Consider the following 132,190-nt stretch of genomic DNA (forward strand, 5'->3'; position numbering starts at 1 on the left):
ACACCAGCTGCCAGCACAGAGCCCTACCTAAAGGCAGAGCTGGGCTTGGACTCTGATCCCCTGTGACATATTTTCTGTTTAGTGCTGGAAATCGCTGCTTTAAACTGCAACTTGAGCCCTGTCTGGGGACACACTCTCTGAGTCACCTCTACCAGCAGATGATTTACAGGCAGCCCTTGAAAGCTGTCCCAGCTCACTGTTATTATCTCAATCTCACTGGTACCTTACTCAATATAAAAGCACAGGTTATCCTCTTGCTTGTTTGCAATGCCTAATTAGGCCCGAGCTGTAAAAAGCCAGACTGACCTTTAACAGCTCTTTGTACTGAGGAGAAAGAGCTGCATTTGCAGTTTAAGGCTGCTTGTTGATAATGCTGGTTTCACTCTCCTGTGATAAAGTACAACTTGAAAAAAAGAAAAAACAGAGAATGCTGCTGTGTTCTGCTCTGGAGAGCATCTTTGGGGGACACATCTTTGGGGGACACATCTTTGGGGGACACACCTGCCACATGTGTTTCCTGAGGCTACTGGAGTACCCACACATGGAATAAACACTGAGATGGAAGGAGTTTATTGCTCTAACTTCCTCCCACAGCTCACAGCTCCAGCAGGCAGTGCAGCTGGATCACACAGGAAACTGCTGGATCACAAAGGAAGATGCTGGATCACACAGGAAGCTGCTCCAGAACCAGGCTTTTATAGCACAAAATTTTGAAAAAAAACCCAACCTGGAACTGGTTGGAGTAGCTTGACAATGCTGAGATGTACAAGGACATGACTGCATACTATATATAGTGTGTATATATATATATACATACACCCCTGGGAAAGGCATGGGGCAGGAACAGCTTCCTCTCTCACATTTTAATCTGGTGTCTCACCTTTTCCCGGACACTCTTGGAGCAGAGATCCCAGCACTGAGCAGTCAGCAACAGCTGGGTGCTCCCACAGCCTGCTCTGGTTTTGCTTTGGGCAATAACCATCTGGGCACTGGGTTACTCAGGGAAAGGTAAACCAAAGGTTTTGGACTCTGAGAAACACAGTTCACACCTGGGCAGAAATATGGCAAGCAGTCAAAAAGATGAGTTATGGTGGAAAATAAACTGTGCTGCACAAACAGAGAATGAATAGATTGAATCCAGCCCAGGTGGAAGGGAAGAAGCTGTGTGGGAAAAGGAGCTGCACGTTACAAAGCAGTGCAATGCCACTTGCACAAACCCCTGAAACTGCAAGAAATTAATTTGTTTACCCAATGGCTCTTGACATCACAAGACATGATCATGTTTACATCACTTATTTTCAAAACTTAAGGGTTTTCCACACAACAGAGGACAAAACACTGGTTTCTTGTTACATGGTGGTGTAAATACTGCACAGTGCCAAGAAACACAGCTTGTCCTGCTGGAAAAATCTTCCCTCACAAATCTAACACGTTTCAAGGGGTTTTCTCCCCCTGTTTGGAGAAAGAGTCTGCATTCATTAAAGAGGTGAACAAGGGTGAAAATGAGTTCAGGAATGTTACCAGAACTTTCCCATCTCATACTCAAACATGTTTTTGTTTGCCAGATGCAGTGCTCTAAAACTGTTTGATGTTTTTCCCTGTGTTTCCACCTCATTGTTTCTGACGGCGGTAGCACTTCCAGGGTTTGGGGTGGGCAGACCAAACAGTCTGACCCCAAGGACACAATGGTGATAACACCCTGTGAGGTGACCAGGCTCACAAACAGAACAAAAAGTCTGGGCCACCAGACTCTGCCCACACTATAATTGAAATAGATGGGATTAAGCTGTGCTCTGAGGAAATGAGACCTTCTGTTTCCATCTGCAGCAAAAGGATCCTCTGCTTTCTGTCCTGCAGTACTATATATGGAAACAGCTAAAGTTATGTATTTTCTATGGAAGACTTCCTCATTGGGAAAAATACCCTCAACAAATTCTAAAATTCCTTTGTAGAAAGCAGCCTGTAAATGAAAAACAAAAAAAACAAAAAAAAAACCCAAAAAAAAAAACCAAATTTTTTTTCACTAAACCAACCAAACAAAAAAGCAAACCCAAGGCCTGTTGATACTCAGTGAGAGACAGAATTCTACCATTTGACTCCTTCACTCAGTTATAGGTTTGCTGTACTCCTCCACAGTTTTCACTAAACACAGATAATGAACCTTTGCAAACAAAACAAAAGAGTTGGGTAATGCTGTAAATAATCTGGAATTTAATTCAAACTAGGCCTGGGCTAAGCAGAAAATAAACAAAAGAGGCTGTGTAGGGTTTCTCAGCATCAGAGGTTGCATATTTGGTGGGAAAGGTTCTCTTGTTAAGGATTGTTTGCCTTGTTAAATTGCCTGTGGTTCACATGAATATTATCCCACCTGTAAGTACATATTCTAAAATACTTCATGCTTTAATCTCTACCCATAATCACAAAATCAGAGAATGGTTTAGAGGTGACCTTAAACATCATCTAGCTCCAACCCCAATAATCAGATTTATCTCTTCACTGCACCCTTTCTCCTTTTATAGAAGAGTCGGTTACCAGCAGGCAGAGGGGTTTGCAGAGGGAAGTACAAAGACTTGCAAAACTCAGATCTTCCTCTGTGGCCACCTAAGGACTCAGTTCGGGTGAGAATCAGACTTTCTTTTACCCTTATATGGCAATCCCACAAAAACCCGGAGGCAAATCAGGTGAGAAGATGTGAAGGTGCAGCTCCTCCAGCAGCCAGTCACAGGCAGAGCTGAACAACACGGATATAAAAGGGCATCAGGGGTAGGTTTGGACCATACCTTTTAAAGTCAAAGGAATTTTGTGCTGAGGTCACCCTACAGATGATCAGTGGGCTGGGCCTACAAGGAGTTTCATCAAGTAACGTTATTGCAGGATTGCACTGTGACTGCAGATGGCTTGTGAAACTTCATGTCCCCATCAAAACAGGAAACACGGAGCCCAATGGCATTAAAAGAGTTGAAATTTTGTGTTCACTAGACCCTAAAACACAGTTATGGGTCTTTGATAATTTAACTCTTTTAACTTAAATGAGACCTCTTTTGCAAAGGCCAGAGTTCTGCAGTATAATGTAACTGAAATGCTGAGTAATAACTGGGGAGTGAAAAGCATCAGAAGAGTTTCCTCCACGTGACTTACAGCAGTGCTTATCTACACTCCAGGCTGCAGGAGGCTTGAATTTTAATGGTTTATTTTGACCTAGAGTCCCAATCTCCCTTTCCCAGAAGGTGAAATACCCCCAAAATACCCTGCTGAATGGTGTGATATCACCATTTTTGGAGTTTTCAGATGCCTGTGGCTGAGAGGGCTGGAGTTGTGCTCATTGCATGTGTGAATGCAGCTAATTATAAGCTCTTTGGAACAGAACTCCTGTGTGTCTGCACAGTCTTTGGCACAGCAGGGTCCCTTTCTCAGCTGGCCTTCAGTGAGAGCTCAGTTCGAGGTATGAATCATATCAAAGGTGAATCAGAAGGGTTCTGAATCACTGACACCAGAGGGTAACAACTTTAACATATGTATACAAGACTAATGAGATGCAAAATTTCTCTGTTCCAACTCAAGAGAGGAGAAAATAAAAAAAATTAAAGAAACTAAAAGATAATTGAGGTAAAACAGATGTGCTTGATATAAACGCAGAAGTGCTTAGCTCATCATTTACATTCTGTTTTGTTATCTTGAAATAATTTATTTTATCTGAAGGAGATTTACCTGAGACTTGAACTGAAATGAGGATTACCTGGAACTAAGATCATCTAAATTTTCTGTGGCCTGGGCAAACTAATAAAACCAAACCTACTCCATTTTATTAAGGTCAAAATATACAGTCTTTAAAATAAACTAGTTTGGGGTTTAGTGGTTTTGTTTTTTTCACTCTGCAATCAAACACGCGTCTAACACCAGTTCACAAAATCAGCCACAATTGTTCACAGAAGCTTCTTGTGGTTTTTTTCCCCCCCTCTTTTTTATACACCAGTATATTCCTGAATGTCCTTAAAAGGAATCTTAGCCTATTCTCTCTTTCTTACTGGCAGAAACAAACATTTAACCAGCTCTGCTGAGTAGCTGAAAATACACACGAGGAAGTGACGACTCATTTAAAGAAAGCTGCGAACTGCCGTCCTTATGCACCAGGTTTCCAGCTTGACTTTTTACATTCTCGGTGCAAAAAAAAAAAAAAAAAAAAAAAAAAAAGCATTTGAAAGGGTGTTTGACCTCTGACCTGGAAATTCTCCCCCAGCAGGAGCATAATCTGTGCGATTTAGTGTATCTTGTGGATTTAAGAGCTGGTTACCCTGCAGTTTACAGCCGAATGTCACAGGCAAGTGACAAAAAGCCATCCAGGAGCAGCAGGAAGCTCGGGTTAGATTGACGGGGAGGGCAAACAAACCCACGAGTTCACAGTTAAAAGAGGATAAATTTGAGCTAAGCCAGGCCAGGTACCTTTCAGTAGCTTTTGACTGATTTCTCCAATAGTTGGAGAAAAAGGGTCATGAAATCATCATTTATTTGTGAAGATGATACTGGTCAATCAGAATGAGCTGGCTGCTTGTCAGTTGTCAGTTTTGTTTGCAGAAAAGGCCTTTTTATAATTTTCAAAGAGCAATTACTAAACTTCAGCCAATGGAGTACCAGCAGCAAGCAAGGTCAGTGAGACATGGATCTCTAGTCTTGTATTTCCAGACCGAAAAGAGGTCCTAGAGATAAATATGAAACACAACCCATAAAACAAACGAATGTAAAAATCCAACTCCATATGAAGCAATACATCCACAGAAACACTAACCTTTAAAAATAAATTTGAGAAGAAAAAGTTAACTTGAATGAAAAAAGTTTGTTTTTCTCATTCTGCACGTTTCACTTTTCTCCTTGGACATTAACTAGAAGTTCATTAACACTGATGGAAACCAAACACACAGTGGACTTTTTCCAGAACCTGCTGTCGTAGCCCAGGAAAGGATTTCCACCAAGAACCGACTTTTGTCCTTATGGTCATTACACAGAATTAATAGGAAAGGGATGAAATAATTTATCACACATGTTTTAACACACGGTGTGTAAACAGGGGAATCCAAACCCAAGCCCGCAGTGTGGGCTCTACAGAGAGCTTCCTAAACGTGCGATGCCATCGTGTGGGCAAAGACATCTCCAGCAGTTTCCAGAGGAACGTCATTGAATCCTGGAATGTTTTGAGCTGTTTTGAGTTTAAATGGTCATCTCGAGCCTCCTACGGGCGGAGACACCTTCTACTAACAGAGGCTGAGTTCACATCATATGAACATGCCATTAATTCTTTAATTTTTTACTTGCTATGTCCTGACCCTGCTGGGTAACTCCTGTGCCTCTAGTGGTGATCAGAGAGAATCTGAAACAGCATCCACCCTGGAATTCTGGTCAACCTGTTTCTAAGAGAACTATTCTACAGTTTTTTAAATGAAATTTTGCATCCATTAAGGTTAAAAAAAAACCACCCCACAATTAAAAAGTGTGGCTTAACTTTATCAAGATTTTTGCTCATTCTTGCAAAAGAGCAAAACAGTAGGAGTTCTGCTATGCTTAGTACAGACAATCACAGATTAGTTTGGGTTGGAAAAGACCTTAAAGTTCTTATCATCTTATCACTTTCCACTATCCCAGGGTGCTCCAAGCTCTGTCCAACCTGATCTTGAAAACTTCCAGGGATGAGACATTAATAATTTCTCAGGGCAACTATTTTTTTTTTTTCCCCCCTAAATTCTCTTCGTTTGTACATTTCTGCTGAGAACACACTGATCAGACTATAATTAAAAGTTAAATGCCAAAGCTGTTCCATGGCACCTCATTGCAGGAACACTCACAACACCAGATTTGTGGGAATTTGCCCATCTCCTCCCACCTGAAAGGAGAAGGAGGCTCCACACTGAGCTCAGGTTGCAGGAAAAAATCAACCAGAGTCAGACAAACCATGGACAAAAATGGTGTCACTGTAAATGACTTGGTGTGTCACTGTAAATGACTTGAATGTAAAGACTTTGGTGTGCTGCAGGAACCAAACCCGGTGGCTGGAAGAACAAGGCGAATAAAGCAAATGGGATGAAATTTTGCCAACCTGAAAAAAAAAAAAAAAAAAAAAAAAAAAAAAAAAAAAAAAGAGTTCTGGGACAAGGGTTTTGCAACCACTAAGGTTATAATTTTTCTCCCAAATATTCCCATGTCTGACTGAAGGCACAGCCAGCCCCTGTGACCTTGCATTTGTCCCTTAGCCCATGTACAGCCTTTTTACCTCCCAGACCAGCCCGATTTTGCCAGTCAACAGACAGAAACCAAACCTAATAATTGAGAATTTGTAGTGCTTTCCCTCCACTCCCCACAACCATTGAAATTCACCAGAGCCCGAGTGTTTACCCTGAAAGTGACCTCTGTGTGTGTATTTATTACACATTTATTACACACAGGCACACCCAGCTTTTCCCTTCCCAAAGGCCAAGAGTTGTTTCCAGCACAGATCAGGGCCAGAACACCTTCCACAGACCTTCCCAGGATACTTTTTGGTATGTTTTTAACAATGCTTCAGCACAGGACACCTGGCACCTCAGCCCTGACAGGAGCTGTGGGGGGTGGTCGCTGTGTCCCAGCTATAGATATGAATTTTTAGTCCTTTTGAAACACGTTTTAGGGCCAGGGAGGATGAGGGAAAAGAGGTGCCTCAAGGAAAAGGGTCTCCTCAGAGAGGAGGTTTTCCTGGAAAAGCAGGGTCTCCTCAAGGAAAAGGGCTCTGGAAAAGCAGAGTGTCCTCAAGGAAAAGGGTTTCTGGAAAACCAGGGTCTCCTCAGGGAAAAGGGTTCCTGGAAAAGCAGGGTCTCCTCAAGGAAAAGGGCTCTGGAAAAGCAGGGTCCCCTCAGGGTGGGCGGTCCCCTCAAAACGGAGACTCTCCTCAGGGCGGAGGGTTCCCTCAAAAAGAAAGAATGTCCGTTCAAAAAGGAGTGTTTCCTCAGGGAGAAATGTTCCCTCAGGGTAGTGAATTCCCTCAAAAATGGGGGTTTCTTGAGAGGAAAGTGTTCCTTTAGAGAGAAGGCCGAGGAGCCCCTCACAGAGGCGGGCGGGCCGCGCTCTCGCTGCTCTCCGGCCGCCTCCCCACCGCCTTCCACCGCGGGCTGCGGATCGCGGGGACAGCACCACTGCTCCTCGCCTTCCCGGCTTCCCTCCACCCCTTCCCTGCCTTCCTCCGCTTCCTCCATCCCTTCCCTTCCTGTCTCGCTCCGCCCGTCCCTCCCCGTGGCCGAGGGCCGGCCCCGCGCTCCACCCCGGCCGGGCGGGCGGAGGTGGCGGATGGCGCCGGCCGGGCCCGGGCCGGTGTCACAGTGCGGGGCCATCGGGGCTGGGACCGGGCCGGTGTCACAGCACGGGGACCATCGGGGCCGGTGTCACAGCACGGGGACCATCGGGGCCGGGCCCGGGCCGGTGACACAGCGGTGACACTGCGGTCACCCCCCGGTAAGCGAGGGGCGGGCAGGGGGCTCGGCCCAGCTCTGCCTCCGCCTCGTCACCAGGATGGGGCGGGAGCTGCTGCGGAGGGATGGGCAGGGCTGAGCTGGGCTGAGCACACCGGCAATAAAACCTTTCAAAGACCCCCTTTTTCCAGCTTTTCGCTGCTTAAATTAATAGTATCTCCACGGTCTGTCTTCTAGGTTACAGTGGTTTCCATTCAGCCCTCGGTGTTTGCCCCACGAGCGGCCTCTTCCTCAGGCAGACAAGGCTTTAGGCCTGAAGGTGAGGCAGCCACAGCCCGGCCTCTTGTCTACGGTAAACAAAGTTAACGACAGGAATTCTGCATTGGGCTCAGCAGTGTGTCCTTCGGAGGCGGCTGGAGGACTCTGTGTTGGGCTTGTCTGCAAAAGAGAGCTGTCAGAAAGGACATGGAATTTGTGGGGAAAAAAAATCCCTACAAAATGATCTCTTTATTCCATATATGATCTTTTTAATGTTGTCACAACCAGACTGGTGGGAAGTCTGGTGGCTGTCACTGTGGTCCTGGTGAAATTTGGGGATTCAGGCACTGTGAGGTGTGTGCTGTGCTGCTCCAGGGAGAAAGGCACAGCACATGGCCCAGACAACATTAAAAATCAAGTTTCTATATTGCAGGTGACTCCTGGGACATGGAGAGAAATATTTGTACCACTAAAAGTGTAAAACAAACAAATCAACCCCCCATCACCAACTTTAATTCTGTGGGTACCAACTCCCAGTGATTGATTTATGAGTTTTTGTGTTTTTAATGGGTCTTGAGTTGTGTTCCTAAATGATTTTCTTCCTTTGTTTCAAATTGTTTTTATATGTGTCCATAAAAATACCCCACTCTCATGTGATTTTCAGAGACTTTGCAGTGATGGTGTTTTAGTGCCACATCCTATTGGCAAACTTAGGTTGAGTCCATTAATGCACCAGAAAGATGTAGCATAATCTGTCATAACTAATCCATTATCAGGCTTTTCCCTTTGTGTTAGGGATGTATTCCAGCTGTCAAACTCACGGTGACTTTGTCTAAACTAATTTAACCATTAGATCATATTGGTTTTTCCATTTGATAGAGACTTGATTGAGGTTTGCATTGGTGGCCGGGGTGGTTTTAAGCCAAGAGCTGTCAGACTGTCAGCTTTTAAAGCACAGTTCCTGTTCAGGGATGTTCTCCAGGTTCACTGAGCCTTGGTGAATACAGAGACTGAACAGGAGTTTTCATAATTTCCTGTGAGGCTGCTGATTTGCTCTTCTTGTAAAGCTTGCAGAGGTATGTTAGTCTGATTGATGTGTCTTTCATGGCCCTTGTGATACCTTGATGTGTTTAATGTTTCTTTTGATATATTTTTTTCTTTGATTCAGGTTGAAAAGATGGGGAACGCTGAAAGCAATGCCTACCAGAATCACCTTTCCAGATTTCTTCCTGAGGAGCAGTCTGACATTGACGGACTATTTGATACCTTATCAGGCTCGAGTGGCTCAGCTGGAGCAAAAAATGCCAAAGCTGCAAAGAAAACTGTGACCCTGGCAGCACTACAGGTAAGACAACCTGTTATTCATGACATAGCTGGGGTGCAGTGCATTGAACAGAATTCCAGAAGTAAATTTTAAAGATGTGGTATTTTTTTAGGGATTGCTCATCTCAATTTAATTTTTTTTTTGTATTTTGGGGCAGGATGGATATTTAATTTATTCCTGCAGTTTAGCCAGAGTAGTGACTTTCAAGTTTGCGTTTATCTCTTAAATTGAACTTTTGGGTCCATTTGCAGCTTTCCTGATGCTCAAGTAAGTTGAGGTGTATGGAAATATTTTCACAGAGACCTGAAAAATGGGAAGAATATTTTTACCCCTGGAGTCTGCAGTGTGGGATCATTTACAGACTGTCTTGAGAAGCTGTCACAAAGTCAGATATTATTTGGTTATGCCTGTCTACCTCAGCATATCACTGTCTCTAATCTCTTCACTTGTACTAAAAGGAGAGAATTCAATTTGACTTGATTAAGCTGTGGCTCCCTGTTTTTGCTGATTAACATGCATTATGCTTCTGATTAACTTTGCATTCATTTTCTAATCAAGAAAAGAGAAAAATGAGTCATTAGGATCCTTAATAACTTCAGCTAGTCAGGAACTAAGTGGCCAAATGAATGTGGTGGTAAAGTGCAGTTTTATATATATTACACAGATAATGGAGTCAAATTAAAACTCATTGAAAGCAGCAGGTTATTTTAAGGTGTTCAGCAATGCCTGTGCATACAGAGCAGCTTCAGCCTCCCTGCAGCCTGGCTGTGCATGAGCTGCCACCAATTTTTGGAACACCAAGTTTGGAAATTATGTTCCTGCTGCCTGGTTTTCTGCACTAACTCATCCAACATCCTTGGTACCTGTTAATTGTTTGGGACCTGGCAGAATTTGTGTTTCCAGCTTTGCCCTAGATCAGTGTGATCTTTGATGGGCATCTCCCTTTTCCCTTCCTGCCCTTTTGTTTGGCAGCCTAAAAATTAAAATCTTTTGGAAGACTTCCTGTAGGTGCAGGGAGAATGGCAGTGGCATTTCTGCCTTGTAGGTGACAGTGCTTGTGTCTGGACTGAGATTTGATCCAACAACAATCTGGTATCACTGGTGAGGCCCCAGCTATCACTGTTCTCTGCTCAGAGTGCACATCTGGGCCAGGACAGGCTGCACTGCATAGTTTGGGAAGCAGGTGGAGCAGGAACCTCTTGGTAATTTCCTCAATTTTCCTCTTGGTAATTTTCCTTTTTAAAATCAAGGCTTCTGAGCTGTCAGAGGTGTGAGTTAGATGGTTATTAAGGATTCCTTTTTTACACATCTCTTTTTTTCACACCCCAGGCCCACTCTCTGAAACAGCCAGAAGCAAAATGAAGCAGCACAGTGAAGTGGTGGGATTAGGTAGGGAGTAGGTAGGTAATTCAGCAGCGTGAAGTAAAAAACCCTTGAGTGTAATGTTTTAGTTGTGTTCCCTGCTGCCTCTCCCACTTCAGGCTCGTGTAGGATTTTTAGAAAGCCTCTCAAAGACAGCTGTACCCCCTGTGAGCATCCCTCCCTGGCTGTGGAGCACTCTGATGGGAAAGGCTGTTCCTGCTGTTTGTGCTGCTGCTGGGATCAATGGGAGCTGTGGCACTGACGTCAGTGCAGGCAGCACAGAGCTCGGGATATTGGATCTCTCATGCCCAGCAACAGCCATTAACAGCAAATAGGGGCAGCCCAGGTGGCTCCCCAAGAATGGTATCCAGCCAGGAATCAGTAAGAGCAGCTCCCCTGAGTGGGGCTGGGCTTTTAGGCAGCTGGGGCTCCACTGATTTCAGCACAGTCCCCACTGAGCTGCACCCCGTGTGGGGGAGTCAGGGCACATCTCTGTGCACAGTGAGGACACTGGGTAATCACGTCCTCCCGTGTGCATGTTCTTGAGGTGATTTATTTTTAAACTGTAATTACCTTGAGCACTCTGAAAGTTGAATCCACAGTCAGATCTTTCCCACAGAGCTGTGATGGATGGTGATATATGCCAGCTAGATTTCAATTCAAAGGGCCAAGCGTGCCATGCAGATGAATAAGTGCTGATTTTTGACTCTCTTAACACCAGGGATGCTTTTTAATAATCAGGTTATCTGTGCTTCAATTAGTTGCTATGCAGGGGGAAATTTTCCAGGATTGTTTCTACACCTGTATGTGGGATTAAACACTGCTTTGAAGCCAAACCTGAGATACGGAAAACACTCTACTTTGTTTTTAAGTGAGCTGCACTATGGAAAGCAGAATTAAAACACAATTTTGAATATTTAACTCTCAGAGCTGTATAAACCTTTGCACCAGAGTTATCACCTAGAAACTTTTTGCTAATATCGTATTAACACTTTACAGCATTGATTCTTCTGAAGCCCAGAAAAAAAAGTATCAACCTAAATCACTAAAAAAAAAATCTCTATAAAACCAGAGATTTTTAGTTTTTCTCTTGGCAAAGCAGTTTTTTGACAAAAGTTTATTGCTGATACTACAGACTCCAGATTACCTGGAGTACTTCAGTTACTCTTCATTTGTAAAATGTTGCTCTTTGCGGTTTCTCTCACTGCAGGCACACACCCGGGAGCCCCTGCCAGAGCCCATGACTGCTCGGTTGTACAATGGAATGAGGAGCATTGACCTGCCTGGCAAATCATCCGGGCTGAGTGAACAGATTGCTAAGGAGCAGTTTGTGATTTTTATGTCCAACCTCTTAAAAGGGAATGCAGATGAGAAGATTAGCATCATAATGAGAATGATCTCCAAAACAGGAGGGCCTCTGAAAGGCAAACAAATCCAAGAGGTAAAGGAGCAGTTAAATGTCTGTTGGGGGGACAGTAAGAGAGCAGGGCTGTAGTTAAGAGCCAGCAAAGGCTGTGGTGTGGCTGGTGCTTCTGGCAACTGAGTAAAATGCTTTCTAGAGTTTTAGTTGCAGGATCAACTATGTAGCTTTTGAGATATCTCAGAACAGTAATTCACTAGCAGCTTCTACACCGCAAAACTTGACTCTCTCCTCCTTCTTTCAATTCCCTATTTTATGAAGGTGCTTTGTGAAGTAACATATATGAAAAGGATCCTTTTCAAGGCCTATGACACCAAAATAGCATTTCTGTAGTTCCTGCCTTGTCCTGGCAAGAGATGTTTCTGCCTTTGGGGTTACAGCATCACTGCTGCTTGACTTTATCTTCACATGGTCCTTTGAAGCCCTTGGAATTTTCACTTAAGAAATAACAAAACGGTGATATTTTAATCTTTTAAGTTCACAGAGGACCTGATCACATCTGTAGTCCATGTACTGAGCTACAGGAAGGAGCTGAAAGGTTGGAGTTTGGAGAATACGAGGGATTCTTCAAGTGGAGTCAAAGCTTTAGCTTCTGAGCTGCTGTCAGAATTGAAGCTTCCAGGTAAGCAGCCCTGATCCAGCATATCCCAGGGCTTGTGCAGTCACTGATCTCATGAGAATGTCTCTCTTTATGTCACAGCTTTGCATTTAAAGGGTGAGACCAAAATTTCAAACCTAGTGCGTAGAAAATGACATTGGAATTTTATTTATTTAACCTTACCATCTTTCTCCCCTAAATTCAGGTGAGATTTGATCTGAAGTCCCAGTTTGTCGTGTCTATTTTACAAATACCTGGCTTGAAAATGATAGGAATAGGCATCTAAATAATACTTATTTAAATAAAATTTATCATGTATTTTTTGACTATATAATTTTGTAAAGTGTAGGTCTGTCTTGCACCATTTTAATAACAGATTTTGGTGTCTTGTAAAGAACATTTCATGAGTTTAAGTTTGGAGTCTGTGTTTCTAGATCATGGCAGCCCAACCAGAGAATGCCAGAGGTAACTGTTTCTCAGTTCTGTGTTGCATTTGTTTAATGTAGTTGACACTTTACTGTTCCCTTTCATATTTTTCTGTCCATCACAATAATGGAATATTACGTTTACACCTAAAAATCCCCTGATTATTTTCCAGATGAAGAGACTTACTCCTGTCTCTGTGTGTCTTATTCTTTAGATGGGACAAAACCTATGGGATCTCAGCTGCTGGAGACAAATTTTGACCAAAGTGTCATTGAGGATTGGGTGTACAGAGTCCCCCAGATCTCAGTTTTCCTCAGCGTTGTCATCAGGCAAGGCCTCCACGTCCTGCACTCCCTGCCAGACCAGACCAACGACATCCTCAACCTGGTCCCTCACTGCAAAGGCATCAAAGGAAGAGGAGTTGTCAGTCTCTTTGACATCCCAGCCGTCATCTACATCAACTCCCACCTGCCTGCAGAGATGCAGCACAAGTGGCAGCTTTTATTTTCCTCCAGGCTCCACGGGGAAAGCTTCTCCCAGCTGTGTGCCCACATAGTGAACAAAGGCCCTTGCCTGGTCATCATAAGGGACTTGGATGGTTTCCTCTTTGGTGGGTTTGCATCTCACTCCTGGGAGGTGAAGCCACAGTTTCAGGGTAAAACTCACTTTTCTTTCTTTAGTATCTCTGGTAAATTCCCTGTTTTTTGTACAGCCACAAGAATCCTGTCCCCTTAATGTCCCTTTTAATGACAAAAAAGTGTTTCTTACGCTTCCAACTGAATTTTGCTGTGGCAAAAATAACACTAATTTTCCAAGAACATAAAACACACACAAAGTTATTCTTAGCATGGCAGTCAGGCATGCTGCTGATTAATATTTATAGTTTGTTATTTGATAAGGCTTTTAAAATTGCAGGACTTATTGACCACAGAACAAGTTTTCAGGGAAATCTATCAAGCCCTGTAGCTGCTTAGGTTGAAAATTAAATACAAGTGAATGAAGTAGAGCACAGATGATGAATTAGTGTCTAAATAATTTGTCCACAGGATGGCAGTCCTCCATCAGGAACATCTGAGCCTCCTTTTACCATTTGTGCACTGTCTTTGTTCCCCTTCTAAAATCCAGCAGCCAGAGGATTCTTTAGACAAGCTAAACTTCTTGTTCCCTTAAAACTTTGGGGAAGAAGAGAAGGTTTTTGAAGAACTCTTTGGAAAGAATGTTTGTGGTGGATTTGTGAAGAAAAAACCCATGGGCTGTGGGTGTTTGGTGTTTCTGGGAATCCTCACTCTGCCTACATTAGAAAGTCAATTAATATCCTAAATGAGTATTGGAAAATTACCACTTCAGGCAGTTAGTATAATATTATTTTACACTGATTACACATCCCTTTTCCTTGTATTATTTTCCTTATAGAAAAGCATACAAAAGACACAGGGCAAGCACACCACAGGTGCCTCTGAATCCTGAACTGAGCATGATGAAAATTGCCCTAAATCATCAACTCTGAACTGATTTATGTATCAATGCAGTCAGAACTAGGGGTGTCTGCATTCACACCAGTTTGTACAGATCTGTCAGCTGGCCAGTTTTAGGTGATATAACACAGTCTGGGGTAGGTGACACAGTGACATAATGTCCTGGTGGTGCCTCTGACTCTGTCCTTGATCACAGCCTGTAATTGCATTGATTTTTGTGACTGCATAGAGTTCACTGAGAATTAAAAATACATCTAAACCTTGATGGGAGATCTACCAGCTTTCTGAGATGGCAGCTGCTGTCTTTGAACTATTTGGCCTAAATAATTTTTTCTCATTTAAATTATTGCTTGACCTCTTGTCTGACCTGAGGTGTTTCTCTGTTTGCAGGTGACAACAGATGCTTTTTGTTTTCTGTTTTCCCCACTCTGGCTGTATACACATACACAGGCTACAATGACCACTACATGTATTTAAACCATGGCCAACAGACTATGCCAAATGGACTTGTAAGTATTCAGAGATGATGATTTGGAAATTGGATTTGTGGCTGGCATTCAGAAGTGTTTTGTGTTTTTTTTTTTATTTCTGAGAGCAGATTTATTTCATTTGTTATTCTCTGAGGGAATTTGCCTGCCTGAAGCAGCACAAAACAGTGATGTGTGTAACTGAGGATTTTCCTGCTGGCTGCTCTCCCTGCCACACCAACTGCTTTTGGAATTATGGAGGAGAAAGCCCAGCAGAATGAGAGTGCAGACATTGCTGCTGCTGTGTGATGACAGTGGCAGGAGCTCCTCCTGCTCCAGTTCACAAATGAGCTCTCCAGATGCAGAGGAGTTTCTGCAGAGCTACAACACACCACCTGTCTTGGAAATGCTTTACAGTTCCGGACCAGTATGTGCCCATAACTTTGGGAATTGCAGCAGACTGGAATTCACTTGCTCTAGAGAAAGTGAACGACATCAAATTACATTATTGGTTTCTGTAGGTACTTTCCTAAATGGAAAGGAGGCAGCAAACCCAAGCACTGCCACTCTGTTTGAAATGGAACTGTTAACAGTCAATAAACAAAAGCCAGGAGCCTAATTTCTGTCACAAGTCACAGATATTTGTACTCTCTGAAGCACAGAGGTAGGGCAGCATCACTCAGGTAAATTTTCAGTTGTATTGAGGAATAATAGATGTGGGTACAGAGGCCCAGCTTCACTCATAATCCCCTTTTTTTCATCTACCCACAGAAGTGTGGCATAAATACTGACCACAGCAGCTTATTCTCAGGTTTCCAACCTCCCCAGTGTGTTTTCCCTGTTCAGGTTGTGTTTAATGTGCTGGTTTTCTCTACAGGGGATGGGTGGACAGCACGGCTACTTTGGACTCTGGATAGACAGTGACTATGGGAAGGGCCACAGCAAAGCCAAACCTCGGTGCACCACCTACAACAGCCCCCAGCTGTCAGCCAAGGAGGATTTTACACTGGATGCCATGGAAGTTTGGGCAGTGGGAGATGCCCCTGAGAGTGCAGGGGTAGGTGAAATGGTGAATTGAACCCGTGAAATTGTGTCCTGGTTGGAACAGGAGATGTGAATGCAAAGCTCACGGTTGCAGTTTTCTGTTTAAACACTTTCTCTTCATTGCAGTGGATAATATTTTCTTTACCTGTGTTGCTGTGTGTTTTGTAGCACCAAAAAGCAAAACTGCAGTGGAATTGTTGAGGGTGTCAACAAGAAAGAATATCAGGAGCCATGAGGTGATAGAGCCAGAATTGCAGTATTTGAATTTCAAAAGGCCTTTTTGGTATTGAGGAATGGTCTCTGGGAGGAATCTCCTTGGAGTGGCTCAATTAAAACCCAGAGTTTCTAAAAGCACTGGAAATTCTCAAGTGAAGTCTAATCTGTAGTTCAGGAAGAGACCCAAAAGCTTTCTTTATCAATAGCTTTAAATTTACTATTGTCTTACCATAAATTTATGTGAATAGGTTTATGCCAGTCTTTCTGCACTTGGTTTATTTTGGTAATGAGTAGGAGCCCTCTCTCCAGCCTCCTCTATCCCTGCAATTTATTTTCCTGTTAAACTGTCTGGTCTGTGCAGTTTGATGGGGTTCTAAAATTAATTTCTTTTTAATTTTTACTTATTTTCATATTGAATTCATGTGCCCTGACTTCACTGGACACACAGCTCTAAGTAGAAGCAAAGCAAACTGTTTACAGAAAATGTTGAATTGTAACTGGATCTCTTCTTTGAAAACCTCACATCAGCACTTCAGACTGAGGTGGGGTTAACCAGGATGTCCTGGATGGCTTGTAACCTGAATAAACTTGAAATAGCTCACTGTCATCTCAGGAGCAGTTTATGGCTATTTTATGTAGCTGCAGCAATAAAAATCATTTGGTGTATTTGTGGATTCTGAATTTGGAAATGTCTCCTCTGTTGTGCCAAGCTTGCAGACCACATCACTTACAGATTTTTGAGTGTCCTTTCCCTGTGGCTTGATCCTGACATTTTAAATTGACTGTATTTTATTTTGTTTTGAAGAAAAAAGGTAAGAAGAGTATCCTGGATGTGGATCCTCAGGCTCAGGCCCTGTTGGAAATGGCTGGAAAAAGCCGCCAGAGCGAAGGTCTGCGGGAGCCCATGGAGGAGGAGGAAGATGATGATGATGAGAGCTAAAGGAGCCACAGTAACACAAAAAACTTTTACTTTTATTTGCTTCAAGTGGTGATGATGTTTCTTGGACAAGATATTTTTTCCTTTTTTTTTTTTTCCTTGAATTTACCTCATTATCTGGGACAAAGCTTAAACCTTGTACTTGTGTAATATTTAGGTTTAAAATATTTAGGTGATACTTAGGCATTATTCTGCCTGAAGGGTTTTGTTTGGGGAGGACAGAAAAATTAACTGGGGACACAATGATTAGGCCTGGCTGAGCTCCAGCTAAATATGAATGTGCTTTCATTCCCCATAGATCATGTCTGCACACTGAATTAAAAGCAGCAGAAGTTATTGACAGTTATGGCTTTCTGTCCTGGAGGATTGATATGTACATAGTTATATATTTATAAAACCTGTTCAAGGCACTGATTAAAGCTCTTATACCTCAACTGCACATATTTATTTGCATGCAATGAAATTAGTCAGCAAAGCATACAAACTGTAATGATGTCTTACACTGGTGAACAGAGAATAGTCCACATGATGCCATATGAAGGGTGCTATTAATTTGCATTATTTCAGTTAAAGCATTAAATTTCAAGCTTTCTAAGTCAGATTTTCAGCAGGTGATTCCATGTGAGCTGTAAGATGTCCAGAATAATTATACAGTAACAAGTTTTATAGTACAACTTTATCCCTAGTGCATCTCACTTAATCTGTTTCTGCAGGAATTTGTCTGTTGCTTTTTAAATTTAGACCAGAATCATTGGAGCCATATTTATCCTAAAGATGGGCCATACCTCCAGCAGAATTCTCTAGAAAAGGTGCATTCTTTATTCTTATGAGACTGGAATAAAAGATCAGGCTGTAAAAAGGGCTGAGTAAGAAGCAGCCACATTTAATTGGGAATAGGATCTGCAGATACTTATGCCAGTAAAAGAAATAAAAAATCAGGGTTATGTCTGTAAAATGTTTAAAGAAGATTGCTGTACACTTTATTTCCACACAAGGAATGATTACTCTGTTATGGAAAAGAATCCCCACAATGTGAAATGCAGTTGTTGGGGTTTGTGCTCTGTTTTGTGACTCTTCACCAGTCAGCACCAGTTTTGTCAAGTCTCTTATACTCAGGACTTTTTCTACTTGAATTAGTTCCCGTCTCTCAGTAAGTATTAGTTTGAACTTGCTAATTCTATATGTAATTAACTTGTCAAAAATAACCCTGATTTCTACCAGGGGCTGTAATTTCTAACTCAGCATCAAGTGTTTGGTTATCAGTGTCTAACTGTCAGTCTTTCTCCTCCTGAGGAAAAGGACTGTGTCCAATCCCCTTTGTCCTGGTGTGAGTTTGTCTTCTTTGCAGCTTAGAGAAAAACAACAGAATTCTGTAATTTCTGCTCATGTGGCCTTCCTTAAAATTCTTTCCCTTGGTTTTTCCTTGTATGAGATTTTTTTTCACCCCACCTGTTCTTTTTCATAGGGAGCCAGATTCGAATATTCTGAACAATGTGCCTTAACGTAGGTCTCATTTTTAAAAATTATATTAAACAACGTGAATTTAGCCTTGAAAGGAGAGCATGAAGAAATCCCTCCAGTCAGGCATCCTAAGACTCAACTGTGTATTTTGTAGAGTACCTGAATTAATGCTTGGGACATTTATATGCTGTTTGTTCCAGTACAGAGAGTGCTGTGAAAGGCTGGGAGAATGTCCTTTTATGCTGTATTTGTTTAGAGAAACTAGATAATCTCCCAAGTTTGTAACACACAGAAAAAAAAAAAAAATCAGAACAATTGCACTGATAATTTTGTATAGTTTTCTTCTCTATATATATTAATAATATTAAATTTTACAGTGTAAGGAGTAGTAAGTACATGATGCTGTCTGTGGGTGTGGTGATAGCAGCTTTTGTTTGAACATTCTCAAACTCCCACCATGAATCTCAGAGGTCTTTTTCACTTAGCAGTGACTAAGCCTATAAAACACTCCCATGTGGATGGCATACAGGATGAGACAGTTGAATTTCTGCACTTAAACATAAGATAAACAGCTAGGCTTTATTTTCCTTCCATTACAAGGCAGAAGGAAACCATCTGCAAGAGTATTAAAAAAAAATAAAATTGTATTGTACAAAGCTACTCTCCACCAAAAATATTTCAGTGGCAAGGTTTTCTTTGATTTTTAATGAGTATCAGTATAGCTGTTTCTTTCTAGACTATGCATCCAAAATGTAATCCTGTTTCAACTTCATCTTGTGACTATCAGCATAGCACTGTGACCTCTGAAATTGTAGTTTTTTTGACAAGTTTGTGTCTGAGACTCTTCCTCTTCACTGTGAAGGTGTTCAGCTGGGGCAAGAAGAAAACTGACACTGGCACTTCAGCAAATGTCTCAGTGAAGCATTATTTACTAGGTTGGATTTACTGATCCAACCAGCAGATGGGATTATTCCAAACTGTTCTTTAAATGTAAAAGATGGGCTTGGGAGAGACTCAGTTTTTCTTTTAACCTGAACCTAATGATTTAGAAATCTGGGCTTCATGCTTATGCACCTAAAAAGCTTTTGTCAGCAGTGGGTTTAGCTGTGATGTGAAAAGCTCAGTCCCTTTTGTGCAGTTTTGACCCAACTGCAAAGCTCAACATCCCTGCTCTGTTCCCGACTCACCTTTACTCTCAGGCTCTTGTGGAAGCGATTCCCTTTCCCATTAAATCCACCCACTGCTGAGCACTGGGTCTGATCAGCCTTCCCTTTTTCTCCTGGCAGTCACACAGGTACAAAAACTGACAGCTGAGGGTTGGCACTTCAGCTCCCTGCTCTGTTTGACACAGTTTCCCTCACAGTTTCCTTGAAAATCTTGCTCTGAGTCAAGCCTGGGTATCTGGGAATCCACAGACACTAAAAATTCAAAGGAAAGAAATGCTTCAAGGCAGGTCTTTTCCACTCTTCTAATTAAAACATTAAAGGACGTGTCTAAGTCACGAGTCTCACTCAGATACTTGTTGGTAGATTTTTTATTTATAAAAATGATTTTGATTTAAATAAATAAAATCTCAGTTTATGCACAATAGATATTTTTCTGTACAGGTGTGTGAAACTTCTTTTGTCTGGGACTAGCACAGCCTTCTGGAATACAGATCAGTGTTGTAAAAATACACCTGCTCTTGGTTCAGGAGCCACTCTGGAGGTTCCTGCAGACAGCTCAGGAGTGAGTACAAGAGTCTTTGGTGTGAGTGCTGTTGGTACAGCTGCACTTGGGTACCTTCAGGAAGAATGTGTGAGTCACAAAGCCCTGGACTGGGATTCTCCAGCAGCACAGCTCTGTTCCAGTAGTGTTTCAGAGCAGTCTCAGTCAGTTGTGCCGTCCCTTTGTGTGCTTTGGGGGGCAGCAGCGCCTCTCACACAGTTTGACGAGCTCGGACACCACGAACACTGAGGAAGCCAGGCCGGTGAGGAACAGCAGGTCTGGGACAGGAGGGAGTGGAGGTGAGCTCAGCCGGGCAGGAATTCCAGCCCAGAGCCTTCCTGCAGCTGGGAATTGTGCTGCTGAGCCCCTGGGGACTGGCCTCGCTGAGAGTTGGGGACACCACTGCACCAAAGGGCCACCCACAGCTGGGACAGTCCCCTTGGAGGGTGGAAACAGGAATCATTTAAGATCCCTGCTAGTGACAACAGCCTAATGTAGATGTAGCACAATGTGGTAGGGTGCAATTTGCTGATTTAAATTAAAATCTATGTTGCATTTCAGCTGGGAAACTGAAGTTTAACCCAGCTCTTTCCAAAGGGAGTGTCTGCATAATGATCTGAGAAATATCATCATAAAGAGCTGGAAAATCTTGGCATGTCTCCATTTACTTGCATTTAGGTGCAGTAAATCAAAATTCAGAATCTAAGCTGGGATAATTTTAAATGCTACTACTATTTGGGTACAGCTCTGTGTAAATACACTGAGATAGGAGCTGTTGGTTGATTTCCCCTACCAGTGATGTGTTGGGAGCTAACGGAACAAACTGGGAACACCATCTGCTTTCTAAAGCCACTTTAAGGGAAAAAAACCCCAAAAACCAAAAAACAAAAACATTATTTATTTTGCAACTTACCTAACACTCCTAAATTCTCTGTCTGGAAGATCCTTTGCAGTGGAGGGATGTAGATAACAGCCAGCTGTCCCAAAAATGACCCAAGCACGGAATACAAGAACATGCGGTTTCGGAAAAAGCCGATTTCAAATATCAACTTTGTCTAGAAAAGGGGAAAAAATAAGGAAAAAGTAACTTTTCCCAATCTCTGTTGGAGCTAAATGTGAAACTGTTTCTTAACATTTCATCTCTGTTACTTTTTAAGTTACATAAACACTAACTCAGAGCTATGTAATTGAAAGTGTAGCACTTGAACTGTGATGGATAATTTTGTCTATATAAAAAAGTTGATAAAAATCATAGTGCTTTAAATAACATTAAGTAAAACCCTTACTGTGTAAAATGCTGGTATTCTAATGTTTACGTTTGTGATTTGAGACATGAAATTACTGCTGACAGAGCCATCTCACCTGAGAGCGACATGTCAGGGCGTTGAAGAGGTCAAAAAACACAAAACAGGTAAAAGTCATCGTTGTGGTTCGAGGAGTTATGCCTCCTTTTGGATTCTGGAAGCACACAAAAATTCAGGGGTTAGTTTAACCTTACAAAAATATGCCAATTCAATAGAAGAATTAAATGTTCCCTGTAATGAGGCCAGTCAAATCCAAGGGTAGTAAAACAAAGGAGTAAATCTAGTTCTGGTTATTATAGGTAGCATTCAGTTCTCTCTGCTAATTTTAAAGTTTATGATCTTATCAACTGTATTTTAAATTCTTAAACCGATGTGGACTTTGAGTGAAGAACATTCTGAATTAAATTACTGAAACTTAAAGTACCAACAGCAATCCATTGTACTTGGCATTTTCTGCTGGGAAAATGGAAAGCTGGAGGTGAAAAGTCCCTTGAATTATTGATTCCACATCAAGTAAAATGTTTCCCATTGTAGATTGGAAGGAAAAATTAGAGGTAGCAGAGTCAGGAGCAGAGCTTTCTCAGCCCTCTGCCCACACTGATCCTTCCCCATGGGATGGATTCCAGAAAATCCTTCTCATGTCCTTCAGAAAGTGCCCTCACCTTGTGCTCCATCTGCCCTGATGGAAACAAGATCCCAGAGCAGATTTCCCTCACCTCCTTCCAGAAGACAAACAGGGTTCCACTGATGATGATGAGTGCTGACATGAAGATTTTCAGGATCAGGGATTTGCTCAGGATGGTGTCTGTGATGCACCGGGGGGGCTGCTTGATGGTGTCCTTGTCAACAGGCTCAACGCCCAAGCTGCCTCCAAGAGAAGCAGAGGGCTGTGTTAATTAATGCAGGGTGTCCCAAAATGGACATCCTGAGAAACCAGGATGGAACTGGAGGATGCAATTCTTTGGAACATGGCATGAATATTCAAGCAAGATGACATAACTCCCAAATTTGTTACTGATCATGACACTGATACCAAAGGTCTTTTCTGCATATTGAGCTGCTAAAATAACATTAGATCATCAGACCAGTGTCCCACCCTGGTGTGAAAGCTAATTGGTTGGAAGCTGTAATTGTATTTAGCTGTAGTTTTAATTAGCAGTTGGATGAGGTTCCTAAGTCTCATGATTTTGGGGCATATCTCCACTACTCCCTGGCCACTCTACCAGCAGGTGATTCTTTCAGGATAAAAAGCTATTCCTAGTCAAAAATTGGAATAGTTAACTGATTCCACCATAAAACAGGAAAATGCAGAAAACCTCAAGTAATTGTGAAATGCTTTCTGAAAGACCAGGAGGGAACAAAAGTGCAGTTTATTGAGCCACTGATGATGATTGATGAGGAATCACAGCAGTTTGTGTTCCTAGGCCAAATTCAGACACATTAAACCCAAGATTATTTTGCCCAGTGGACTCTTCCATACCTCTGTGCTGGCGGCCCATCCATGATGATGTTGATCCATAAGATCTGCATAGCATTGAGTGGGTTTGGTAGGTTGAGCACTGTTGACAGGGTAATGAGGCTCAAAGCTGAAATGCTCCTGCAAAGCACAGAACATTATTCTGCAGGGCCTCACCCCCAAGGTGCTTTCACAGGCGCTGAAGCCAACAGGAACTTACGTGCTCAACTGGAACCGGACGAAATTTTTTATGTTGTAAAATATTCCCTTTCCCTCTTCTATTGCATTCCTGGAATGGAGAGGGGAGTTTATTAAGTCAAGAGCACTCACACAGTTTTACAGTGAGTTTCCCGTGACACTCAAAACACAATTTGTCTTTTGCAGCCCTTATTTCAGTGGAAGTTCAGAGCCCAGCTCAGAAGGAGGTTGTCAGTGCAGCTTCTCACTTACAATTCCTTTATCAACGAGCAGATCTGAAAACCTGGGTCACGTGGCCAGGTTTTGGTTCATAAAGCAGGCCTGGGACCTATTTATAGACTCACTGTACCCTCCCCACTCTCTCTGTTGTCATGAACCAACAGAGCATTGCAAATTACGGTTTTCCTCCGAGCTTCCTGGATAAGGCAGAATCATAAAGGTTGGAAAACACCTCCAGGATCACCAAATCCAAATTTTGTTAAAAAAAATCTCTGATCTACCCAGACTTCTGAGTGCTCTTAGATCCCCAGGTAGAGCTACAGCAATGAAAAAACCAGGGCTTTGAGGTGAAAGTTGGCTTGGTCAGCACCACTTGGAATAAAAGTCATTGCCATTAACGCAACTAAAGACAAGTCAGAGCCACCCTGGGGCTCTCCACTTCCATTCCCAAGCCTCTTCACACTATTGTGAATGAAATTCCCACAGTGGGCAGCCAGAAAGGAGCTGAAGAGTAAGAAAACCTCTAAACCTACATGACTTTGGAGAAGTCATCATCCACCAGGATCATGTTGGCCGCCTCCTTGCTGACGTCCGTCCCCGCCTGTCCCATGGCGATCCCGATGTCCGCGGATTTCAGCGCCACGGCGTCGTTGACTCCGTCCCCTGTCATGGACACCACAGCACCAGCCCTCTGCAGGGCCTGTGGCAGGGGACAGGAAAAGCCAGTTTCAGACTCTGCACTGTTTGCTTTGCTTTTCTTGGATTGAAAGATCAGAAGCTCTCTTGGAGTCTGAGGGTAAAACAGACTCGGCACCGCACAAAACTCAGGACAAAGAATTTAGGAGATAGTTTTTTTCAGGACTGTAGGCAATCTCACAACTCCAGCAGAAGTTAAAAGAGGGGGGGAAAACCCTCAGAAATCCTTCTCCTGATGTTACAGTTGCTAATACCTCACTAGTTTTTTTTGTATGCCCAGGCACAGACTTGCAGGAAAAATCATAAAATCACAGAAGATCCCACAAGGATCATCAAGTCCAATTCCACAGCTAATACCTTCAGAGAAACAGTGCCAAGTGCTTTGACTGGGGTTTTACAGTCCTTTAGTTTGAGCTGATGCTTCTGGGGAAGACCAAATCATCCAGAGAACTGAGGCTCCCTCCCCCTTTTTTTGTGGGATTGTACAATGAATTTCAGAGGCTCTTAGTACCTTTATTATTTTTAGCTTGTGCTTCGGACTTGTCCTGAAGAAAATGGAAACCTGAAAAACAAACAAAAAACACTAAATATAATCTCATATTAGATGGAAGCTGTTGGAAATAGGCTTTTTTTTTTAATACAATCAAAGCCATTACATTTTGGACAGTGGAGGAGAGCTCTGCCTCTGCCAGTTGGTCCAGCTCTTCCCCAGACATGGCTTTCAGCTTCCCATTGCAGAGACCAATATTCTGTCCTGCAACGAAAAGAGGCACTCACACTCTAAATATCATTGGATTCTCTAATCCTAGCAATGCTGTCTGTGTCTTTTAAGAGCCGTACACTGAGATTTTGCCATTCCTGGTGCTGAAACAGTGGAACCAATTTACTGGAATTTGGCCCAGAGTTCACAGCTGCTCTATACTCCACTTAATGTTTGTTTCAGTGGAAAAGCAAAACCTCAGTGACCTTTAAAGCCTCTACTGTACGCACAAAAACGATGATAAAGTTGATTGTTGGGGGATAAAAGACTTGACTGATGTGACAGATGTTAGCACAGAGCCCCAGGAAAGCAGCAAAGGTTGGTACCTATAGCCACGGCCGTTTCCAGGGCATCTCCAGTGACCATCTTCACTGCCACACCAGACTCAAACAGGACCTGAACAGCTTCTCTCACTCCAGCCCTTGGGGGATCAATTATTCCAACCAGACCCAGGAATGTTAGTTTGCCAAGTTCTGGACCTGAAGCCAAAGCAAGTACTGGTAACAAAGGGGAGAAAAAGAGGACAAGAACAAATTGTTAATGATGTATTTCCATGCTTTAAAAGGAATATTTAGAGAAGATATTTCCAGCAGAAAAAGTCATTAAAAGCAGATCTTTAGTCATTACAATCAGATCTCATATAGACACAAAAATTCAGTCCACTAAAGAATAGTTTCTCTGAATGAGAGCATTTCTGCTTGACATGTTTCTCTTAGGATTTCTTTCTTTCTAATTTTGAGCTGTCGACCACGTCTTCCCTAAATGCAGATGGATTAAATCTGGACAGTGTTATCTTAAACCAGACACTATTAAACTACTAAGTTAAACAACAACATTCCTGCAAAAACTTACACTTTAAAAAAAAACTAAAAATGTGAAATGTATATTCAGTCAAACCAGTAAAACTCCCATCATGTAAACACATTTATCTCTGCTCTTGGAGCACACCCGTTATCATTCAACCATCCTTAAATCACTCCAGGATATTTTGCCAGGGGTTCGTGTCAGTGTTGCTTTGATGATGGAATCAAAAGCTGCAGCAGCTGCCGGAGTTAATCACTTCCCTTCAGAGCAGTAATTTGCCATTGCCACGAGGGCAGATGATTTGGATATTGTAAATCAAGCGCTGCACGGGAGTTCCTAACCACAGGACACGGGGTGAGAGAATCTGTACATGAGCTACACCATCCCCCAGATGCAGCTGCCAAGGGTTGTTCTCATCTCCTTACAACCTGGGAATCCTGTCTGTGTTGCTGTGTGGAAGTTTGTGATGTTGCTGAGGGGATGTTTCTGCTGATGAAGGAGGTGACTGACACATGTATAAAACTCCTGTGGGCTGTGCACTGACAGGCAGTTGGGATCAGGAGATGGAGAGATTTGGGCCTAACAAAGGATTGAACTGAGCTTCAAACAAAAATTTCAGTGCCCAAAATGTTTGGAACTCCTTTTAAAGTGACTTTTTGTTGCTGTCTGCTCCAAAAACAAAACCTGGCAGAGAAGCACTTAGATCGAGCCCAGCACAAAGCTCTGCAGTGCAGCGCCCTGAGCGTATCCCAGGCAATCACAGCACTCCATGGAACACAAACATTCACATTTCCAGAGTTTATTTCCTCCTTTCAAACTCACTAATTTAAACCCAGAAAAAAAAAAAAAAAAAAAAAAAAAAAGAAAAAAAAAAAGAAGACCAGCAGACCTAAGACACTCCCTTGGCACTCTGACAAGGGTTGGGAAGAGATCATGAAAGCGATGCTAAGAACGGAGGGCTTTAAACTGAAACAGGGGAGATTTAGATTGGAGATTAGCAATAAATTCTTTCCTGTGAGGGTGGGCAGGCCCTAGCACAGGGTGCCCAGAGAAGCTGTTGCTGCCCATGGATCCCTGGAATGTCCAAGGTCAGGTTGGACAGGGCTTGGAGCACCCTGGGACAGTGGAAGGTGTTCCTGCCATGGCAGGGCTGGGATGAGATGAGTTTAAAGTCCCTTCAACCCAAACTGTGATTCTGTGAGGACTGAGCCTCTGCCCATCCTAACCACAGCAGAGCAGGAAAGTTTTAGGCCAGATAACCTGTCATCTTAAAGGACTGACCTCGAAGTCCTGAGGAGCCCATTCTCTTCTCCTCCTGCTGGTAGAGGGCTTTTTGCTGGGGCGTGAGTGACAGCGAGATGCCACCACTGTTGTACAGAGTGCAGTGCTGGATGACTTCTTCAAATGCTCCTTTCATGAAGTAAATATCTTCCTGATCCTTTAAAGTGAGGAGAGAATACATTTTATCCAAAAAAAAGAGAGCACATTTTAAATTAATAAGTTGTTAATTGTAGGTAGAAAATATCCTGTTTCCCCTTTTACCTGTTTCGAGAGATGCCCAGGATCATTTATTATGGATAGGATGGGATATTTTTGCTCTGGCCATTTTTCATGTCCAGCCCTCACAGACAGTATGGTAATGAAAAGGTTGGTGAATTTTTAAACCACAGCACAATATCAGCCAAAACGAGCTCCTTAACCCAGGAAGGGATAAAGTTTTCGCCCAAACACCAGACCTCTCTCTCCCTGTCAGTTATCTCTGAAAATCTTTTGTTTTCTACTGCATGAGAAATATTCCCTCCTCCCATTCAAACACAGTTTTACCAGCTAAAAATGCACCCAAGCTGGGAATTTTGAGGTTTGCTCCCTTTTCTCCCAACATAGTTAACTCCTGAAAACATTATTTGCTGAAGAGATACCATTTCATGCCCATTGTTGAGGTGCACAATTGGAAACACGAAACCAGCCCCTGCCCCTGTTTGCTTTACCTGATTTTTCAGTGTGCATTTCACAGCCACCCACCTCTGCTCGGGGCTGAATGGAATTTCCTTCTTTCTTACATGAACCTTCTTTATGTCAGCTAATTCCTGATTTACCTGATTTTTCAGTGTGCATTTCACAGCCATCCACTTCTGCTCGGAGCTGAATGGAATTTCCTTCTTTCTTACATAAATGTCCTTTATGTCAGCTAATTCCATCTGAAGCAAGGTAAAACAAAAAGAGCACTGTGAGGCTGGGCATTGCCAAAACCTGGATATATTTTCTGTATCACAAGGATTGACTGTTGACTGTCAGATGCCACACAGCTCAAGAGAAAACTCTCTTTTTGAGAAGAGCAAAACTCATATTTCAGACACATTTTTTTCCCTTTTGGCGTGCCTGATGTGGGATATATTAAACTGGAATTTGAAGCTTGATTCCTGATAAATTCTTTGATTTTTTTTGTGAAGCTTTGGGTCAAAGGAGGATCAAGTCCATTCCCTAAACCTATGGCAAAACAATGGGCTGAGCAGATTTCTGGGTTTCTTTTTTGGGTTATTTCCCAGCAACTCTACTTGAAAGAGAAAAAGGAAATAGCAAATAACAGAATGGTCAATCGTGGATGTGGTTTTGAATTATTTCCTGATGAATTACACTCCAAAAGCAATTAACAACAAAACCTTTCAGCCCAAATCAATACACTCCTGCTCCAGCAGAATGTGTGGGTGTTCCAGGTGAAGTGGGGAGACTGGAAGCTGCTTTAGATCACCTTTGTCCCCAGCTCCCACCACACCAAAACATTAAAAAGAAAAATAGGAAAGACAACCTCCCTCATATTCTGCTCTTGTTTGGCTGCTGAATCCCAGAGCAGGAGGAAGGCTTTAACTCAGCATTTGGGGAAATAAAATGCCATTATTTAAAAAGAAAAAAAAAATCACAATTTCACTGCTAGAGTTAGGAGCTTTAAAATCAGGAGTAAGATCAGATGTTTGCAGGGGCATCATTTCATCAGGGACCTCCTGTGCCTCAGAGCCCACCTGAGGGCTGAGGCCACGGCTGGTGACACTGATGAGGTGACACCTTGAGGCGTTTCACAGCTCTCAATGCAATATTCATAAAAACATCTTGTTTTACATAATCATGACTAGGAAAAGGTAAAAGCCAGCAGATGACCCAAAATGAGGGTGACCCTCTGCCATGCAATGTGGCCTGGACTGTTCTACCCATTTTTAACTCTTGTTTTCCATCCTGGACTCTTCATTGGCACGTGTAGGAAATATAAAAAAGGCTGTCCTGTCTGAGCTCAAAAGAAATGCATTACCCAGCCTAAGTGCAGAATTAACCCAGCCAAACAATGATTGCTGCCAGCACAGGAGCTCAAGGAACGTGTTTGTCCACGAGTAGAGGCTAACTGGGAGAGGGAACATCTGTCACCTTGGGCAGGGGAGACAAGAGAAGGACTAAAACCAGCCTGGGGGATTTAAAGCAGCCTCACTCTGCTACCAGACCTCACAAATCCAGCTTTTCATTTATTTATTTATTTGAATTGCAGGGAAATTTTAAACTTTTAAGACTCTTACCTTCATTGCCAGGGCAATGAGAGCTCCTTCTGTGGGTTGTCCTATCACACTGTTCTTCCTGATCACGGCGTTGTTGACCACACAGCCTGCCTGGGGAGAGGGACAGCTTTACATGGGCTGTTTTTGTCATTACTGAAGTCACAGCTTCACTGAAGTCACAGCTTTTCCATCTCTTTAAATGGAATGATGGAAGACTGGGGAATGAAAGGAGCCACATCCCAAAAGTTTTGGGGAAAGGTTTCCCTGCAGCAGCATCACTCGAGATCAGCCCTTGTGTTTTCTAAAGCCACTCAATCCATGAGATACACCAATATTTTGGTAAAATATTATGCTTTGGATAAATTAGCATCAGGAAAACATGAGATACTTCTAATGAGCTTGATAGATCATGAAAATGAAAGCTCAGTCTCTATTGTTTCTAATGTGCAGTATGAATAAAACAGGATCTAATCTCCATTTGAGGTTCCAGCTCAAATCATTTCCCCTCCCAAACACTCCACTTTAGCCTACAGCTGAATGTTCAAAATTTTATGTAAAGCTGACACGAAACCCAGAGAACATCACAATAAATTTATAAACTGACTGTTGTAGCTGGCTAATGTCTAGAATCTCTGCACATTAAAAACCTGCACAGGGTAAAATGTATTGGTTTCTCCTCTGCCAGAATTGTATTTTTATTCAGAATATCATTGACTCCTGAAGCTGATGGCTCTGGTCTCTCCCTACATCATGATCACTGCCTTTCACTGCTAAGCATCAAGAATTCCATCACACTCAGTCTTTCCATGAGAATGTTTTAGCATTGTAGAATTACAAAAGTGGGTGGTTTTTTCCACACTAATATCCAAATTTATTTGTGCAGCTGAAAATTTAATGTAACTAGTGACAAGCTGGTTCATCATTTATACTTACCTCCACGAGTTTCCCAATGGAGATGTTGGAAAATTCCTTAAGGATCTCCTTGGATGGCAGGAGATAAACATTTCCTTCTCCATTGTAGCCCACACCACTGACCTGAGGGAGGGAGAGAGAGAGAGATGGGAAATTCCCCCTTTGCCAGGCAGGACTGGACTGCAGATGTGTGCAGGGGGCTGCACTCAAGAAAATTCTCATTTTCAAGGAGTGCAGGGGTTCCTCTTTCTCTCCCAAAGCAATGCTTGAAGGAAAGGTTGCAGACAGTGACAATATCACATTAAAATGGCTTTTTAGAGACAAAAGGAATCAGTTTGTCCTATGGGGAACTTGTTTCTGTGATTCCAAAAGTCTCCTGCAGCTCAGGGGAGAGATGATTGCACACCTTTGGCAGCAGTGGCACCACTGGGTTTGTTCAAACCCTGCCCTCCTGATGAAGTGGACAGTAGTGGGAAGGATCTGCAGGAGGATCCCAGGGCATAGAGAGGAAGGAGAAACACAGATTTTAACCCCATGTGTGTCTGCAGAGGGGCTCTGCTCCCCGTGGGATGGGTTACACCATTCCCAGCACGTGCCTGTGCTCCTACCACCAAAATAAGGGAAAAGGGTGACAAACACAGGGTAGAAAATGTATTTAATTCTGAGTGGGTCACTCTGTCCCAGTAAACCTATTCCCTGTCTCCTCTGCCTCACATTTTGCATTTTTCCATCATTTTGCAGAGAGGAAAAGAACCAATCAGAGAATGAAACTGCTCTTATGACAAATATTCCTACAGGAGATGGAGCAGCAAGGGTCAGTGGCAGATTCCAGTATTTACAATAAATGCAGGGAACAGCAGGTTATGCCAGTGAACATCTCTGAACAGGTTTTGTACCCTCAGCCCCAGGGCTGCCAAAATCCCTTTTTTCTATGGAATATACAAGAAGCTGCTTGGCTTGGGGCTGGGCCAGCCTCCCTGGTTGGGGTCTGAGTGAACCAGAGGCCAATCCAGCTCTGCTGGGCTCCAGCAGGGTCAGCTCGTGGTGCCCACCTCTGCCTGGCAGCCGTCCGAGGTCACCAGCCGCGTCACCGTCATCTCGTTGGCCGTCAGGGTGCCCGTCTTGTCTGAGCAGATCACATTGCAGCAACCTGGGACGGGAGGGTTTGGGTCAGAGCTGGTGAAATAACACAGCCCAGGGATTGGGAAGAGGGAGAACAAGTTTTGCTGATGGTTGTGTTTAAACTGTATCAGTGAAAGGAGGAAAGTTGAAGAAATGGATGAGTTTCCTCTTCCTAATGGGGCAGGAAAGGATTTGAGTGCACACTGGGGCATCATTTGGGTGTGAGGTGTGGTAGGGGACACCTGAAGAGGGTCACACTGTCTTCATCAACGTTTCTGAGTTGTAATATCACACAACAGAGCGGCTGTTCTGTTCCAAAAAGACACATTCCAATTCCCACTCTGCCAATTAAGCCTTGCTTGTCTAAATCAGGAATAGCAGCCCTTCCCTGCCTCACCAAGGCACTGTGAGAGCAGATGGGTTACAGACTGTCACAAAAAATACTCAAAGATCAACATCTGAGAGCAGAAACTGCCCCTTCGCTCTGCTTTGTGCCAATCCTGATCCAGTAAAGCACATTTTTCCAGAGCCCATTTACAAAATACCACAAAAGCAGAGCCACCACTTTCCAGATCGTTTCTGCTCCCAAGAAGGGGAGAAAATAATACAAAACATGAACCAGGCTGCAGCTCCCCTCTGAGTGTGGGTGTCTTCCTTGGCTCTGGAGGTGATCACAGTGCTCAGGCACAGATCCCACGAGCACAACGACCTCCAGGTAAAAGCCTGGAGGGAAAATAAAGCAGATCAGGCTGCAATTAAATGAATCACACCTTTGAGGGATTAGCAGAGAGCAAAGCTGTGACCTCCAATGCCTCATTTTGAGTTCCTGATAATTAAAGGATTGTTTTTCTCCTGCTCAGAAGTTCAGCAGACCGTTTTGGCTGTGCCTCCTCTGCACCTGCAGTTCCACCTCTGTGAGTGCAGCTCTACCAGAACAAATTCCCTCAAGAGGGAAAAGCTGTTTCAGATGTCCTGGGTCAGGGCAGGGACAATAAAATCAGGGGTGATAAGATTCCTTAACTGCAGAACAAACAAGGGTAGTTCAAACAATGGCAGTGTTTCCTCAGAGGACAGGTTTTAGCTGCAGATTTTGGGAACTGCACGGACCAGGCTCGGTATTTATCGTGCATTTAATGAGTGGTGCTAAACAGACTCTGTGTCTGCTCCTTCACATCCCTGATACCCTGACCCAGGGCAAAGCCTGCAGTGCAGCCACCTGGGAGAAAGGGACAAATTAAAGATAAGGGCAGCTGGAAGAACAATTCCATCCCGTTTTGTTGTGCCCTGCAGCTGTGAGGATGTGCTGGGTGCCTTCTCAAGGTCCCCCTTGTCCCTCTCCCCGTGACCTTTTGGAGAGCAGGGAGATGGCCACCCAGCCTGCAGAAGGATAAATGACTTAATTCATGCTGCCAAGCATGATTTGAGGGGTTGGGAGGGGTTTTTTTTAGCCAGACACTGAAGAAGTGGATGGGATTGATCTGTAGGAGGATCCCAGATCATGGAAAAGAAGGACAAACACAGATTTTAACCCAATGTGTGTCTGCAGAGAGGCTCTGGGCTGCACCATTCTCAGCACATGCCTGTGCTCATACCACCAAAATATGGGAAAAGGGTGAGAAACACAGGGTAGAAAAGTATTTAATTCTGAGTGGGTCACTCTTTCCCGGTAAGCCTATTCCATATTATTTTTTTCTGGATCAGACCAAGGCTCCCGAGGCCAGCCCGTGGCTGTCCAGCTCAGATTTTAGAGCCTGACCAAGCCCTGTGGCCCCTTTGCAGCCTTACCTAAGGTCTCTACTATGGGCAGCTTCTTCACAATCACCTTTTTCTTGGCCATGCGCAGCACTCCCAGCACCAGGGTGACGGTGACCACGATGGGAAGGCCCTCAGGGATGGCAGCCACGGCCAGGCTGGGGACAGCACAGACACAACAGCCTCAGCACGGGGCCAAAACCACAAGAACTGACCCCAAAAAGGGGCTGAGCATTCCTAAGGGTCTGAAGGGGATAACCACTGGCACACTGTGAATACAAAAGCAGGATATTTATCCAGCTCTTCATCCTTTTCCTGGAGGATTTTGACAAAGCAGTTCTTCTTCTTCTTTACATTGCCAAGGAGCAGTGATTTCTGGCTAAGCAGGGATTTAGAGGCTGGATTTGATTTCATTTGTTGAACTTTCTGGGGATGGGAGATGAATATTCCTTGGCATGAAGACTCACATATCAGCCACGTGCAGCCCCTCACCTCCCCTCTTATCCCACAATGTGGGACACAGAACCAGCTCCCCAAATGTCCCTACCTTCAAAACCTGCACCACCTGATAATGCTGGAAAAATCCAGCCCCAGCTCCAGTATATTCAATATTAGATATTCCTTGGGAAACTCCCAATGCTTCTAGGCATGTGCAAAATGTAATCCAGGAGATTTTACAAACCCATCATCTGCCCTCCAAAACTCAGGATTAACCACTTTTCTTTGCCACCACATCCCCCTGGGAGACAGGAGGGTGGCACTGTGTCAGTTTGGCTCCTCTGTTGTCTCCTCACCTGGGGTTTTATTTTTTTTTAATTCCATAGAACCCTTTTTAAAATCTTTTTTTAAGAATTGATTTTAGAGCCATGACAACACCAAGTTAAGAGGTTTGATGGGCTCTACTGAAAACACTTTTTAAAATTGTGTTTGATTAACAAAGCTGTGCATGCTTTTTTTTGCTGTATGAGATGTGCATTCCTTTCTTTAGATATAAATCCTGTAGGACCAGGAAAGAGTAATATTTGCTGTTGGTACACTCCCACTAAATTCATAGCACAGATAGGAGAGGACATTCACAGCAGGACGAGGCAGAGATGCCAGTGAAGATTTTCAAGATAACAGTTTACAAAATTAAATAAACCCTCAAGCTTGGTTTTGATTTTTCTTCACTCTGTTTAAACTTCACATTAATTTTGCCAATTTTAATTTTAATTTTTTTAAAAAAATATTTATTTTTTTATTTTAAATCTCATATTAATTTTGTTAATTTTGTTAATTTTTAAAATTTTGTTAATTTTAAGTCCATAAGAAATATGCATTTATGAAAGGCTTTTTACTCAAGTTCTCTTATGTGAAATGCCCACAGTTTTGAACAGGGAATTTCAGGGAATTTCATTAGGAATCAAAAAGAAAAGGGCTCTCCAGTCCTCACCTGACTCCAATGGTGAACATGCTGAGGAGATGCTTCCCTTGCAACCAGCCAATGAGCATTATCAAACCTGAATAAAAATAATAATAATAATAATAATAATAATAATAATAATAATAATAATAATCTGATTAAAGAAAGAATTTCCAAAAATCTCCAACCTGTTTTAGCTGATGTAGAACTAAACCTGTTGTAGAACTAAAAACGCAACGAGGCACCCAGATCTCTCCTTCAGCTCAACCAAATCTCTTTTCCTGCCTCTGCTGGAACCCCCAAAGTCCAGCTAACCCAGAACCAGCAGAGCTTTAGGAAGAGCTTTAGGGCACAGAGAAACCCACCAGTGTGAGCTTTGCATCCCACTCACCAATTATCCCAAAGGAGAAGAGGGTGAGCTGCTTGCCCAGCCTGTCCATGCTCTTCTGCAGGGGTGTCTTGGGAGTCTGGAAAAAAATCAGAGATTGTTGTTTTTTCTTTGGTGGTTGTGTGGGATGAGAAGATGATGGTCAGCCCAGAGCAAGTGACACACACAGTCCTGGTTGTCAGTACAAGGTCCCTTGTGCTTGTCCCACCCTCAGCCCTCCAACAGGCAGAGCCTGTCCTGTCCTCCTCTCTCAGCCACTTGTCCATCACTCACACGGGCATTTTGGGGCAGGAGCAGAACTGAACCCAGTGCATTGACTCCTGGGACTGCTCCTGCTCACAGACTTTCATCCAGCACATCCCAAATTTCCCCAGACAGGGACTGTGTTACCTCCTCAGCCTGCATCATCTTGAACACCTCGCCAAACTGGGAATTTTCACCCGTGCCAATAACCACGCCCTGGAAAAAGGGAAAAAGAGAGATGGAGGTGAGAAAACTCAGAGAATCCCAGACTGGTTTGGGTTGGAAAAGACCTTAAACCCATCTTGTTCTACCTCATGCCATGGGCAGGGACACCTTCCACTGTCCCAGGGATTCCAAGGCCAGTGGATTTAATTTCATTTATTGGACTTTCTGGGGATGAGAGATGAATATTCCTTGGACATGAATGGCCTTGGACATTCCAGGGATCCAGGGGCAGCCACAGCTTTTCTGGGCTCCCTGTGCCAAGGGCTCTCCACCCTCCCAGGGAAAGATTCCTTCCTAAAATCCAGCCTATAACCTGCCCTCTGCAATTCACCTGTCCCTTCATGCCCACACCAAAGCAATCTGTAATTAATGCCCAGGAGAAGATCAGTGATGTAATTAATGCCCAGGAGAGGGTCAGTGATGTCAGGACTCACTTTTCCCTTCCCGTACCGCACCAGGGTCCCCATGAACACCACATTGCTCAGCGTGGTGATGTCCCCAGCTTCCAGCAGCACGCTGTCAGTCTTGTTGCAGGGCTCAGCTTCTCCAGTGAAACTGGATTCATCCACCAGCAGATCCGTAACCTGATTAGAAAGATGCATTTCTGGCACTGTTATGATGAGGAATTTCCCGGCCAGGCTTGTTTCCAGCCGTATTTACCTCAATGAGCCTGAGGTCTGCAGGAACCCTGTCACCCACAGACAGGTAGATGATATCTCCAGGCACCAGCTCTCGTGCTAGAAGGTGCTGCAGTTTTCCTTCCCTTAGGCTACACAAGGAAAAATGAAAAAAAAAAAAGAAGAAATGGAACCAGGCTGTGAGGTTTTTATTCCTTCTGCAGGCTGGGGAATATGGCTGGCAAGAAAGCAAAAAGCCTTGCCCCGAAGAGCCTCCAATGTAAATAAGAACAGAAAAATTTTCATACCAATGAGGAGAGGATTATGTTCAGTTTGGGCTTGGTTTTAATTCATAAACAGATGGGCAGGTTATGGATGATTTACATTTCAGAAGTGACTCAAACGTTGTTTATACAGTAGAGGAGCAATAAGAAGTTGGGCTTTCATGCTTTAAATAATGAATTGCAGATTCTTGAACCTAAAAAGAGGCTTTTTAAAGCTAGAATTACCCCTGGCATTCCACTGTTGCATTCAAAGTGGAGCCTTCCAGGCAGTTGGATGCTCCTGGTGTCATATCATAAATAAATAAAGCACCAACAGTGGGGTTTGTAAGCTCCAGGGTGAACTTTGGACCGGAGGAAAACCCCACACCTCTTTGGCAGGGCAAGGCTTCCCTGAGCCTCACAATTTATTTCTGTTGGCTGCGACAAAACTGATTTGCAAAGACGTAAATAAGTAAAAACGTTTCCTGTAATTTCCAGCACTGAAAACAAACATCAAAGCCATGGGGAAAGTGGTTGTGACGTGGCTGTGCCTGTGCCCCACACGTGTGTGCAGCCCCAGGTAAGACAGGAACCCCATCCCACCTGCACCTGCACTCAGGTGCTGCTTTGTGTCCATCTCTTGGGGGGAAAAACTACCCTAAAGCAACAAAATATATACACAGGTGAGGTTTTTCCTGCCTGGGAGACAGTGACATGCAGGATGCTGCAGGGATTGGGGAGCAGGATTTTTTTGGGACACCCCTATCTCTTAACATTTATTCAATTCCACAGGGTGCTTACTCCTTATTTCGATTTTTTTTTCCTAATAATTAAACAAAAATTCTAATAATTTCTGATTGATACTGATTATTTCATCCCCTTTCCCTGTGAACCTGGAGCTGCACCCATTCATGGTGCCATCCCTCCAGGGACCTGATTCTCATTCTATGCATGGCAGGATGGAATAATTTTCTGGGATAATTTCTGGAATAATATTTTCTGGAATAATTTTCTGGAATAATTTTGTTCTCCCGTTGGCCCTGCCCTATCAGCCCCACTCCCTGCTGACCCCCTGCTGCAGCCACCTCTCACCAGTTGCACTCGGGGGGCACCAGCTTGTTGAGCTCTTCCAGAGACTTTTCCGAGCGATATTCCTTTGGAAGGAGAAGGGAGAAGAGAGCCAGGTTACAGCAGAGAGCAAAGTTACAGCAGAGATCTCTTTGTCTCTTTCCTGCTGGCCACAGCCACGGAGCAGAGCTCTGCAGAACCCACCTGGATGAAGGCCACGGTGACCACGATGAGCACGGCCTGGGGACAGAGGGCAGTTACAGCTGTGGGCACTGAGGGACAGGGGTGGGGGCAGGACTGGGACCACCACCACAGGGACAAAGGACTGGTGACAACCTACATGGGGATGGGGGACAGGTGACACCCACCAAAGGGACAAAGGACAGGTGACACTCACCATGGGGATGGGGGGACAGGTGACAACCACTACAGGGGATAAAGGACTGGTGACAACCTACATGGGGATGGGGGACAGGTGACACCCACCATGGGGACAAAGGACAGGTCACTCCCACCATGGGAATGGGGGACAGGGGCCACCCACCATGGGGACAAAGGACAGGTGACACCCACCATGGGGACAAAGGACAAGTGACAACCAACACAGGGGATAAAGGACAGGTGACACCCACCACAGGGATGGGGGACAGGTGACTCTCACAATGAGGACAAAGGACAGGTGACACCCACCATGGGGATGGGGGACAGGGCCTCCCACCATAGGGACAAAGGACAAGTGTCACATATCAGGGTGATGGTGGACAGGGGCCAACCACCACGGGAATGAGGGACAGGGGCCATCACTATGGGGATAAAGGACAGGTGACACCCACCAAGGGGATGGGGGACAGGTGACACCCACCAAGGGACAAAGGACAGATGACACCCACCAAGGGGATGGAGGACAGGGGCCTCCCACCATGGGGATGTAGGACAGGTGACAACCACTGTGGGAATGGGGGACAGGTGACACCATGACACCCACACAGGGATAAAGGACAAGTGACACCCACCATGGGGACAAAGGACAGGTCACAGCCACCATGGGGACAAAGGACAGGTGACACCCACCATGGTGATGCTCGCGGCATCCTCGTACTCCTTGGTGACGACACTCACTAAAGCTGAGGCCAGCAGCAGGAGGATGAGGGGGTTTTTGAACTGAGAAAACAAGAAAAATACGAAAAATGAGAGGTGCTGGAGCTGAGCTGGCTGCAGATGCCATTGGGAAGGGTCCCCTCAGCAAGGGTCCCATCAGGGAGGGTCCCCAGGTGGTTTGGCTACAGGGACCCTCCTTGCATCGTGGTCAGGTTTCTGCAGTTCCTGCCCCACGGGTGATGGGTGGCCTTGGGGACCAGCAGGACAAAGCTCACCCCAAAACACACAAATCCCCCCACTTTTCCCCTTTTTGCACAGGCAGTGCTGCCCTTTGCAGACACACAGCACAGAGCTGATTCCAAAAGCTTCTTGGATGCACAGTGAGGACAAACAAAAACTTTACTGTCTTTTTAGAATCTGAAACCAGAAATCCTCTTTCATCTTCATTTTTTCTTTAATTAATCTGCTCAAATCTTCGCTGGACCGAGGGCTGGGGGAGTCAGGTGCTCACTTGTTTCCCTTTTAAAGAGATTTTTGAGGCCCTTTTTCCTACCTGAGAGAATTACAGCTCTGTTTGACTGATGTGGGAATTGATGGAAGGGAATTAAATAGATGAAGATAAATCTGCCTGCTTTGTGCAACAGCTGTGTGGTGATGCTCAGCAGGAAAGGCAGGGTTTAAATTTATTCCTGCCTGGATCCAAAGGTGAAAGTCTCTCCATTTTTTTTCTCTTTAGAAAAGCGAGGCGAAAGGGGTTGTTTACAAAAATAGCAGCTGGAAAAAGTCACAAAAAGCAAGGGGCTGCTGAGGGCTGTGAATGGTGCAGGAGCAGAGGCACCAAGAGGTTGCAGGAGGATCAGAAATGAACCAAAGAATCCCTTTGGTGTCCCTGTAGGAGAAATTGGTTCTTGAGGCTGAGCAGAAAAAAAACAAACCACCATCTCGATTTTTATCAGGAATTAAAAGAATCCTTGGAGAGGTTCAGTGATGATTATCAAAAGCTTAAAGAATATCAATCATCTCAAAAACAGGGAATAAATCATGAAATAAAAATGAAGTCTTCAAAGCAACTCAAATCCTTGTGATTCAACTAAGCAAGAAGATCAGTCAAACCACTGGCTGGAAATGAAAAATAAAATTAAAAAAAAAAACCAAAAAACAACAACAACAAAAAAATGGCCCTTCTTGTCTGGTTAAAAACTCCCAAAGAGAGGTGAAAGATGTATTAAATACTGATGAGAAACTGTCAATAAAAGCAAAACTCAAGGATAACTCAGCTGGGGACATAAAATATAACAAATACCACTGATAGAGACCCTAAAACCCCCCTGAGCTCCACAGCTGCCCCTTTTCTGGAGGGATGGCCAAAATCATCTTCCAGCTACCTCTGGCTCTCCTCAAACCTTTCGCAGATTCATCACTTGCCTTAAAGGGAATAAATGTGCTCCAGCAATCAGACCCCTGATCTGCAGCGTTTGATTTGTGGGCTGTGTGGAGATAAAAAGGTTCATTTCTGTTTGAAGATGTTATCTGCACCCTGGGCGAGTTGCAAAGGGACCTCACAGTGGTTTTCCCAGGAGAAGGAGCAGTTCCTGTGTCCTGGGCACAGCCTGTTCCAAGGCTCAACCTCTGGGAGGTGAAACCCTGAATATTTCAGAGCAACCCAGCCAGGGTTTTTTTTTTTTTTTTTTTTTTTTTTTTTTTTTTTTTTTTTTTTTTGCCAAGAAAGGAGGTTCTGTGCAGAGAATCCTTACCTGGTCCAGATATTTCTTCCATATTGGCTCCGTGTTCTCCACTGAAAATTCGTTCCAGCCGTGTTTTAAGCGGCGCTGGAGCACGGAAAACTCGGAGAGTCCAGTCTGTAAGTCAACCTAGAGGGGGAAAAACCAGCCCAAACATTTCATATTATAGTTATAGAAAACTTATTATGCCAAAATTATATTAAACCCCTGTCAGCAGACTAGGCAAGATCTTCATGGCTCAGTCCCACATAAAAAAAAATAAATCTGTCTGTTGTTTTTTCTGTTTAAATATGTATTTTTTGTTAAACTGTACAATTTTACCATCAGCCACACAGAAACCCGTAAAGTAAGCACAAGTTAATTTTTTTAAAAAATGTGCATTTCCTAAAGGGAGAAATTGTATCATAGATGACAAATTAGAAATCTAAAACAGTAAAAGGAAGAAGTAATTTCTGGTTGTGCCGTGTATTTAAAGAGAAAATAAAAATAAACACACCCTTACAAAATTCAAAGGGAACAAAATGCGAAGGGATGAAATCTATTCTGCCTGGATTTAAAAAATCCTGAGGTCAGAAATCAAAATATAGCCAAGCACTGAAGCTTTCCCTGATGGTGGGGACCCTCGAGCCCAGCCAAGGAGAGGATCCATCCCACAAAAGGCAGAGGGATTGGGCACTCCAGGAGTTTGCACATCAATTAAAGGCTGGTTTTGCATCCCAGGCCCTTCCCACAGGCAGATCCCACATTCCCAAAGACAAATCCTCACGTTCAGGGCTCTTGCCAAGTCCTCCTTGTGGCATTTACAGGCGTCCTTGGGGGGCAGCACGGCCACCTCCTTCTCCTGCTCGATTATTTTCAGCTCACACTCCTCGCGGGGCTGAGTGAACACAACAAAGCCATGATTAGGTGAGGGCAGTGTTAATTAAAGCTTTCCTTGATTAAAGCACCTCCTTGATTCTTCCTTTAATCCCATTCCCTTCCCTCCCCTGGCCAGCTGGGCACCTTCAGCCATTGCAGCACTTCCCAAATCTCAGGGCTGTAATAGCAGCTCCAATTAATCCTGATCACAGCCTTAAAACCAGGGGCATGTTCTCGAGATGGGAGAGAGGCTGAGATGAGCTGGAGAACCAAAAGGAGAAGTTCATGGTGCTGGTCAGGAAAGGTTTATGCTGTTTGAGGTGTCGGCGTCTCACAGCCCAGAGTGGATGCTCCGAGCAAGGGAAACACCTTTCCCCATGTGTATTAAATAAATGAACTGAACATAACAAGTGAATACATCATGTACATGACAAATAAAATAAAATAAATGAAATAAATTAAATTTAAAAAATGTACAGAATAAATGAAGTGAAAATGTGAGCTAGAGATGTGAGCCCAGAAGGAGAAGCAAAATCTCCCCTCCTGTGTCTAGGGCTGTTCTGCTCCATCACTGACTCTGCAGCTTCCTCCAAGCAGGATAAACTAAACCCTTCCTGCCCCATCCAGGCAGCCCAAACTCTCAGCATCCCAACCTCTCCCTTTCAATTTGCTTTATTTCCTTCTCTACAATGCACTTCCCAGAGCAGCAGCATTCCCAAAATCTCTGCCAGGCCCACTGTGGTCACTCACTGAGGCAGGCTAAGTACAGAGGGAGAAATCTCACCCTTCCCAAGGGACAGGAGGGAGCTCCATTCCCTTTTACCTTCATTCATAAAGCACAGGAGAGTGTGTTCATTAAGAAAGGAACCTCCAGGGAGCATGGCAGGCATTTGGCACTGGCTCCCAGCACCCTGGAATGCTCCCTGTGGGATGCACTCAGGCCTGGCTCATCCTCCTGCAGTGCTTTTTAGGGACTTGACCCTCCCTTGAATATTCAGGAGCTTTCTAGGAACATCCAGGGCTTTGCAGTGTAAAGCCCGAGATAAATGCAGAAAACCACAAATGCAGAAAACAATAAATGCAGAAAATCATAAATGCAGAAAATCATAAATGCAGAAAATTATAAATGCAGAAAACCACAAATGCAGAGAATGCCCTTGGCTGTTCTCTCTGGTTTCAGTCTTGGGGCTTCTGGAGCATCTCTAACCCCTGTTCCTAGAACAGGCTTTAGCCAGATCCATCTGTTGCAGCCCCTTTTAATGGCCATTTCCTGACCCACAGCTCAGCTGCCAGCACGAGGGATGCCAGCAGCCCCCTGCTCCCAGTGGAAAAACATAGGAGTCTGCTGGGACCCCCTTGGTCTGGGCAGGGCTCATTTAGAAACCATTTTGCCCCAAGAACAACCCGCCTTTCCAAACCCCCAGCAATTTCCCCAAGATCTCCATGGATTGTCCTGCTCCCTCAAGCTGGTGACCCCATTTTGCCCAAAGATGCTCCAGTCCTGTTACCCTGTTTGAGGGACCCCAGCACTGGACATCACCCTTATTTCACATCTCCTCAACAGACCTCTGGAGAAGGGACAAAAACACCCTTTCCACTTTAAAACTCATGATTTATATCCCTGTTTGGGTGGCCTGGCTGTACAAACTCCTCAGTTCCCTGTAACTTTGTTGACCTCCAGACACCGAAATCCCAAGAGCCGCTTATGGAGGTGGAAGGGTTTGGTGGGAAGAAGCCACAGGGCTGCCATGGATCGACACATCCCTGAATTCCCTGATGGATGTGGCCTCTGCAGGTGACACACACAGGTATCAAGGTACAGCTCTGCCTTGGAGGAGTTTAAATTTTAATGAAAGCAGCTGGAGGGCAGGAAGATGAGAAGAACATGCCTGCAGTCCCCAAGGGAAGCACGGCCCAGCTCTATCAGCAATATTTACCTTCAGAAAGGTGTGGAGGAAATAAATGACAAAGGCTCTGGATGTGTCTGAGCCCTCTGAGGACTGTCTAGAAATGCTGGCAGCTCTCTGCTCCTGCCAGCCAGGGGCTGCTGTGACAGGAACAGCTTTATTGGGATGAGTTAACTCGCACTGCTGAGCCTGCACCTGTAAGGGATTTTCCCTCATTTTCCCCACCAGAGCAGCCCCTGGAGTGCACAGGTTGGGAATGCAGCAGTGGGGTCCCTCCTCTGCAGAGCCCCAATCCCATCCCACCCCATGGATGTGGGGCACCAGGGATTTCCTGTGCAAATCCCTTCATAAACAAACCTCTCCTCGAGCACTGCTGGCTTTTGTATTTACATTGCAAAGCAGTTGTGGGCTCTCCACGATATCCATTTACATTTATAACCTTTATCCTTTTGGCACAAGAGCACAGGCTCGGTACAACAGGGCAGGAAGAAATAACAAAAGGGGAATTATCAGTTTTATCTCTTGCTTTGCACGATCAGGAGATACTGGAGGCTGTAAAGAGCAGCTGGTGTGGCTGGAAGCCACCTCGGAGGTACCTGAGCATCCCTCATCCTAAAACAATCCATCAATTGTGCCACTGAGGAGCCCATGTGGGGGAAAGAGAGCAATGGGGCTTTCTGCAGAGCACACAGCCCTTTTTGTGTACCCTGGCAAACAGCCCAAAATATCAGTTCTCGGGATTTTCCCCCACCTCTGCCCCTGCTGAGGCTTTGCAGATTCTTTTCCCTGTCTTAGGTTACTTGGGACCAGTTAATGGCCTGCAATGCAGAGTGGGCTGGGTAATTCATCCTCCATGAAGCCTTTCCAAACATTAAACTTTATCCCCGCCAAAAACACAATAAATAAACCAAAGCATTCTCTCCAAAGCCTTTTATATTTCTTTTTTTGGGTGGACATGGCAGGCAAAAAGACCCATGTCCCAGGGGTGCAGGCAGAACCCAGAATCCAGCCTCGAGCAGCCCTCAGCCCTGCAGGTGAGGGGCTTCCCTATCCAAACTCCCAGCCCTTTCCCAGCATCACCATAATTTCTGCACCTCCCACACCATTTCCCACTCCCCTGTTGCACATCTGTCAACAGAAACCCAATATTTTTTACATGAAACAAAGATCTAGTCTCTCTCCTTGCAGATATGAACTTTAAATTAATCCTTTTGATTGTTCCAAAAGCCACAGGTTTTCCAGTAAAGCTGGTTTGAAGCTGCAGCCCTTTGAGAATCCTGCCCTGGGCTGTGGTCAGAGGGAAAGGGAGATGTAAAGAAGCAGTTCCCAGGGATTTCTCCCACTTCCACACACACAGACATGTGTGATTGTGCATGTGCACACACACTGGGATGCTCAGAAAAAAAAATAAATCTTTGACTTTTCTTTGCAGAATTCTTTGCAGATTTCTGCAGGAAACACACAATTCTCAGGAGCTGTAAAAGCAGCCCCACAAAAACTCCCCTGGTTCTGGATGGGGCACTGCAGAAAAGGAGTTAAACTGTGCACAGCAGAGTCTGGACTCAAACTTTGATGTGCCAGGTGGGTGTCCTGCCATCTTCAGGTGACACCATGGCCACAGGTGAACTGGCCATCACCCCCAGGGACAGCACTGGGGCTTTCCTTCACAGCCCACTCTGGGCATTTATCCCATCAGATCACCTGGGATCACACCTTTACAGCCCAGCACATGCTTTGATCAAGATATTTATAAGGTTGAAAGTGCTCTGCAACTATTTTCAAGTAAAGAAGCAAAATGCCATCAAGTAAGGGAAAAATTAGTCATTTACCAGCCTAAATCATTCTCTGAGAATAAGTTCTTGATTTACCAAGTTCTTATTTTCATTTTACACTGCTGTCTACTTCCTACCCCGTGCCAAAGCTTTCCTCACCTCCCTCTCCTGCTCTACACAGACCACTCTCTGCAAGGGCCAGAGCTGAAAGTCAAGAGGGGTTTAGATTTGGAAGTAAATACATGGCACTGTTTATTTTGGCACAGCATAAATGGTGCAGCTTAAGAACAAGGCAGCCTAATTGCCAGTGGCCTCCTGCCTACGTGCAGTCAGAAATCTCAGCTTGCCACCAAGGCAGGTTCCAGGGACTTTCTGTGACCTCATCAAGATCTTCTTTGTCCTGGGATTTGGAGCTCTGGGTGAGCAGTGCAGAGCAGCATCACCTGATGCACTACACGGGGTAAGAGTTCAGGGTCTCATTTTCATCTCCCTGTAACACTGACCCAACCCCACACTGGACAGACAGACAATCAGGAAGGGGATTAGCTGGAATGGTATCTGGGCAATGCCTCAGTCAGGAAAAGCTCATAAATCTCTCCAAGTGTGTGGATGGAGCTCCTTGGGATGGGAGTTAAGGGCTAACCCCACGTGCTGAAGGGATTAGACAAATGGGGTTCACGTGGCAGAGCACCCAAACAGTCTCCTGCAACATGGGGCTTGAGCCACAGGAACATTGTGCCGAGCAAATAATCAGATAATCCCAGATTGTAAGGTTTTGTGGCAAAAAAACCAAGAAGAACAGCCAAAAATACCACCCAAAGCACCACTGGCCACTCCATCTGCACCAAGGATGGGCAGTGAGAGGGCAGGGAAGGGGACACCAGTGCAGCATTTTTCAGGAAAAACGAGAATCATTTTCTCATAATTCCATTTTTTCAAGAAAGCAAAGCAGCATTTCCAAGTGGACTGTGGGGGGGGGGTCTGAGCCAAAACTCTCCTTTGGATGCTGGTTACCAGCCCTGAGTCACAACCAGAGGGTCTTCCCAGCCCAGGGGTCCCAGCCCAGGGGCCACAGCCAGAGGGTCACAGCCTGAGGGTCCCAGTCCAAAGGGTCTCAGCCCCTCTGCCAGTGACCAGCACTGGTGGCAGGGGTGCCCTGGGGACAGGAGAGCCCTGCTCTCCATCTCCCCTGTTGTGCCCACTCTGCTCCAGGGCTGTCCCACACTCTTCCTGAGGAGTTTGGAACCTCCTCAGAGCAGGGATCAGTGCTCCTGGGCAGGATTCGGGCCTCAGCTCTGTGCCTTTGGATTATTGCATAGGAACAAGGCTCCCCATGGCTCCTTGAGCCTGGTGAACAACCCCCAGCTCATCCTGAGCTCCCGGAGCTGCACAGAGCAGCCACAGCCACCTCCAGTTACTGGCAGGACAGAGCAGGCGAAGCACCCGAAACCAACCCCAAATTACACAAACTATCCCAGCAGGTCCAGGCAGGCGATCCTCACCTCCTCTCCCGGCTCGGCGCTTCCCAGGGGCTGATATTTCTGCACAAAACGAAGGAGCCACCTTTTCTGGAAGAGTTTGGCCAAACTCCCTTCTCTCATCTTGGCCAGGAGCAGCAGCAGGGCTGGCTCTGGAGCTCGGCCTTACCTGCAGGGACAGGCACCTGCAGCCGGCCAAGTCACACCTTCCCCCGGCTCCCTGAGCCCCAGGGAGGAGCACTGCTCCCAGCTGCTCCCATAAATCTGGCCGGGAAGGTTTGGCTCTGTGTGTGTTATGTGCCACCGTGCTGGGACAACCGGGCACGCCTCTCTGTGCGTGAGCCGCACCTGAAGAGCAGGTTGAGGTTTTATTTTTTTATTTTTTTTTTTCCTTCTCTCCGCCCTCCCGAGGATTGCTGCAGGATAGGGGAAGGTGTGTTCAGCAGAGGTGTGTGAGTGAGGCAGGGGTAGGACAGGTTATAGGCACGGTCGAGCCTGTTTGTAAACTTCCAGTGCTCCTTAGGGAATGCTCCAGTCAGCACAACGCAGCGGGTTTATGGGTGTTGACATCGGGGATGTGTGATGTGGGGGGTTGTAATGATGGTTTATAAACCCCGCAGCGTTTCGTTTGTGATTTCGTGGTGGAGCCCAACACACAGCTAAGGTTGGGCCTTGGTGTCCGGAGCTGGATTTCAATAATCCCTCTGTGAATTCCATCCAACTTGGGATATTCTCTGGTTCTGTGATTCTAGGATTGATAAAGTTCACTGGTTGCATCATTCCCCAAGGTTTACGGCTGCTTGTCAGGGAGCATCCCACTCTGGTTTGCCCCATAGATCGACATCCTCCCCCAGGCGCCGTCACTGCAGGATCCACTCACCCTAAAACCCTCCCTGAGGTGTAAACTGGGAGATGAAGATCCTCCTTTGACAGTAAAAACTGCATTGAGGGAACAAAATCATTTCCAGCCAGACAAAAAAAATAGATGTGCAGTTTTCTGCAGGAGAAGAGTTTCCTCCAAGGACCCAGAAAAACTGCACTTTTATTTTGCTCTGGACCATGATAAGGCCAAGCCCCACGCCCTCTGTGACAGCCTGTGGCACCCAAAACCTGCCCAGCCCTCACCAAAACTCTGCTTTCCCATGGACCATCCCAGTGTATCCTGTTTGCATCCCAGGAAAAACCCCTGGGACACCCCAGGCAGCTACAGAGAGGGACCCACCCAGATGCTGCGGAGAGAAGGGTTTCTCCCCAGAGCTCAGGGAAAACAGCGATTGGGAAACACCCTGCGAAGAGCCAGGACCTTGGAAAACACAGCTGGGGCTTCCCGGCTCCCTCGGTTGAGCAATGCTTTCGCAAGGATCCGAGCTGGATGCGTCAGGCAGACTAAGGAAGTTCCTGCATGGTGGAAAGAGCGCTCCTTCCCATGGGAAAGGAGCCAGGGGTAGTGCTGTGCTCTGATTTTCGGGAATCTCACAGCCAGGCCCTGCCCAGGGTTTAGGCAAGGTGCTTAGGCAGGGCTTGGGGCAGGCACAGAGGGATGGGGATGTTTGTCGCCCCTGATTTTCTTGCTTTCAAGTGTTGGAACATTTGCAGCACTGTTCTAACGCTGCTTGATGTAAACAATATGTGCTTTTAGAATTTATCTGTATGTTTTGCAGAGTTGTTCTCTGAGAGAGAATTTGACTGATGGTCATAGTGACCAATGTGGAGTCAGGAGGTTGTGACCTCCTTGGGCCAATCCTGGCCCTCTGTAAAAAGTGTATATAAGTTAATTGGAGTCAGATAATAAAGAAGCTTTCCATGTTTGACCCTGCTGCTGCTGCTGTCCTCTGTGAGGGTCCACACCCACAGAGTGTTACCCCTCTAAGTGAAGGGGTAACAGATGTTATCCTGTGGGAATCAGGGGGTGAAACCTCTCTGAGCTCTTGAACTGGTCCTCCCATCCTTGTGCAGCTCTTCCCAGGAGCTGGAGCTCGTCCAGCTGCCTCTGCCAGCTCCTGACCCAGCCTGGCAGGGAATCCCTTCCCCTGCCCAACTGAGCCTGTCTGGAGTCCCAAAATCCCAAGATCACTCCAAATCCTCATGTTTTTGCCAGTAAAATGGTGGAAAACATCTTCTCCCCCAAAGAAAATTTCCCTTTGGTTTTGCTTTTCTCAGCCCAAATCCTTGCCCATCATCCATGGAGCTGCTGCCCATGAGGAGGAGCATCCTGGGGCTGTGCTGGGCACGGTGTGGGCAGCCCCAGCGTGGCCCTCATTAGCCACTCTGGCTAATTGAGCAACAGGCTGATCCTTGCCTGATTTAGCATCATCCCCTTGGCACAAACCTGCTGCTTGTAGAAACACATGGAGCTCCAAGAGCAAAATCCAGGATCCACAGGACGGCCAAGAGGCCACACCCTGAGTTAGGGAGGGGGAACAATGCCCTGAGTGGGACTGACAGAAATTCCAGGACAAACAGGACACAGAGAAGGAGAAAAACGTGCTGATGAGTATAATAATGCACTGTAACAATCAGTGCAGGGTGACCAGCAGCTGGGGAGGAACAGAGTGGTTTGAGCTCAGGACCATGTCCCTCTCTCTCATCTTTATGTTCCCTCAGTTCTGTTATGGGAAATCATATTTGATGAGATGGAATAAATGCAGGAAAATAAAATATTGCTGTTTGCCACTCACTCTGAGTGAAATTGCTGAACAGACTCAGGTTTCATTTTCTTTCTGCTGTTGATTTCTGCATGTTAGGAAATCTAATGAAAAATTAATGTATTTTGCCATCCCATGGCTCAGAAAAGGCTGGGAATAGACTGAATCAGGACTATAATGTTAAGAAAACAACACTATTACAAGTTGTATTTCTTCACACTATCATTTTCACACTCTAAAAACATAACATGCAGCCCAATTATGGTGTCCTTACAATATTTCCTATTTAATTGGCTAATAAAACTCCACTTCTAAGGAGATTATTTGGGGAACCATTTTTAATTTTTTTTTTAATTTGTTGGGGTTTTTGTGGGTTTGGTTTTTTTTTTTTTTTTTTTTTTTTTTTTTTTTTTTTTTTTTTTTTTTTTTATTTGTTTGGTTGTTTTTTTTGGTTGCTGTATTTATTTATTTATCTATTTTTATTTTTATTTTTTAAGTAGAAAATACCTGTTATAAAAGGCACACACAGCAAAGGAACCATTCTCTGAGACCCCCCGAGCTCAAAAATATGATGCTGTGGGTTCAACATGATGTTATAGGACTTGTTGCACTTTTGTTCCTCTTGTGCCACCTTGAGGGATAAAAACTCTTCTGCACGAGTAGAACGGAGTTTGCTGCTACCCCAAACTCCAAACGCTTCACTTCTGGGTTGGGATTTTCTGCTCCTGGTTGTACAAGCAAAGAGCAGAGTTTAGAGCCAAAGTCCTTTTCCATCTTGTCTCATAAAGGTGGAGTAAAATCCTTAGGTCTGTCCCCAGGGGTGTAATGGGGAAGGAAGAGGGAATTTAATTAAAGGTTTTGGTTTATTTTTGGGCAGTTTCTGTCACTTAAATTGGGAGACTCACCTGGTGGGGGGCTCAGGCTGGGTGGAATGAGCCCCACCATTCACATCTCTGTCTGGGAAACTTGAAAGATCTTTTTTTTTGTTTTGCGCAGATTCTCTTTTTGTTCTTGCTGTTTTGTCTCCGTGGATAAGTAACAAGAAGGAGAAAATAATGGGAAGAAACAGGACTTTCCTCTGCAGACTCACCAGAAAAAGATGTGGTTGGTTTTTCTTAAAATAAATTTACCTTTAAAAGATCTTGAATTATGCTGTAAATCCTTTTGCATCAGAGAGACAACTGATGATCATCCAACCCCATCCTCCAGAGGGAAATCCAGCCTGTGCAGCCAGTGTGAGGTGGGAGGAGGAAATAATCCCCTGTATGAGCCAGCCCCTGATGTGCCATGAGCAAAGAGAATCCTCCAGCCTCAAAAACCTCTTTTATGTGTTATCCCAACCTCAGAGGCTTCTTCACTGCCCAGAAAATTATGGAAAACTTCCTGAAGTTGACCAAGACACTCCTACACCACAGATCTCCCCAAAGCTCTGAGCCAGCCATGTCAGAAGCACTGCAATTTTTTATATTATTCTGGTTATTCTGGTAGCAGGTATAGACTTCTTGAAGAGTCATTTTGTTAGTCCTTCTGCTGATCCAGCTGCTGGTTTCTGGGATACACTGGGGTGGTCCAAATGACCCCAAGGATCCCAAGGACCACGAGAGGTCCAAGCAATTCCAAGGATCCCAAGAACCATGAGAAGTCCAAATGATCCCAAAGGACCATGGGAGGTCCAAGTGATCCCAAGCATCAGGAGAGGTCCAAATGACCCCAAAGATCCCAAGCACCACGAGAAGTCCAAGCAATCCCAAGGATCCCAAGCACAATGAGAGGTCCAAGTGACCCCAAGAACCATGAGAGGTCCAAATGATCCCAAGGACCATGAGAGGTCCAAGTGACCCCAAGGATCCCAAGAATCATGAGAGGTCCAAATGATCCCAACCACCATGAGAGGTCCAAGTGATCCCAAGGATCCCAAGCACAATGAGAGGTCCAAATGATCCCAAGGATCATGAGAGGTCCGAGGAATCGCAAGAATCCCAAGCACCACAAGAGGTCCAAATGATCCTAATGATCCCAAGCACCATGAGAGGTCCAGGTGACCCCAAGGACAATTTCACTGACACAGTGACACCCTGACACCTGCTGCTGGCTGGGGTCATCTCAACCCCCCAAACCTTTCCAAAGTGCTGCTGTCCCCCTGTGGGTGAGCTGCAGGCAGCTCCTGTCCCTGCTGTGGTGTCAGGGCAGGAGGGAGGCAGGGCAGGAGGACTCCTGACCACTCCTGACCAGCAGGTAGAGCAGGACTGGGCGGGTGGAGCAGGTGGGATGGTGGAGGCTGGAAATGGCCCAACCCCAACTCTCCTCTGTCCTGCAGTTCAGCCCAGCTCTGGCCTTTGCCTTGCTTGGTTTCTTCACCCTCTGAGCCTCCTGCAAAGCTGCCTGAGCCGCTGCTGGTGCAGCCTGAGCTGGCAGCAGCAGCAATGACCCAGTGCCTGGGCAAACAAAGGGTCACTTCTCCTGGGGCACCACCCCCAGCCTCCCCAGGGCTGCCCACCAGCTCCTCTGTGGGCAGTGCAAACACAAGGGACAAGAACTGAGGGTCTGACCCACAGCAGTGACCCCTCTGAAGGGGACAGGGGTGGTGGATGTGTTTTGGGGTCTGTCACCTCCCTTCCAGTGGACAAAATGACTTTTTCCTCCCTATGCTTGTGTTATTGATGCCTTAAGCTTTATCTTTCATGTATTTCAGATTCTGTGCTGCCCAGGGGTCAGTTCTGAGATCACAGTCAGTGTCACTCAGCTCTGCACAGAGCAGGGACACAAAACAAATCCTTTTCCTGCTGCACACCAAGGACAACTCTCAGCCCCAAAAGCACAAACAAGGGTGGGCTGAAGGGAGGAACAAGAAGGATGGGACCTCACAACCTGAAGCTGGAATTGGACAATTAAACCCAATATGCAAATGGACCAAAACTTGTGAAAATGTGAGATCTTGTGACTGTTTGTCCATTTTGGGTCCATTTTGGGTTCATCTTGGATGTAGCCCTGGTCAGACCCTGTCCTGCCCAAGGCATATCCTAAAGGCCTTTCAATAAATATCTACTTTATTCTCTGGCTCTGTCCAGTCTCTGTTCCAGCTCAGCCTTCCCAAGGCATCACTATGTTCTCCCAACAAGTAAAATCTAGAAGATTTGTTCTTTTTTTTTTCCATAATCCAAATCTGAAAGGACACCAAGAAGACACAACAGAAACTCGGCAGGGTTGAAAAATAGACTTGTCACTTTTTATTGAGCACCAAAGCAGAACCTGGACACGTCTGAGCACCAGGGGCACAAACCAGGGAGGGGCTGCCCAGATCCTGGGGGCTGTGGGAGCATTGCCAGCACTCAGTGACACACAGGGAGGTTTTCATAGCACCAAACATGCTGCAAAATGTTCATGGAAATGTAAAAAATAACCCACACCAGGTGTTTCCTGCTGTGCTGCTGCACCAGGCTGCTGATAAAGCATCTGTCTGTGGAGAGAAGAGCAGCTGAGGACAACTCACCTGCTCTGTGTTTTCATTTCGGTGTCTGAATTTCACATTTCACTGTTGGAAACACAGCACTTGGTCAAGTCCCTTCTGTGGTTTTTGTTTCTGAGTTTGGCAATTAATAACTTGAATTAACTTGGTAAAAAAACCTCAAAAGCCCCTGAGCATTATAGCACCACGAAGAAGGGGGATGGCTTTGATAACACCCAGTAAACAGAAATTCACCATCGGATTATCAATTTGTCAAATTTCCTTTCTTTAAAAAAAAATACTTTTTCAAGCAGAAAATATCTGTCCTGTCCCACCCAGGTGGGTCAGGTACCTGCTTCTGCAGCTACAAAGAAAACAGACACTGAAGTGGATGTGTCCACTCAAATTAAGCATATTTTGGGCTGCTTTGAGAGATCGGGTTGATATTTGAAGTTTTAATCTTTCAGGTTTGTGAATGCTCACCACCAATTTTTCATCTACCACCTCATACAGTTTTAGGATTTTTTTTTAGTTTAAATTAGAACATTTTGGCATTTGCTCTTCAGGGCTTAGCAGTGATCACTGGAGGGCTTTGCTCCTTTAATCAGAATTTGATTTTTTTTTTCTGCAGAATGTAACGCTGCACAAAATCAATCTATTTCACTGAGCAGCGCCGAGGAGAGAGGCTGCAGTGGGATAAGGGGGAGTTTCTGGTCTAAACACAAATTGGAACTATAAAATATGGAACTCTAAAATATGGAACTATAAAATCTGGATTGAAGCCTGGACAACCTGGTCTAGTGGAAGGTGATGAGCTTTAAGCTCCCTTCCAACCCAAACCCCTCCACAATTCCCTGGGTCTGTGGCTCCTGTGTCTGAGCAGGAATTAAGATCTCATTGCAGGAAGCTGTAAAAGATAAAACTCTAGAAAATGGCTCTGTCCAAAGATGGTGCTGCATTTAATATCTTGCACTCTGAAAAAAAAAAAGTGAGTTCAGCAAATGAAGATACTTGGGAAAATGTGGAGCCCTTCAGCTGTTCCTTTGCCCAGTGAAACACCCAGGACTGTGTTTAGAATTGGAAACAGAAGAGCAGTTTGGCACCTCCCATCTCTCCAGTTTTATGGGTGTCCTGGATTGGGCTTAAACCATTGAGTGAGTAGGAAAAAAAAAATTAAAAATCCTGTATTTTATGAGTGGAAGCAGGCAGTCACATTTGTGAATTGGGTATTTATATGCAGTGCTACTGCTGTGCAAATGAAAATGTTAATTTCATACGCGCAGATTGGGGAACGTGGACTAAACCATGGAGCAAATGTGCCTTTTCTGCCAAACAATTCTGGCTGCTTTGCCACAATAAATGCAACTGTCCCTTCAGGATTGCCACGGGGAAGGAAAGCATTAATAGAAAATGTGTTTTTCATTGTGTAATGCTAAACAGCTAAAAGAAGCTGGGAGGCCCAAATACAAATATCCAGATTTTAAGGGTTTATGGGAATCAACACAAAGGTGCAGGACTCCTTTGGAGTGGCCCATCTGCCAGACAATCCTTTTCATCACACAAATTTATCCTGGGTTTTCTTCCTTCCAACACATTTAACAAATTATCCAGACTTCAGGCCTCTTGCTGAGGTTTTGCAGGTACAAACCCACAGATATTTTGTGAGTATTAACAGTGCTGGCTAAAAACAGCACATTACAAAGCTTGGCATGCATTTGTGTGTCTGCCTGGATATTGTAGGAAGGAATCTGTTCCATTATTAACTCTCACCAGACTGAGAGGAGAAAAATAACCTAAAAACATTTATAAAGCTGTTTTTTCTCCTATCTTAAACTACTTCAAATTCTTAAGACTTCAGGTTTAGCCATTTAGAGTGGGTGTCAAGCCTGGGATATAAATAAAAAAATAAGAAACTTGCAGGTATCTTTGAGTTTTAAGCTGATGAAAAGGCTTCTTGGAAGGAGTTATTCAAGACAGGCAGGCACTGGATTTGATCCAGAGAACTTCTTTAGTCTCCCCTATTTTACAGCAACTTAGATATGATATTTAGGTAGAATTCTGACGTCACTGGGTTGTGTTCACAGGCCTGAAATCTGAACTGGGCACACAAGGAGCTCATAAAGGGCAGGCTCTGTGTCAGCAGCCTGACCGTGACACTGTGGCTTGCAGGGATCCCTTGGAGGTGTTTGCATTTCATTTGCAGAAGGGCAGCTGATAAACAGTGTGGTTTCCTTCAGGGGAATCACATTTCTCCCCATCCTGGTGGGATTAAAATCTGGACTCATCCTGTTCCTTGGATAATGGAATTTTTTTTTGTGTCAGTGATGAGCAGGGAGATGCTGGAGATGTGCTTGTGGAGATGTGGGACCAGAAAGCTGCTGGGCAAAGCATTCCTTGACAGAGTGGTCCAGCTGGGTGAAAAAAAAAAACAACAAAAGGGAAAAAAAGACCAACAGTAAGAGGAATTAAAATATTTATCTTTCCTGGGATGTTTGCACAGAACTTGTCCTTAAGTAGCTGAGTAATCTTAACAGCCAGCCTGACGTAGGTACAGGCAGACACTGAACTGCTTTGTTTCCATAATTCCCAGCTAAGCCCAAGTTAATTTTAAAGTGAAGCTGAAAGTGTTGAGAAAACCATCTTGGGACAAAACTTTTGGTATAATGAATATTTTCATTTTTTGCCTAAGGCAAGGCCGATAAAATGGACTGAACTTTTGTTGTTGGCTTGGCTCTGGCCAGATAAATTTGCCTTTGCTCAACCACTGGGTCCCACTGCTCAGCACAAGTGTTCACACACAAAAAATTACCCCACAAAACCCCCCATGTGCTGAAGTATTTGCAGGACTGACCCTTTTTGCAGCCAGTCCAGCATAAACAGCTTTTTAGTTTGTCTGGCAGGACCAGTTACACCTGTGTTGGAAAAAGCCCTTAAACACAAAGTTTAAAGTCTTAAGGAACACCAGTTATTCTTCATCCTAAAAATCACTCCATCCTCTAAATACCCACAAGGCAAAGGTTCTGCAAAGAAATCAGGTGTGTCTGGTGGAATAATGAGAGGGTTTCATGCACCTGTACAGGGTTTTAAGGTGCTGTCCTTACTCCAGCGTTTTGCTCAGAGGAAATAATCACCCTCAAGACAATTTCTCTGAATAATTGCATTCTAAGCACCAGCTATTTCCACCCAGCTTTCCCTTTATTCACAGGGCACTTACCCAGGCACACCTTCAATTAGCCCAAATGCTTCTGCTGGTTTTTCACGTAGCCGACCAAATTGTTGGAATTGCTGCCTGTGAAAACAAATATCAGCCAAGTCAGGTTTGGGCTTAGGCTGTGGTAAATGGTTTCTCCAGGTTCTCTTAGCAGTGCAGCTTTATTGGTCTCATTATTTAGCAGTTCTCTTGGAGAGCTGGGATAGCCCAGACTGGAAGGGAGGAAAGGAAATCCTTTTGTGGTTTTATCAGCCCAAGTGGCCAAATTTGGCTATTTGTAAATCTTGTATCAAAGATGGTGCCTGGTTGTACCTGAATGTCACTTCCAGCTGATCCACATTCAAAAGGGAGAAACCAGGAGTTTTAACACTGTGAGGAAAGATGTGGGAGATGCTCCTGCTTTCTTTGAGCCCCAGATTTGTGAGAGGGACCTGCCACCTCTCAGGGGACACTGAGGGACTGATTCACTGTGCTCCAGCCATCCCTCATCTCTGACCACAGTCCAAAATCCTGATTTTTTACAGAGCTCTCTGTTCAGCTGCAAGGAGTGCTGGGCCAAGAGCAAAGCTCTGAAAATATGCTTAAAAATAATAAAAAAAGATGATTGGACTGGGTGGTTCCCCTGGCAGAAGACTGCACCATTTATTTAACTCGTGCTACCACAGCTGAAAAATCTGCTTCTCAAGAGTCCACAGTCAGGACATTGTAGATCTCAAAATAAGATCTTCTGATAATAAAGAGTTGAGGATAAAGAATCTCTTTTTCCTATGTACAAACCTTCATTTCATAAGGAGCAAATTCATTGTAAGCATTGTGAGAATGATAAAGGTTAATAACAACAACAAACACTTCATGCCAGCAACTTACCAAAATATTCCTTGTAATATTTATGCCTCAGGCTGTGTCCATCTGGAAAAGAAGGTACATGGTGAGAACACGCCCAGCCAGACTTCATTTTTTTTGTGTTAAACTCTGACCTTCTGTGTTCAGTGCAGAGAAATTAGAGATATGGAAATAATAACCTCACAATGAGGAAAACAAAAGTCCTCTGTAGCTGAAGTGATTTGGATTGCTATAAATGTTTTATAAATTGCTGAGATTACTGAGCTCTGTGGACACAACTCACTCGCCAGAAGAGTGGGAATTGCCACTAGTATTTTATAACCTTTTCATTAGCTACAGGTCAAGGAATCAGAGGCCTTCCCAAAGGAAATAAAATTTGGGTAACCTTTCAGACCACCCTTCAGGGAGTTGTAGAAAGTGATAAGGTCACCTTTGAGTCTCCTTTTTTTCCGGCTAAACAACCCCAGCTCCCTCAGTTGTTCCTCACAGGGTTTGTGTTCCCAGCCCCTCACCAGCCTTGGTGTCTCCTCTGGACACAGAGCTGGACACAGCACTCAGTGTCCATCCTAAACTGAAACACCCAGAACTGGACACAGCACTCAAGGTGTGGCCTCACCAGTGCCCAGTACAGGGGAAGAATGAGCTCCCTGCTCCTGCTGGCCACACCATTCCTGATCCAGGCCAGGAGCCATTGGCCCTCTTGGCCACCTGGGCACTCTGCTGGCTCATGTCCAGCTGCTGTCACCAGCACCCCCTGGTCCCTTCCTGCCTGGGCACTGTCCAGCCACACCAACCTCCTGTAACATTGCAGGGGGTTCTTGTGGCCAAAATGCAGGACTTACTAAATTTCACCCTACTGGACTCTGTCCACCCATCCAGCCACTCCAGATCTCTGCAGAGCCCTCCTCCCTTCCCACACACTCTCCCAGCTTAGTGCCATCTGCAAATGAACTGATTTGAAAGAGAAGAGGCAGGGAGGTGCAGCACTGACCTGGGTTTCCCCGGAGCTTGATGCACTGGCCCCTGTTGGGGATGCCCTCGGCCGTGTTGCCCGGGTTGATGATGTGGCACTCGTAGCCCGTGGGGCAGTGCAGGGGCTCATCCCCATCCTCTGTGGTGCTGCAGGCCTCAGCTGCAAGAGAAGGCAGCAGGTCACCCATGGCTGTGACACCCACAGGGACACAAACACAGCCACACAGCCCCACCTCAGGCTCCTGGCCATGGTGGGAGCACAGGGCTGACCACTCCTGACACTGCTCAGCCCCATTCCCACGGGACAGAACTTTTGGTATAATAAATACTCTCATTCTTGCCTAATGCAAGGCTGATAAAAGGGATGGAGGTTTTGCTGTTGGGTTGGTTCTGGCCAGATAAATGTGCCTTTGCTCCCCACAGCCCAATGTGCAGGGTCTGTGCCAGCTGTGGGGTGGATCCCACCCACCACTGATGCCTTAGGACTTCAGCTGTTGTGTTTTCCATCCATTTGTAATCCTGCAGTTCTTTAGTGTATAACTCTAAACTCCATACAGAGTGTTAGCTACTGTTCTTCAGTGTAGAACTCTAAACTCTATAGACAGTGTCAGCCACTCCTTTCCCATTTTGGTCAGACCAAGCAATTCCTCTCCAAGGCTGGGAATCAAGGACCCCTCACTGCCTCAGGCCTAAGAGATGTAAACAAAAGTGAGTTTGGGGGAGCACACTTGGGGTAAATGACTTCATTACCTGAAGCTGTAATTGGAAGATGAACCCCCAATATGCAAATGGACCAAACTTATCAAACTGTGAAAACCTGTGACCTGTGGTCCATTTTTGGGTGTAGCCCCTGGGGGACTTCATCTGCCCTAAATGTACCTGAAGGCCCTTCAATAAATATAACAGCTCTTTATTCCTTTAACTCTGTCCGGCCTCTGTTTTTAGGCAGCCCAAAAAGGCACCACCACTGCCCAGCATGCAGGATGGTCCCTCCATGGGGCTGTGCCCTCCCAGCAGGGATCAGTGTGTCCCAGCCAGGCTCTGGTCTGAGTGACTGCAGGAGTTTCAGGTCTGCCCATTTCTGTTTCCTGGTCAATGCACCATTTCTGTAGTGGTTTGAGTGCCTGCTAGAATTATTGACTCTTTTTCTGCTGTGAGATAGGGTTAGGAGCAAAGCAAAGCAGGCTCAAAGTCGGGAAAGGTGATCAGGAAGCTGCAGTGTGCTGCTCTCTGCTCCACACCCACAAACCTGCTGCAGAATCCACACCTCAGGGGTGACTCACTGCAGGGTCAGGCAGTGCCACCCCCTGTCCCAGACAGAGGTTTCATCACTTTGACCCGGGACAGGCAGCAAGTTCAGCTCAGCACGGGGAGGTGAAGCAGGACTTGGGCAGTGTTTGTGACCATTACATGAACAGACTCTGCAGGGCCACTCCACCCTCTCATTTTTAATTTCAAGAATCTCTGCTGTAATTCTCATGCCATGACTGATGGTTCTCACTTCCCTAATTACTCTCTCAAGCTGAGATGAAGGTGTTCAGATAAGAACAAATAATATAAGCATGACAAGGATGGATGAGGAGGAACCTATTTTATCTTATTTCTCACTGTGCAGCTTCAATGAGCTGGAGGGAGAATTTTCTCTTTGAGAACTTGGAGTTTCCATAATGGATGAGAGTTGAGGCTCAATGAGTCTAAAACCATCTGTGTAAGACCAAAGAGGAGAATTTATTGGCACTATCTGGATCTGACTAGAGCTGATCAAAAGCTGGGTTAACATTTCCATGAAAAACCCAAAAACTTCAGGTGTCCATATATCTGACAGCGCCTCATAGAAGGCACTTCTCTTCCCATCTCCTCACTCTCTCCTCATTTCAATTTCAGGTACTGGAAAAAATTAATTAAAACCACTTTCCCTGTGGAATGAACCTGAGAAGCTCAAGCTCATTATCAGTCTCCAAACTCAGATTCGTGCCTCAGGTTCATGTCAGCTTGACACAGCTCTGCAGCAGTTTGCCAGGGCTCCTGTCCAAAGCTCCTTCAGATCCAAGAGCCACAGCCCCAGCCCAAGGCATCTGGATGATGAGGCCATGCTGGATTAAAGGATCTCCCATTCTGAGTCCACCCACGTTCTATCAGGAAGCTGGCAGGGAATTATGTGTGTGATGACAAAGCCTTTTTCCAAAATAAAGATATACCTCTGATTATTTGAAGAATGGGTACAAGCCCAGTCCCCTGCAGCATTCCTAGTGCTCTGCTGGATAATCCATATCCATAAAAAGTAATTTATTTACTGCACCAGAAAGCAGCCCCCAGCACCACACAGAATTATTCCTATGGAAACTCCAGACAAATACCAGCAGCCCAACATCCCAGGCAAGGTCTGTGCATGAAGGATTTATTCTCCAGGGCCTTTGTGTGGTTATGGATATTGCAGAGAAGACAGAGAAATGTCCTGTACCTTGTAAGACTTCCTCTGGACCATCCAAAAGCCACCCATTGCCTCCCAGCCAGCGGGGTTTGGGCTGAACCAGCCAGTCCAAGACTGCAGGAGACAGAAACAAGAGACCACAGTGTCAGGAGGCAGCAGCCACAGGGCACAGAGTTATGGAAAAGTCATGGATTTCCTCTAAGGGCCTGTGAGGAGGCTGCCTGATGGATTGATCTGATTTTGACTTATATTGGTGCTCTTGTTGTCCCAGTGGAAAGGGAGCCATGGATGTTACAGGGCCACAAGGACCTGGTGTCCCAGAGGCCCAAGCAGCTGCTGCTTCCCATTCTCATTCCCATGGCAGGGAAGGATGGGGTGGCTGCCTCACTTCTGTCAGCACTAATTCAGGCTGGGATTGCCTCTTTTCCTGAATACAGAAACCCAGGAACACAGAATGGTTTGAGCTGGAAAGGACCTTAAACATCATCTCATTCCAATCCCCTGCCATGGGCAGGGACACCTTCCACTATCCCAGGTTGCTCCAAGACTCATCCTTGGACACTTCCAGGGATGGGGCATGGAAAATGCCATCCCAGGAAATGAACTGGCCTTGAGTGACTTCTACAATTCGACCCAGTGGAAATTTTGCAGCACCAGTTTGCCTTGGACACCTTTGCCACTCACCAATCCCCCAGAAACACAAGTGTGGAACTGAACTCCACCCCCAACTCACAGTCCAGCCTCCCACCCCATACCCAACACGTGTGAAGATCACCACCACCCCAATCTCTGCAAGCTCCTCTCTCTCCCAGCCTCCCCAGTGTGGAAACCTTTGAACCCCTCAGGGAAACACCCAAGGCTTTGCCCTGGAAGAATATACCATAGAGTTCCTCCACCCAGGGGTGTAGCAATGCATTTGAATAACTTAGGCTATTCTCTCTATCAGCTAAATTATTTGTAGATAAGAAGACATTTTTAGTCTTGTTTTTCAGAGATTCATCAAGGCTACAGGAACAACAAGTCTAAAAATAATGAACAAGAACTTGGGAAAGTGTCTACAAGAAATGCAAAACTCAGATAGAAGACACACAGCGTGGTGATGGACACTTGACCAATTAGGTGCCCTAAAGGATGTGTGCCTGGGTGATAGACAAATTACTTAGCCAATCAAAAGACTCCTATATGCATGAACAGTAGGGCTAAAAAATTATAACTGCAGCTTTATGTAAACAATAAACTGTTGGTTTGGGGTTTTTTTCAGCCTTCTGATGCTTACATTTTTGTAGTGGAGTTTTTTGCTAGTTTATGCAAATAAAGTGATATTTACATTCCTCTGTGGAGGAGAGACAATTAATGGACTTCTAGTTTGACCAGTGGGGTCGGAGAGGTGGCAACCTCATCCTCCAACCCTTGGTCATTGTCCAGAATCTATATAAATTGAGGTCAAGAAATAAACTTCCCTCTTTTTGCCCTGACAACTGACTGTGTATGTATCCTTCATTCCGTGTCCGTCTAGTGGATTCTGTTGGAATCATATTGATTAATTTATTTCTGCAGCCCATTTTTGTTGGGAAAGATGAGACAGGGAAAGCTTACAGATATGATTGCTTGGCAAGGGATTCTAAAAATATAAAACCTGTGAGTGAAATAGAAATGAAAGCCAACTTTGAGATGTGATCATGGCAGGCAGGAAGACGGTGATTATCTGGAGATGGGTTGAGTGATAACAAACAAAGGGACACCAAGGGACTCAAGGGTGTAGCCCCATCAAGGTATCAGGGAAAAGATAGATAAGAGAGTAGTCTTTAGAGTTTAGAATATAGGATGATATGGCAATATAGCAGTTCTCATAGGCTGCATGCAAAGTTTGTAGGTTTTGTATCTCACGCTGGTTGGTCACGAGACACGGTTTACACATGGTTGTAAATTAGAATATTAAACACAAAAGGAGATATAACACATTGTAACAAGGACATCGCTCTCTTGCTCTTTTCTCTTACCCCCTTTGCCCTTGTGCTCTGTTTCTCCCCCAGTCATTGGGGCATCCCTTTGGCTGGTGGCTGAAGGCCAAACCCTTTTACCCACAACCCTTGCAATAAACCCGCATGTTCTAGAACATCTCAGATCTGCAGAGTTCCCTCTCCCTGCCGCCCACAGACGCTCCTACACATTTTCCCTGTTCAGAGGGGTGGCTGTACCTGGCGGGGGCTGCACAGACTCGAGGCAGGCGTAGATGCAGCCGTTGTAGCAGCAGCGCTTGTGGCGCTGGCACTCGGAGTCGGAGCGGCAGCTGGGCACCTCGCAGGCGCGCTCCGGCAGGCTCTGCGGCGGCGGCGGGCACCGGTCGTTCCTCTGCTGGTGGGAGCTGTGAGAATGAAGAGGGTACTCATAATCCTTTGCAAAGAGAAGAAAAGGAAATCAGGTTGTCTCGGGTTGTAATGCAGGAGGTGTTCTATTCCCGATCTGTTGAAAGTGGTGGTGGAGGTGTTTTTCATTATGTCATAACTCCGGGGAGGAGGGGGTGGATGTAGACTTGATATTTTCTGACCTTGAGAAGAGATAGTTCTTCTCAAGGTCAGAAAATATAGAGCCAACAGATGAGTGTATTTCTGTTAAAACCAGCTGGGGAAGTGTTTTCTTTATCTCTTCCAGGACCCATCCTTCCTCCAGGGGATCTCTGCTGTTAATGGGCCATTAAGGCTCACTGCAGGGCTGATACAATTTCATCATCTCATTGGGAGATGCTTCACCCAGGGGGAGGAGCCAAGAGTTTCTACCTGGATAAAATCTGAGATTCAGAACAGCAGCACAGCCTGTTTGCACTGGATTCCCAGAGGGAGACCAGACCCATCTCAGCACCACTGGACCCTTCTACAGGACCATCTCTGCTCCAACAGAGCATCAAGCCAGGGGCGAGAAGTGAGAGCTGCCATGGCCTCACGAGCAGGTAAAGGGTCATAAATACATAAAAACGTGTATAAATACACACTTGGCCCAATCACTGGTATAAATACACATTTGGCCCAATCACTGGTGAGTTACAAAATCAGTGATGAGAAACTGGGGCTGTTATTCCAAGAATAAACATGGTGCAACAGTCCCCCAGGGGTTTCTAGGGCATTTCACCACCAGACTATGGAGAAATTTGAGGTGACATTTAACATCCCTCTCTACATCCTGCTCCAGTAATACTCAATGGCTCCTTTGGAGCATCTGTGCCTGTGACAACAGTCTGTTCCCACATGGATTCTCCCAAAAACTGGCCAAGAAGAGGCCATTGCACAGAGATGGAGTGTCAGAGAGACGGACAATTCCTGATATTTTCACTAATGACAGTTCTTCTGCCCTTTTCCCAATATCAAGAGACAATTTCTGCTTTTTCCTTTAAAACCCTTCCATGACATTGTTTTCCCATGAACTGCTAGGCTGTTTAAACCACTAAAAAGGTTTGGAAAAACCCAATTTTCATGATGTTTTCCATGCTGAAGGTGCAAACTCTCCTATTAGTCCATTCCTCAAAAGCTGCAAACACTCCAAATTTGAAACATGTTTTAAAATTGAAGATATTGAAAATACACATTTTTTTTGGAGGGAGTGTTGCTGTATTTTGAATAGAGAAAATTTTCAGACCAGGTATAATTTTGGGATAAAAGGGAGTACTGTTCAGTAAATCTGTGCAGTTCCAAACACTGAACAGGTCTCCTTGTTGGAGGGAGTGTTCATCCTGGAAGTTCCCACTTTTCTATTTGAAAGGTCATCTGCAGATGGAAATGTGACGAAAATAATACTGGCAAATAGTGGATACATGAAAAAAACCACCAAACAATTACTGCAGTTACTTCACAGATGATTCAGAAACCAAGAAGCCAAAATTGCAATGAACAGCTGGCTCCATGAATGAAATTTCCGTTGTGGAACAATATAAAAGTTGTAGCCAAATAACTTTGTACCTCATGACCTCCCTGTCCATTTTCTCTGGTCACCTATTGCTCATAACTCATTTCTTTCAAAATAAGAATATTTTGCTTATTTGGTTTAATAAACCCCCTCGTTTATTATGTGTGCATAAAACAGGATTCTCTCATTCACCAAAATAACTTGGGTGAAGACATCTCCAGGTTTGGGTTACAAGGTTTTGTAAAAGCTCTCCCAGCATTCACAGTTTGGCTCTGATTTATTATTTTTGCAGGTTGTGACAACAGTCAAAATTTCTTTAAAAACGTTTTCCAGTGCAAGAGGTAATTTTCTGTTTCCCAGGGAGATTTATTAAATCATTTAATGACAATATCTGCCTTAGAAATAGGCAGCAACAAAGTAAGGAGAAAAGTTCAGAGTTCAGCTGAGGAACCCTGGAAGTCAACAAAGATGAGGAAAAACCTGGATGGAATCACTCAGTCCCAGCCACAATTTCAACAGCAACTGAAGGATGCAGTCTGCCTCCCAAAAATCCCAGATCTGTTCTGTTTTTTGTGTCTGGAACTGGTCCCTGAGCTTGTGTCAAACCACAGCTCTCTGTTAACTCATATTCTGCATGGAGCCCCTGGAGATGACACACGAGGTTTATTTCAGCCTCCCACCACCAGCTCTGGCCCTGGCAGGTATTCCCAAACCTTGGCCATAAAACACCTTTCCTCTGAAAAAAAAAAAAAAAATACGCAGTCAGGGGGAATCCTCCAATATTTCCATTAAATAAAAAATCACCATCACTATCAGTGATGGTCAAAGTGGCCAAGATCAGACTGAAGGCAGCTTAAACAATCTGAAGGACAAGACCAAAGCAATGGGAATAATATTCTCCTGTTATTGGCCCAGGATTTATCATTTTGGTTCTGCTGTTTGCAGTTGGAAGAATGCTGCAGGAACTGGGGTGGGCTCCCGGAAGATGCACAATAATGACTAAAAGGCTGGAAAGAAGGAAATATGAAAAAAAAAATAAGGTTTGTGTGTGTGCAGGTTCCAAAAGGGAGGCTGAGGCTGCTCTGCTCACAGGTTACTCTGAGGATGTGGGGGCCAGAAATCTCCTGGGGCACAAAGAAGGTACCCCAGGGCTGATTTATGACAGCTGCCTGCTGGAGGGTAAATAAATTGTTGGAGGAGCATTACAGCAGCTGTGAGGAATTCTTCATTTCTGGAAAACTTTAACAGAAGGCTGGGATTTTTCTGAAACACTTGCTGTAGTTGACAGTGGAATGAAATCCAGACTGGCCCAGTTTTTCCCAACAGACATGATGGGTGTTTTGTAGTGAACTGAAGCCCACTCCCAGGTAGCTCCCTCCCTTCCTCTTGTCCTTTGGGAATACTCCCTGGAGCGTGGGGGCTGCAGAACACCAGCTGCAAATCACTAAACTTGACAAGTGTCCCTCTGTAAAATATATGGATTTTTTTTTTTTTTTTTTTTTTTTTTTAAAGCTCAGCTCCTGCATCTCACTGTGACTGCCAGGTTTATCTCCTCACTGCAATCCCTCTTTCTCCCTTCTCCATCCCCACTTGCCAACCCATCCCCTTCATCAGGGGGAATAAAAACCCCAAGCCAGCTCCTCATCCTCACACCTGCCTGTCATTTTTCTGAATGCATTCCAGATATTCTGAACTCAGACCACACAAAACTCCCTCCCCCGTGTCCTTTGGGGTCCCACAGGGATGTCTGTGGCCTGTGGCCCTCCCATATGGCTCCAGGTTGCCATGAGCATCTCCATCTGTCATCCTTGTAGCCAAGTGACAAATCAGCTCCTCTGCCTCCAGACTCTGATTTCCCCACTGCAGAGAACACACAGCATTTGGTAGGAGAGAAAACATCCCTCTGAGAAACCAGAGGGGCTGCCAGGACTGACTCCTGGTGCAGGGAGAGGATGGAGAGCAGACGCTTTCCCCCCTGACAAGGCATTGAGGAGGAGAAAGAAAAGCATTTGCTGTTTTCCCTGGATCAATGGTGCTGTCAATATGAGCAGTTCTAGCTGAGCTCGCCAGATCAGTAGCACCTGGATTGAGGGCTGCCAGGAAAAACAGCCCTTTGAAGGAGAGCAGGTTGAAAGGAGAGGATATATCCTCAGGGGAGCCGGCTCTGCCTCGACAGGGCTCCTTATCTGAAGATCAACATGTAAATTCCTGTTCTGCTCCTGTCCTGTCTCTCCGGGTCATTCACCTCACGGTTCCTATTAAATTTGAGCTTCTCACTAAATATGGCAGAAAAACATCCATATAAATGCACTTCCCAGTGAGTGATTTTGCAGGAAATGCAGCTCTTTATATCACCATTTTCCAATTAAAGTGCAAACCAAAGGATACCCTATCCCAAGAGAGGCTATAATGAAGAGATTTCTTACAAAATCCTGAGGTTCTTTTCAAATATCAGCACAATGTTTTCTGAAAAATTCCAAGCAGACAAGACAGAATTTCAGTTCTCTCACTGGGGGCAAGGGACGTGTGTCACAATTTTGAGTCAGCACAAACCAAATGTTGCCATGCACAAACATCACTCTAAAAGTCACGGGCATAAAAACATCCTTTTTGAATGAAAAGCTGCAGAAAACAGATGGAGGAATCTGCCTGTGACACCAAGGTGCTGTTTATACACAAGGTGCAGAGGTTGGGAGATGCAATCAGACCTGAGCATAAGAAAATAAACTCAAGCAACTCAAGTGACAGAAACCTTGGCTCAGGGCTGCTTTCTAAGGAAACTTGAAAAAAAGGATCAAGTAAAAATTTCAAATCTATAACTCTTTTTTTTTCTTTTTTTTTAAACAGCAGGTCCTAAAATTCAAGATCTCATTTTCAAATTTTTTTTAATTTCTATTTCCTCCATGGCCATCTCTAAGTGCTGTATGGATCAGGCACTCAGTAACTTGTTGCTGTCCCAGTCCCAGCCCCAGCACTCCTGCTGGAGTGGCTTTGGGAGGGATTTGGTGGCGGTGCTCAGTGCCCTGTGAAGGCTGCCAGGAGCAGGCAGGGACAGACAGATGGTGGCACTGAGTGTGTGCCAGGGCAGGGACAGCAGCTCTGCCCGCAGGGGATGTGCCAGGGGATGGGTTTTTGGGATCTCCACCCTTTAGGGTGATGGGCACACTGTGCTGTCGTGCTCCAGGGGTTGCCAGAACCCTGGGCAATGCCACCCCAAAGTTACCCCAAAAGGCAGCAGAGGAGCAGGGCAGGGAACCCTCCCTTCTCCAAGCCATAAATCCCATTATTTTCCTCCCACTAAACCTATCCCTGGACCCGCAGGGTTTGCATTTCCCTTTCTCACCGATCACTTTTCCCTGGCTGTCCTGGGGAGTTTTCCAGGGAAAGCGGTGAGGTGCCATCCCAAACCTCCCTCCCTGCTCTCCCCAAGTTTCCCCCTGCAGCAGCTAGGTGGCAAAACTCCCGCACAGCCTGGGAAAAACTTCATAAATAAATCCCTGTACAACACAGAGCCAGCCCGCCGAGCCCAACACTCCCGATCCCCAAACCGAGCAGGGAAAAAAGCGCAGGGAAAACTCCCCATTTTGCCACCAGCATCACCCAAAAACACCCCCAGCCTTACTCACATCGTATTTCTCGGTCATTTTCAGCAGAGCGCGTTTCCAGAGGCTCCTGGCACAGCCCGGCTCCGGCAGCAGCAGAACCAAGACACACAAGGCTGCGGCGATGAGTTTTTTACAGAAAAGCATCTCTGGCAGCAACCTGGAACCCATTTTTTTTTTTTTTTTTTTTTAATTTATTTTTTTTCCCAGGGAGAGATGGAATAAGGAGCCAGTTCAGGGAATCCAGGCGGTTCCGGGGCTTGGAAAGGAGGGAGGAGAGAGAGAGAGAGGGTTGAGCGCTCCCAGAGCTGCTTTTCCTTGCACAGCGTCTGGGAAAAAAAAAAAAAAAAAAAAAAAAAAAAAAAAAAAAGAGGAAAAGAGCTCACAGGCAGGAGCTGTTGAACTTCTCCAAGTCAGATCAGGTTCTCGGCTCACAGGCTCCCAACAAAGCTCACGCTTCTCCCTCCCTGAGTGATGGACGGGAAGATTACTCGGGAAGATTATTTTTAGACCTTTGTTCCCAACATCTGGCATCCTCCGAGAGCCCCATTCAGAGCCGGGCCGTGGGATCAGATGGCAGCTGCCGCAGGGGGAAATGAAGGTCTCCGAGGGGTGGGCTCGGCAGAGTTTTACAAAAAGTTCACCCAAAATTCCCCGGGAGCCAGGGATCCCCCTTTGTGCGCTCCCTGCTGCGGGTTTGCAGCTCGTTTTGACAAAGTGATAACTTCATCTGCAGCCCTTGAATACAGCAACACCCTCTCTCAAAAAAAAAAAAAAAAAAAAAAAAAAAAAAAAAAATATATATATATATATATATATATATATATATATATATATATATATTTTCAATATCTTCAGTTTTAAAACATGTTTCAAATTTGGAGTGTTTGCAGCTTTTTGAGGAATGGATTAATAGGAGAGTTTGCACCTTCAGCGTGAAAAATATAATAAAAATTGGGGTTTTCCAAACTTTTTAAACAGCCTAGCAGTTCATGGGAAAACAATGTCATGGAAAGGTTTTAAAGGAAAAAGCAGAAAATGTTTCTTGATATTGGGAACAGGGCAGGAGAATGTTATTAGTGAAAATATCAAGAATTCTCTGATTTTTGTGCAATGGCCTCTCTTTGGCCAGTTTTTGAGAGAATCCATGTGGGAACAGGCTGTTGTCACGGGCACAGATGCTCCAAAGGAGCCATTGAGTATTACTGGAGCAGGATGTAGAGAGGGATGTTAAACGTCACCTCAAATTTCTCCACAGTCTGGTGGTGAAATGTCCTAGAAACCCCTGGGGGACTGTTGCACCATGTTTATTCTTGGAATAACTTGAAGGAAATGATTTAATGACACGATAAACATCCAGGGGCTTTCTTTAAATGGAGGTGACGTGGGTTTTCTGAAAAAGATCTTGAAGGAGGGGAAAGACGTGACCGTTAGGAAAAAAATAAATAAATAGGGGTTTGGAGTAGGGAAGGAAGGTGGTTTGGAGATTACATGAGCACAGAGAAAGCAAGGAAGGGGACATGAGTCAGGCTGTGCCTGACAATGGGAGGGACGGAAGGAGTGGACGTGGGGTTTGGGACATCTCCGTGGACATGCAGAGCCTGGAGGGTGGGAATGGGCTCGTGGGGTCAGGCTGAAAGCAGCCCAGGATCCTGCCTGGGGTGGAGACACAGGCAGGTGCTGAAGGAGAAGGATAAGAATGAGGCAGCAGTTTCATTCATGTGTATAAATATGTATATCAGAGAATCACAGAATCACCAGGTTGGAAGAGGCCTCCAAGATCATCGAGTCCAACCCAGCCCTGACACCTCGACTAAACCACAGCATCCAGTCTTTATTTAAACACATCCAGGGATGGTGACTCCACCACCTCCCCAGGCAGACCATTCCAGTATTTAATCACTCTTTCTGTAAAAAACTTCTTCCTGATATCCAACCTGTATTTCCCTTGTCACAGCTTAAGGCTGTGTCCTCTTGTTCTGTCAGTTATATCTGCATGTATCTGACTTTCCAGACATCAGGAGGCTGTTCAGAGCTCACTGAGGGGTGTTTATTTTATAATTCCCCCTGAATTTCTCCTCCAGCAGCTTATTCAGCCTCCACCTGAGTGAAGGAAGAAACAGAACCACAAAACTTGTCGAGGTACAGACACTAAACCCTCTTTGCCTTCACTTCACTTTACCCCAGCTGCAGCCCTGCTGAGCAGAGAGAGGAGCCTTGCTGGATGCACTGGATTTATTTTATATCCACTCTAAAATGGGTCTGCAGAGGAGTATTACACCCTGTGGATACACACAAAAAAATTCTTCCAATTATTCCTTATACCTGAAAGCTATGGAAATTCACTTTGATCCATGCCCAGGTGTCAATAGCTGCACTCAGGTGGAAGCCAAAGGATTTCATCTTGCAGCTTGCCAGAATATGATGATGGGAACCTGAAAAAAGAGCAAGGTGTGCCTTAAAAAGCTCAGTGTTTAAGGGAATATATTTGATTTATTTACAGTGAAGGTTCCTAAGTGTTTTCTAGCAGTAACTGTGCTTTGGGCAGTTCTCTCTATATCTCTGCTGCTAGAAAAAGGTTCTTAGTGACAAAATCTGCTCAATTCATGCCAGGGAATTTTGCTGGGAAGTAAAACCAGGGATTCACTCTTACGGGGGGAAAGGGAATGAAGAGTTAAACTGGAGATGGTCTCCTCCCTCCCAGCTGCAGAGGTACAAGGTGGGGGATCTCAGTGGGACAGCATGAGTGTCTTGTCTGGGGATTCCCAAAGAGCTGAGAGGGGATCCCTGTGGAGATGCAATGACCCTGCACTGCTGTGTTCTGGTAAACCTATCCCTGCCTGATCCACACACTCATTCCCAAAGGTGCAGGTGGGGTTTTGGGGGCTGACAGGCTTTGGGGTGACCCCATGGTACAGCTGTTTCAGGCACAGAAGGGGACAGGGAGTGAGCATTGGGGCTGGAGAGCATTTTGTGCCCCAGAGGCCTCACCCTGCAGCTGGATGCTGAGAGGGCTGTCCCTGCAGGGAGCACAGCTCCAGGTCCCTGTCACCCGCTGTGTCCCATTTCACCAGCTCTCCTCTCCCCCAGGGATGCAGTCATACACTTAAAACAGAATTTATCCCTTTGAGCAGGTAATTTTCCTCAGGCTTCTCTCTTCATTTAATGGAAACTGAGCAGCCCATGGAAAAGAGACTCCCTAAGTGTCACCTTTGGATGCTGGCAGAGCTCAGCACCTGCAGGTCACTGTCACCTCCACCCAGATCTCATCCAAGCACTGTCTGTGCTGCAATTACTGACAGGCACACTCAGACAGCTTCAGCACCTCCAGAGAGGAATGAATCCCTGCCATAACACTGTGACCTGCTCCACCTCTGCCTTGATTTTTTTACTGCTTTGTCTGAGGCCACAGGATCCTCCAGTTCCTTTCACAAACACAGCTCCCCAGTTTGTTTCAATATTAATTCCTGCACCTCCATCCAGCACCTCTCAGGCACATCCAGGAGCTCCCACAGTGCCCTGACTCCTGTGCTCCGAGGTGACAAATGGCACGGCTGCTTGCACAGAATAAACAAGATTTTTCCTGGGAGGTTTCCTACTTAATTTATGTCTTTGTGCTGATATTTCACTGGTCTGGGCTCTTGCTGAAACCAAAACCAGGGTGAGACAACTCCTCGCGATAAATCTCCCTAATTTAATTCCATTTTTTGTTGTTTCATATACTTGCAATCTGGACTTGGAGCAACTAATCCCAAAGATGAATAGCTACTTCAGACACCATTTACTGGCCTTTATTTTTGCAGATACACAGCTTTGACATTTATCAGGGAAAAAAACAAGGTCTGTGCCTTGCAGCCCATGGGTTGTACACTGAAAGGAGTGAGAATTCTGCAGGACCAAAATTCAGCAGCTGGTCATGGCCTGCACATCAAAATGAAATGAAAGAAAGAAAATGAAATAACAAAATGATGTTAGAACACTTACGGAACTGTAACTCATCCTACACAAAACTCTTTCATTAATTTACGCTGCCCCCCATCTCCATTCTTCACGTGCTTCTACCTCCAGTCTCTGTTGGAAGCTACACAAGGGATTGTGTATTTTTTTTACAAGGCTAAGAAAAACTTCCTTGGAAATACTGGAAGAAATATTTTTCTCCCCTTTTCTGGATATTCTTCTTCTTGGCAGTCCCTGGCTGGGCTGTGTTGTCACAGGACAACTCCAGGACATCATTTTTGCCATTCATATCCACATTGTCCCCCCATTTGGAGCTCAGTGAAACCTAAAACACGAGAGACTTCAGTCCACTCACTCATGGAGGAATTTTCTCCCACTACAGAGCAGTTCCTCCCTTACCAAGTTCACTTTTGAATGGCCCATTCAGACAAAAAATAAGAGGAACAACCTTGACTTTCTGTAGAATTTCTTGTTTAACATTGGCAAGTTTATAGCTCCAGCTATTAGTGTAAAACATTCTGAGCAGCTTGTGAAGAGATTTTAGGCAGCAGGCACAAGTCTTTACAAACACAACCACTGGCAATAATTAGAAATTTAAAATTTAAGGTGAGCAGGTTTCTGAGTCAGGTATTTGATGATGTGTGGTGGTTTAAAATCAATTATTATGAGAAAGATAAAAAAACCCTGTCATTTTCTTTTAAACTACATCTTATCCACACACAACAGTTGGGTTAAAGTAATTTACTCCAAGTGGAGCAATTCCCTCTGGTGATGATTACATCCACAGGGAGTGTGTGCATGGCTGTCCTATGCACAGGGTAATCAATAAGTGATGCTGGTATAAGACAAAAATGAATTATTGCAATGTCTTGGCTCCAGTTTATGTGAAATCTTGGGCAATCAGCAGGCCAGCAGCTAAAATAATTCTTTAACATTTGCTTGTCCAGGGGAATCAGCAGAACATCACTAAGTCAAGGTTTCTCTGCTTTGAGATTTGTGGTGCAGCTCCTCCCACCAAATTCCCTCTGGCTCCAAGGATTCTGGCTGAGATTGCTCCATCCATCACCACTGAGCAAAGAGTCACCCTCTGTGCATGAATCTCTGCAAACTTCCATCCCACAGGGTGGTGGCAATAAGGCAAATTCTGCATCAACCATCAAGTGCTGTCAGATGAAAGTGCAAGAACATGAGCAAGACTTGGGCACCTCCCCAGGGCCTGTGGAACCCTCAGCATCCTTTGTTACAGCCAGGAGGATGGATCTGGATTAAAGGATGAGCATTTTATCAGCTCAGGGCAATAAAACAACTTTTGGAACTCAGGTTCACGCTGCCTGATTGGGGTGATTTAAATAATGTATTTTTAAAAATGTTCTCAGGGAGGCTGTGAGTGAAAGTCATGGGACAGCCAATGTCTTTTTCTAGCCAAAAACAAGGTAGGTCAGCCTAAGTCAAGACTTGCCTTTTCCCAGAGGAAAGAGCTGACTTTTAAAGAGAGATCCTATCAAAGGGAGAGTTTCCTCAGAGCGCTGCAGCAGCACGAGGTGACTCATTTTAGCTGGATATAATCCCTGCACCTTCATGCCAGGTGAAGGTTGCTGCAATTCCTTTTCCAGGGGCTGTTTCCTTGCCAGCTCTGCACAGGTTCTGTTGCCAGCAGCAAAGGGCAGTGGTTTTCTGGGGGTTATCAGAGATTTTTTTATGTTACCTAATCCAGTGGGAAGGTTACAGCTGCTTTGTGTCCCCCTAAAAAATAATTGAATGCTCCACTCGGGCTGTATCAGAGGTTCTGTCGCATTTCCACTCACCCTTTGGAAATCAGGAAAAAACAAGTAAATCCAGAGTAGTTTTTTGGTGGACATGAACATGGAGAAACCACAGCCTTGGTTGAGTTTTCCTCAGCTGAACCTGCCCCATGAAAAGCAGGGAGAGCCCCAGGTGGGGCTGGGCTCCCCAGCAGGGATGGAGGTGCCCCTTGTCCCTGTGGGGTCACCCCTCCAGCTCTGCTTTGTGTAAGGTGTCCTAAAGCAGAAATATTACCATTGTTACCTTTTTTCCTTGCCTAATCCAGCAGCTGGGATTGCTCCCTGCACGGATGACCAGGAAAAGGAGTCCCTTGGCTGTGCCAGTCCTGACGGGTGAATACAAAAAATAACAAATAGAAGAACCTGCAGCATCTCTGGAGGGACAACCCTGGATGCAGATGATTCACCCACAGGCTCATTTCATGGCCAGACACCAAATCTGGAGTTTCAATATTGGATTCATTCCTTCCCTGAGCAGGAAAAAAAAAAAACCCAGCTGTGCCAGATGTTTGCTACCAACGAGCCCCTCTGGGAATTTATAGAGTGAAATAAAAGATCAAAAGCAATTCAAAACACAGACAGGTGATTCCCTTTAAGCATCTGGCCCCGAGCCCTGGCAAAGCCTGGCAGAGGTCGATGTTAAATGGCCCCTGACCATTTGGAAAGGGCTGTAAAGGAGAATATAAAGCCTCTACTTTCAAGCAGCTTTGTTGGATGTGGGGTATAAATGAAGCAGATGAATGTTATTAGGGGAGCACTGGCCTGAGCGCTGCATCCCGCTGGCAAAATGATCGGGAAGGCTCCAAAGGCTCGGTGCTGTTATTGAGGAGGCAGAATGGTTCTTGGTGTTGGGGACAGGCTGTGCTGCCCTGAGCCCTGGGGAGAATCCCAAACAATTCCTCTGCCCCAGCTGCGGTTCCTGCTCGCTGCTCCCTCTGGGGCGTGCCTGTCCCCAAAGAGCCTTTTGTCTCCAAAAAAAGAGGCTTCTGAGAGCTGCTGGTGTGTCCTCGCAGGAGATCCCCGAGGGATCATTTCCCTCTCAGGCCAGTGGGAATTGTTGCAGATTTTTGGGAGGGGAGGATGTGCAGGGGAGGTCTCACACTGAGGCTGCTGAGAGGAGACGAGTCACGGACTGGAAACCTCAGGGAAATCTCCCTGGTGGATGGATGGATTCACCCTGAAATTAAAGTCAAGGGAAGTTTGGCTGTGGAGCCACATGGATTTCACAGCAAATCCTCAGCCTTTGCCATGCTCTGCATTCAGCCAGGCAGAATTCCTGGGGGTAGCAGGGTTGCATTCAGCCTAAAAGAGCTGAGCTGTGCTCTGGGGGTTCCCATGAAGTGTGGGAATGTCTTCCTTGGACCAGGGCAAAGTCAGAGCCAGGGACCACACAGACACACCAGCATGGACACCAGGAAAACCACCCAAAAGGCACCTGCCCTTGCAAATCCCAGATTTCACACCTGACACAGGGGTTATCTCCTGCCTGATGCCCTGCTCTGACCCATGAAGGTTTGGCCAGGGCCAAGCAGTTTGATTTTAGAGCTGCCCCTCTCCCAGCTGAAGCTCTGCCTGCCTGTTGCTCCAGAGACAGAAGGTTTCCCATAACAAATATCCTGCCTACACATAGAGAGAGCAAATTCACAGCTCAAGGGCCTGTCAGAGACACCTGCAACTCTCCTCAAGGCAGAGGAAGGGCCAGATGTGTATCAGCATCGTGCTTGTGTAGGATTTCCTTTATGGAACCTTTAACCTCCACATCCCACATCCTATTACCAGAGAACTCCCTCGCCCTGCTGCTGCTCCCCTGAGACCAGGAGCTCTTTGGCAAGGACATTAAATGATATCCCAGGCCCAGGCAAATGCCTTTAGAGCTCTGAAATAGCTGCTCACATCAGCCCTGGGGATGTCAGTGCTGTCCTGAAGAGCTGCTGGTGTCACCTCGAGCTGTGCTGCCTCCTCAGCCCCAGCTCTCTGCAGGAGCAGGGGTCTGGCCAGGCAGGGAGCATCCCTGCAGCTCCTCAGGGATTGCAAGATTTGCAGTCGGAAATGTTGCTGCAGGATTCCTTAAAAGGGTTCCAAGGATTTGCATTTGCTGGATCACACCATTGCTCTGAAGGAGCAATGAGAAGGCAAAGAGCTTTCCTTGTCTTTTCTTGTCCAAAGTGCAGGGTTGAACAAGGCATAGAAAATCCCACTTGCCTTTGACCTCTTGATAAAAGCCTTATCTAGAGCTGGCTGAAGATAGACAGCAGAGTCTGGAGCTGTTGCAGGCTGGGCTTTATCTGGGAGATTCCCTTTCATGTCCCTCACTGGAAGTCACTGTGCGTGGCTCCATCACCCACCTGGCCCAAAGGGCACATCCAGGCTCTCTCTTGTCCCAAACCTCTGCTCAGTGGGCTGGATCTCATTCACCACTGGCTCCTGGTGCCCAGACACAGCTCAGGCTCTGCCTTCCATCCCTGCATTGTTTTGAATCCTCTCTTGGCTTGGGCTTTAGATATAATGAGATCTCATGTCAAGATCAGAAATCGAGAGATGCCAAGCTGGCGTTGTAAAGCAAAGACATCCTGTAAGAAAATTCCCAAAACTGCCTGCTGACATCCACACCTGCCCCCTGGGCAGACAGACAGATCTTGCAAACATCAGAGTGGCAGAAAACACAAGAAAGCTCAGGTAATTTCATTTATTTGGTTTTATGTAGCCCTAATTAAGAGGATGGATCTTCTATACTGGCCAATTTCCTCCTCAGCTCAGCAAGGGACTTCTTTCAGACATAGCTTAATATTTTTGAAGGTGCTGGAAGAAGGATAATAGAAGGGGTTTCCTCCCCTGGGGTCTCTGTGTGAGGTCCTGAGCAGCACATCCAGTATCCAGCTGAATTCCTTCCCAATTGTTCATCAGGCTGGGACAGACACATGGAGAGTTTCCACCTTTTATCTCAGCACAGAACTTTCATCTGAACAGCATCTCTTCACTGGGAGGTTTGTTGTCCTCCAGTGAGCCACTCGTTTTTCAGATGGCAGAAATTTGTATTTGGCCACAGATGTTGCCTATTAGAGCTTTTCCCAATCCTGACATCAAGGGGAACCTGCAGCTTCTCCCTGTGCTTGGAATTCCCTGTTGTTCTGCTCTCTAAATCACTGGGGCAGGACAGAGCAGCACAGAGAAGGATGTGTTGGAATTCTGGAAACTTAGATTTAAGATTTTAGTCTATAGCAATATATATGAGGCAAGATGGAGGATTTGGGGTGTTTTCTGGGTCCTTCTTCACCTTCTTCTTTTGGTTTCGGGTGTTTTTGTTTAATTGGGTGAAAAAGGTCCACATTGTGGGCTTTGGGTGGTCATTATTGGGTCAAAAACATAAATAATATAGGTGTCATCTCATTATTGGGTGATTTGTGCTTAAATAACCTTGGAAAGAGTTAGAGGCATCCATTACCTCTGTTTTCTAACTTGTTAATTAGAGCTCATGGCTCATGAGGGTGTAATATAGATAGGAATTAATAAATACTGTCTGAACATGAAACTGTGACTCCCGTGCATTAATCCTGGCTCTAACATGAAGAACAGAAGGCATGAAGCCAACAGGAGGAGCACACGTGGGACAAGGAGGACATGGGAAATGGGGATGTCTCTGTTACAAAGTCATGGTTTGATTACTGCAGGGAGACTTCAGCATTTGGAGCCCCTGCTCCAGCAGCAGCAAAACAATCTGGATGTTGTTATCTGAGCAAGGAGCAACAAAATCCCTGAACACCCTGTTAGCACCAGGCAGAGATTAAGAGCAGCACTCAAACCAAGCTGGATTTCTTTCAGACCTGGTTCTGTGGTTCCTTACAGCTGAACGTGACTGCAGAGGACAATCAAACCTCTGACTCTCATGGGAGCTCCCCCAGCTTGGCAGGGCACAGCTGCCTTTGCTGCTCCCCCCGTGAATTTTATAGGCTGGAAAATGTTTATTCCAGTTTTGGCTCGATGTCCTTGTTAAACTTTATGTGCTATATAACTGTGCTGTATAGTGTTATGTTTATGTTAGATAAGGATAAATATTTTTATGTGTCTGCGTAGTTACATTTGTTTGCATATCCATAAACCGAAATCTCCAGCATGTTTCTTATGTGTTTATGCCCTTCTAGCCCGTCCCTCAAAAAGTAGTGGAGGAGTATCACAGAATCCCAGACTGGTTTGGGTTGAAAGAGACCTTAAAACCCATTCATCCCCACAGGGAAGAATTTATTCCCAATATCTAATCCCAATCTAATAATCAAATCTCTCTGCTTGGTATGTTATAGCTCTTCCTAATACTGGCTACTTTATACCTGCAGAGCAGCTCCAGGGCTTGCCTGAGTTTGAGCTCAGATTTACACTCAGCTCTTGCACCACTTGGCAACTATTTATTTATTTTTTTATTTTTATTTTTTATTTTTATTTTTATTTTTATTTTTATTTTTTGCTTCTTCAGGGTTCATTTGTCTGAGTTCTGCAGTGCCCAGCAATGCTGGACGTGTTCCAATGTAAATTATTTCTACAGAACCAGCAGTTGTGTATTTTGTCCAGGCAGGAATCCTGGCAACCTCAGGCCTCTGTGACTTGTATTTAATTATTAGGAGTAGGAGAACAAGTGAAAGTATCTGAGCTCCCTGGTCCCATGGGCTGTTTTTTTATCAGGTCTCCATAAGATGGGATAAATATTTACGGTTGGTTTGGCACAAGTTCTAGATCCCCTTCCACTCTACCTGTCTTTTAAAGCCATCAACCTGTCCTTGAGTGTAACCAGCCCTGAGAAATCACTTTTTTCTGCCTTGTCTTCCTGAAGTAGGTGCATTATTTCATCATCCATGTTTTCTGTATTCTGAGAGTGTTAATGGGAGGAAGTGAATAGCTGGACATTCAAATACTTTTTCACAATATCTCTCTGTCTTCTCTTTAAAGTCCTGGATTTGGGGGTTTTCCTCCAACTTACATCCAGCAAGCTCTTTGGCAAGAGAAAGCTCAGATGAGGCTCGGTCCTTTAATTACATTATTGGCCGACTGTGGCATTCCTTTGTTACTTTCTTCATCTAATTCCCCCCAAAGAGCTGCAAAAAGGAGAATAGTGGATTAATTTAATCGTAGCTTCTTGTGTGGTTAAATAGCAGCTCCTTTACTGTCCACCCACACACCTTTGGGTGCTCTGAACTCCATCTCTTCCACCCGGGCTGAAAAAGGCTCTTCCTCTGGATATTTTTGTTCCCTTCAGATTTTATTCAAAGGAGTGATGCAGACTAAAGTCTGTGTGTTGGGGATTCAGTAGCTGGAGTAGAGGATTCAAAGCCTTTCTTATTCCATCAAATCCTTCAAGGACAAGGTGACAAGGCTGATTTAGCTGATGGCTGAGTGACCCTTCCAGTGCTCCCATCAGCAGCTGTGGGCACGGGAAAGGTCTTTGTGAGAAGGATCCCAAAATGTCAAAGCCCAGCGTTGGAGCAATGAGTCTGCTGGAGGTTTTTGGGCCCCACATCCATGTTTTGCTGAGCCTGTGTGGAGGGAAAATCCTCCTCATGACAAGGTAATGGAGACAGATGGGGTAGGACCCCTTTGATCTGGGGCTCTGTGGCTGCAGAGCTGGCAGTTATTACCAGCCCTCTGTCTCAATTAACTCAACACTTCTGCCAGAGGAGCCCTGGACATGCTGTTTGCAGCAGGGCAGATTTACTTCTGTGTGCAGATTCCAGCAGCTGCTCCAGCCTGTGACTGAGAAGTTGTGGCATTTACAGCTGAGCTTTTCCAGACTCTCCCCTGAAAGGGAACTGCAGAAATGTGAGTTGCGTCTCCTCATCCCTGGACTGTCCCTCAGATGGGAGGCCTGTCTTTGGCTCAAGGGATGAAATCCTATTTTCCCTTTGGAGAAATCCTATCTAGTCCCATCCAGCTTCCCATTCCTCGGGCTCTTTCCTTTGGGGGCTTGTTGGCAGCCAGAAATCCCAGGCAGCCTTTGCAAATCAAAGCAACTTTTAATTTGGACATAAGGGTGAGTAACAATTAGCACCTTCTGCAGAGGAGAAGATTGGGCAGTTACCAGCCGGATCACTGGGTAGTCCTGCTCCTAGAAATTTCAAATAAACTCCCTCTCTCTTTCAAACATCTCCACAACAATTCCTTGAGCAGAGGACACTTCATTCTCCATGGTCAGCTCTGCCTCAATGTTGAAAAATCAAGCTGCAAAGCTGGGCTGGAGTAGGTTCTTCCCAACTAATTTCTTAGGGTTTTTAGCTGAGCTGCCTCAAAGAGAGATTTTCTTTGAAGCTTTAGTCTGGAATTCCCACAGAGGAGGTTTTTCACACCTAAACTCAACAATCAGCTTATATACAGTAACTGAATTACTACAAAGCAACACCTCACTCAAAGCATCAAGGAAAACAGATTTAAACATTATTTGAATGAATAGAAAGGCTCTTAAATTAAGGGAGAATGAAGACTAATAAACCAGCAGTCGATGCTATAGGAAGGCAGCATTATATCCAGGAGAAAACACTGGAATTTAGGTCAGAAATTCCATAACTTAACACACAGGTCACACATGACCTGGCACAGCAGCCCAGCTCCTGCAGTTTCCCTCTCTCTCTGAGGAAGAAAAACGTGCTGCTCTCCCCCCTCCACACCAATTTAGGTTTATAATTGTGTGCAACATGGGCCTGCTCCTGGTTTCTTTGTAAGTAATTGTTTGCTGAGAGATCAGAAGAGATGATGACTGAGGATAAAGCGACTCCCTCCACTTGGATAATTGCACCATCAGCCCTTTAGTGAGAGGCACAGCCAGAAACTTCCAGTTTCAACAAAGTGTCTACTGGAGCAGGGATTCATTCAACAGAGCAGCTCCTGGAAACATGGAAATACATGTTCAGCACAGGAATAACTCAGAAAAAGAAAAAATTCCCTCTGGGGGGAGCAGTAGTTGTAAATTGGCACTATTTATGAAGTGACCACCTAAAAATAGATACTTTAGGTGGAAATACTAATTCCCCATAAATATATTTTTGACACGTAGATCACAAACTCAAATGACAACACATTTCATCAAGTTCCAGATTTTCACAGGAAGAAAGAAAATTCTCCAGGCTTGCCTGGAATGGGAATTCTGAATTGAAAGGCTGAAGTTGTGCCCACCAGTCACCCAGGGGCATTTCAGGCTGTTTCACCTTCCTCTCATTCTGCCTCTCATTCCTCCTCTTTCTATCCCTCCTTCCTCTCATCCTGAAGTGGTTTGTGTTTCCACACTCAGTGCAGAACAGATGTGGGGAATCATTCCTGGTTTCCCTGACACGTGAGCAGCACATTTCTGACAGAGGGCTTTGTAAACGAGTCCCTTCCAGAGCTTTGGGACCACCACGAGGAGAGGCACTTGCTGACCTGAGGTGAGAGCCCAGAAGCTGAGGGGTGACTGGCAAAGCTGCAGAGACCTGGAAAGGGCCCCAGGAGCCTCACGGAGCTGTAAATCCACCAGGAATCTTGGCCTTAGCCCTGCATATCTGGGGATGTGAGTAATGTCTCCAGCACTGCTGCTGCTCTGGTGTCACAAATGCCAGCCTAACTGGCTGGATCGCTCCCCTTCCCACCACGGGATGGATCCAGCTGCCCCTGGAGCCAGCTGGAGCCTGTCCATGGAGCAGAGAGGGGCTGGAGCAGCCCCACTGCTGCTGCTGTTTGTCCTCGTCCTGCTCCCTCCCAGCCCTGCCACAGACACTCCAGGGAACTCGAGGGCAAACCCTGGTCTCCACAACTATTCCTCAGAGGGGATGGAGCTCCTATTTAAGGAAAGAAGCAAAGAGCAGAGAAGGTTTTATGGTGAGGTCTGGAATGAGGCAAGAGGAAAACAACGCTGACGTGGTTTGAAAGCAAAACGAGTGAGAGGCTCCAAGTCAGAAATACAATTTAAGAAGAAGAAAGGTAAAAAGGCAAAATAAAATAAAATAAATGCAATAACACAAAGGAGCACTGACAGAGTCAGAACACACCCTGAGCAGGGTGGTGGGAGCAGTCCAGGTGAGGGGCTCTTCCTGAAGCAGTGATCCCACAGAAAGGTCTGGGAGCTCTGCTCCTCTGGGAATCCAGTGGCTCAGGGCTGCTTGTCCTGTCCCAAATCCCAGATTCTCTCCAGGTGGGAATGCTTGGCTTCTCCCCCTGGGCATTGGGAGCATCTCCCAATGGGATGAGGAGTCGTGCAGTGGCTCCTTGATGGCCCATTAAACAGAGAGAGCTCCTGGAGGGAGTTCCCTGTGAGTCCTGGGCAAGGCATTGATGGGCCATGAGCAGAAGAGCCCAAAGGAGGGGCCTGGGAAAACACTGCCCCACCTGGTTCCAACAGCTCATGGGGATGGTGAGAGAATAAATACTTTGTGTACATCCTACACTGCAACCCAGGACAAACATGAGCGGTTCAAATCCCAGCAGGGTTTGGTGTTTCAGCCAGCCTCGAGGTTTAGGGGGTGACACTGCCAAAGTGAACCCCAAAATGTGCCCCTGGGAAGAGGTTCTATCTGCTGGCACCACAAGGATCAGTGTAACTCTGGGGAGGGCTCATTGCAGAGACAGACTTTGTTGCTCCAGCCACTGTAAAGAATGAACACAGCCATGGTCCCCAACCCCAAAAGAACTGCAATTATCCTGCCTTCCTCAGGCTGCAAAGCCCTGACCCTTGGTGGGGTCACGGTCTGGTGGAAAGGGTGCAGAGAAAGGCTGGGAAGGTGGTGATGGCTGAGAGCAGAGCAGTGCTGACAGCAGCTGAGTGTTTCCAAGAGGCAGGGGATGAGCAGGGTTTGTGTTTACAGCCTCTGGGTCAGGGAACTCCGAAATGTGACACAGCCCCACTCCAGACAGGGAATAAGGTTTACAAAGGTTGAGGGAAATTCTAGGTTTGATAAAAAACAACTTTCTACATCAACCTGTGTGTGCTTGGCCTCCCTCTCTGCACACAGGGAATATTTTGGGGTTGATTCCGACTGGTGACTGGCTGCCCCTGGTGTTTTCGGGTTTATGTTGCAGAAAACAACAGAGCAAAGCAAAACCTCAACCATATAAAGCAGGAATGTGGAGGGTGTAAAGTCAGAAAACTGACATCAGGCAGAGAAAGACATGAAACTGTTTCTAATTAATTTTTTCAAGGTATGTCCTTTCTTGCTTTGAGTTTCACCTCTTCATGGGAGCTTATCGCCTCAGCTGGGATGAGCTGCACTGGGACTGTTGTATTTTGGGATGGAATCCTGTTCCCATTTCAAGTGAAATTGCTTTTCCTTCTCACAGCCCAGGGATTGCAGCATCTGTGCTGAAATCTGTGGGTTTCACACTCTGCAGGGGGGCAAATATTGCCTTCAAGACACGGTTTTCATCGAGGATTTTATGGAAGGAAACATTCCAGTTGTTCAAAGGCTGCTTTTAAAAAACGCTGATTCTGCAAGGTCTTTATTTTGGAGCCAGATTCAAGGTGATGGTTGCCCTTTCCCCGTGTCAGAATCAGAAATATGAAAAATAGTTGTCAAAAGATTTTTTTCTTAAAACCTGAGAAGTGAGGTCAGGGGGTCAAGGAGCTCTGGAAAACAGAAATCTTTAAGAAGCATGTCTGGTTTGTTTTTATTTTTTTTCTGAATGGGAAAGTTGCTTTGCTTGAGCCTTTTAAGTGTCTGCTGATAGAGATGAAGCAAAGCCCAACCACTGAGGATGAAAATGGAATTGAAACTCCATCTCGGGGCAGTGGAGACACCAAGTGCCTTTTGTTTTGGGGGAGCTGACCCCTAGAGATTCAAAAGTAAAATACTTGACTCCAGAGAACAAGGATAAGGATGTTTGGGTTAATTTTTGGTGGGTGGTGGTATTTTTTTTTTTTTTTTTTTTCTATTACTGAAAATCCAACAAACAGATATGAAGATGCAGATTCATGTGGCTTTCTTGGTGAGGTGACATGGGAGTCACTCTGTTGATCTCTGCACAAACCCCTGATGGGCCATTCCTGTCTGTGCCAACACCTACAGGGAGCTGCTCCAAAATATGGAGGAGTGAGAGAAAATATCTTCCCTTCCTCCTCAGGGTGATGTGATCAACTCCAGGACTTTGCCTCCTGAGCTCTGTCCTTTTCCTGACAATTTGTTTTTTCCTTCTGCATTTTGGTCCCTCTTTCTCCTCTCTCTTGGAGAAAAAAAAACAACCCATTTTTCTTATTTTTATTTTCATGGCTCCTGGGATGCTCAGATTGCTGATGGATCAGGATGGGAGATCTTTGAAGGGAGGAGTTCCTTGGGTGCAGATTCTGCAAAGACACATCAGTGATGTGGAGCAGCTGGAAATGCACCAAATTCACCCAGAGAGAGGACAAAAATTTGGAGGCCACTTCTTTTAAAGAGTGATCCAATGTTCATTCCTCTTGGATTACAAGTTACAATATCTTTTGAGGGAAAAAAAAAATCAGGAAAAATATCTCATTTTCCCTAGGATTTCTTATGTAGGAGTATAATAGGAGTATAATTGCCTTAAACCAGGCATAGACCATGAAGGAAACAGATGCTTATTTCTTTTAGAGATTAGACAACCTTGCAGACTGCCCAATAGGAAACAGAGGAGAAAGCAGGCAATATATCTCACAAGCATCAGGCAAATTGCAACATTGCTCAGGAAATAACTGGGTTTTATGACTGATAGGAAAAAATTAAGCTCTTTTTCAAAAAAATGCAGGTTGTAGCATGATTTCATTCATTTTGAAATAATCTGCCTCTTAAGCAATTGTATTTTGGCCAGCTGCACCTCCTAGATCTGCCTGATGGTTTGAAAGAGAAGGAAAAAGGGCATTTCCTGAAAATACACTGAGCACACCTATAGCAGAGCACCAGCAGCTTTCCTTGAGCTGCCATTTGGGGCTTTCTGAGTTTTCAGGAGCTGCTGATCATCACTTGCAGGGGCCTCAAATCCCTGTGAGCACCTGGGGCTGCTCCCCAGGCTGGATCAACCCCAAAAGGAGCATTTTTTTTTTGCTGTCAGAGTTGATTTATCTGCCATCAGGCCAGCTCAGGAGAGGTGGGAGCCTTAAAGCATCCTCTGGCCTCTGCTGGGGAGAGATTTTCTGCTTCATTAAAGCCCTGATACATTAATGGGCTGTGCGTGATTTGGGGGGCTGGTTGTGCAGGGCTCCTGTGGTTCATGCCTGGGGCTTGTTAGTGTAATTTTCCAAAGATTAGCGAGCATTGATTCCACTGGGAAGCCTTGGGGAAATGCCCTTAATCTCCCCTGACTGCGGGGACCCCGCTGGGCTCCCGCTGCTGCCGGGGATGTGACTCTGGGGGGAAGTTTTTCTCTTTATAAAACTGCAGCAGTTGCAATAGAGAACCATTAGCTAATGGCAGACACTCCATTTTTTTTTTTTTTTTTTTTTTTTTTAATGTCCCCCCACGTTGTCTGAGCCCTCGAGGGCTCCCACAAAAAAAAAGAGACACTGACTCAGTTCTGGCTTTACTTTCACCACTGTAACTCCTGTTAAACTCAACAAGCTCAGGCAGGGATGCTTTAGATGGAATTTTTTACCTGCTGGAAGGACACTGTGTATATTTTAGCACAAATGGGTGGTGTGTATGTGCGAGTTATTATACTCTGGAGAAAGAAAACTAACCAGAATAATTCAATTTCCCAGACAAAAGGTGGAAAGTACTAAAACTAAGTAGTAAGTAATTCAATTTTCTGGTTACAAAACAGAACATTCTTGGTAGAATTAATGAATGAATGCCGAGTTTCTGGGCCAGCGTGTACAAATCAAATCTCACAGTACACAGGTGGCAAAGGACAATAAAAAGTCTAATTCTAAATTAGGGCCACCAAAGGAGAAGCTTGGAAAGCTGGTTTATATTTTGAATAACTTTTTGCCTACTGTGTGTGAGCCAGTCTGGGACGTGAGCGCTGCTTTCAATATCTTGTTCCAAATGCAAAATGACCTCCAGTGATTTTTCAGTTTTACATTGTGTGAAATGGAAAATTCACAGGCAGAGCCTTACCCCAGGGACAGTGTTATCAGCTGTACTCAGCAATGGCCCAAACAGGGAAACAGTGAAACTTAGAAAGAGAAAACCAAAGTGCCTCAAGATAGACAAATTGTCTGGATAGTCCAGACATTGTTTTCTTATCTCTGGCTAAGCTGGGGAAGTAGATTTGTTGGTCTTGACAAGAGAGCCCTTTGTACATTGTGGGAGCAGGAGACCCTGGGGGACGAGAACAATGGGCTTCCTCTGACCCCGGGATTGATTACCTCCAGGAAGTGCATGTGCACTGCTCACTGATTGAATTCCACTATTGCTTTTTTCAGGATCATCTAATTACATTACAGACTCCGTCCTGCTCCTTTAAATGGCCACAATCTCTTTTGACTACAATAATGAAATAACCGCTGCTTTAAATAATGGTATTTTTGTAACGGGCTTTGCAGCCAGAGCTGGAGCGTTTTCTGCTCTGACAGCAAAGGGAACTGCAGGGATGTGTTGTCACATCCATGTGGATCTGTCCCTCCTGTTCTGGGCTTCCCAGGGGCCTAAACCATGTTGGCAGGAGTCTGTGGGAGAGAGAGAGCTCTGTGCTGTTCCTTGTGCTGCTCCTCACCATTCCCAACCAGCAATGAAATGGTTTCTGAGAGATAAAAGGGAAGACACAACAGGGCAGTGCTGGGTTCCTGTTGCATCAGCAGCTGCCCTGGGTTTGGGGACACTGTGTCCTTTCAGAGGAGACCTCACTGCTACAAAACCTTTGGTTCTGAGGTTCACAGGGAACCCAGCTCTCCTTCACCAGCTCCACAAACAATCCAAACTTTCTGAATCTGCCAGCAGAACACCAGGCTCACTGCTCCCTTCCCAACCCAGCATCTTGCTAACTCCAGGCTTCTTTCTTGAGCAATCTGGTTTAGGAAAGTTTTCCCCTTTCCCCTTTCCTCACAATATTTGTTTTCAGGGAGATGTGGCATCCATGGAAGATCTTGAACAGGGGCACCCTGCATTGCCCAAGGGCTGCCCTCAAATTGCATCTTGCACAAACAGGCCTTTGTGTAAAACAAAGGGGATTCGTGGCTGTTTGCTCACAAACTTTTAAAAGCACAACTGTAATTTATGGGAGATTTCCCTTTCCTGTCACCAGAGCTAGAGCTGGAGGAAAGTTCTGTGTTTCTTGCTGTGGTTATGTGCACAAAGCCCTTGGATGTTGAGCTACCAAGGACATTTCCTTGCACAGATGTCGGGATTTTTTTTCGTGCTGAAAATGATGAATTCCAGAGATCACCAAAGCTAGAAAACTGTCAGCAAAGAGCTCGTAGTGCAGGGCAAGGAAAGGCAGCTGCTGGGAGCACCTCTCCCTGCAGGGCCCCTGCCATGACCTCCACCTCTGGCAGGGAATCAGTGAGGAAGAGTGGGATGTCAGAGCAGGAGGGAGCTCCCACATGGAGCTCAGGGAGAGCAGAGGTGGCAGGGATGTTTGGGAACGAGCAGTGCTCCCAGAGAGTTAAAAGTTTGTGACTAGAGGCCATGGGAGTGGTTTACAACAGATGCTTTACTACAAAGAGAACTCAAATTGACAGAAATTACTCCCCACCGTTGCTGCCTTGATATTTCACTATCTAATTAAATCAATTTTTTTTCCGATTTGGGCAAAAACAGTTTGTGACTTTTCCAGCCCAGTTCTGAGACAGAGGAGACAGACCCACAGATAAATCATCCCCCCTTTCCAACTGACCTTTTGCTACCGTGGATTAAAATCTCCACTTTATTTACAAACATCAGCTCACCGAATGAGCTGCCGAGGGCTGCAGCTGTTGATGGATGCTCAGGTCATCTGAAACATCAAAGCAAAGGCTATTTATGAGCAAGGATGGAAAAAAACATGGCAAGTTGCCTCTCTTCCTTCCCATCCATGTGCTGCAGCCATGGCTCCATCCCTTGTGAGGGTATTTTAGGAGCACAGGCTGCAGCTTTTATGGGCTGAAGATGAAATACCCAGTGTGGTCTCAATGGCAGCAAACACAAATCTCCTGATTCCTCAGAGCTTCAGGTGCCACTGAGTCCTGTGCAGGTGATAAATGTGGCAGTGCAGATGCAGGAGAGGAGGAGGAGGAGGAGGAAGAGGAGGAGGTTGGGAGCATCAGGCTGGGATCATGTTGAAGGCTCTGTGTCACCATTACCCACTGGGCTGTCCCACCCCAGCAATTAAAATCACTTCCAGAAGCTCAAAATGACTTTATCAGGAACAACAAAGTGATATAAAATCCCTGCTCATTCCTAACTTTATGTGAGCAGGGAGTTCTCTTTATCCCCTCAGCCCCAGGACTTAAATCAGGGATGTCTCCTTGACATTCTCTCCCTCAGCTTCTCCAAGCTGCAGATCCCACAAAAAAAAAAACGCACCAGCCAGGATTCCTCCCCCATCAGTTGAGATTTCTTCCAATCCTATTTGAATCAAAAAGTGGTTTGTTGTTTTTCATGTAATTTTGCTCTTTTTGTCCTTTTATTTTTTTTACCTGACAGATTGAAAAGATTAAAAAGAGTAATCCATTTTTCAGATAAATTATTTCCCTGAACTTCCCTGGTCGAGAATTGGGACATTTGCAATAGATCTCAGGTTCACACAAGCCACTGCTCTCTATTTTTCTTGCAAAAAACCCAAATTAAACACACAAATCAAGGGTATCAGTAGCTTAGAATCTTGTCAGGAACCACAAATAACACGCAGTTTGTTCCAAAAGAGCATATTTTGGAAAATACTTTCCCCTTTCAGAAAGGCTACAGGGTGATGCAAAAGGAGAGGAAAACTGGGCACAGTTTCCTCTTGTTCCCACTCCTTCCATTACATCTTACCTTGACATTTGTAATTTGCCAGATAAATTATTTGCACCAAAATGGGAATATTTCCATTGGTGAGGGAGGATGTGCCCCATCCAGAGGAATACTTGGGAGGTTTGTTCCTTTGGCTCCTGACCTCAGAGGACTATTTTCCACTGTGCCTGACACTCAAATATAGCTCCCAGGATAAATTGGGGGCTAAATATAGCCACCCAAAAAAGGCATTTGTATTTCAAAGTACCAATATATCAATTTCCCCAGCCATGACAACCATTCAGCTTTGTTTGGCAGTTGGGAAAGAAGTGAGAACACTGAATTTCTGGTTTTACTTAGAGAAGGGAGTTGAGCCTGGAGTTGGTTCAGAGTTTTTACCTCTCTGAAAGTCATCTTTGTGGTAAAACTGCTTCCGGGAACCCGAGGTAGATGTCAGATCCCAAAAATGGACCTTCTCCAGTTGGGAAAAGCATCTTTTTTCTTTGCAAGCAAAAATCCCACATAATTTTAGACCTTGGTAACCTTTTCCCTCAGGTCCTTGCACTTTGCCACACCCCAAGTTCTTGGGAGCACATCTTCCTTTGAATGTGGGCTGAGGAAGAGCAAAGGAGCCAAAGAGGGGATACATGATTTCTTACAATTTCCCCAAAAACTATTGATTTATCTTTTTTTTTATCTTAATGTCCTACCTTAGGTCCTTACCTCTCCCTCACACCCTGAACAAAAACTGTCTACACCTCTCCAGCTGTAGTCTGTCGGCTTTATCCACTTTTCCAAAGCCATCTTCCAAAAAAACCCCAAATTACAAGCCCAGAACCCTTCAGGTGAAGGTCACTGGTGTCCTGGTTGTAGTGTAGGATGTACACAAAGTATTTATTCTCTCCCCATCCCCAGGAGCTGTTGGAACCAGGTGGGGCAGTGTTTTCCCAGGCCCCTCCTTTGGGCTCTTCTGCTCATGGCCCATCAATGCCTTGCCCAGGACTCACAGGGAACTCCCTCCAGGAGCTCTCTCTGTTTAATGGGCCATCAAGGAGCCACTGCACGACTCCTCATCCCATTGGGAGATGCTCCCAATGCCCAGGGGGAGGAGCCAAGCATTCCCACCTGGAGAGAATCTGGGATTTGGGACAGGACAAGCAGCCCTGAGCCACTGGATTCCCAGAGGAGCAGAGCTCCCAGACCTTTCTGTGGGATCACTGCTTCAGGAAGAGCCCCTCACCTGGACTGCTCCCACCACCCTGCTCAGGGTGTGTTCTGACTCTGGCAGTGGTCTTTTGTATTATTGCATTTATTTTATTTTATTTTATTTTACCTTTTTATCTTTCTTTTTATTAAATTGTATTTCTGACTTGGAGCCTCTCACTCATTTTGCTTTCAAACCACGACAACTGGTGAGGGTATAAAAGCAGAGGATTTTGGCTGCACGAGATTTTAAGCACTTTAAATAAGTCCCAGTGAAAGAGGCCTCATATGCTCAAACTTCCAGATGGGCTGTGGGGTTTTGCTGGTTTGGGATCTTGGACCACAAAGCGCACAAAGGGGATCTGTCAGCCTTCAGATGAACCACAAGGGCAAATTTAATCTGCTTAGAAATGTGCAGCTGACTTGATACAGATTTTCTGGTGCACAGATCAAAGGGAGCGCTGCACGCTGGGCTGGCCTGGGTCCCCATGTGTGAAATAGATGGGGAAAATGAGCAAAAGTGAGGAAACTGTGAATGGGGCTTCAACAGATGATAGATCCTCTAGATTTAGTAAAGAGACCTTCCTTTGGCTGGGAGAAAGGAGAGGGGAATGCAGGAATTTTATTGCTGTCCTGTCACTCCTTCAGACAAACCCCCAAAACTGCTCCAACTACTGGCCTGAGCAGTTTGCTGTCAACTTCTTTCACCTCCTTGGAGAAAATTCCTTATTTTAGCCTTCTGGGGAGAAATGATTAGGCAGAAATGATTCCAAACTGGAGAGGATGGGATGGCTTTTGTAGTCCCAGCATTGATATGGCATTTACAGTATAGAACAAGTCAAAGGGCGTGGGGTTTCAGTTGTGTGTGGCTCTCTGAGGTTGCTGTTGAAATGAAAAAGGAAAAATAAAGCTGTTTTTGAGGGCTCTGACGTGTTGGGAGTGTCTCTGCTGTGCTGCAGTGCTCCTGGCACAGAGGGGTCACGGCCAGAGCTCTCCGTGTCCCCCTGAGTGACACCTGCAGGATGCTGCCATCAGCCTTGCCCCAGAGGAGACAGGGAAAACTTTGTGCCTTTCTGGGCCACTTCTAAGGAATAAAATAACAGAGGTTGCAGGAGAATTTAAGAATTTAAGTGGCAAGATAGAAATGTTGCCAGAGCAAGGGTGTGAAGATCCCTTGTTTCTGTGAGCTGTCATAAACCAGGACTCTGCAGCCTTCCCCAGACAGGACCTTGACAGCAATCAATAACTAGAAAAATGAAGCCAATTGTTGGTGGCAGGGTTTAATATCTCTTTGATACGGTGCTTTATTTCATTTCTGTGCGTGGCTGTCATCTGCTGGGACAAGATCTGGGAGGAGTGGAACAAAATCCAATTTTTTTTCTTGCACTTCCATGGAATGAGCAAGTTTGTTGCCCATCATGAGATGAGATTGTGCACAGACTAACTGCTCAGCCCTCTCTTTGCCCCCCATCCCCAAATTCCTGAATTCCTCTGCAAGGTTAAATACAGCTCTGCTTTGACCTGGAAAACAAGATGTGTCTAAGGGATTTTTAAGGATTAACTTTCCCAAGGTGCATTATTTCAACTCATTACTCCAGTGCTCAGCTGAACTGTCAGCTTTGGGCTCTGTCCTGATACTTGGGATAATCTCCAATTAGACAGAGCAGATTCTGCTGGGAGGGCAGGCAGGAACCAGGTAGTGCCCAGCACAGAGGGTGAGTGGGGAGACTGAACAAAACACGAGCTCAGGGTCCCCTGGCACAGACTGGGCTCTGCTGGGACAGAGGTTTGGGGTGTGGGCCAGCAGCCAAGTGGAGGAGTCAAATCCTTGGCACACTTGCTTTGTAATGCTAGGAGATGACCAGTTAAAGTTATTTATTCTGGGATTTCAGAACTTTATGTTGCAGGTTTGTGGGTTTTTTTTCTCTGTAATCTCAGCTCTCCTCCCTGCAGCACAACGAGGGCTCATCTTGTGGCACAAGTGAGGCACAGAACAAGCAAGGAAACACTTCTACAACATCTGCCATTGGAAGTAAAGTCTTATTCCTCTGACCATCTTTAAACGTGAGTTTTAACCTTAAAATAAGTATTGTTTCCTGTATTAATTAATAATTTTAAATTAATATTAATTATAAAAATATTAATTAACTCATGGCCCAAGTCCTCATTGTGTTGACAACAGCTTCACCTGGGATTCAGAAAGGTGATAAACACATATTTTAACAGTTTGTTTACAAACTCTCCCCTTCTCCCTCCAGGAAAATGTGTAGTAAATACCAGGTTTAGTAAATACCTCTGATGACACGAGCAGGTTTTTTTGTCTGAGTTAAATGAATGTCATAGACTTAATTAGTTACACATTTCCCTAGCAGGAAATGGGAAACCATTAGAACTGCTGCATTAAAATACCCCCTCAGCTACTGCTGCTTTGCAGATGATTCCAATTTGGCTCATCTGCATTTCCCTGTGAGTGGTTTCAGCAGAGATGCTTCAGGAGCAGCACAGGATGAACTTCACCACAGAGAAGTGACATTTGCACATCCCCTGTCCTGCCATGTGTGCCCACATCTGCAGCAAGAGTTTTTCACCCTCCTGTTGGATCCCTGGTCACTGAGAATTTCAGACTTTCTGTGCTGACAGGCTCTGACCCCCAAGCAAACACTGCATTGGACCTGAGGCCATGGAAAAAGCTTCCAAAATTGAGTGACAGCACTGGGATTGTGGGTGTGGAGTTAGAATAGAAATGTGTGATATCACAGGGTAGAAAACTTTGAGTTTAAGGGTTTAGAATACAGTAATATATATATAAAGCAAGATGGAGGATTTAGGGCAGAGGCTGAGTTCTTGTTTTTCACCTTCTTCTTCATGGGTTTGGGTGGTGTTTTGTAATTGAGTAGAAAAATCCGCATTTTGGGCCACGGGTGGTTGGTTATTGGGTTAAAAGTAAAAATAATCCAGGTGTCATTTCTTAATTGGACAGTTTATCCTTAAAAGACCTTGTAGAGAGAGAGATATGGCTCCATTTTTACTTTGTCAGCTGGAAGTGCTGTAGAACTCATTGTTTGTGAGACTGTAATGGAGATAAGAATTAACAAACATCTGAATCTGAACAAGAAATACTTTCTTATGAATTTAATCCCAACTCTGGCAAAGAAAGAAGATAAAACACAACACCCTCCCATCCTCACCCTTCCCTTTACAGGGAATCATTCATGCCTTGGCCAGCTGTGCCAGCTGTCCTGGCCCTGTCCCTGCCCAGCTCCGTGTGCCCTGCCAGGGTGGCACTGCCAGGGTGGCACCAGGAGCAGAAAAGTCCTTGGCTCTAAGTGAGCTCTGCTCAGGTTAACCAAAACATCCCTGAATTATCAACAGCTTCAGCACAAACCCAAACCACAGCCTGATGCCACACAAAGGAGATGAGCTCTGTCCCAGCCCAGCTCCACTCCCTGACTCACCCTGCACCATCCTCCTGTCTCCAGAAGGAAAACCACACCAGTTTCTGGACATGCCTTTGCAATTTCAGCCCACAGCTCCAAAATAACATCCTTTCCCTTCACAGTTTTGTCTCTATAAGCAGAATAAGCAAAAAATGGGGAAGGCTGGAGGAGTGTGAGCTGACACAAAGGGTTTCACTCTGCTCGAGTTCCCAGCAATCTGCACCAAGGATAATGAGGAAGATGAACTGCTCATTTCAGTCCAGAGCCACTTCATTAATGAATATATTTAAAACAAGGAATGGAGGGATAAAAATCACTGAGAGGTGCAATTATTTTGACAGATGCTGCAAGTAAGGTGCTGTAATTCCTCACAGAAGGGTCGTGCAGAGCTAATTGTACTGCAGTGATTCCACCAGCAGGCTCCTCTGGGGGATTCCTGTGCTTTGGCGGGGATTGATCCTTCACTGGGGCTTCATTCAGAGCCTTCTGAGACCTCACCAAAAGCTGAAAACTGTTGTTTTATAAGAGAATAGAGAAAATGGGGTGAGAGCAATTTGGATTGGTGAGCTGAGACAGGATCTTGGCACCCCAGCCTTGAGCTCCAGGTTGTGTTTGTGTTGAACACATGAAAGGCACCTCCAGACAGGCACAAATGTGGCCTAAACCATCCCTGGGGCACCTTCATGGTGTCGTGGGCTGAGAAATGGCCAAGGGCAATGCCTTGGGAACCTTTTAGTCAAAGGTGGCCACTGAAATTCTCTAACTCTGCCCCTGCAAACTGAGAACAGCACATCTGGAGAGCCAGACTCCTGCTCACAACACTTATCTGTGATTTATGTCACCTCTAGCTCTTAATCCTCCTCGTAAGTCAAAACACAGAGTTTTCCCTCTTTTTTTCAGAATACACAAAGTTCAGAATAAACCCCCAGACCCCCTGAATCCCAACTGCTCTGAGATTCTGGCTGTAAACTCAAAGCCAGGCTTGCTTTGTGCAAATGTAAATCTCAAAGTTGTGGATTGTTAGAAGTCAGGGCTGAAACTTTCTTAAGCAATTTGTTATTTGGGGATGAATATAGAGAGAAGTGCTCATTTGGAGTGAGGTCTGATTTTGTTTGGAAATTAAATCTGTTTACAGAAGCTCTTTGCAGCTTAACAGCCTTGGGTAAGCCTCCTGTAACCCCACATGGCATTATCAGTTCTGTTTGAGAAGGTGCTGAAAGCTGAAAACTCACATTTTCTAATCTCAGAGACTTGTTTGTTTTCTTTGTTGATAGCATCCCCTGTCTTCTGACGCTCCATTTCTTCCATTTCCAGTTACCAATTGGCTCCTCCATTACTCCAGGACTATCAAATATTGCAAAAGATGAATTACATGGAAATAGATGTTTGGGGCTTTGTTAATGCTCCTCTGCAGTAACAATCCAAAAAGCATTATAAAGACTCTTAAAAGCCACTCAGAAAAGGAGATAACATTCATTTAATTTATTTTAGTGGTGCTGTTAGTGTCATCCTCAAATGTCACACAGCATTTTCCCTTCTTGTAAAGGCAATTGAGGAGCTGACTGCAATTCTGGTACCCATTCTGCCACAACTGTTGATTTAACTTGAAAGTGTGTGAGTGTTTTTATGGTGCAGAAAATGTCACAACAGAAACATCCAGAGCTGAAGGATCTGAAAGCACAGCAGGGCACTGCAAACTGGGACTGGGGTAGGAGTCAGATTCACTCTAGAATTACCCTGGGAGATGCTTTTGCTGAGACATTAAAGGGTGTTTTTGACATTTTTTAAGAATTCAGCTGTCCCAGTTGAAGTAAGGAGGTTTTTAAACTAAGATATTTTGATATTCATGCATATGATGATTTTTTTAATAGGGGGAAGAGGATGGAGAGTCTTTGCTGACTTGTCCATGGAATGAGTTGTGAAATATCTGGATGAACAAATGGAGATCAAGGAGAGCCTCTGCTCTGAAAGTTAAATTGACAATCAAGTGCACAGGGCGCACACAGCTGAGCCACGGCTCAGCTCTCCAGGTTGTATTCCTGCAGTTCTTGTTGGTGCAGCTTCTCTTTCCCTGCCCTTTCATAGCACTGATTGATGCCAGCTCAGCTTTGTCCTGCCTTTCCCATTCCACTGACAACCAGATTTGTCCCTGCAGACAGAAACTGTATCTTATACAGCAGAGAATGGCACAGATGGAAGGCAAAGGGATATTTTAATTTTTTTTTTTTTTAATGGCATACTGGTTCTTCTAAATGCATACCCTGATATTGATGTATGGCCATTTTTACCACTGAATAACAGAGTTTTCTGGGAACAGAAGATGCTGCACAGGCTCCTGTGAACTTCAGCTGGATGTGTGAACAGCTTGGGACAAATCTCCCAGAAATCTCTCCTGCATCAAAAGCAACATCTACCAGTGGTGACCTGGAGAAGTTCAGCCACAGTGTTAACACAACCTCATTAAAAACTGCTCAGGACGAATTTCCACAGCAGCCCTTTCCCACAGGGCAGTGCCAGCTGAAATGAAAGGACTGTGCTGCTTTGGCTGTGCACTGATGTTCCACAGCTGAGTGTTTCCAGCCCCTTCACCTCCAAAATCTTTCTTCAGAGTCACAAAGTCAGTACAAATGTAAAAGGAGTTGCTGAATGGGTTTGTAATTAGCCAAATGAAGCACTACAGATTAAGGGTAACACACTCTTTCAAAACAAGCATTTCATGATATTTAAACAAATTTCAGAAAAAAACCAGTGCGCACTGAACATGGGAAGAGCTCTTCAGAAAGACGTTGTATGACATAAAGTATTTATTTATTAATTCTCAGCCACCTGCTGGTGGGAGGTGTCTGATTTGCAGCATCCCCAAGGAACCAAACACACAGTGGTGCCACGACAGAGACCTAATTCTGTCCTTTTCCATCCACAATTAACCTTACAGATTAAACAGAAAAGTATCTAGCACTGAAGTGATGCTGAAAGACAAGGATAAAACACAACCAGAAAAGTCTTCTTTCATTGCAGGGCTCCTGTGAGCAAAGAGGGAAATCAGGAAATCAAATCTGAGCCTCTTTCTGTCTGCCCTGTTGGCCTGACACACCAGGTGAGTGGTCACAAATGGGAAATTCATTGTACCAACAGGCAGGATTTGGGCACACACTTGTTAACACACTCTGCAGTTCTAAAGCAAAGTTTTAGCTGCTTAGAGGAGGGGGAAATAAAAAAGAAGTGGAAAATATGTTGCTGTAGAAGCGGAGCGTTCAGAGAACGTCTGTTGGAGGCAAAGTGTGGAAATAAACAAATTCTTGTAGACACTGCCCTCATGCTGCCTTTTAATTGAACTACATAGATCAAGGAGTGCCACGGGGAAGGGAAAAACAAACCAGCGAGGAATTTAAATGAGTTCTAGGAAGGAATTAGGAAAGTCACCATCAAGCCAGGCCCCAGCTGTAAATATCACTGATACACTGGATTTTCATATCTCCAGCTCACAGCAGCTCTCACAGGCACAGGAGCAGCTCAGACCTCACTCCTGTGTCCTGTGCTGTGGGTGTTGTTGTGGATCCCTCCTGCAGGAGCCCCCACTCTGCACCCCCCTGTGTGTGTGTGTGTAACTCCAGCCAGCCTTCCCCAGGATGTCTGGCTCCCACACTGAACCCCTGACTCCTCCTTGTTTTGCACTGATAATCCTCCCAGACCCAAACACACACTCTTGAAAAACTCTGGCTCCAAAGGGGGCTGTGGGCCCCCAGGAAAAAAATAAAAAAATCATTTGGTTATAGGCAGGCACTTGTCAGGATTTTTACCCATGATAAATGACCTAAAACACAAATAAACCTCTTTACTTGCCCAGTGCCACAAGGCCTGAGATTGAATTGGAGATCCCAGATGTTACCAGATAATATATAATTACAATGATCATCTTCTGATTAGACCAAAACCCAAAAAGCAACACTTGAGTGCCACTGAAGTCAGTGGGAGCTGTGCCAGCACCTCCAAGCTGGCAGGATTTCACCCAACATTTCTTTCACAGCAGATTTAATTAGTGGTCGGTAATGAGGCACTCTCAGAATTCTCCACATCTGGGGAAGGAGAAACATGATTAGATTAGAGTGTACAGCTATAATTCACAAATAGGATTGTTAGAACTAGTTTTCCTCTGCTTTTTTTCTCCTTCTTTGCCAGGAATAACACAATTAAACTCAACGTCTCCACACATAATGGAGTGAGGAATGACTGGGGAGAGGTGGTGGTGAGGAAAGCTGCTGCAGGCTCCTGATGTGGGGGCCTGGTTTAGGGGTCCCATTTCAGATTTGAGGGAACCCTGATGAATTCCCATAGGGTATTTTAGAGAAAGTTGCAAATTAACTACAAATTGCCCCAGAACACAACATCAGATGGGAAACAAACTGTGGTGGTTTGAAAGCAAAACGAGTCAGAGGCTCCAAGTCAGAAATACAATTTAATAAAAAGAAAGGTAAAAAGGTAAAATAAAATAAAATGCAATAACACAAAGGAGCACTGACAGAGTCAGAACACACCCTGAGCAGGGTGGTGGGAGCAGTCCAGGTGAGGGGCTCTTCCTGAAGCAGTGATCCCACAGAAAGGTCTGGGAGCTCTGCTCCTCTGGGAATCCAGTGGCTCAGGGCTGCTTGTCCTGTCCCAAATCCCAGATTCTCTCCAGGTGGGAATGCTTGGCTCCTCCCCCTGGGCATTGGGAGCATCTCCCAATGGGATGAGGAGTCGTGCAGTGGCTCCTTGATGGCCCATTAAACAGAGAGAGCTCCTGGAGGGAGTTCCCTGTGAGTCCTGGGCAAGGCATTGATGGGCCATGAGCAGAAGAGCCCAAAGGAGGGGCCTGGGAAAACACTGCCCCACCTGGTTCCAACAGCTCACGGGGATGGGGATGGAATAAATACTTTGTGCACATCCCACACTGCAACCCAGGACACAAACCAAGAGGAAATTAGGCAAAAAGTGAAGCACCTCTTCCACCAAGTTAATGGACACAGAGTCCTTGCCAGGAGTGTTCTCAGTGTCCCAACACTGCTTTGCTGGACCAAGGCATGGACTGGCTGAGCCCTGATGTACATATCTGAGCTGTATATTCATTTATCACAGGGATAAATGTGCTCTGAGCTCCCACTGGATTTACTGGGTCAACTAGACCTCTCCCCTGAGCACCCTCAGCCATGACAACCTGAGGAGACAACCTGAGCAGCATCAGCCTTGTCTTCTGTCACTGAGCTGCAGTGAAAATGTACAAACACACACCCACAGGAGCTGTTCCATGGGAGGTGCAGCAGTGATTGTTCCAGGAAAAGGATTCTGGTGAGAATCCATGCAGGAATGTCCAGGGGCTGGGGGATGGAGAAATAACAGCAGAGTGGGGAGGCATGGCTGGTATGAAAATTGCTCGTGAGAGAAGCTCAGCAGAATGTTGCACACATGGGGTGATGAATGGAAGAAGTTCAGGAATCTGGCGTGTAGTTTTCATATTTCTTGGAAAAAAAAAAAAATAAACCCAACCCAAACAAACAGAACAAGTTTGTTCACATTTGAGAATTCCGCAGGAATCTGTTTCTTTGATTTCCTAAGCAAAAATTTTCTTGGTCGTCTCAAACTCCTCCAAATATTCCAGGTCAGAAAAGAACAAAGGCTGGAAGCTGAGCTGAACAGAACACTGTGCCACAAACCTAAAGTCAGACCCGAGCTGTAATAATGGCTGGAAATATGGATTTTATTTCCATCTGCTTCCCTGAGTAAGTGCTCCCTGGTTTTCATTAACATTTGGAAGAAATCATGTTGACTCCAAGCTGGTTAGGAGGGGAAGCCAGTAAATGTCACATGGATTATGGGATCACTGTCTGGATTAAGCTGGCCACAGAATGGCTACAACCTTCACTTTCACAAAGCACAAGAGTTTCCATTTGTGGATGCAAATGACTGGACAGCATGCTTACAGCTATATTATTATATCCAGGATTTTTTTATCTTTTTCCCTTCCCAGAGGATTACTCCTTTTGCTTGGAATAACAAGCAATAAAAAGGAGCAGGCTGTAAAACCCAATGATCTGGATGGAATTACCTCCAACCTGCTTCAGACAGCAAATGTCCATGATCCTGGTCAGACTGTGGCCAGAAGTTTGCTGCAGCCCCAGGAAGGACAGACAGAGATTTCCACACTCACAGAATGAAGAAGGAAAATTGCAAATGTAACTTTCCTAAGTTCAAATCCACATTTTTATATTGTTCCTACCCTTCAGACATCCTTTGTGTGGAAAGGTGGTGTTTGTTTCGGAAGTATTGAGTTTCTGACTGCCTTTGCTCACTTAGCACCAAAACGAGCAGTTACATTCAGCAGAACTGTAAGATCAAATGTCATAAATAGTCTGGTGCCTTCATGCTGCCCTGGAGGGATCCCATTTTCATCCTCATCAAGGTATAATTGTGCATATCTACCAATGTCACCTCCATGAGGAAAGAGTCAACTTTGCATTTCACACACGAGCTGAGATGCTGAAGAAAACTTCTGCCACTGTTGGCTGTTTAATACAACCAGGCTCCCACAAAATTTACTTGAATCCCTTTTTGGCATCAGCTGGAATCTCATGAAACCTCTGAACAGTGGTTGAGTTTGCACAAGCCTTTCCCTGCTTAGGAAGCACCTGTCAAGAGTGAGTTTGCAATGAATGGATTCATCTCACTTCTCCAAAATTCTTGTGGAAATATGTGACCTACAGGACACAAGGTGATGCTTTGGGCTCCAAGGCTGAGCAGCAAATGTGATTTATCTCATGTTGTCACTAGAGAGAGGCACTCTGGTACAGAGCAATCCTTGAATTCTCAACTGCAATGGTAAATTTGGGGGTTCAATCCCATCAAATCATTCAGGACAAAGAGAAGCAGAGTCCTGCTATAGCTCCCCACCTCTACACAAAGTTTATTCCAGTGTAAAACCAATAGATATTCCTAAAGCTCAGTGCATCCACTGGGGGAAGCTGGATCTGTCACCTGGAGGTGTCACAGCCTTTCCCAGAGCCCACCTCACCCCGAGGAGCTGCACACAGAACTGCAGAGGTTTGATAACACTAAATTATAGAACTGTGCTCTGTCACTGTCTGCCCAGGCTGGAGTGAATCTCTGCAGAGGAGCAGAGCTGTTAAAAATTAAATGTTGCTGGGGTGCTGGCCTTTCCTCAGGCTCCAGGTCTGAGAACAAAGATTTTTCCTTCCAGCAGCAGGGCAGGGAGTCTGAAACTGGAACAATCGCTTCTTTTTTTTCCTCAGGACTTTTCATTCCAGTGTAAGAGCTTGCCTCTCCTTCCAATTATTTTAACTCCTCGGAGAGCAATCACCTCTTCTAATGGAAGTGATGCCAAAAGTCCTGGGAGCACCAGCATGGCCCTAAAGAATATAAATCCTTCTCCCACTTTCTCTCTTAATCTCCACTAAATCCCCTTACATTACGCTGAATTAGATAACAGGGAGGGCATTAATATTTCCTCAGATAAGAAATAAGCTGCCCTCAGTTAAACAACCCCTATTATTTATATCCATGTGAGCAACAACCACGAGTTAGAAGTTACTGGATTCCCTGGCTTTTTTCTTTGCTTTTCTTTTCTTTCCTTTTTGCCTTTTATTTTATTTTATTTTATTAATTTTTTTAATGTGGTGGTACATTTTAAAAAATAAATATATATTTATAAAGAACTTGTGAGGCTGGGGGCCAGAAGTTATTAAAGTAATGGCAAAAGCCTGATGGAACAAAGCTGATCCAGAACATGGATTGAGGAATATTATGTAACTATCAAATGTTTCCCAAAAGCAAGTGAATAGTGCCCTGAATCTGTGGACATGACATCACCGCCTCCTAAGAACTTAATTCCCACAGATCCATTGTATCTTCTGATTATTTACAGGGGAAGCACTGAGTGAGTGAGATTGTCTCCAAAGCACACGCTGGCTGCAGCCATTAGGCTTAGGGAGTGCTGCTGCCTGCCAGGGCTGCAATAACTGGGTTTATGGGCTTCTCTTTTATTATCTCTGCTCCAGGATGTTGAATCCACCCACGTCTGCATGGGGGAATTGGCTGCTGGAGATGGCTTGGCTTTTTTTTCAGCAGCTCTCCCCTCTCAGGAGAGAGTTCTTGAATCAAGGTGGAAAAAGGATCATGAAATATTTTGCCCGAGCCACAAATGGAAACATTAAGAACCTAATTAGAAAAGTCCATTGAGTTGATCTGACAGGTTAATCTGAACGGTGACTATGGATGACACAGCCCCAGGTAAAACAAAATTCACCTGGAAATTCAGCAGGAGCAGTTCATTAAAGAATTACCAAACAGCCCCCACGAATCTGCATTTCTGATGTCCAGCTTTAATTTCTCAGCAGTTAACTCAATGGCCAGCTGAAAGCTCAGTGCTCAGATGGTTCCACAGGATACTCCTTCACCATCAGTAAATACATGAACCAGGAGTTAGGAGGAAATTGTGGTACCTGTTGGAATTAGCAGGATCTGGGCAAACCACCTGTAATCATTTCTTTGATGGATGAGACTTTCCCCCTTTGGCAGACAGCAAGTGTTGTAATTCTTCTGAATGTGCTTATTATTTCAAATTGTTTGTTCTATCATTGTCTCAGCAAATGAAGAGAAAAGGATTGTCAGGAATTTATACCTTTGGTTATCCAAACTGCTTGTTTAGCCTCAAAAATTTCATGTTTTTCCTGTACCTGAGCAGAAATCTATTCTTCCCCTGTAATATGTACTAAGTGGTTTTTTTTTTTTTTGCAAAGAGAATAATTCTGAAAATAAGAATAAAGAGGAATTAGTAACACAGAAAGCAAAGATTTCCCAGTCAGACTTTTGCACACTGTTATTTCTGTGGGCACTACAGTGGGGAGTCCCCTGACTTGTTTATTCTAAAATAAAACTAAATTGCATCCACCACTCTCAGTCCATCCCACATATCCAGATTTCCTCTAAAGAGATGAACCTGTGTCTCCCTGCTCCCCTGCAATTCCCATAAACTGGATTTGTGCCCAGCTGCAAAGACTTCACAGCATCAGGCAGGGAGATCACGTTAATCATTTACATCTCCAGTGTTTAAGCCACACAAATCTCTGCAGGTCTGATTATGAGCTCAGCTCTGGCTCCAGGCACCACCAGCACCGTGTCAGAGGAGCAGAGGGAAGGTGCCTTCCCTCTCCCCTCCCAAATTCTCCTCTCCCTGGCCACGAATCCCTGCTTGCACCAGCCCTGGAGGAGTTTTTTTGTGTGTGCTCAAGTGAAGAAATAGCCTGACAGACTGCTGCCCGTGTCTAATCCTGCAAATCAGCACCAATAATCATCTTAGCTCTGCAGCAGATCTATTTTTAATGAGGGCCACCCCCAGCTGACTTTGGGCTCCCCGTTCCAGATGTGCAGCCATTGCCTGCTGGCCAATACTGGACTTTCACTGGGACTCTGTAATCCCTCGGAATTATTCACTGAGATGCTTCCCTCTCCTTTTTACATAACCAAGGGGACCTTTCTTATTTATCATCAGAATGAAGTGGTTTCTAAATTCAGGCCACAAAAGCTGTTCTGTGAAGTGACCCTCTGGACACTGATATTTATCCATTTATAAATACAATATACTGAACTCAGATAAATAGGCTCCTAACTCCAGGGCTTCCAGCTTTACAATTAAATCTCAAAAAAAAAAAATAATATATTTATTTATTTATTTCACTAGATTCAAATTTTCCCTAGGGGGAAAAAATAAAAGCCAGTTTTCACTCATAGCCCAAACCTTATATAACTCTTCAGGGTATGATTCATACTACAACTGCATTGGGGGGTGACAACTGCATTTTGAAAGACACACACACACAGACAGACGTTGATGTTGTCTGCCAGCATCTCAATTTTATTTGAAACACATAAACTCTCCCTGCCTTCCTTTGGCTGCAGGAAGAAATCTGTCAATGTTTTTAAAGTTCGCTATGAAATACCTCCGTCGCCGCAAGAAGTGAGTGGGAAGATTTTTTTCCTGTTCCCTGAAGAGCTGTAAGACTTTTGGAAGAGCTCTAAGATTTTTGGAAGAGCTCTAAGATTTTTGAAAGTGTCTCATCTTGTGCACCAGGACGATCCATCAACGTTTTGAAAACTCCTCGAGGAAGAGAAATTCAGATTTTTTGCTGTTGGTTCTGTGTGGCTGAAAAGTTTAATTCCTGAATTTCAAAACACTTTGTTCCCATGCGACACATTTCATTTTTGAGATGTAGACACCTGAAATATTGAAATGGAAAAAAAAATTACCACTTTCTAAAAACCCACCAACTTTCTTATTTTGATAGGATAGTTGTTTAAAATGCAATTTTTAAATTCCTTAAAAAAATTGTCATTTATTAAAGGCAAAATCCAATTAATTTGAGGTAAGAATTTCTCGAGGTGACTATTTCTTTAGGAATCAGTGGGTTTGTGGACTTAGTTACCTGGATTAGAGTGTTCAGATTAAAATGGGGATGTGAGCAGGAGGCAGAGAGAACTCCCAGACCTCAGTGTGGTGTTACAGGGCAGGACCTGGGGGAGGGCAGGGAGCAGTGGAGGGCAGCTGGTTACTGAAACACACACGTTTCTGCCCAGAAATCTTAAAAATATTCAATATTTCTCACCGTTTAATCAAGGGAAATGCAACTACATTATTTTATTTTAAGGAATTTGGAAATTTAAAGAGACAAAAGTTGTCTTGATTTTGACCGCAACGTTTTTGGCTCATCCTGATACTCTTTAAAATCCCAATCCAAACAAAATGGGATCTTTGCTTTGCAACCATTCTAGGAGAAAACATGTTCTTACAACAACCACTCAGTGGATGGTCAGAGGTATAAACTCTGAGATTTCAAACCAGAACATTAATAAAATATGAGTGTGTTTGACTCCTGGAATTGCAAACAAAAGCATTTCTGTGATTTCTTGTAGTACACCTGTACTACACCATCCCATCACACATTCCTGCTCATCACATATTCCTTTTATCATTAAAAATCCCTGTCCTGCCCAGTGTCCCTTCAGTGACCCTCATGTTGGTGCTGTAACCCCCAGAGAAGAGCCTGACCCTGCCCTGCCCCTCCAGAGCTCCTGTGAAAAGCTTCAGAGCTCAACCCACAGCAGCTGCAGCACATGGACAGACAGGGACTGCAAAAATGGGTTTCCAAGGAAACCAGAAAAATCCAAAAAATGTCCTATTGCTTGATGGAAATATTTAATTAAGAGATTGAACAATTTTCCCTAGGTTTAATTTGGTCTCAATAACAATTTTTTTTTTTAAATGTTGACTCTTTGAGTAGAAAAAATGCTTTTATCCACATTTTTAAAACTACATCACAGATAGTTCACAGGACTTGGGCAAAAATACAGCATAAGTTGCTGGAGATGGATCTTTGATGTCTTGACCTTCCAGACCAACACTTCTTATCTTTAGAAAATAAATAAATTCTGTGGTTCAATTTAAAGGTTCAGGTTTTGCCATTAACATGTTTTAATGATTTCAGGGGGTTTCAAACTTATGGCCTGGATGCAGCAGGTACCACAAAGCTGAATTTAGCTGAACTGCTCTGTGGGCTTTGTCCTTAATCATCTCCTTGTGACAGAGTTGGAGTTTTTAAGTGTGGTTTGTTTGTTTGTTTTTTTTTTTCTTTTTTTTTTTTTTTTTAATTTTTTTTTTTTTAAAGAAAACCCGTCTGGTTAATTTTGAAAAGCCAAGTGAAGCGTTCTCCCACGGTTTGCATTTTGTGTTCTTTGACCAATGTCTGGAATAAACAATTAGGAGATACAGCAAGGGGTGATGGTTAATGGCCTTTTAAACCCCCCCTGTTACCTATATACTGAATTAAAAATAAAACATTTACATGATGGAAATAGAAAGGAATTATTTGCTTGACTTTGCTGTTTGGCTTCCATATATTGGCTGGGTTGTGCAGAATATTATTATGATTATGATTATGATTATTATTATTCAGTCCCCAATATTTCACTCTCACAGACCCAAGGGCCTTAAGATTTCAGCATCCAGTTCTCACAGGCTCATCTCAGCCTCAAAATCTCTCTGCTAAGTCAATGTGCATAATCCAGTGACAGATTGGGCTCTTAGTGTGGAGACAGAAGAAATAATCAAGTGCAGGGCAGAAAATCCCAGAGTGCCATCTGACTTTACTGCCAGGGAAAGCAGACGGCTCCTCAAATTACAGAGACCGTGTCAACAAACAGCAATAATGCACTGAACTGTGGCCCAGGGTGGCCTTGGTTCTCCCAGCTCAGCTCTGGTCTTTCAGCTCTGTGGTCAGAGGGTGAGGAAATGCAAAGCTGGCACAAATCCTGCAGAAAGGTTTCTGAGGCAGCAGGGATGTGTTTCATCTCTGTTCCATCCCTGGCTCTCTGTTTCTGTGGTGGTTAAGTGGGATCAGTGGTGGAAGGAAGATTTTTTCCCTTCTTGTTTTTCAGAGGTTGATTCTTTTTAAAGCAGCCTGGTTAGAGCTCCCTGAGCTGTGGCACACTGTTGGATTATCCCTTTTACTGACCCAGAGAAGGGGCTCCTGAGAGGTGTTTTAAAGACTTTTATTCCATGATCAGTCTCATGTGAAGGGTGAGACAGTACACATGTTACAATTCACTCCATCACAATCAGAAGCCAAACTATTTCCCAATTACAACACATTATAAGTGTTTTTTGGCCTATCAACTTTTGCCACACCATGCTATTAATGCCTTTAAGCCAATCACCTAAAATGACCCCTCAGGGGTCCTACTACAACACATCTTTCATAGTTCTATTTCTCCAAAATATCCAGTGTATTTTTGTTGCCCCATCAGCACTAACTTGCTCAGTGCCTTATGGAAAAAAAAATGTTGCAAAGAGATTTCTGCATCCCTCAGATGCTTCCAGTCTTCCCTTTCCCCCTCATTTTTCCCTGCCCCATTTCCCTGATTTTTTTTTCCTCCTCCTCTTCTTGTTTTATTCTGATTCCTTTGATTTTCTGTTGTCTTTATCTCCCTTGTCTTGAGCTGCAGGTGCCCTGTAATACCCCCAGCTGCTTTTGCTTTTCAAACCCATGCAGCTGCAGGCAGGAAAAAGAAGCAGGAGGGTGAGAACCCTGCAGTTCTATGCTGGGAAGCACGAAGGAAGCCAGGAGTTAGGGGTGGTCAATATCTGGGGGAGAGGATGCTCGAGAACCACACTGTGAATGGAATTTGGAAACACTGCTAAAAATCACAACCAGAGCAACTGAGGGGGCTGAGGGTGAAAATGTCCATTTTATTTTCATGGCTCCTGCGCTCTTCCCTCCTTTAAGGTCTTTCAAATGGAGTTAAATCTCGTGGTCCTCAGACAGGCATCATCCCCTGTGGCTGATATGAGCCATCCTGCTCTCACACCTCCTGAAGATACACCAGATTCACCCTCTCTATTTATTCTCAACTCACACACCAGATGGACACACAGCTCTCCAAAGGGCTTCACTCCAACACCCACCCTCCAGTTTTCCTTTCCTTTCCTTTCCTTTCCTTTCCTTTCCTTTCCTTTCCTTTCCTTTCCTTTCCTTTCCTTTCCTTTCCTTTCCTTTCCTTTCCTTTCCTTTCCTTTCCTTTCCTTTCCTTTCCTTTCCTTTCCTTTCCTTTCCTTTCCTTTCCTTTCCTTTCCTTTCCTTTCCTTCCCTTCCCTTCCCTTCCCTTCCCTTCCCTTCCCTTCCCTTCCCTTCCCTTCCCTTCCCTTCCCTTCCCTTCCCTTCCCTTCCCTTCCCTTCCCTTCCCTTCCCTTCCCTTCCCTTCCCTTCCCTTCCCTTCCCTTCCCTTCCCTTCCCTTCCCTTCCCTTCCCTTCCCTTCCCTTCCCTTCCCTTCCCTTCCCTTCCCTCAAACTTTAATATATATATATATATATGGACATTTAATATATATGTGAACAAACACATCCTTAAGTAAAGCAAGGGATGAGTCACTTCCAATTTGCTCAGTCAGGAATAACGTCCTGTGGTAGATACAGGCAGCCTGTCTTACTTCCCAACACTTAATATTTAAACCTGAAGCCATCAAATGGTGGTAAATCAGAGAAAAGATTGCACATGCATTTCTGACATGATGGTTTTGACAGCCCCCACAAACAATGTTTCCCCTCAAAGGTGAATTTGTGTCTCTGAGGTTCACAAGATCCCCTGTAAAAGTTTGCTCTGCACAGCAAAGTGGGTGGAGAAATACCAGTTCTGACACGTAAAATCCTATTTTTTGAGGTCTCGCAGCTCGCTGTCCAGGTGTGCAAGATTTTGCACGAGAGATAGATTTGTGTGAAAAATATTTCCCCTGAAAGTATTGGTGCTCAATAAAGAAAAAAGCCAGAACTTGTCAGGCTGTGAGCAGCATTGTCCTTGTAGAGAATATTTGCTTTTAGGTTTCACAGCAGCAATACACAATTTAAGCCAAACAGCCACTATTTTCAATTTCATTCCCCACTCCTTGGTGCTTTCCTCTCTTCCTTTAAATTGCAGGTCCAGCAAGTTGTTGGCTCCAAGAGTTTCAGCCCACAGGAAATGAAGAATAATAATTAAAAAGAATTTCAACATTAATCAGCATTCATCATTGCCATGAAAAGATTAAGAATGTAATCTAAACACACCTTCCAGACCCAAGCAGGAGGTACAAGTGGGAGAACATCTTCATTTTTTCTTTATAAACAAAATTTGCAAAGATTAATTTGTGATTTAGCTGCAGGTGTTGGCAATGCTGTTGTTAAGCACCTGCTCCATCCATAGGAAATCCTGTTTGACTTAAAATTTAAGTATGTGAAAAAACGTGTTCCTAAACAAGAGCTGCAGGGAGGGAACTTCACAGCAAGGCTGAATTTTAAATTAATTGATCCCCAAACTTCTTCATCAGAATTCCCTGCTCTGACACCAACACCCTGTCAGAAAGATACTGACACAAATTCTGTATCAGAAAGAAAAGCAATTGTAGAGGGTTTCTACTGTTTCAGGCACCAAAGAGAGAATTGCAAAAAAATCTTCTGATCGTTTCATTAATGAAAACGTGTTCAGAATGTTAATTTTGCTTTTAAAATAAAGGGTATTTTTAGGGAAAAATGCCTTGGGAGAGCACAAATGTGAAGGTGGCCCAGCCCTGGCAGGGAGAAGCTGCAAATCCCCATGAGCTGGTTCCTCCCTGCCTGGGTTGGCCCCACGCTGTGTTTATTGAGGCTGCAATTACTGCGGAGTTATTAATCACTCCCTGCTCTCCCCACTCCTTCTTCTCACTCTGCACTTGCATCCAAAACACCTTGTCCAAGGGCCCTCTCCCTGCTGGGGCTGCAGGTGAAGCAGCAGCTCGAGGGCTCTTGAGGTGCTGCAGAGAGCCCTCAGCAGCTGCTGCTCCTGCTCTCCTCGCCAGGAACACCCTCTCCTCCTCACCTGGAGAGTGTATTTCCATATTTCCCAACACCCATGTCTGTGCCAGCCAAGGGACAGCTGATCCCAGGGCTGGTGGTGCCTCAAGTTTTATCTTTCATGTATTTCAGGTTCTGTGCTGCCCAGGGGTCAGCTCTGAGCTCACAGTCAGTGTCACTCAGCTCTGCACACAGCAGGGACACAAAACAAATCCTTTTCCTGCTGCACACCAAGGACAACTCTCAGGCCCAAAAGCACAAACAAGGGTGGGCTGAAGGGAGGAACAAGAAGGATGGGACTTCACAACCTGGAGCTGGAATTGGACAATTAAACCCAATATTCAAATGGACCAAAACTTATAAAAATGTGAGACTTTGTGACCATTTGTCCATTTTGTGACCATTTCGTGACCATTTTGGGTCCACCTTGGGTGTAGCCCTGCTCAGGCTCTTGTCCTGCCCAAGGTGTATCCTTAAAGGCCTTTCAATAAATATCTACTTTATTCTCCAGTTCTGTCCAGTCTCTGTTCCAGCACAGCCTTCCCAAGGCATCACTGGAAGCTGAATTACCCCATCAAAAGAAATGTTCCTTTGATTCCTGGTGTGGGCCAAAATGCCCTTGGCTCACTGATAAACCCACATGGAATCCAGGACTATCTTAGGCACCTTTGGGATTCCCCTGTACCAATTAACACTATAATGGTAAAGTATAATTACAGCACTTTCATTCTAAAAGCTTGGGCAATGTGCCCCATTTGTCTGCACATAACTGAGTTCATCCAGTTTGATTTTAGCACCTTTCTGCACTCCTGGCTGTCTTCTTCTACTTCCCCATGTGCTTTATGGTGTCATTAAGAAAACAAACCAGTAAAACCTACTAATGGTGTCATGCCCTCTGGCTTGATTTCATTTTGCTGAGTAGATTTAGATGAAATATCAGGAAAAAAAATCCTCCTTATGAGGGTGGGGAGGCACAGGGTGCCCAGAGAAGCTGTGGCTGCCCCTGGATCTCTAGAAGTGTCCAAGGCCAGGCTGGATGGGGTTTGGAGAAGCCTGGGACAGTGGAAGGTGTCCCTGCCCATGGCAGGGGTTGGGATGAGATGGGCTTTAAGGTCCCTTCAACCCAAACCATTGTGGGGTTCTATGATTTCACAGACATATCTTTTGCTTTTTTCCTTGACAATTACTCCTGTGGAATTTCATGGAGGAAGCCAAGCTCCTGGGACAGTGGAAGGTGTCCCTGCCCATGGCATATGATGGGACTGGATGGGCTTTAAATTTCCCTTCCAACCCAAACTATTCCATGATTCCACAAATGTTGGTCCTAAAATTTCTCCTGATCCCATGGAGAAGGCACTCATTCCAATTTAATTTTTTCTATGCTGCTGCATTTTATTATTATTATTTTTTTAATAGATAGCCACCAGTTCCAGATGTCTCTGAAAAATCTGAGTAATTCAGCCCTCCCAAGCATCAGCACCGTGCAGACAGAACAGATGGCCATTCCCACAGCCTTGCACGTTCTCCTGACGTGTGAGATGGAAACTGCAGGGCAGGAAAAAATAAGGTATTGGGCTTTTTTATTAATTTTATGGGGTGAGTGACATTTTGCTGGAAGCCAGGCTATTTCTGCTGGCCACGTGTGCTGCTGCTTGTACCTAAATTGGAGATGAAGTAGTGGAAGGACGTGGAAACTGTCATGATGCAGCAGACAGCAGGAGGATGAAAGTCTCTGGTCTAGACAGATGATGATAGAATCACATATTTTTAATTTAGTATTGAAGGACACTTCCATCAGCACCAGATATCAGTGGGCACATTCTGCTCCCTGACAAAACAACCAATTATTACAGAGATTCTACACAGAGAAGTGGGTTTGTACAAGTAGAAATGGATGATACTAAATATCTAAAGAGATATTATGGGCTTCTTGCATCTAAATGTGTTGATGAAAAGTTGCAGATAGATTTAGATATAAAGAAAAAAATATCTAGATAGGCAATCAGTTGTCAAGGTTTTAGTGCCTTGGTACCTCTCATTAAATACAGCCACATTTTCTCCTAATTTTCCTATTGAAATTAATCATTATTTCATTGAAGTAAAAATAACAGGAAAATAAATCCAGCCCTGCCTTAGCTTTGTGGTTTAGCACCTTTGACCCATAGCATGTTTTTCACAAAACCTTTCAATATCTCTGCAGAAAGAAAACTTGAAATCGTGGCTGCACTGGTTTATTCCATGATTAAGTAAAAATGTCTCTGTTTCCAGCAGAGTTCTCCATTCTCTGATATATTACTCGAAGCACACACATTTGGATAATTTACATATTCTAAACATTCTTCTCTGGCATGTTAGCCCAATTTCCTTTAATAATCTAGAGCTAAAACATGCTAATTCACCTTGATGCTGAGTGATCTCTACACGAGTTATTTGCACCAACTCTGGGTCCTGATTCCTGAAGCCTCCTCCTGTTTTTAACTCATTCACTCTAAAAATTGGACCCTTTAAATAAAAAGCTTTAGAAGTGAAGTTCCTTTGCTGAAATTCCAGCCAGGAGGACCCTAAATCTTGCTTCAGGGCTCACAGTGAGGTGGTGAATGAATGAGTGAGTGAATGTTGCTTGATGTTGTCTCCCAAGCATAATATTGGCAGCAATGTGCAGGGCCAAGTCTTTGAGGCTGGGAGAGTGAGAGCTGAGAGCACCCCTGAGAGTGATCCAGACACAGCCACAATGCACATTCTCAGTTAATTTGATAAAGATCATTTTTCAATCGTTTTCCTGCCAGCCATTCTGTGTTTGGGAATTATTGCCTCCATTGCCAGCCACGGGAGTTCACTGTGCCAGGGCAGCCCCTGCTCTCCAGGCTCAGCAGAATCCTGGGCTGCCTGAACTGATACAAATTCCTGGAGGGGCTGAGAGATTCCCCCCAGATAAAATTCCCTCATCTGACACCAACATTTCCATCAGCCCTGACAGAGCAGGATAAAGCTCTGGTTTTTTGGCCCCAATCTGCAAGGGCTCTGCACAACCCCAGGGGTTCCCATCTTTGCCATCTGAATTACGTTGGTACCTGCAGCCCAAGGGTGTAAAGAATGTTATAAAGTGTCTCTTGAAACATGCAGAGAGTGATAAAGGTGGTGGGAGAGCTGGAAAACATCACTTAGAAGGCTTTCTAGACACTAAAAGCAATTATTAAGCTGTAACTACATGGAGTGATTTTCCCCAATCTGCTCCTTGCAGTTCTCCATAGGCACTGGACAAGGGAATGGCAAAAGGGAGTTGGAAAATTGGAAAAAACCTGACAACTTCTTGTTACTCTTGCTAAAGGGAGTCCAGCACAGGAATGGATCCATTTGTGGACATGGGATATTCTCAGTTATCCCTCGTGGCAGGAGAGAGGGAATGGACAGCAAGGGGAGTCACTTAGACAAATACCTGTTAGAAATAAAAGTGCTTTAATCCTGCTTTGGGAACAGGTGTGTGCAGCCTCTGGAAATTGTTCCCATCCCTGTTTTTTACTACTCTGTGTGGAATGCAGCTGGAAGATTCCTGCAGCCCCTCCAAGGCACAAAGGGTCTGTGGCTGCTCAAAGGCAGCAGAGTTTCTCCAAGGAGAGCCTCTCCCAGCCACAGGGATGGATGGCTCGTGTCCCTCTCCCAGCCACAGGGATGGATGGCTCGTGTCCCTCTCCCAGCCACAGGGATGGATGTCTCGTGTCCCTCTCCCAGCACAGGGACGGATGTCTCATGTCCCTCTCCCAGCACAGGGATGGATGGCCCGTGTCCCTCTCCCAGCCACAGGGATGGATGGCTCGTGTCCCTCTCCCAGCCACAGGGATGGATGGCTCATGTCCCTCTCTCAGCCACAGGGATGGATGGCTCGTGACCCTCTCCCAGCCACAGGGATGGATGTCTCGTGTCCCTCTCCCAGCCACAGGGATGGATGGCCCGTGTCCCTCTCCCAGCCACAGGGATGGATGTCTCATGTCCCTCTCCCAGCCACAGGGATGGATGCCTTGTGTCAGCTGTCCCCATGTTCCTCCAGCAACTCATTAATGTAAAGTCAAGCTTTAAGTGCCTCCTCCCTCAGTTCCATAAAAATATTGGTGACAAACTGTCAGGAACCCAGAGGTCTGTGGGACAGCCTAAACCCAAACCACTTTACAATTAGACTTTTTCTCCTACTTACTCCAACCCACAAACAATTTTCAGTCCCAGAGCTGTTTATAAACTCCCACAGTCACGCTGTGCTCCCTCCTCATCAAAACAAGCACAACACATGCACAGGTTTCCCAGCACATGCATCTATTTGCCAGTGGATGGCTTGTGATGAGGCTGCTTGCCAGGCTGCTGGCATTTCAAATTTCATCCCATTCCTCTTGTTCTGTCCCTCTCAGGTGCTCACATCAGGCTGAAATTAAACTCTAGGTGTTTTCATTTTGCTTCATTATGTCATTTGTTTTGGAAGGACATCTAAAGAAGGAGGGGGAAAAAAGATTTTTTTTTTTTTTTTTAATTTGGAGCACATCACTGGAGCAATGTACTCCTGATCTACCAGTTTGTTTTTATTTTTACTTTTATTTTTATTATTTTTTTTAATTTTTTTTTTTTTTTTTACTTTTTTTTTTTTTTTTACTTTTTTTCCTTTTTTTTTTTCTATTTTACAATTTCATTACTTAATATGGATACAATATATGAACAGACACAACAAAATCCAGCAGGGAGATTTAGAACAGTGAGAAAATTCATCACTGAGCAAACTCACAGTGAGAGGGGTGAATGTTTTTGGTGGCCACAAGGCTGCTGAAATCAGGTTTGTAACTCCTTTACATAGATCACAATAGATCCCTTGGCTTATAAAAGATGTCGGTGTATATATATATATATATATCTAATATAATCTTTATATTGATTATATATATAACGTAATTATAATTATATATAATATAATTATATATAATATATATTATATAATTATAATATTTATATTTATATACACATTGAGGACTAAAGAAGTGAATAGAACAAGCTGAAGTTTCTCACCTGGTCTTTCAGAACTGAGAGTTTTTAAGGCAGGAGCAGCATGGATGGATAAAATAACCCTAAACCTGAGACACACCCCCTAACCTGTATTTTCAGTGCCTAAACTCCAGTTTTCTGTAAAAACACCATGTGTTTGAGGGAAATTGTTGCTCAGGGCTCTCTGAGGAGCCTGTTGAGAGGCAAGAGAGTGGCATAACCAGGTATCAGATGTAATTATATTTCTTAGAGTAGCTGGAGTCACACAGCTCCATTCAAAACCCACAGCAAGCCTTGCCTGAGGATAAACTGAGCTGCAAAGGGTGCCCGGGCACATTTATCATCCCCTGGCACAGGAACAAATGCTCTGCCATTTAATTATGGCAGGGAACTGTCAGTGGAGCTGTCAGACAAGGGAAAGGCCAGGATCAGTTTCCTTTTGGTTAATGAGCACTGAGTCCAGTGTCAGGTGTGCAGGAAGCCCAGCTGGAGATCAGCCCCACACACAACTCAGGGCAGGAGTCAGAGGGAACCTGAGACTCTGCAAACACCTGGAAATGGGCACGTTTAACAGAGCATTTCTTGTTCCCTGCCTCCATTGCTGGAGTAATCTGCTTTTCCCTTTGCCTTTACAGATGTTTTACAAGTGCACAATAATGGTTTCAAATATCAGCCCTTCCACTGGTTTCAAACAAAAGCTAGCACTAAAAAATAAAATATATTTTAAAGGTATTGCAGAGGCTGGGTAATAGCTACCATACAAATGTATTGCAGTAACTGCTTACAGCTCTCAATTCAGAGCAGAAACTGGGTTTCATTATGCCACTTTCTGTAAAAGGGAGGTGACAGTTTGCTGAAGTTGTCAAAGAGATAATTTTGATTCATTTACTTCTGCCTTGCTCTCTGTTCTCCCAAGGGCTGGAGGAAATGGCCTCAGGTTGAGCCAGAGGAGGTTTAGATTTGAAAATATTTGAAAAAAAAATTTCTTCCTAGAAAGGGTTATCAAGCATTGGAACAGGTTGCTCAGGGCAGTGGTGGAGTCACCATTCCTTAAAATGGTCAAAAAACATTTGGAAAAACACAGGGTTCAGTGGTGAACATGGGGCTGATGGGGTTGACAGCTGGACTTGATGAACTTGGAGGTCATTCCCACCCTGACCAATCCTATGATTCTCCAATTCTGCTGCTCCTGACACTGCCAGCAGCATTAGAAATCTCTGGTTTCTATAAGGATTTATTCTATAAATCAGGAAAAGTGCACCAGGAAAGTTTTCTTCTTCCCTGGAGCCTTGGAAAAAGCCCCAGTTCAGAGGGTGGAGGCTTGACTGATGTTTGTGCTTGGAGTAACAACCTGTCCCTGCAGTGTCTCATTTATTGCAGTCCTGCTTGGGTTGGGCAAAATCTTCAGATGAACAGAGGGGGTTTTTTTTTCACACAGCAATTAACTTTATTCTTGCTTTTCAATGATAAAATACAGGTGACCTTTAAAAAATGTTATTATTAAATAAAGGAGTTGCTGGATTTGTTATAAATTTAAAACCTGTGATTTTTTTTTTTCCATGAGTCTTAAAGAGAGACAGCTACAAAAGCTACATAATAAAAAAAGCACAGAGAATGTTTTAAAAGTCCTCAAAAAGATGTTTTATTCTGTGCTGGATCATGCAGGGTCACACTTCCGGTGACCACAGCGAGCTCAGAGCTCTCACAGGAGTCTCTGACAAGGATGGAGCAGGAGGAGCACACCCAAAACCTTTATTCAACCTGCTGGAAGTGGCTGCTGGAAGTGGATGGTTTTCCAAATATTTGCATCAAAAAACACAAGTGAAAAGTGAGGCTGAGCCCTGGCCAAGAGAATCCATCCAAGCAGCACCACAAACTCACCTCCTGCTTCTCAGTGGGCTTGAAATCAGTAAAAAATTCCTGTTAGTTTTACTGGGTGTACACTTTAAAAAACACAGACATACCTTCACAAATGTGGCACAAACTTTGTCACATTATCTTAAAAACTCCTGCCACTTAAAAAAACACCACCCAACAGTGTCATCTCAAAGATGTGACTGTTTAGCTCAGCATGTCTGTGGCTGTGAGAGATGGGCAGAAGTACATGTTCTTTTTCTCTCTTTTCAGGCACAAATATAATCTTGAAGAGAATAAAACATTCATGGTACTAAATATTTAAATTCTTCCACCTTCCTGGCCTGGTTACTTCTACTTTCACACCAAAAAAGGTGTTTTAACAAACTGAAAATAGAAATAGAGCAAAACAGAAAGAAAAAATAAAATGTGTGTTCAGCAAACACAGGTGAGTTTAGGAAATCACAGCTTTGGTCAAAGCATTACCAGTGAAACAGTGATGAATTTATTGCAAAGGAATGACAGGAAGAAATCACAAGTAACTCACGGGGTCTCAGGTGAGGGAGCATTTGCTTAAGAAGGGAACTGCACCTCTCTCAAAAAAAAAAAAAAAAAAAAAAGAAAAGTTCTCAAATCTTTCTGGGCTGGCCTTTTAACAGGAAACACTTGATGAAATGTGTTTTAAGAACCACTAGATCAAATTGAAAATCACCTCCTCTCTATAGACATTTATTTACTGAGACATCCAGATCTCCTCTCAGATTTGATTTTTACCAGTTGGTATTTATGTTTTCCAGACAGAGCCAGAATTATTCACAAATCCATGAAAAATCCATGGAAAAAACGTTGATGTCAATATACTGAATATAGAAAACACATGAGCAAACATCTTCCAGATATCCCGTTCAACTAAAGTGATAAAGTTTATCCAACTCTGCCAACACAAAGGCAGGAAAAAACCCAACAAATAACAAGCGTGTAGAGCCTTGGCAATTTTACTTTTAAATGCAAACTCGAAGCATTCAGAACAAATGGAGCAGTTCTTTCATTTCCAGCCACATGAGTGATTCTGAATTAATATATGGGGCACTTTTGAGGGACATAATACTCCAGTATTATTATGGCCTTTAAATACAAGGTTTTGTTCTTTATTTCTTTCTGCCATTCTCTTTTCCACAATCCTGGGGATGGACTTTAACCCTTTAGCTCTTCAAGGTTTAATTCCTTTTGATGGAGCTGCAACCACAGCACCAGGTCACTTTTTTCTGCAATCCCCAAAATTTGGGTGGTTACTCGTTGTGCTGTGATCAGCAAAAGGAAGGCAGAGCTCAGAGGGAAGAATTAATCAATAAAGAGTAAATTATTCTCCAGAATGGCTGAAAAATCCAGTTCTTGGAATCTGAACTCACCAGGAGCAAGTTACCTCAAGTTGTGAAATTCCTGAAATAATTTCTTTTTTTTTTTTTTTTTAAAGGATTTTACAGGGACGTGATCTGTGGAAAGCCAAAGGGGTGAGAAGCTTTGTTACACAACTCTCCTTGCTCACATTTCCTTGGGGAAAACGCTCCATGTGAGCCCAATCTGCCAGTGTCACCCACACGGCAGAGCTTTGCATCTGCCTGCCCACACTAGAGCTTAATCTGCCTGTTTCATAAGATAATTACCGCAGGAGTCACTGATACTGGCCATAATCACTAAACACCTTGAAAACAGTCCAGCTCACACATCGGTCTGCACGAAACTCGGAGCTGTGCACTGAAGAAAGGACAAAAATTAGGACTGAGCCTGAGATTTGCTGTGAGCCCACATCCAGAATAACCCTCTGGGGTCTCTGCATCAGACAGGCTGGGAATGATCCATCAGTGAAACTGCTGCTCCTTGATTTGTCACGCTAATAAAAAGAGCATGGATTCTCTCAAAATAACTGTATTTTCTGTAATATTTTCTGTATTGAAATGGAAAATAACGTGGAGCACGCGACATCCCTTTAAAGGAAATTCTGACACTGAAATGTGATGCAGAAAATTATTCCTGCAGTTTGCAAATCAGTGTTAAAGGGAAAACTCCCCGTTCCTGCCTAGTGAGAGCCCAAACATTTCTTAAAGGAACTAGAACAGTGATTTTTTTTCCCCCTCTCATATTTCTCAAAATCATTCCTCATTCACCATTTGTGACACATCTATATCCCAGAGCAGGTATGCACAGGTGTATTTATTTCCACACACACAAAGATCTCCAATACAAAGCAATGAGAATTAAGAAAACAAAGTTATGTGGTGTTCAACGGTAGAGGCAAAGAAAACTTCTTATCAAAGATGCATGAAAGTGATCCATGCATAAACGGCAACCAGGAAATGTTCTTTATATATCACCCTCTGCATACAGACTGCATGAAAATGAAATGTTTTCCAAACGACATAAACACGAGTATTCGTCAAATTCCTCGCTCAGTATAAAAATGATCTTTGCCAGTGCAGGAAAAACACTTCAATTGTCCCAGTTAGAGACATGAAAAGAACCACACTCAGCTGTCAGGTAGAAGCAGGGAAAAGAAAGCAGTTTATTATGATTTAGGGTTTATATAGTATCTGAGATTTGGTCAAGGATTGGTCAATGAGAGGAACACCTCTCTGACCCCAGTGGTCAATCCAAAAGTCCATCGCCAAGAGGAATGAAAACAATATACATTGTTTTGAGAGACTCCAAAGGAAAATATGTAAACAACCATCAGAAGGCTGAGGATTAGGGTGACACTTCAATCTCTAACAGGATGACTCTCTGAGTGTTTTCTCGGGCTCTGTTTTTTGGAGCCAAATCCCCATCTCTGCTCTCCTGCAGGCGGAGGGGCCGCGATCTGATCCGACACCTGCGGGAAGGGAGCCCTGGGCTGGGCTCACGTTTCACCTTTACCAGGGACACAAAGGTGGGATGGATCCGAGGGGGAGGCAGGATCATCAAACACCAGCCAGGTGACTCCAAACATGACACCACAGAGGAGATGAGCACCTTGATGACAGACCCCGGAGCTCCTCTCCTGCCACGGTTCTTTCCAGCCTCTGGTTTTAATGATGCTCTCGCTGCTCGTGACCCAGGATAGGACATTAATCAAAGTGCTGCTGCTTGATTAAAGCATTAATAATATATTTTTGCAGCAGCAGGGCTGGTAGAAAGAGGCTAAACCGTCTTTGGGAAGAGAGATGTTTTTCTTCGTTAAATGTCAGAGGAGAAAAGTTCTAAAAACTGATCAAAACCAAGGTTTGCCAATGAGTAAAACTATTCTTGTCACCATAATTCTGCTGGCTCCAAAGAAAACTGGGAAATGCACGAAATGGGAGGGGATTTGCACTAAATTTTAACATGGATTTGAAGTGACCTTCTTGCTCTGATTTTTCAGGTTTTTGATGTTTTCATTCTTGGACTGGAGAGTTCTCACAAGGAAAGACTGCTATTTTGTAAACATGCATTCCTTTCTGGGGGAAGGAAAAATTGATGGACCTCTGAGTTGACCACTGGGCTCAGAGAGGTGTTACTCTTGTCCTCCCATCCTTGATCAAATCCCAAAGACTATATAAGTCAAGATCCCCAAATAAACTTCCCTTCTTTCTCATCTCACATCCTGACAGGTGAGTGTAACTCTTATCATGTCCTCTTGTGATATGACCTTTTTCCTGGGTTGTGGTGTAGGATATGCACAAAGTATTTATTCTCTCACCATCCTCAGGAGCTGTTGGAACCAGGTGGGGCAGTGTTTTCCCAGGCCCCTCCTTTGGGCTCTTCTGCTCATGGCCCATCAATGCCTTGCCCAGGACTCACAGGGAACTCCCTCCAGGAGCTCTCTCTGTTTAATGGGCCATCAAGGAGCCACTGCACGACTCCTCATCCCATTGGGAGATGCTCCCAATGCCCAGGGGGAGGAGCCAAGCATTCCCACCTGGAGAGAATCTGGGATTTGGGACAGGACAAGCAGCCCTGAGCCACTGGATTCCCAGAGGAGCAGAGCTCCCAGACCTTTCTGTGGGATCACTGCTTCAGGAAGAGCCTCTCACCTGGACTGCTCCCACCACCCTGCTCAGGGTGTGTTCTGACTCTGTCAGTGCTCCTTTGTGTTATTGCATTTATTTTATTCTATTTTACCTTTTTACCTTTCTTGTTATTAAATTGTATTTCTAACTTGGAGCCTCTCACTCATTTTGCTTTCAAACCACGACAACCTCATATTTCTAACCTCTTTTATTTTTTTGTTTTCCAAAGAGAGGAGGGGTCTCTCCTGCCAGAGGAGGTGCCAGCCACAGGTGACCCAAGTGGGAGAACTGCTGTGGCTCAGTGCTGATTGCTCCCCTGTCCCTGTGGAAACATTCCCACTTGGTTCCCGTGGGATAACTCAGTGGATCTGGTCATTTTAGGAGCCCAACTTTCCTCCTCTGAAAGAGTGGGGTATCTGTCATGGGTTAAAATTGCCCAGAATCAACTTTAATAACAGATGAATAAAAACAGCTTTTCCTTAAAAAGAACAAAATTAGCAGGAGTGGGATGAGAGTGAAAAAGGATGAAGCGATGAAGAATATTAAGATTGACAGCAGTGTCCTCTCCCATTCATGAATGTGATGATTCCATTTGTTTTACAATAATGATGTTTTCCATGAGTGAACAGTTTAAAAAAAGGACATTAAATCAAAATGTGTCAATCCAATTAAAAAATTTTACAAATCCCTGGCCTGATTCTCTACTCACTTCAATCTCTTTTTGCTGGTGTAGTTCCATGGAAGATAACAGCTTTGTTTTTCAGGGGATAAAATCAGATGCAGAAATGAAGTTGCAGATGGAAATGATTCCAAAAAGTCACAGCTTCCTCTCCTGTGCAGTGTGTCAGAGTTGGAAACTGCCAGAAATCATATTTTTGTCCAGGTAAAAAGACAAATGAATAGGCAAAAATAAAAGATCAATTGTTAATCAGTATTAAACAACACAACTTGAAATAGTCCCAGATAAATATGACCAAGAAATGAACAGATAAAAAAACAGAAATACCCAAACAATAACTGAGTATCCTTTAATATGTGTCTTCATTTTATCTCCAGCATGGACCAGACATTCCAAACTCTGCAACTTCAAACACACAACTGGATTTATTCCTTACTGATACAGGCCCTAAAGCACTTCTGTCCCTTAAAAAACTAAACTCTGAATGCCAGGATATCAGAAATACAGGAAAAATAAACAGCACAGCATGGAACTGCTTTAAGAAAACTGAACTATGGGAACAGTCTCATATATTTTCAAAGCAAATCTATCAAAAGATTTAATTTGGAATTTTTTTCTCTTGTCTTTATCTGAAGCAGATGTTACAGGGAATACTGATAAAATCACTTTGCTGTCAATTATGCATTGAACTGTGAGGCAGATAATGGAGGTGGCTATGGCTTCTGCATAAAAACCATCAAACAATGATTAAAAAATGCTAATCATAAACCAACTGGAACTTTGTAGGGCTTTCTTATGATTTCGGCATCTTTAGTGGGTCAGTCATGAGACTGTGTTTTTGAAGAATCCACACTGATACTAAAAGATAATCCTCAGTAAAATCAAAGAGGTGGACAAGATGTAATTTTGTCTTTAAATCAGCCTAAACAAAGTAAACCATAGACAAATCCAGAGAAAAGAATATTTGCTGATATTGATATTGCTGATATTGGTTTGTCACATCCTAAGCAGGGGGTGACAAAGGACACAAACACTTTGCTGCGCCAACATCACAAAAGGGCCAGTAGGAAATCATCGTTCTGCACGCCTGGGATCAGCTGTGAAAAATTGCTATTAAATGAACTCGAATTTAATGGAAATAAAGGGATATGGGAGTGCTTGTATTTCCAGATTGCATCTCTAACTAGAAGAGCTCTCCCCTCATAACAAATTCACTCCAGGCTCTATCGACTGGCACAGAAAATCAGAGCACTTATTGAACAAACAGTAAGTGTTGCACCCAGCTTTCTTTATTAGAGCTGTAAATGTAATGAAATTAAAATCTTTCTAAAACAAGGTGTTTTGAATCTTTCATAAAGGTGTGTGGCTTCTGACTACAAATCAGCAGCCTGCTCTTGCTCTGGAGGCATCCCAGGAGAGGCACACGGGGTGAATCCAGCAGAACAAAGCTTCAGGTAAGCGAGGAACCAGCAGTGGAATTTATTATGAAAGGATGAAGTTCAAACTTATAGCCATTAGCCAGCTAAGTCCATTGCAAATAGCTTCTGGAAGGAATTACAATTCCAAGGACTCATTAGCTTAAGATGTGTTAATATGAGCCAAAGAGTTTTAGTGCCTGCAGTGAATTCAGAGTTGAAGGTGTCACTGATGCTGACTCTTCCTCTTGCAGACTTTTCTGCAATTGATCTGCAGCTCAGCTCTGCTTCCATGGAGCCTGGAGCATCCCTCCTTGGTGCCCTGAAAACACAGGGGGTTCCTTTCTTCCAGCAGGTCCTGCTTGCCTTGTTCACATCAACATTTTCTGTTCACACTCACAGGACTCCATCCAGGGGACTGGAAAGGACAGACTCACCCTGGGATGGAGGAAAACAGGATTTGGCCCTTCCATTGTGTGTATCAGGTAAATGGCTAATTAATGATAATAATGAGGATTCACTCCAGAGCTTCTCAGAGACCAGAGACCAAATTTTGCCTTGAAAATGGGAAATCAGTCAGAGCCTGTCTTAGTTTGCTGCATCTATTTCCAGGGTGAACTTACCAAAACGACAACCATCTGTCTGTCCTGTGTGTGCTCCAAACAAGAGGAGTTTTATTATTGTTCCAGTTTTATTCCTTGGGCTCTTAAGCTCTGCTCCAACACCACTAATGGCCAGTTGAAGGGAAAACAATCCTGTCTCAGACCTCAGAGAGCCAGCACTGATCTCTGGGAAATATCAAAGTGAGAAAACGCTGTTTTTTGCTGGAAATGATAATCAAAACCTTCTCAGAAAGTCCCCAGCAAGGGAGATGTGCTACAGAGGTGGTTGTATCCCAATGTCCTCAAACACTTTTTCCTCTGAGCTGTGATACAAGTTATGGGCTGATATCACCTCACACGAAAACAACAACACTTCTGTAACAGGATAATAATTAGGGATATTATTATCACACTACCAGAATGTGAATCTGCACCAGTCCTTCCAAAGCCCTGCAGCCAGAAAAAAATGTATTGGGATCCGAAGCTTCACAAAGCCTTTTCTTAAAATTTAGATCTCATCCCAAACTCAGGAAAACATTATAGCACTTCTTATTTTTCTAATCAGCTTTAGTTCTTTCCTTCTTCTGCCACCAGTAATGAAGAACTTACAGTCCCAGCTACGCCCTCCTTGCCCTTGGGTCCCTCAGATCTGGCTCGTCACTGAACTCTGCCTGAACTTTTTGATCAATTCTGTTAACAAGGCAGAAATAGATGATTTAGCTGCTTTTTCTTCTTCCCTAAAGCTGGAAGAGAGCAGCAGCCTCAGGATCAGCAGGAGTTCAGCAGGGGGTTGCTGAGTGAAGCAGCAAAGTGCATTTTCCTTAGTCATAGCTCAGGGTGGGCTGAGGGCCCAAGTGACACCCTCTGCTGTGTGTGTAGATCACATCACCTCAAGCACTCTCCCTATTTTCACCTGCTGAGGCATTTCCAGGTGAGAGAAGGAGGCACCTGCACTGATTTTAGCAGGTTTTGCAGTAAAAGAGGAGAGTACAAACACTACCACCTTGTGCTGTCACCTAACAAAGAAAACAGATGCACTTCATTGCTTGGTTCCATCAGCATGCTCCAATACACTGAGAGGACTCCCAGGGGGGAAAAAAGTTCCTCTGAAAAGGACAATTGCTGCAGAAATAGCGCAAAAATTATTCCAACAAACCCCAGCAGCAACCAGAGTGTGGAGGGTTGTGGAGACCCATCCAGGGCATGATCAGGAGCCAGGGTTGTCTTGAAGGACTCCACCAAGAGTGGCAGCAGGGAAAGCTCACTGCTGCTTCTGCTGCTTGCATCACTTCAGGAGCTCAGGGCAATTTGGGGTGACTTCATTCTAATCAAAATCTTTTCCTATTTCTAATCCCTTCAGCCGATTAAATATTACTAGAAGAAAAATCGACACCCACACACAAAGCCTGGGCTGGGCCATTGAGTGCAGTTATTTGTTGGAGGTCATCAGGGTTGAAAGACAGGCCCCTTTTGGCCAGTTAAATACCCAGAAGGGAAGGACAAGCAACAGGAGAGATCCCTATCACCCTCTAAGTAGTTTCTTTTGCTCTGCTATCGAAATAAATAGTCTGCAATGAATAAAATTCAAATTAGTCTCTGTTCAGCGAGATGGAGCTGTGCCAAGTGCTGCCATTTACTGAAGTCCTTCCCCATCACTGCTAAAAAGGAAAGTTCTAAGCAGTGACATCTTGGAGACAGAATTTGTTCTGGGCACAAGCTGTGAACAGAATGTATGCACTAATGTAAAATTCCCAGGGACCTGGAGTTTCTGCAGCCCCTGCCTCAACATTACTGAAGGTAAAAACAAATAGCATGATAATTTCTGTGTGCTTCAATAAAAGGGGTTCTTGGACACATTTATTGCGGTTTTTTTCATGCAAAATGGTTAAAATGAAGTGTGAAAATTCTGGCTTGAATGCACAGAGAAATAATTGAAGAAATACATGAATACCTCTTGAATGCATGAAGAAATACTGCAGGCACAAGGATCCCTTTTCCCCCCTCTCTTGCTGCCACACATTTCTGTGTCAGGCACTGCCTTGGATATTTCCCAGGCAAGCAATAAGAGACCGAGTGGTAATGAAGTTATTTCCCTCCCACGTCAGGAGTGTTCAGAGCCACGGTCATATCTCAGCATCTCCTGTTCCTTTCATGTCTTGTTGTTCATCAAAGGAGCAATGAAAAGGAGCCCAGGAATGAGGTGTAGATGAACATGAATTATTGAAAGGGGCCAGGAAGAAAGCGCTGCAGGAACAGGAGGATCTGTCATTTAAGCTCCAGGTAAGAGGTTTTAAAGGCCAAATGAGAGAAGTGCATGTGAAAATGCTCTGAGTGCTGTTTGTGCTGCTTAACACAGAGTAGGGGGTGTTGCTTTTACAGTTGGCAGCAGCTTGTCTTGTCCTCACTCGAGTCAAGGGGAAAAAACATCCTCTCAAACCCCATCCTCTCCTGCTCACACTCATCCAAACCACCACTGGATGAGGACAAAACTTTTGGGGAGAAGAGCAACTCCACTGGAAAAACTCCTTTTTCTTCAGGAGCCTTCGTGGCATTTTATTTAAGATATTTTCTGTTGTCTAGTCCAAGCATTCAGCATGAAATTTTGGGTCTTCCCTGAACCATTCAGAGCAGGATTTCCTTTCACTTCCTGCTAACAGCCACTGGCCAGCTGTGGATGGATGGTGTCACTCACAGTCTTCTGAGATCTTTTGCCTTTTCTTCATAAGACAAAACTTTCATGTCTTTAAATGACTTTGTCGACCCCATTGGTTTAAAATTCTGCAAATCTCCTTCAAACAGTGAAATCCAAAGCCACAGGAGGTGAGACTTTAGCAGCACTCCCATTTAATCCACGATCCATAACATCTCCCTTGCAAAAATCTCTACAAGCATCTTTTGATTAGTTTGGTGGATAAACTGAACAAATGGAGTCGTTTTATGTTTTGCTGTGTGCTGGCCTAACATGTCATAAAACCAACCAGCATTTCTGCTTTCCAGACCTTTGCTTTTCATTGCATTCATCCCTCTTCCTGCTTTATGCCTGGTTTGCTTTAGATTAATCCCCCACAGTGGACACACAGTAATTTCCTCAGGTTCAGCCCGAGTTTACGAGTGCCTTCCATTTTCTCTAATCTCCCCAGCTCTGTCTCTGTCTCTCTATCTATCCTGCCAGGCATTTCCCTCGATTTTATTGTTAATTATTGCATCTTTGTAGTGTTTACAACAAAAGCTGGGTTATAAACACGACTCATAGATCCATGCTTTGCCCAGCCCCACCTTTGCTGACTCAGTACAATGGCAATTTTTAGATTATAGATTATAAAATGAAATATTTGCTGATTATTTTCCCTCTCTGGCCTTTTAGCAGTCACAGCTGAGAAGCCCTCAGGACTCTGTAGGATAAGAGGAGGTGGGGAATACAGATGGAGAGAGAAGGATGATCACTTTACAGGAGATGATGCCAGCTTTGGGCAGGGAAGCTCACAAGGAGCACTTAGACCTTCCTAAACATCCTCATCCTTGTGCCAAGACAGCTCCAGAGTGCCTTCAAAAGCTCTGGCATGGAGGGGTGAGGAAGCAGCCAGAGATCAGAGAAAAGTGGAATTACTGACAGCAGGGCAGGAAGTCGAGCAAGTCTTTGGGTTTTGCTGAAGGGTTTTGCTGCTGAAGCCTGGCAGCCCTGTGTCTGCGCTGGGCTGGGGAATGGGAACTGCCAAACAAACAGAGAAGGACTTTGGGGGGATGTTGGATCTCATCACCAATAACGGGACAGGGTGACCATTCCATGAGTGTTTTATTTCATTATCAGTCTCAGTGAAGGTAGAGACATAAAAGATGGTAAAACTCACGCCATAACAACAGAAGCCAAAGTTCTCTTTGTTACAAGGCCTTTTAAAAGTTTTTTTAGCCAACAGGCTGATGCTAAAGGCTTACAAATGTCCAATTAAGCCAATCACTAAACACTACATCTTACAGCACACAATAGTTGCTTGTTCTATATTTTCTGCAGCCCAGAAAATTTCTATGCTCCAAATATTTCAAGATCTAAAATTCAACTCTGTTTCAAACCTCCATCTATGTAAACTTATTGCATAGATTTTACCCCCAACAAGGCTAAATTATTTCATGGATTAAAACAGATACAGATCCCAAGGAGGAGCCAGCCAAGTTATTAAGAAGAGCTTAAGGGGACTTTTTAACAACTGTGTGGTGCTAAATACACAACAATGAGTTTTATGCATATTGCTTTTAGCACAAGGTCTCAAGGCTTGGGAAGAAACATAATTGGAATGGCTTTTCATATTTTCTTTTTTTTTTTTTTTTAATGTTTAATGGATCATAAGTGGAGAAGTGGATTTGTATGGTAATTTGAACAGTAAGGTATTAAGAAAAACAAGAGGAAGAAATCAATCTCACCAGTAAAAGCTAAAAAAAAAATAAATCTCAGACCTTCCTTCACTAGTTTTAAATGATTTGAGAAATAAATTATAACAGGAGTGAGGGAAAAAAATCAACAGCATTCAGTATTCAAACCCACCTCACCTGCTTAGCAATTCATGTTTTAACCTGGCAGTTCATCACAGCAGCTAATGGAATTTTAACACTATTTCTCTTTCTGTTTGAAAACTGAAAGCACTTCTCTGTTTTATTCTTGAGCTGCATAACTTTAAATAATTGTTTTTTTCTAGTAACTTACCCACCTGTTAAAAGCTGTCTTCTCCAGAATTAGTTGAAGATCAAGTTTTTAATACCTCCTGTCCCTCTCCCTGAATGGGAGCCTGTTGTCCTATTTCAGTATTACAAACACAGCTCTTACAAGACCACAGTAATTATATTTATTTGATTTATGACTGGGAAAGCGAGGCACAGAGATACTAAGTGACATGGCTGGGATGGCAAAGAGAGAATTTTACAATGGTAACTGGATTGTGGATGCAATATTACTTTTTTACCTTTTAATTCTGCACCAGGCAATGACAGAGACTTCAGTGTGCACTGTGAGTCAGGTATGTGTGTGCAGGCAGAGCTCAAAAACTAATAGTGCTTTTAGACAGATCTATATCCATAACAGAGTTTTTGCAACATCTGGTTAAAATCTTCTTCAGATTTTCTTCCTAGAAAATTAACACCTTCTTTTATCCATTTGCCTCTTCAAATCTTGAAATGGGACTCATTTTCTCTGACTCAGGGTGGCACAGGGACAATCCCCCTGTCACCTGGCCCTGTGCAGACACCCTTCAGCTTCTCTTTGAATCAAACCTTTTCCTCTCTTCATCATGTCTGCTGTTTCTGGCTGTAGAAATGCATGAAAATGGTAAAAAAATGTAGAAAATGGTAAAAAACCCCAATTTTGGCACTCGAAGAAGTTGATTATCAGGCTTTAGAGGGTCAGAGAAGAAGTTATTATCTCTGTGGCTGTATCCTGTACTCTATATTGGATATTTGTGGTGTTTCAATGATCCTGAGCTGCACCACTGCAATGATTCCCTTGGTATCAGTCATGGAAATGTTGTGATTCAGAAACGCTCTGGAAATGAAATAAAAAAATGTTTGGTAAGAAAAGCAGTTTTGTAGCTCCCGATTTTTATCTTCCAGTTTGTGTTGTCGAGATGTTTGCAGCTCTGAGAGAAACATCAAAAATGCACAGCCCAAATGTGCCTGCAGTCAGACAGAAAATGGAGGGAAAACTTCATTTATCAGCAGCAGCCTCCTGCTGATTATCACCAGATCTCTCTTTCCAACCCCTCTGTTGCTGAGCTCTCAGCAGGGTCAAAAACGCTGACCAGATTTGTTTCCTGATGTGCTCAGACAGATGTGCCCTTTGATGCTCAGAGAGGGCAGAAAACCTCCCCCAAACACTCAATTTGTGTGTGTGTGTGTGTGGTGCTTGGGGTGAGCCTGAGATCAGGAGAGGTTTGTTCTGCAGACCTGGGTGTGTGTCTGTGTAAATCCTGACTCCCACAGCACCTGGGCATTCATTCCCTCCTGATCATCTCCTGCAGAGGAAACTGCACTCAGCCCCAAGCCAGGGCACCCAGCTTTTCCTCTGCCCATGCCACACAACATTTTAATTCTTTAAACCCTTTTGAACTTAAAGTGATTCATCCCTTATGCAGAATTCATCGGGGTCCATGTAGGAATGATTGTCCCTTTGGGATTCCTTTCCTCAGCTACTGTTTATTAACAGGCATAATTTTCTAGATATTTCTATATTTTCTAGCCCAGAGAAGAAAGAGCACAGGAAACTTCAGGAAACTTCAGCAAAGTTGGCACAGGTTCAGTCTTTGTGCATGGAGAGGAGTGAAATGACACAGAAATGTGTGTGTTCCATGTCATGGACATTATTTTACATTTCCATAGCAAAGAAATGCCCCAAATTTTCATTTGCTTCAGTGGTAATTCAGATGTGACCCCTTTCAGCTTTCATCAGAGAAAAAAAAAAAAAAAAAAAGAAATTTTTACAAAAGCAAGGAAGGATATAAGGAATAAAACACCACCAGTGATTTGTGACTCGGTTTTCCAAGACAATTTGTGGCACAACAGGACCGTGGATCATGGCTGGAGTTTCTAAGGGCAGGGATGAACCAGCAATATTTTATAAAATGTTTAACAAATCCTGGGTACCCACAGCCTGATTTACCACATATTCCTGGGCCATTGCAGCATTGTTCTACTGGAATCAATAATGCTGCAACTTGGTAAGACTTGAATAATGAAGAGGTGGATTGAGTGCTTTACTGTCAATTTAATTATTCATACAAACGAGGCATTTGGCAAGAGAGGGGATTTCTATTGCTTCATAAAGACAAATTATGGGGGAATAAACTGAAGGAACATGAAGCAAACATTGCTGGGCTGAATAAAATGTTGGCACCAATCCTTAAAGTTTACCTTGCAATGTGTAATGTCATAATTAAACAGAGAAAAGGAGGCCAAGGTATTCTTTATGGCCAGTGAATAACACAGGGACTTGAAAAGAGCTGAATTTCCATGTAACAAGGATATCTAAATCCAATTAATTCCACAAGTGCTAACCACCAGTTAACACAATGGAAGCATTTAGATGAATTTTCGGGGTGTTTAAATGTTCTTTTCAATCCCATATAATTTTTTCCCCCAAATAACTGAAAAATTGCTTTATTTATCACCAGCATTCACATGGCACAAATATAAAGAACCTTAGAAAGGCCAGGCCTATGCATTGTCTGAGGCCTAAAGGAGAACCAGAGCTCACAGACAACAGGCTGTGCACTCAATCAATAAAAGAAACAGCATCAAATAATTTTGTGATGAAATTGCACCCACTGAAGATGCAGCACTGGGCTGATTTCTCAGCCAATGAATGGGGACAGTGCAGGCCTTGAAAATTAATTTCTTTCCCTTATTTTTTTTTCCCCTCCCCTTTTCCAGTGCATTCATATTTCCTTAAATAATTATTGTGATTTACACTTTTGTTTTCCCCCTGACTTTAAAAGCCTGAAATGCATCTTGTGTTAGAGATGCCAGGCAAAGCAATTATCTTGGTATTATATTTAAGCATCACAAAAAGCCTGTTTGGGGAGGGAGGAGGATTGACAACAGGGCTTTTATTAAATTACAAGCTGCTCCCTGCAGGATGGTTGGGAGGCTGGAAGCACGGAGCCTTCCCCATTATATACAGACATCATTAGTCTGGAGTATCTATACGTGCACATATGGATATAACCAGATAATTCAGATCTCTTTGGCTCTCCTGGCAGAGAAATATTGTCAGGTAAATGTTGAATGATCAACCCAAAGGTGCAGCACCAGCCTGAGAGAGCCCAGGCTGCCCTCAGGTGTCTCAGCACAAACACAAGGTCACACCAGCAGCCTCAATGTACAGCATTTATCAATAATCTGGGGGAAAAAAAGAACAGGAAAAGCATCCACGTTGTGCTAAAACACCTCCCTGGTGCCCAGGAATAGGTGGGTTGCAGACTTTCTGTGCCAGACGTTGGATCTGCCTGGGGAACCTTCACTGCATGAATGTCTCAGTTCTTTTCTAAATACTTTACACTTTTGGCCACTGTGACAGCATGTGCCCATAAATTCTACAGCTTTATCGTGTGCTCTGTGGGAAAAAAAAAGAAAGAAAACTGTCTCTTTTTTCTGCATGTATCTGCTCTTTATAGAGGATGCTGGCAGAGAACAAAACAGGAGAGACAAAATCACAGGCGAGTGACTGAACACCACCAGCTTTCCCATCTCCTGCAGCATCAAGTCCTATCCATCCCTGAATAAAAGCCCTGTGAAGGCTTTCAGTGCTGAAATCTGGAGGGAAAAATCTGCTCACTTCAAAGGATGGCTCTGGCAGGTTCTCACAGGGACAGGGTTTGAGCTGCACCATCACAACCACGAGGTTTGCAACACCTCCTGCTGCAGCACCTTGTCCTTGTGGGACAGCAGGGTTGAGAGAGGAAGGACCAAACCAAATCACTGGAGAATGGCAGGACTGCCAAAGGAGGGAGACAAGGAGAAGAGAGGAATGTCACCCATGCCAAGAAATCAGCGAAGCATATGGGAAACTGCATTTAAGGCATAAAGGGTGTGTGAGGAGTTGATGTAACCAGATGGCTAAAGAGCAAGGAGAGAGCAATTCCAGAAATTGTGAGGGAAACAGGGAACAGAGGAAGGAATTAAGGATTATGAACTTCATATTGAAAAGGGCACAGAGAATTCAACAGAAAAACTACAGCAGCAGTGATGAAATTTTTTTTAAAAAGTGAAAAAACACCTCAGCAGATGTTAGAACTGAGGCAGGAATTTGCCCTTCTCACCTGTGGGGAGATCTCAGTGCTGAGGAGGATCTCCCACAGATGTGGCAGAAGGGTCCAGGAGGGCACAAACAGAGCCTGGCCAGGTTTCTCCCAGCTTTGAGACATGTTTAAGTCCTTCAGAGCTGGGTTCAGGGCTTGGCCTCCTCAGACACCAAACTAGGTATTTGTGTGCATTCATCTCCCATCAATAAAATCCAGATAGAAATGTTTCTATCCATCCTCTGTCTCTGACAGATATTTGTGTGGTTCTAACCAGCAATGAGGTCCTGATCTAGCTACAGACACAGCTGCAGGTCCCAATAAAACAACTATTGGAACAATACCCAGCCTTAGAAAAGAAAACTTGAAATTTATGCATTTCTTGATAAATAAATGTAGCACTTAAATCACTGCATTGCACACAGCACTTCCTCACTGCTTTGGATTTATTCACTTTCTTTTCAGTTGTTTTCAGAAAAAATAACCTTTAACATCACCACGCAAGGGCCTCACAAGGTAGGAAGGAAATGCTAATTGGTTTTATCCCTTTGTGAAGCAATCCATCTGAAGTTAATTAGAATAGGTTTACTTTTCCTTCCCAGAAATAATCCATCAGAAAGACTGAGGGGCAGAGCAAGCTGCGTCCTGCACAAAGGTGGTAGGATTTAAGTGATCCTGAGCTGTGCTCCCAGAACTCCGTAGCCTTCAGGCATCTGTCTGGTCTTTCTCTGTGGATGGCATAATTAGGGCTTGAGTGAAAACCCCAGGGGTGAAGCCTGATAAGAAATTAATCTTTTGGGCACCACGTGGGCCCGGAGAGATGTGCCCCAAAAGTCCAATTAGCAAAGGTTTGCTGTCCCGGGCTGTGCCACAGCCTTGCCCAGGGCTGGCAAAGAGCTGAGGAGCAGCAGCTTCATCAGGGCTTCAGCAGAGCTTCACACGCCACTGCCCTGAGCAGCACCTGCACTTTGTCCCCATCTCACTTCTCCTGGTGACCTTCACACCGCCAGTGACCAGGGATTGACCTTGTCCAGTGTGTCTGTCTAAACTCTAATGGCAAGCTCAAGAAAAATGGCCCATAACATCCAAATGTAATAAAAACAAATGTGCTGATCTCAACTAAAGTGCTTGGAGGTCTGGAAATGCTGTTCTAGCCCAGATTTCTGTGCTGCAGGACCCTCTGACAGGGTTCAAGGTCCTGTGTGTGCCTGAGTTCATCTTTTCCAGGGTCATTTGTGGCTATTTCACTGTCCCTGTGGCTCATTCCTGTCACTGTGTTACAGTCAGTTCATGTCCCCAACCTGTATTGCTGGACATTGAAACCTCACAGGCTCACACATGTCTCTGGAAACAGGATTCACCTCCAGCCACGCTGGCTGCGGACACAAGCCAAGGCTTTTCTCACTTTTTGGGGAGCCCCACAGAGGCCACTTGTCCACAGAACCTGACCCCAGGTCTCTTGGAGCCTCTGACCCCAAACAGAATTTGTGTGCAGTCTGTGCCATCCCAATTGCAGAACCCCAAAGCTTTACTGCCAGCCCAGCCCCCTAGAGCCATCCATGAGCAAAGAGAGGAAACTATAAGGTTTGATCTCCCATCATCTGCAAAGAGAAAAGGAAGAAGTTCTTGGCTGTTGGAAAAGCTCTGCAGATCTGGAAAGGAGAGTGCTCAGCACCTGTGCTTTACAAACCACAGATCTTTTATTTTATGGAAGGAAAACACTTCTCTAATAGCCAAAGAGATGCTGAGGCAGAGCATCCATGGGCCCTACAAATCCCTCTTTCCATCTGGGGATGTTAAAGGGCAAAACTGGGATTTTGCAAAGAGGGGTGCAGGTCACAGAAATCACTGCTGAGAAACCTGAGTGGTTCCTCCAGACCAAGCCACTGTAGCACGACTATGATGGAAGGAGTTAATAGACACTGAAATTGTTTCATTAAGTAGATTTGCCAGAAATTACTGATTATTAAACCCTCATTAGCCGGGGACTTGTACTTCATGTTCTTCCCCAGTTGCTGCCTGCTGGATCCACGGAGGGATGGATGCTGGAGAGATTATTGCTAAGCCCTTCCCCCTCCCCTCTCCCCTCCTCTTCCAGGACCACATCGGCAATCCCGGGGGAAAGAGAGGAGAGCCAGGGAGAGGACAGGAACCACCAGCTCTGCCTCAGCATCTCCCAGCAGGAAAACCCTCAGGACACTACTGAGCATCCCTCAGCACAACA

General features: G+C 44.5%; 3 protein-coding genes across 4 annotated transcripts; 1 reads left to right on the plus strand and 2 right to left on the minus strand.

Moving 5' to 3' along the window:
• The first annotated feature begins 7,299 nt into the window (after window positions 1-7,299).
• Window positions 7,300-17,856, plus strand: MEAK7 (MTOR associated protein, eak-7 homolog). 2 transcript variants are annotated; one of them, XM_083870169.1, is made up of 10 exons: window positions 7,300-7,337; window positions 7,378-7,470; window positions 7,665-7,779; window positions 8,854-9,030; window positions 11,582-11,812; window positions 12,269-12,413; window positions 13,030-13,470; window positions 14,681-14,799; window positions 15,635-15,814; window positions 16,823-17,856. In XM_083870169.1, the coding sequence occupies exons 4-10, from the start codon at window positions 8,863-8,865 to the stop codon at window positions 16,955-16,957; spliced, it is 1,419 nt and encodes a 472-aa protein (XP_083726295.1). In that variant the 5' UTR covers window positions 7,300-7,337; window positions 7,378-7,470; window positions 7,665-7,779; window positions 8,854-8,862; the 3' UTR covers window positions 16,958-17,856. The 2 variants fall into 2 exon arrangements, with proteins under 2 accessions (XP_083726295.1, XP_083726294.1); XM_083870168.1 differs by having other exon boundaries at window positions 7,665-7,746.
• A 6-nt stretch (window positions 17,857-17,862) lies between these two features.
• ATP2C2 (ATPase secretory pathway Ca2+ transporting 2) lies at window positions 17,863-46,259 on the minus strand. The gene is made up of 27 exons (XM_083870167.1): window positions 45,970-46,259; window positions 40,697-40,807; window positions 39,943-40,059; window positions 38,162-38,251; window positions 37,295-37,330; window positions 37,115-37,176; window positions 35,803-35,911; window positions 35,577-35,726; window positions 35,065-35,133; window positions 34,678-34,753; window positions 34,317-34,383; window positions 32,918-33,042; window positions 31,063-31,160; window positions 30,032-30,133; window positions 29,120-29,209; window positions 27,656-27,757; window positions 26,841-26,997; window positions 25,082-25,252; window positions 24,652-24,749; window positions 24,507-24,557; window positions 23,833-23,999; window positions 23,103-23,171; window positions 22,907-23,023; window positions 22,143-22,290; window positions 21,485-21,580; window positions 21,036-21,177; window positions 17,863-20,400 (listed from the first exon to the last, which is right to left on the minus strand). Exons 1-27 carry the CDS (start codon window positions 46,066-46,068, stop codon window positions 20,288-20,290), a joined length of 2,832 nt encoding a protein of 943 aa, XP_083726293.1. The 5' UTR covers window positions 46,069-46,259; the 3' UTR covers window positions 17,863-20,287.
• Window positions 46,260-51,797: 5,538 nt separating this feature from the next.
• Window positions 51,798-67,683, minus strand: WFDC1 (WAP four-disulfide core domain 1). Its single transcript, XM_083869919.1, has 7 exons — window positions 67,016-67,683; window positions 61,691-61,886; window positions 59,523-59,606; window positions 57,081-57,221; window positions 56,114-56,155; window positions 55,250-55,324; window positions 51,798-54,446 (listed from the first exon to the last, which is right to left on the minus strand). The coding sequence occupies exons 1-6, from the start codon at window positions 67,160-67,162 to the stop codon at window positions 55,266-55,268; spliced, it is 669 nt and encodes a 222-aa protein (XP_083726045.1). The 5' UTR covers window positions 67,163-67,683; the 3' UTR covers window positions 51,798-54,446; window positions 55,250-55,265.
• Window positions 67,684-132,190: the final 64,507 nt, after the last annotated feature.

The sequence above is a fragment of the Zosterops lateralis genome, assembly GCF_965231275.1.
Source record: "Zosterops lateralis genome assembly, chromosome: 12".
NCBI classification, from domain to species: domain Eukaryota; kingdom Metazoa; phylum Chordata; class Aves; order Passeriformes; family Zosteropidae; genus Zosterops; species Zosterops lateralis.

Bases quoted from the DNA above. Each gene is read 5' to 3' on its own strand.
- MEAK7 (XM_083870169.1), top strand. From the start codon at position 8,863: ATGGGGAACGCTGAAAGCAATGCCTACCAGAATCACCTTTCCAGATTT. The intron at 12,414-13,029 runs GTAAGCAGCCCT...CTTATTCTTTAG, and splicing joins GTCAGAATTGAAGCTTCCAG to ATGGGACAAAACCTATGGGA. The intron at 13,471-14,680 runs GTAAAACTCACT...CTCTGTTTGCAG, and splicing joins GGTGAAGCCACAGTTTCAGG to GTGACAACAGATGCTTTTTG.
- ATP2C2 (XM_083870167.1), bottom strand. From the start codon at position 46,068: ATGAGAGAAGGGAGTTTGGCCAAACTCTTCCAGAAAAGGTGGCTCCTT. The intron at 40,060-40,696 runs GTGAGGATTTGT...TTCCCCCTCTAG, and splicing joins ACTTGGCAAGAGCCCTGAAC to GTTGACTTACAGACTGGACT. The intron at 34,384-34,677 runs GTGAGTGGGATG...ATTTTTATTCAG, and splicing joins CTTCTCCTTTGGGATAATTG to GTTTGATAATGCTCATTGGC.
- WFDC1 (XM_083869919.1), bottom strand. From the start codon at position 67,162: ATGGGTTCCAGGTTGCTGCCAGAGATGCTTTTCTGTAAAAAACTCATC. The intron at 61,887-67,015 runs GTGAGTAAGGCT...CTCTTTGCAAAG, and splicing joins AAATGACCGAGAAATACGAT to GATTATGAGTACCCTCTTCA. The intron at 56,156-57,080 runs GTCAGTGCTGCA...CTTCTTTTCCAG, and splicing joins CAAGCTCCGGGGAAACCCAG to ATGGACACAGCCTGAGGCAT.